The following is a 135335-nucleotide window of genomic DNA, read 5'->3' as shown; positions in this document are numbered from 1 at the left end:
ATGGCATGTGGAATCGTGGGCTCTATAATCAGCACTGAGAGCAATTAGTTTGAACGACAGTAGGGAGTGAGTCACAGTTGGAGCTAAATCACAATGCTGGATCATGACTGCTTATTCAAGCTGTTCACAGAGCTCACCCTTGAAGTCTTTACAATCTGGTTACTTATGGAGAGCGTTTTTCATGCTTAGTTATGCACAGTTAGACAATGAACGTTTCGTCACATTGTCTCAAGATCACGACTTAGCCTCTCTTTCAGATGGAGTTGAGATTGTAATAAATCTAAAAAAATTCATATGTATTCAGACGTACTTTCAAAGGTATCTCTCAAAGCATAATTTTGATCAATATGGGAACATCCTAGTCCCTCAGGTTGTGTGGTGTGGTGAATAACTTAATATTGCACTGAGTGGTTTATAGCACTTTCATTGGGAAAACTGCAAAGTTGAATACTGGTTAAATTGTTTAACTCTGAATAAAATAAAGGTTTATAGGATCATGTTGAAATCAAATAAACATGAAGGGGAAAATACAATTACACAGTATAAGGGACAGTTCAACTGTCTTCATTTACTCACCCTCGAGTTCAAAATCTATATCAATGTCTTTGTTCTGATGAACACAAAGTTATTTGGAAGAATGCTAGTAACCGAACAGTTCTTGGCCACCATTGACTACCAAATGTGAGCGTGGAACGTGTGTGGAGGAAGAACCCAAGTGCAGGCAGCGGGGATGAAGGGGTTAACACCAGGACTTTAATATATATATATAAACAGAAAACAAAAACCCACGAGGGGGTAACAAGACAACAAAGTAAACAATAACGAACACGATAAACTGATAACTAAACACACTCAACAAGAACTCAACTATAAAACACTAAGACTAAACGGCGCACTCACATAGACTCGAATATATTTACTCTACCAGCTTTCAGGACAAGGGCACGATGAACAAGGCATCTAGACAAACAAGTACAACGAACGAACACAAGACAATAGACAAGAGGGCATTAAATAGGGAGACTAGATGGGCAGGTGTGGGTAATGAGACACAGGAGTAAGCTATACTAGAAACGAGAGGGGCGGGGCCAAATGACGAGACTGGGGAGAATGCATATTAAATCCAGATTGACAACAACATGCTTCTCTCCACATAAAACATGTGGGTCTGTCATGATTCTGCCACTAGACTAGAAAATCAAAACAAGAGAAGGCAGAATCATGACATCAAAGTAGAAAAGATACTTTATAAATTGATAACGTTCTGTTTAACACAAAAAAAACTAAACAAGATATATACATACTGTGGTACAACTCAAGTTCAGAGTAATCTTAGAAGTCTTGCGAAACAAAGACAACACAATTGGTTAGGTCTGCAGAAATGCACTTATTGTCTTTAACTCCTGCCTCGTCACAATGGATATCACAGTACAGTGTATTGTTGTGGTACAAGAGTGAAAGTCCTTGGTAAATGCTTTTTCCTGTATGCAAATTGTCAAGTGTAGCGAAACGTTGCTGGTTGACTGAAGCTGAGGCTTTCTGCAGAATAGGATATGTGTTGCTTATTTTGGTTTCACTTCTAGTGCAAAAACTGACATGAAAAGAACACTGCTTAAAAAAATAAGTACATTAAAAATAACCAATCCTTGTTTTTTACACAAAACATCTCCCCAGGTAAGCTTTAATAATACTATGCACTGAAAAAAGGTTTTCATTCAACCAATTAAAACATTTAGGGTAAGGTTTCAAGTCTACAATTTATAACTTGAACCAATGATATTTATTTTCATTGGCTCAAGTTATATGTGAATCCTACCTAAAAATAGTTTTATTTGGCTGAATGAAAACCTTTTTTTCAGTGTTGTTGAAAAGGTCTCTTATGGTACTGAGAGAGAGAGAGAGAGAGAGAGAGAGAGAGAGAGTAAACAAGCTAACCAGTTTTTCTAAGCAACTCTTCTTGTCTCATTTTTAAACAATAGGTAAACCTCAAGAAAAACCAAATACCTGAACAAAAAAGATAAATGATAACCATTTGGTCTGAGTTCTAACACAACGATAAGCATAAGGAAAGAAAAGTAATATGCACCTGATGGAAAAACCCAGCTCTCTCAAGTAAGACAACATCCCAATGTGGGTGGATCTTAATGCCAAACTTCAGAAACAGGTTACTCAAATATCTGCGTCTGTGGAAGGCAAGAGGCAGAAAACTCTCACGAATGGCTAGTAGGACAGGATGTGCCAAATGGAGAACCTTACAATACTGCTTGCCCTGCTCCTGGCGGGCTTGCTCGCTGAGGAATATCCCACACCTATTTTCAGAGCGATTGGTGGGGAACTAGAGATGGGTTTGTGCTTTGGTGACTACATTGCAGTGTACAGAATAACTGCTGAAGGAAGGGAGCTATTGGGTAAGTCCTCAACGACATTATCGCCACCTGAAGCTTTTAAGGGGCGGATCAATATTACCGGCCAAGATGAGGGGCTGTTCGGTTTACAGATCATGAATCTTCAGTCCTCCGACTCTGGCACCTACATCAGAGAGTGCAAGACTAATGACATTTTAGAAAATCATCATACACACCTGTATGTGTGTGGGGAGGAGATCAGCCAGCAGAATATTTCATTGACGCCAGGCACAGGTGCAAACTTGCAATGTAAAGTTGGAGCAAGCAAAGCATCTCAAACCACAGTGAAATGGTATACAGAGGCACACAATACATCATTGTTTTTGGATACTAAGATTTCACTGGAGCCATTGCAAGAGGACTTCAAAGGACAAGTTAAGGTCAGTGATAAAGGTTCCCTGTTACATGTGCCAGATGATTTCATAAAGGACAGTCAACATTTCTTCTGTCTGGTCATGGAGGGAGATAAATGCAAGAGTTTCCAAACCATAGTGCTTCCAGAAAAACCGGATATGAAGTGTATTTATCGTTCTGTAGGAGAAAATGTGGCCCTAACATGCTCAGTAGACCACCTCAGACAAAGCTACTGGGAAACACCATTTGGACCAGTTAACTCATCCAAACCGGTCAGTTTCAAAGAGACAACGGGGAGTCAAATATTTGTGTCAAATGTGAAAATAGGACATTTTCCTCTGGTCATTCGTTCTCTTACTTCAAATCACTCCGGGAACTACAAGTGCTTCTCCACCTTCCTTATTGAAGACTATATACTGAACGTTTGTCCTGTACATGCATCATCTAATGTTTCATTTTCAACAGAGGATAAGAATGTATCCCTTGCGTGTAGCTTTATCTCAGAGCTGGAACTTGATAATAAAGCTGTCAGCATTCTGTGGTTGCGAAATGCCAATGGGGAGGACGTCCCAATACTGGACTCAGAAGATCCTTCTTTATCCATGCCAAAAGATCTCGAGGGCAGAGTTACCTACTCCAAGAAAGATTCATCTCTGGTCATTACTAATCCCAAGGAGGAGGACAGTGGGACATACTGGTGCGTGGTGCTGTTGGATAATACTGATTATGTTGCATCTGAAGATAATGATAATTTCAGCAATGAACATGATGAGGAACAAGAGTGGTTCACAGATGAAGAGTTCATGAACATTTGTCTCTACCGACATGTTACCAACTTAAGTTTTCAGATAACAAATATAGATAAGTCTTACCTGACAATATACGCTGTGTGTGGAGGGGTCGTGGCTTTATTGGCTTTAATTGGTATTATTGTGGTTATAAAAATTAGAAATCAAAACAGCGTCATCTAATCAAAGAGAAGGTTTAATAGTCCATCTGAATAGGAGGGATGGGCGTTTGCACCTAACTCAGTGACCTTTTTTATCATAGGGTCACTGCTTTGAGTTGACGCTTTCAATAATTTGAACATGTTGTACACCAAAAGGTCTTAATTTGAGAATTAAGAAGTAACTTTAGGACACAATGTATAATTTTATCTTCGTGTTCACTGTCCACTAACGTGAAAAGCACATAAATTGAAAATTGCTGTACATGGGTTAAATTTGAACATTATAAAATTGTTCAAATAAACTGGAAGATGCTTGCATAATGCTATTGGGTGTTAAATAACATAGCCAAACATGTGGTATGTGTTGCTTGTTGAAGATGTGAAAGGAGATTAAAAGAGTGACTTCTGGGTGTGATTAAAGCAAGACTCAGACACGACGGTCATGTAAATTAGCTTCAGGCACAAGTGACATTTCCTTATAAAATGAAGACAAGACCAGTTTGATTGCTTTTTTGTCAAACCTTAAGAACAAACTAAGGAAATGTGACTTTAAAAATAATTGAAAGGAATAGTTCACTCAAAAATGAAAGTTCCATCATTATTTCCTTGCCTACTTATCATTTCAAACCTGTATGGCTTTGGGTTTTTTTCGCAGAACACATAAGAAGATATTTTGAAGAAGGTTGGTAACTGAACAGCAGTGGCACCCTTTCACTTCTATTGTATGGACACAAAACCGAAGTCAATAGGTGCCGCTTAACATTCTTCAGAATATCTTTTATGTTCTGCAGAAGAGGGAAAGTCATACATGCTTGAAATAACAAGAGGGTGAGTAAATGATGACAGAATTGTCATTTTTGGGGGAACTATCACTTTAAAGGAGTCTATCAAAGTATCCAGCCTAAAGAAAAAAAAATGTGTCCACATTTTGCATGCTCTTTTTGAGAAAAGTAGATATTCATGCATATTTTTGCTCATTTGCAATGGGAATTTACTGTTCACAATTGTACAATGTCTTCAAAAATATACAGCCCATACTTGCGTGCAAGCGCCATCTGAACTGCTGCCATTGGTACATCTCCCGTGACAGTGATCTTGCTAATGATAAACAACAGATGTGCAAACATACCCACATCTCGTGGCTGGGGACGTGTATTTTACTCCGTTCTAATTTCTGTTTCTTCTCAATGGATGTGTCAATAGCAGAGTTTGAGTCTATAGCTGATTCTAATGACCTAGTCTATCACCAGGAGTTACTCACAGAGGGGAGAAGAAATACAGTGTAATAAATACAGAGTAAAATACACTGCACTGCTGGTCTTGAGTGGGAGATGTATGGTAAATTCCTATTAAGGGATCAGTAGCTACTGCTAATGTGCGTACCTGATATGGTTAATGCATTTTTCTTCGCCTGGGTGGACAGCCAAGACATGTGCTCTTTATAGGAATTTAAGCTTCTGGGTTACAATGGGATCGCTTGTTTGAACTCTTTAATCCACATTTCAGTGTTTCATTACAACAAGTGTTCTTCAAGCTCTACCTGGATTAAAAATGATTAAGTCCTTTGTTACTGTATTATGATGGTAAAATAGCACCTCGATTTGATTAAATATGTAAACAAAGGCATAAAGAAAAAAGTGAATCTCCGGAACATATAATGATCTTTATAATTACCCAAACAAGTCCTAGCAGTAGTACCATCATAACATGACATGCTCAATAATACACAGAAAAAAAGATTCAAGAGGTGTTGACAGCAACACTGTTTATTTTTCGAGAATGACACAATTATAAACATTTACAGGCAGACTCCTTTGCGTGCTAGAAGCTATTGTGACACCCCAATCTCGATTTTACCCAGCCACGAACTGTTTTCTTTTCTTTTGATATATGTCAATGATTCACAAACAAGTCCTTCATCACGTGTCACCTAGCAGTGAAGACCAGTTAGACTGGCAGGTTTTCAGAAGGGCTACCGTCAGCGTACACTTGTCAAAATAAGCTGTCAACCTCCCTAACTGTCATCATGCATTTTGCCATAAGGCAATAGTCATATTTCATGGGTAACATCCCAAATGTGGCCCTGGAACACCCATTAATTAAATGTGCACAGTACAGTGTATAAAACTTCATGACACTTTGCGTGACACTTCCATTTCTAGGCGTTCCAGAACTTGTAAACCTCTTTATCATTCATACTTCAGTTTAATAGCCTTAGATTTACATGCACTGTATAGGGCTTGTACATTAATGTTACCCCAGTTCTACTGTTACGGGTTAACTGGACGTGTATTAAAACAATATTGATTTTACCCAAAAACATAAAATTAACTGAAACAATTAGAAAAATGTGTGACACATTTTACACAAATGTAAGTTGTATTGCACGTTCAGTGAATTTGAAAAGGAATATTCAACATTGGTGGTATATTAAACTCTGACCTGGTGATGGTAAACCTTTATAGGCCACTTGTTCAGGGTGTTGCCTGTCTTCAGCTCGGGCTCCATCCATCCTACAACCCTAAAAGCAAAAAATGCAAACTAATCTTTTTAATTGAAAATATGCCACATAAAATGTGTCATGCATAGTATTTGTGATGTCTTTCTTCTCGGAAAAGGCTACAAACCCCCCCCCCAATAAATTATTCTGCCATCTTTGAAAGCTTAGCATCTTAAGTAAACTACATGTTAAACATGACACATATTCTGCCCGTTTCTAAAAATATCAGTTCCTACTAAGGAGTCACATTTATAACTCAGATAGCCTATGTGTCATGAGGCAATGTGACTTTGCCGTACAGCAACAGTAAATCAAAAGAATTACATTAATAAACTCAACCAACCAAGAGTGTCTGTGCAGACAGGCCCCTGACATAGCCCTGGAAGAGCTTTACCATAAGCACACACACATGAACACTATGAAGTCCCTTCTAGGACAAAAAAGCCATAAGCAGCATATGTCCTCTGTTGGGACTAAATAAAACAAGAATGTGTTGACTGGTGAGCTTCTTATCAAGGTGAAGGCTGTTGTGACAATTCAAATGATGATTGACATTTAATGAAGGCTGACAACACTGGAAAGCTATTTTATTGAGAGGTAAATTGTTATGGTTTGTTATTTGATTTAGGGCCACTGCCACTGGCACCTATTTAATTATTTTTTATCTTATTGATTTTAGTGTTTACTGTTCTTGTATGTGTATGTTGTTAAGTTTTATTTATTCATTACCTCCTTCGCTGTATTCTCTTGTGTACTTCTTTTGGGTGTTAGTGCACCTGCAAGTTCAGGTCCCTTTTGCCTGGGCTGTATTTCTTTTATCTTGCATGCTGTGTGGTCATATTTATTGTACCTTGCTTGTTGTGAGTTTCTTTTTGTTTGTGTGATTTCCTTTTCAAATTTATTATAGATATATCACCGTGTTTCTCTTTTTTTATTATTTACAGCTTTTCATATTTCCACATCCCTGTGTTTCTTTACACAAGATATGCAACTTGCTAGAGCACCGGGTATGTTAAAAATGTGCATTTATTGCATATGTAGCCATTCAAATTTCTAAAATCTGTAAACTGTGTATTTTATAACATTGGAGCAACTTTACAACTTTGGCTTTTCATATTGACTTGTTATATATCTATAAACACAACACAAATCATAATGTTTTCAATCACAAATACCATTTAAACCATTACACCATTAGTTACGCACTGGCCTTCTTACAGTAGCATTCAATGTGGTTCTATTGGTTTCCACCAGCAAGAAAACATGTCATTAATAGTGATAGTTCGCCCCAAAATAGAAAATCTGTCATCATTTGCTCACCCTCTTTTCATTCATACCTGTATAAATTACTTTGTTTTGATGAACACAGAGTAAGATATTTGAAATAATGTTCGCAATTTTCAATTCTGCGACATCATTGACTGCTAAAGAGCTTGTCATTCAACGTCACGCCGTGTTGAACACTGGGTGTCGCGGCCATATTTGTAGGTGGTAGCGCTTTTTTTTCAGTTCAGTTCAATGTTGTTCTGTTTGACTTGATTTATTCATATTTTCCACCGCTCTAATTCGCTTCACACCTGTCATGAACTGCTCTGAGACTTGAGGGTGAGATCCAGATGCAGCTTTATTAGAAGGGTAATCCAAAGGCGTAATCCAGATAACGGGCAAGGGTCATACACAAGCAGGCAGTCCAAACAAAGGAACAAAGAAAACAACAAACAAACAAAACAGGCAGGGACCAGAGGCAAAAGCGTAAACGGGAAGCAAGGCAAGAAATCCAAAAACCAAAAACCATAAAGCAGGGAAACGCTCAGAAATGCAGTATAAAACAAAACAAGACTTCGCAGTGAGTGAATAAGTGCACATGGTATATATAGAGTGAATGTGAATGATATGCAGGTGTGTGTGAAATCAGTGCTGATGAGTCCGGGTAGTGAGTTATGGGAAATGTAGTCTGTGAGTGAATGATAAGTTTGATGTGGAGTGCCCTCTGGTGGTTTTCAAGGGCACTCCAGCTGGTGACCGTTACATAGCCCCCCCTTTAAGGAGCGGATTCCAGACGCTCCTAACACTGTCCAGGAGGGAGGAGGAGCGGAGGCGGACCCGGGGGCGGGATGGAGCGGATTCCAGACGCTCCTAACACTGTCCAGGAGGGTGGAGGAGCGGAGGCGGACCCGGGGGCGGGATGGAGGGCCAGGACCGTGGAGTGGAAGAGAACCCGGAGACTGAGGCTGAGCAGGCGGCCGGGGCGGAGCAGGCTGTACAGGCGACCAGGCCGGAGCAGGCTGTGCAGGAGGCCGGGGCTGAGACGTCCCTTCAAGGAGACCAGGCCGACTTGTCGGTTCAGGGGTATAACGCGGGTCCGACGGTTCAGGAACCGGCACAGGCGTGGATTCGGCCGTCTTGTCCCAAGACACAGGCGTGGATTCGGCCGTCTTGTCCCAAGACACAGGCGTGGATTCGGCCGTCTTGTCCCAAGACACAGGCGTGGATTCGGCCGTCTTGTCCCAAGACACAGGCGTGGATTCGGCCGTCTTGTCCCAAGACACAGGCGTGGATTCGGCCGTCTTGTCCCAAGACACAGGCGTGGAGAAGGCCATCTTGTCCCAAGACACAGGCGTGGAGAAGGCCATCTTGGGATGAGGCTCAGATATGGCAGACGGGATGAGGCTCAGATATGGCAGACGTGACGTGAACAGTCTCTGGCTCCGGCTTGACTTGACTCTGGCAGATCGACTCGGACTGGAGTTGACTCTGGCAGATCGACTCGGACTGGATTTGACTCTGGCAGATCGACTCGGACTGGAGTTGACTCTGGCCGATCGACTCGGACTGGAGTTGACTCTGGCAGATCGACTCGGACTGGAGTTGACTCTGGCAGATCGACTCGGACTGGAGTTGACTCTGGCAGATCGACTCGGACTGGAGTTGACTCTGGCAGATCGACTCGGACTGGAGTTGACTCTGGCAGATCGACTCGGACTGGAGTTGACTCTGGCAGATCGACTCGGACTGGAGTTGACTCTGGCAGATCGACTCGGACTGGAGTTGATTCTGGCAGATCGACTCTTGCTGCCCTTTAATGCAGGGGCTCTGGGTTGGCGACCATCTCGTGCAGTGTTTCTGGGCTGGTAGCCATCTCGTGCAGTGGCGCTGGGCTGGCGGCCATCTCCTGCAGTGGCTCTGGGCTGGCGGCCATCTCGTGCAGTGGCGCTGGGCTGGCGGCCATCTCGTGCAGTGGCGCTGGGCTGGCAGCCATCTCGTGCAGTGGTGCTGGGCTGGCGGCCATCTCGTGCAGTGGCGCTGGGCTGGCGGCCATCTCGTGCAGTGGATGTCAACTGTCAGATTGTGGAACCCCTCATCCACAAAGCCCACAGTAAAGGACGAGCCGCTTAGCCGAAGGGCGAGGTCAATATATTGACATAAAGACCATTGAGGAGTGTTATCAGGCATAAGGTACTCCAACATGTCCTCAAGCCCATAACGGAACATGTCCTTTAATACCGCCTCCTTCTCGTCCACCCTATGGCAGAGCTCACAAAACTCCATAACATAATCCTCTATCGGGCGGTTACCTTGGCTGAGGCGGAAGAGACGGATGACAGGGTCCATGGTGTGTGTTGCTGCTGGATCTTGGGTGGCGAAGTCTTCTGTCATGAACTGCTCTGAGACATGAACTGTCATGAACTGCTCTCAAGGGCACTCCAGCTGGTGACCGTTACAACACCACAGTATGCAAAAGCAAGGTGAGAGCTGTAGTAAAACAAAACAATCTTTAGTAAACAACCTCCGAAGATGGCGGTGTCGCTCCAACATGCAATGCTCCGTTGCGTCGATTGAAATGCTCTATAGTAGAAAAAATGTAATGGTAATCAAAGGTGCCCCAGAACTGTTTGTGTTCCTAAATTCTTCAAAATATCTCACTTCGTGTTCAACAGAACAAAAAGATATACAATATTTTTGTCTTACTATAGAAGTGGATTAGGTCACAGAACTGAAAATTGCTAAAATTCTTACAAATATCTTTCTGTGTGTTTAACAGAACAAAGAAAGGTATATAGGTTTGAAATAACCTGTGGGTGAGTAAATGATGACAGAATTTTCATTTTCGAGTGAACTATCCCTTTAATACAATATAACGAAACACATACCAGCAGAAACCCAGAATGTCTGTTGATGGTCTCTATTGTTTTTGTTTTCTCAGCAGGGTTTTGATCTCATATTATATTACAAATCAAATTTGCACAAATGGCAAAACAACCACTCGTGTGTCTCTGGTTTTAAGCAACTAGTACATTAGACAACACGAGCAGCAACAAAGGCAGAACTCATGGGCGACATGAGAACAGAATAAGCCACTGGTTATCCACGCGCGATGCCCACCCCCTGCTTTCACAGAAGCCAAACATTATTCATCTGTCACAGACTGCTCAGTACACGTTTCCTTTGGCTGGCTCGAGGACCGCATCACTATCCAAATAACAACTTTACTGAATGAATGCCATGTGTGTTTTATTGGGGGAATCTTTCATCACATCGTGAATGGTAAGGGATGCGCGTATCCTCCGTTCTCGTCTAACTGCTTTAATCGGGTGTAATTAATGTCTCTATCGTTTGATGTAGCCTAAGTGTATTTAAAGCGGGTAGGCTAAGTTAGAATCGCATAACAGATATAGGCTACTAACTTCTCGGCTGAAAATGCTTTGAGAGCAGCTACATTTGATGCACAGCCCCTCTTGAGGAGCTCGAGCGAAGTTGACAGAGGACGCGACTGACCGGCTGGATTTAGACTCGCAAACAAGCTGATAAAGAAACTATGATTAACTCCTGAACAATTATCAATTAAAATCTATATAAGCATGTAATATGACAAATATATATTTTTTGAGGAACCATTATTTAGCTTGAAAGAGGCAAGATTCATTTTGCCTTGGTGTTATAAAATGTATAAGCAACTTCATGACAGACTATACAAATTGGCATTTATTTATTTCTACAGTGCTTCAGCTGGTTATATTACTGCAGGACAAGAAATGAAGGTGGCACTGTTTTTTACGGTGTAACATCGAGCGTGTGTATTTATGTCTTTTTGGATCTTATGGATCGATCTCTCCTCACATCACGTGCCTTGCCCGCTAAGCTATATTGACAATACACACAATAGTTCTGCAGACACAAAATGACTAGACAACGTACCTTATAGCATCCTTCACATATGTCCGTGCATCTTAAAACAGAGTAGGCCTACACATAAAAATGTTTTGTGCATTTTAAAGGGGTGATGAATGAAGACCTCAACTTTAACCTGAGCTTTTGTTGTTGCAAAATACATGTCTTCTTGTATCTTCAATTGTTGCGTATACCGAGCCGCCGCCACATTTAAACAACTTTACTTGGACCCATTATGCGAACTGTCTCTTTAATACCGCGGGGTTTATATACATGTTGCTGCTGATTGGGCTGACATTCTTGACACAATTCAATTCAATTCAATTTTATTTATATAGCGCTTTTCACAATTTGCATTGTTCCAAAGCAGCTTTACAGGGGAAAAAAGAAAAACCCAAGAAAGGGTAAAACACACTACGTGGTGTTTTATATAATAAATCCAATTATTCTAGTAAATAATATAATGTCAGCATCTCCTGGTGGTTTATTTAGCATATTTTGCATTAAGTGAATGCTTGGCTGAAAAGATGCGTTTTTAATCTAGATTTAAATTGGGCGAGTGTGTCTGATCCTCGAATAATATCAGGAAGGCTATTCCAGAGTTTAGGTGCTACGTATGAGAAAGCTCGACCCCCTTTGGTGGATTTAGTTATTCTAGGTGTTATCAAAAGTCCAGAGTTTTGAGATCTTAGAGAGCGTGATGGGTTGTAGTGTGATAGAAGCTCTGTTAGGTAGGTAGGGGCTAAACCCTTTAAGGCTTTATAAGTGATTAAAAGAACTTTAAAGTCAATACGATACTTAATGGGTAGCCATTGAAGGGTTGATAAAATTGGGGTTATGTGATCGAATTTTCCGGACCTGGTTAGAACTCTGGCAGCTGCGTTCTGAACTAACTGTAGTTTGTTTATTGATGATGCAGGACAACCACTAAGGAGCGCATTACAGTAGTCAAGTCTTGAGGTCATAAATGCATGAATAAGCTTCTCCGCGTCAGCAACACACAGAATATTTCGTAACTTGGTAACATTTCTTAGGTGGAAAAAGGCTGTTTTTGTGACATTTGAGATGTGATTTCGAAATGACAGGTTGCTGTCTAATATAACGCCTAGATCTTTTACTGTAATTGTTGGGGTAGCTGTACATCCTTCAACTTGCAGTTTATAATCAGAAATATTTGGTTTGCGTGTCTTTGGTCCGATAAGTAATATTTCTGTTTTATTAGAATTTAAAAGAAGAAAATTACAGGTCATCCAATGTTGTATATCTTCAATGCACTCCCACCAAACAAGAGAAAACGTATCTCAAACCCTGTTGCACACCGTTTCCAGGAAACATGTCGTTCAATGTTGTGCACCGGTTAGAGCTTGAACATGCCCAGGCTCAGCGAACGCCAGGTCCGGGAATGCACCTATATGATAGGTTGAAAACCGCCTCCACAGAAAAAATAGCTATTCTCTAGCCCCTCCCACTGGTTCACAAATGACCACAGATAGTAGCCTACACACTCCCGCATTTGTGATGATTGCTTGTGATGAATCCTATGGATTCTGATATTAGGAATGTGTGGTTGAAGTTTATTTTCAATGCGTTACTGCTCATGTGGGGGAAACATTGAGCATTTGTTCGCTTAATTTCACTGTGGATTCCTTCGTGAACAATGTCTTCAATGCGGCACGCCCATAAACAGAGCGTTTGTCGAGTTGGCCTCAAAAATAGATAATAGCCTATTATTTATTGATTTTTATGTTTTCGAATGTAAAAACCACTTAAATGTCAAAAGTAGACCGCAGACAACAATATGATATAAAAACGGCCAGTTCAGGACACCTTTAATGCAGCTTACGTTGACATACAAAGAGATGCACAGTAAGATGATGATAGTAAAAGACAAAATAAATCCAACTTTTCCACAGTCTAAAGGTTTTCAGACATCTAAATGTTATTTGTTTCAGCAGCAAGGATTCGTGTTTGAGCCTTGTTCTTATTTTGCCATTTACCTGTTTCTTTAGTAACATTTTACACGCTTTCTTTAGAGATTTAATTATTTTCTATTCCAACATGTATTAGGTGATGTGAAAGAGAAACAATTTGAATTCATGCACTTTTCAGAGCTCTGGAGACCTTAACCTGGTCTATCTTAATAAGTTATGCAAATATTTACAAAACGATCAATAGATCCAAGCACATTTACAAGAGAAATTTTCTTCAACTAGCTGAAAGAACCAATGAGAAATTTAATCATTTCAGAATTAAGTTAGAGTTAATTATAAGATACACTCTAGTCTGTGTATTTAAATCTGTCGTCTAAGAAGAATGAGACAGCAACTGTCATACATATGATTTTAGGACATGTAGCTCCAAGATTTTTTCTGAAGTCCACTAAATGATTTCAAAATATTGATTGTCACAGCCATAAAACTATCGGATCAATCTCTCAATGGTGCTTGACTGTTTTAGCACAACACAGATCTCTGGTGCCATTAGTGCTTGTATATTACTGTTGTTATATGCAACCACAGTTGTGACTACACTGTGCTACACAATAAAAAACTGCAGCCGCCTCTTAGGTGTTAATAAATGACATAGGAATATCACTTCATTGAATACCAAATGACTAGGCCAGCGAGAGATTTTTCATGCCAAATTCAAGGAACCTGAGGCAAGTCTACATGGCTGTTCACTGATAAGAGGTTTGTCATGAGGTGTTAGATTGCCATATCAGTTAATTTTCTGCCCAAACAATGATTTGTGTTTGAAATTCATAGTGCGTACTGTAGACAATTGCCATGCTACATTTATCTAACATGGCTGTTCATTTCTGTAAGCTGAAGAGGAGAACATGATGTTATGCATTTTCTACAAAACAGCTGCACAATCACTGATACCCCGGACACCACACACGCTCTTATGTTCATCTATGAATTCAAAGAGGAAAATGTACATGGAGGCCATCACCGGCAGTTATGATTGATGAAATTATTTTAAGGGCAGGCTCAAGAGAAACGACATAGTTTTTTGCATGATTTAAACAGAAAACTTCAGATGCAGAAAGAAAATGTTGCAGATTCACACAAAAAAACATCACCTGACCTGAACTAAAAACGTTAATTGAGAAATAGCTAAAGAAATACTAACAACTTGCTTTGGGTTGGCTTGTTTATGCACTCAGGGGGTTGCTGGAGACCTCTGCTCACGGAAATTATCCACTTACTGTAAACAAGGACACTTAGCATGCAAACCCCTAAGATGCCACTCTTTTGAATTCATGTGAGGTGCTGGAAATCATCCACTCAAATATATGCAAGCAGATGTTTTCAAGGCTAAAACCTGCCCTGTGAGTGAAACAGATGTCTGTCTCCTCAGGATAGCGAGTAACTCATATCAACCTTAGCAGCTTATCCCATCCTGGTCTAAAAGACAGAAATGGAAAATGTGTAACCTATATGTGTAAAGGCTATACAATATCAAAATAGTATGGTAAAAAACCAATCAGCATATTGTGCAATTTTGAGAAAGGTAAATGAGCAAATGCTAAAATTAATGTAATTGATGGTCCCATTAAGGGAGTTTTTGTAAAACAATTCCCTGGTATGAAATTAGTGAGGCACAACCACCCCAATATACAGCCATCTCATCTCTTTCTACAATATTGCATCTCACCCCTGAGATGTCTGTTTGCATTTCTCATAAAAGCCCATAAGCACTTTGGTGAAATGATCTCCCAATTGCAGTCAAAGCAACAGTCATGCCTAGTTAGATGCCTAAGGAGGCAGCATTATGATCATAAGCATGCTCCTGTCCTGATGCAAGGGTTGTTCTACAATGTAGGCAACCTTGTTATGCAGCGTTCTACGATGCTATCTTTAAGCATAATTCTAAGGCACAATTGCATGTACATAACCCTTTGCTGAGAAACCAACCCTGTAATGCTTCCCATAATATGAATTCTGGAAAAACAACTCTATGACGGCAATGTCAGGGATTGGTATAAATTGCCGTATAGGTTTGTTGTACTAGAAAGTATGCAAAATATTGTATAGCAGTTCTCTGACAATTATTATTGTTTTTGGTTGTCTATATCCTTTCAGAGTGTCATTTGAGCTAGCCATATGTAAAACAGGAAAGAAATAGCAAACTGAGCACTATTTGTAGGGCTGACTATGTAGAATGGACCAAACTGATAAATTACAGTAGAAGACAGCTTCTTACATAGGCACTATATAAAACAAAGCTACAATATACAAATTTATGTAGAGCTTCTCAAACTGCACTAAACAGTTACAGTAAAAAACAGCAAGCAACCAAACCAAACTATTAAGACTTCCACAAAGAATGTATGATTCTTCTTTAATTCTACAAGTCATAGACACACATGATAAAAGTAAATGCAATGCATGCCTTCCTCAGAAGTATGTGACGGTGAAAGAGCAGTATGGAGTGCTCGTGGAAGACTCTGTTGCTGCTGGTCTGTACATCTTTGGGGGTGCAGTACACTGCCATCCGCTCCCTCCGTGACTCCGTCGGTGGTCCATGCCAAGACTTCACCCGCTGCCAGGAACGCCATAGTAAAGGTGAGCGACCTCCACACGAGACAAACATTAGATGTTTACAGTGACATCTAGCTTCCTGCAGAATAGCACAATATATTAAAGAAATTTTTAATGAATAGTATATGATGTAATATGATTTACATTTCATTAACAAATCAGCCATTTGCATTTGCATTACGGTTTGCATTTTGACTTGAATGCAATAAAAACGAGTTCTAACACACACATACACTATAAAGATAGAGGGGATCAAAGGATCCGTGTAATATTCGTATATATCTGTTTGAGTGTCGCTTCCATTTTTAAAGAAAGAAATTAGCTGCCATCATCTCCCAGAGTTGTTGCAATGTGGAAACTCCCTACTCATCCCGTTGTAAGACAGCGCAAGATGAAATATCAATAATTAATTCCACAATTATCTCATCATTAATCTGCAGTAATATCTCCTTGCGGAGCAGCTGTTTGCACTTTCAATAAGCGTCGACTCGCAATGTGCTACACGCAATCAGTCTCTCATCAGCCGTAATTACAAACGTTATCACTCTTCGTCTCCCGCTATATTGAGTAATTGTTCATCTTTAGCAAAATCACGAAATTTTCTATTTTCATGACTGGCGAAATGCAGTCTTCCTTCGCTATTTTTTCCGTCTTTTACATACTGCTCCGAATCCGTGAAATGATTACTGCCACAAAACAACATTATTATAGCTGAACATTACTATACCTCTCAGCGGGCAGAATAGATTTCTGAATTGCACTGGACTTTGTTTCTGTCTAAAATAAAGCTCCAGATTGAAAATCTTAAGCCAAATAACTGATTGATTAAAGACATGGATCTGGAACTAATTATGTCTTTTGTGGCAATGTAATGTCCTCTGAGGTTTACAGAGCAGAGAATTATCTCACTTTTCCTCTCTTCCCCAGAGCAGAGATGGAAATCTCTCTGCGATGACAGCCACGTACCTGTTGAGTCCAGCGCTGCAACTGCCCGGAAACACATCCTTCTATTTGCACAAACACGCAGCGGTTCCTCCTTTACCGGACAGCTTTTCAATCAGCATCCAGACATATTTTATGTCTTTGAGCCTCTCTATCACGTCCAGCAGGCCTTCACCAATTCTAGTAGTCGGCTGCAAAGGGCTTTGGATGGTAAAGCTCTTTTGGGAGCCTACAGAGATCTTCTACTTAATCTCTACAACTGTGACTTCAGCTTCCTAGAGAGTTACATTCGCCCCGAACCGCAGGATCACATGACAGGGGCATTTTTTCGCCGAAGCTCAAGCCACGCCTTGTGCACTCCGCCAGTCTGCCCTGGAGGTGGCGAGGGGATTCTGGAAGGCCAGCCGGATGAAGCCTGGTGTCCCAAAAAGTGCCAAGCCATGAATCTATCTTTGGCCTCTCAGGCTTGCCAAGCACGGAGCCACGTGGCCATAAAGACAGTTCGCATCCCGGAGGTGGGAGATCTGCGTACGCTGTCAGAGGACCCCCGTTTAGACTTAAGAATCATTCACTTGGTGAGAGACCCCCGAGCTATCCTTGCCTCACGCATGTCTGCCTTTGGAGGTAAATTTAGGGCTTGGAAAGTCTGGAACGCTACTGGTCGCCAACCACGATATGTGGATCTGACACAGATTACTAGAACGTGCAGAGATATCGAGTATTCGGTGGAGACCAGTTTGCAGAAACCGATGTGGCTGAGGGGACGATATCTATTGGTGCGCTATGAAGATTTAGCCCATAACCCTGAAGAAAAAGCCAAGGAGATATACAGGTTTCTAGGGGTGGATTTGCATCATCAAGTCCTCACATGGATTTCTCATAACACCAATGGTACTGCCCCATCCTCTTCTGAGTGGAACTACAAATACTCCACCACAAGAGACTCTAAAGCCACTGCTCAGAGCTGGAGAGTGCATTTAAACTTTGACATTGTTAAGACAGTGCAATCTTTATGTAACAGAACTCTTTCTCTGCTCGGCTATAAGCTTGTCCACTCTGTAGATGAACTGAAGGATATAACAAAGACTTTAACATAGTAAAGGAAGGAGTACATTGAAATTTACTCACATTTTATGACAACGTTTATTTTATTTAGTTGACATTCATGATAATTGACTGGCCCCTGTTTGGCGATCCACAGGCCCATGGGTATAACACCTGTCCCATTTTGTGGCATTACAGATCCTGCTATGGTTAAAGCTTTGCTAATAATTAGTGCTTTGGTACATTGCTGGGTAACCTTTTCTCAACACCTCTTCATGTGAAGTAATTTATATTCATGAGCCAATGCATCAGCACTGCAGGATTCTGAAATTTTCACCCAGAGCCCTATGCGCCAATTATTTTCAAACCAAACATGCATTGACGTGACCAAAGAATAAATATCAACAAAAGCACAGCATACCTGCCATAGAGAAAAAACTAAAGATTGCATAAAAAAAGCATGCACAATGAGTTATTGAATATCTTTAAAGAACCCACATTCCTGGCTACAGCAAGCCTATAAAAAATAGGAAGAGTGAGTTAGGCTAAATTTATAGAGCAATCACAATACTGCCACATAAACAAGCAAAGATCTAAAACAAATTATATCACTGCTATCAGTGGGCTCTACCTGATCTTCTTAAAACCGAGGTCCCCAAATAAATCTCTGAAATCAAGCCGATTCAGAAGGTCGGCTTTAGTTTAAATCAGTGTCAGATAGTTCAACTGGTTTTCATTAACTGTAGTCCTTATCCTGTTTTTACAGCCCTAACTTTGCAAATCTTTGCAAATCTCTGGTGGTATTTGGGAAAGTGATTATTGTATAGTGCAATGTCAACATTGGGGAAAGAAGTTAAGAAGGTATAGAGTCACTTTGCTTATTTGGCAAGTGGATATGCAAGTTGAACAAAATGCATAATTTGATATGCAAATCAAAATCCCTGTTTAATGAATATGCTATGCCCTGCTGTCCAGGCCCCCTTGAGGTCAGGCTTTTGGCTGAATACCATGTGGTCCATTGGGTTTACCAACGTTTTGGTTATGAGCACATGACATTTGTCAAGTGATGATATAAATATAAAAAATAATGCACTGTTTTGAAAATAGAAGTGATTGGGAATATGAAAGTTTAGCTAGTCTCGTTTAGCCTTAAAGGGAAAGTTCATCCAAAAGAATTTATTCTGTGATCATTTATTCACCCTCACCCGTATACATTTCTTTGTTCTGCTAAACACAAAGCAAGATATTTGGAAGAATATCATTAACTAAACAGATCTCACCCCCCATTTACTGCCGTAGTGGTGAAAGTAAATAGTATGGGAGTCAATGGGGGATTATATCTATTTGGTTTCTTGTCAGGGTTTGGGGTGAATCAGAAAGAGAATACGGATGCAGGCAGCGGTGGTACAGAAACAAGACTTTAATAGGGACAAAACAAAAACCCACGATGGGGGGATCAAGGACAGTACTAAATAACCAAACAGGAAAATAACACTTCCCACGAGGGGGACAAAATATGAAAACAAGAAAACTAGACTTACACAAAAATGACAGGAACAAGACTAACTAGTAACACAGCATGAAACACGACAAGATAATCCAAGTGACATGGCAGGGTGCTCAACGAGGCACGGTAACAAGACATGTAAGCAAAACGAACGAGCACAGGACATCAAACACAAGGGCATTAAATAGGGAGACTAACAAAGGGTAATTACAAGGGACCGGTGTCGGGAATGAAACACTGAAGGGAAGCTAAACGAGGTAAGGAGAGGGGCAGGGCCAAAGATGAGACCGGAGACAGCGCACATTATGTCAAGACAACAATAATATGTCTCTCCCCACACAAAACATGAGGCTCTGTCATGATTCTGCCACTAGGTCAAGATAAGCAAGACAAGGAGGGACAGAACCATGACAGTATTTGACATTCTTCCAAATATCCTTGTGTTTAGCAAAACAAAGACATTTATACAGCTTTGTACAATCTGAGAGTGAGTTAATATTCACAGAAATTTCATTTATGGGTGAACTATCACCTTAAAGGAAAAGCTTACCAAAAATAAAGGTTCTGTCCTCATTTACGATCTGCTCCTGTGAAACACACAAGGAGATTTAATTGAAGCCACTGCTTTTCATTTTATACAATTACTGAGGTTGCTATCTCCTTTTGCGTTGCGGGGAAAATTTACAAAGGTTTTAAGTGACAAAACTTAGATTTTCTGGAATGAGTACCCCTTAATAACGCAATTTATGCACATGCCTTCCTGTTTGTTCTATTATATTGGCGGACCATCTGCATCATTACCTTAAACTCTTACACTTTTACAAAAACACAGGACATATGCAATGTAAACAACTCAGGTATATGATGATTAAACGCATATCTTATGCTGCACTGCCAATTAATATATATGCATAGAAAAAAGACGAAGCTATGGAGAAATAAATTATTTCTCACAGATATTGTGTTTCAGTCCTTATGGAATTATTATTGGTTCACCATGATACATTATAGCATTTTTTTATTCAAATTATTTATGCATAAAAGCTACATAATTATGTGGGACATTGCATATATAATGTATTGTTGTGTTAATAACACTTTTATTTTATCAGTTTTATGCAATTATGCATCTTTTGGTAATATTTCTGTTTGTTCAGTGTAAACCGCCTTATCAATAATAAGCAGGAACAGTTAAAACTGAAAAATATTATTTCATCCTCCTAGTACGTATTTTGTTCTACAAAGACTTTTGATAAAGTTCTGATCATCATTAGAAGATAAGCATACAGAAAAAGTCTAGATTAATCCTTAAAAAATGGCCATGGCTCAAAACCCCTTTTTAGTAGATTCAAAAGTAGTAGCAGCAGCCTGCAGCCTGCCATTGTATTCAATGGATGATAAGTACTGAAGCCTACATTGAATGAATGAATACAGAATGCTTGTTATTTTCCCACTGGCATATTGTTATATACTGTTATATAGACACACAGTTTATTCACTAAAATAAAACTATGACAAAACTATAGATTTTCCTAAAGAACACAGTGTGAATGCAGATAATCATACACAATTGTCTCTATAGTATAATCTTTAAAGGTGCTGTGTGTAATTTTTTGAAGGCTCTGTTGACAGTAATGCAATTTAATATACAGTACATAACTATATCTTCAGAGGTGTATAAAGACCTTAAATGCCGAAGCCTTGTGTTTTTATTACCTTAGAATGAGCTTTTCCTGTCAACATACACCGCGGATCCCCTTGCATGTAATTCACCATGTTGTTTCTACAGGAGCCCTAAACAGACAAACTACATAACGTGTTTCGTAAATATGTTATCTCCTTCGGCAAAGAAGCGAAAACGTGAAGGCATCTTATCCCTGTGTCAGCTGCCGTAGTGCTTCAGGTTTGGAGTGAGGCGTTGATTGCAATTCACAACCTCTATGCTAGATGATGGACTGGACCTTTAAATCCAGAGTAAAACCAGCAAAGAGTGAAAGGTTTTTCTCAAGACAATATCATTTTTTACATTTTCTTGAACTGTATATTCAAAACATTTTAATATGATATATTCTACAGTACTTCAGTCTATAATTTAATACAGTTTGCATTACAAATATTTTTCTGAACAATTTAAGAACAATTTAAGTGATGTTGAGTATGGAAACTTAACAAATCCACTGGGTACGATGCCAGGACAAACCTCTTCCCAGAATCTAAATGGTTAAAACAGCCCCGTTATAGCAGTCTCTGGGCCTGTAGCTACTGACTTCAGAGGCCCTGAAAATATATCCATAGAAGAAACTCAAAAGAAACAGGATTTAAGATGGTGAGAGAAGAGAAGCTCTCTCTCTCTGAACTTAATCTGCAAAGGCAACACAAACCAGCAATAAAGAGTTTATGACACCCTCTGAGAACTGTGTCATTGGCTTTTCCATCGTGCCCTGACATACAAAGACACTGACCATCTGAGTCAGCCACACAGCTAATCGCCCATCTCTTCACAGCCAATATCCGACAGTCTGTCCGTCTAAAGCCTGCTGACAAGTTTAGACCTCCGAGGACGGCTATAACCGCCGCTCAGAGCAAAACTAGCACAATTTATAACATCGCGTGGGTGGCAGGGTTCTTTTGTTCTTGTGAGTAATGTTTCAGCATGAACAGGTCAAATGGTCACGAGTCAAAAATACACCATATGAAAAAATCTACTTGCTCTCTGCAACTGACCCCTTTTTTCTTCTAAAACATTGATCACATAAAGGTCAGGCACAGACATGAGGGAAAAGAAAGCCCAATGACATCCTTGCCAAAATCATGGCATGGCCATAGCAATGCAAGATTGTATATTTGGACAAGATAGCATAAAAAAGTACATAAGATAGGTTGATGGCCACTAGAAATGTAAGCGAATTTTATTTTTCTATTTGCAAAATTCTGCTTTTAGATAAATAACACTAGTGACACGTTATTACTTTTTTGACTCTTTCTTCTGTGCAACACAAAGAAAAATATTTTGAGAAGTGGTTTTGTGTCTACACAGTGGAAGTCAATGGTTCTCATTGTTGTTCGGTTACCAACATTAAAAAAATATGTGTTCTGCAGAAAAAGGGAAGCCATACAGGTTTTGAATGCCATGAGTATTTTGGTCGAACTATCCCCTGTAAGTGAAGGCAGACCAATTACACTTATTAAAACGAACAATGATGGGTAATCTGATTCTAAGTGTTGTGAAATACACAATCTACTGTGATTCTCTTACACAATATCCAGAGTAAGATTGTAATGTGACTAACAGAGCTAATTTGACAAGTCTTATGAGCAATGAGCTAGTTAAACAACCATTGCACAAAAATATGTGTTATTTTTGAACAGCCAAGACATAATGTCTGGACCATTCAACTAATCAAATTGGTCCCAGAAAAAAGAAAATTTGGAAAGTTGCACAAGATATATTCCCTGCCCATGAGGAATGAAATGCCTGACAGAGGACTTTCAAATTGTCTAGCTCTTTCCTCCTGTGAAGGTAAATCATAAGACCACATCATTAAAATAATGAAATGCCCAATTGACGCCCTTCAGGTGCCATTTGGTTGGATTTTTGTCTGATGGGGGCAGGAGACAATTGCTGAAACAATTCTACACATCCAGAAGTAATTAGCCATATTACAATTTGCTGTAATGGGCACTGTAAAATTGAATCCTGAACACTCTCTATATTTCATGAGCCTGTATCTTTTTATAGTCTCTAGTGGGCCCAGGGCCACAGGAGAAGAGCATGATGTTTCAGTGCTAAAAACGGAGAGAATACAGTAGGAGTGCAGGAAAGGAAAGAAGAAATGCAGCATGAGAACAGGACTAAGCGGTGTGTAGGTGTATGAGTGTGCGTGTGCAAGATTGCATGTAAATACACAGCGATGCAAACTTCTGTTCTGTAATGTTTTCGGCAACCTCAGTTTCACTACTCCTACACTATAGATTTTTTTCTCTAAAAACCGCAGACATTTCCATAAATGATTTCCTTCATGAAAAGAAGATTACCTACAAGTCAACTTTACAGTGTGCTAAATAGATCTGTGTATAGGTTTAAAAGCGGTAATGTACCGTTACATTTGTTAAATGGAAAGGTCAAGCACTCACTCATGCAAACATACCCCATTTTGACCATTATATCATGGATTTGGTAGGAAAGCTGCTGCAGCATCTTTTGGCGAGCAGCACACGAGACGCACTTCAACTGACCACAACCAGGGTTGCCATGCCCTTGTTCCAGCCCACAGAAAAACTGCCCAAAGCCCAGCAAATTTCAGGATCCAGTATCAGTATACAACTTCTCTTGAAAAACGTATATCACATATATTGTTAATTTCTTATTTGTGACCTGACCATAGACTGTCCCTGCGTTTCATTTCAAAGGGCTCATCCCTATGCCTTAAGCCCTTCAAAGGGATTTCCCTCCGGAGTGAGAGCTTCAAAGCGTTGAAGTGTGTAGGGGAACAAACAACTGTTTCATGAAGTGCCCTTCTGTGTCATCATTCCATGCCCATAGGGAGGTGCCTTTGCCACGCAAAGAATCTGCGCAAAGAATCATGGGGGCCCGAAGTGTCCATCAGTTGTGTCCTTCGAAATCCTTTATTCCAAAGGGCCCTTTGAAGTGGCCAGATCTCTTGGCAGTGCGCCACCACGCGCAACTCCAAGATAAAAAATAAAAAGGGCAAAAAGGCATGACGTGGGTGGAGCTGATGTGCATGGTTGATAAAACTATGCACTTAATTATGCAGAATTTTAAGACTTAATATAATTTAAATGGATGATTTATATAAACATTCACCCCCTCACAGTTGTTATGTAGGTCAAAATTATCTATATAGACCAAACATGGCCTCAGCCAGGGTTTGGAGTGTCCATGGTGGAGTGTCAATAATTATACCTTAAATTACAAAGAAATGCTATAAATCATTAAACTTTAATAAATATAATGAATAGTAAAGTTAACAAATGATAAAGAGAGTTTGATACCGTGGTTTTCCAAAATAACTCACTCGTCCCCTTCGACCCAAGCGGGTCTCGAACAGCTCTCTCTCTCAATGGCCTCAGTTACACAAGCCACCCAGCATTTTTACTGTCAACCATTTTGTTTTTGGGAAATTATTTTACATGACTAAAGTTGACAACGGCATGCTGTGAGATCATGCGTTGAAAAACAAACCCAAAATAAAATATTCCAATATGCAACTCCCCACTATATTAATTTCCTAAAATGTGTCCTTTTGTTAAAACAAGTATGCAAGTGTGTCATTACGGGTCTGCAGAGCATAGATTACATATCAAATCACCACAGTTATTTCAACCGGATGACGCCGCCATCCTGTATCAAGTGAAATGAATCCATCTTTTACACCACGGACAATAAACAACTTTGTAAAAAGTATAGACTGAAAATACTGTACGTGTAACACATACACATTAAAGAGTTTTAAACTGCTGAATACTCATTCAGAGCTTCACATTTTATTTCTAACTATGAAAAATTACAAAGATCTGGACCTCATAGCTCACAGCACTGGCTATGGCCATGAGACTAAAATATATTTTTTTACCAGGCTTGTTTTTCTCTGCTATAAAGTTGGGCATTTTAAACGGGGCTCAATTCGATTCTGCTCTGTTTTGGAGCAAGTCTCTAGTGGCCAGTCAATGAATTTCAGTTTAAGTCACTTCCTTGTTGGTTTTACTAGAGAGGCCAAAAGGTTGTGAGTGAGTGAATTTTTGTAAGGATTTGCCGGTTGTGGGGAAACAGGAGTTTGCACCTAAAACGGCAATACACTTCCATTGTACAAAATGTTATGCCAAACTGTATTTTCTTGACACTCTGACTTTTTGCAGGTGTGTAAAAATATTATGTATAAAAATATTCAGAAGTCTAAATCGCGCATGTGTTGAAGGAGATCACACATTGCATGTGTTTTTATTGCACTATGATCAACTAAACAACGTATGCACCACAGGGTAAGAAATGATTGCGTCTATAGTGGTAATGATGAATGAAAAAGGATTTCCAGTATACTTTCCCCCCTCTCTCTTTCTCTCTTTTCCTCTCTGCGTTTGAATCAAGTTGCACCAGAACTGTCAGCAATTCCAAAATGAATTCCGCACTCGTCTTCTGAGTGAAGTCATCCATAATTCAACCTTAACGTCAGCACAGAACATCACTCACAGAAGTTGTTCGACCACACTTATCTTGTGTTTGTAACCCCTGAGAATACACACATGTCTCAGGGATGTGATTGGTGATTCTTTCAAATGGTTGATTGATTAGGTAGACAGGTACATCGGAAATGCTTTGCGGTTAAAGACAAAAAATAAAATGAAAGGTCCAGTCAATAAAATTTTGTGGCATCTTGAGCTGAGTTTCTGAATTGCAAGAAGCACTACAGACCCCCCCCCCCCTTTGAAGCACTACAGAGGCTGACACAACATGGCGAATTACATACAAGGAACCCTCAGTGCATGTTGATAGAAATAGCTCATTCCAATCTAAGGTAATAAAAACATAAGGTCTTTATACACCTCTGAACGCATAGTTATGTCATATTGCATTTCTGTCAATAGACCCTCAAAATGAGATTAACTTTTAGAAGATAAATGTTTACACAAGACCATTTTCAACTAAAAACGGAAAATTTGTTTTGTTTGGTGTCCTCAAGCACCTGCTAGCAGCTGCGTCTCTTAAACCATGTGACCTTCATTGAGACGCCAGCCAGTAAAGTGAATTGGCATCCATGTTGACAAATTTAACAGTGAGAAAATTGAAAAAAATGTCTATATGTTTGACTTTAATATGATAGAAGAACTTATAATCAACATTTCAATTTATAACGCTTTCTGAAACAGTGAATCTCAACTTGTTTTTCTATAAGATGATGTCAAGCAACCTGCCCATGTCATTTTCTCGACGGCTTTGCACTGTTTGGACCTTGTGGACCATTAAAGTTTAACCAAAAAGTTGTCTTTCTTTCTCTCATGTTTTGTAGGTTGTTGATCTGAGTTCTGCAAAACTGGGTTTTATTTGCTTATTAACAAGAGGGGAACCTTTTCTGATATTGTTTTACATTATGAACGGTTAAGCTTCACACGGTGTTGAAGATTTATTCCTTTGAATATGAGCAAATGTAAGTGACACAGTGCATCAGTTAGTAAATTGATTATTTTTCTTCCTTTTCTAGCCTTTCATCCTGACAACGGTTAACGCTAACAATGATGAGCTTTTTTTGGAATAATTTAATTTAGTAAATGTCACAGTTCTGTGCAATGATTCTTATCATTGTGGTCTGTTTTATGGAGCGTATGACATATTATGCAGACAGATATATAAATCTTGAGCTTTGTATTCTAAATATGTTGCAATGACATTCAATTTATAAATATCTTTTTCTTGTGTTGATCATTCCTATTAAGTCGAAATAAGCCAATCACACGTTGATTTCCCCATAACTCAAAACATTCCTCTGTTTTTTGCACATACGGTATATTGAACTTACTCAATTTTAATATGTCAAGTTTAAGTCAGTAACAGAGGGTTTGAAAAAAATATGTTTTTTGTTTTGATCTGCAGTTAATTAGATCATTTGAATATCTGTCCATTTTCACATAGGTTATGAATATTTATACTTCCTCTGTTTGATACTTTTTTCATAAATCATAGCTTCCAGCAACCCAGCATTTCTCTGATCCGTTTCGTGATCAACTTTATTGCTCGTACACATAACCTGTAATTATGTTCACAGCTTAATCAAATACCCTTTTAACTGTGATTGAGGCTCAATAGCCTTGACCTCTTAAAATATCTTAAAATGAGTTAATTTCACTGTGCCGCTGCTATAATGCCCTTTGTAGCTGATCATCCTTCAAAGCCACTTTGTTTAAAAACTTTACTTTGGGTTGGCAATCGCTGAAGCATCTGCGCTATCTAACACATTGATTGAAAAGCCCAGCTTTTGTACATGGGAACGTGGGAATCGACCCAACTACCGCAGCTTCAGTGAACCACATTCGGATTGTGAGCACAGATCACAACAAAGACACAACTGATGTTCTGTGGTGCTTCTGAGACACTGTGTTGAAAATTAGCTTCCAATGAAAGATAAGTCAGAATATCCCTTACTTAGAGGGATATGTCCACAAAGCTCTCAAATGATCTAGTTCTCTTTTCATGCGGCTCATCACAGTAGCTTTTAATGTATGATGCATCAAAATGAATCTGAACTGGGATTTATATTCAGTTGTTATTTGCAGTGTGAGATGAGTATTGTCTAACACAGACTTCATATCTAACTGTATTGCAAACCTTATTGGTAAATCACATACAGCCTTAGCAACGAATCCGTGCAAATCCACATCACGTATACTACATTTCCCAGTACGTCAGTGGTGTGGTGTCATGCAGTAAAGCGCAAGTATTTCCCAGAGCATTTGAGGTTTTAGGAGCATGACGGCATCTGGTGCATGCTCATGCACCTTTCTCGTAGTCCCTATAACTGAGGGCTTCAGTGGGGTTTCCAGACTAGTGAACTTGTTTTATCAATGCCGTGTTGCATTTATGGGAGCTTTTGAGCCACCGGAGCTAGTCTCGGGTGGATATCTCTAGAAACAGCAGCTGTCATTTCTTATATGAATTGGAGAATTCAATATCTGTGGTCTTATTCAGATCTTGGGAAATGAGTCAAATGTTGCTTAATATGGGTGTGCATGGAATGATAATTATTTTAATCACTCACCTTCCAACATTCATTGCTCTTTATAGCAAAGAACTTCATGATGTACTATGGAATCTTAAAAACTTTATAAAAATATTTACGTATTTGACTTAGCATTCGTACTTTAATGCATGCATCTGTTATCCCTCCACATTACTTAATAGTATCCCCCTAGATGAGCATTCTGTCTGCTTTCTTTATAGGTCACCTTTTCCTTGAGAGCTAATGGATTTGAGGGCTAAATAAATCAAAGGAGGTTTATTGGCTTATCTGAGCTTATACAAGGCTAAATGCATGTGTATATGAAAGCGCTCTTAAAAACAGAGCTAGATATCTGTAATGGGATAGATTAAATGCCCCTACTCCATTCTGACAATGTGATTTAAGCTAAATCAATGGATAAAGTATGTTACAAAAAGCAAGACACAAACTTCCATCCAAAGCTTTTATGTAATCAATTTGTGCATGATTCAGTTTTGTCACTGTTGAAAGCCTTTTGAACCCATTTGATCTCTTCCAGGACATGTGTTATGGTCTTTTGTTGTTGCTCATCTTCACTGTGCGTAATATATTTTCTAATTTGTTGTGGGCTTTAAGTGTATGTATACACATAAAAAACAGATGCAGTCCTGATTTCTCAATTCCTTTTTCATCTGTCAGACCTTGGGCATGGCTTTTTTTCCACAAATAATTCTTTGTGAAACAGAAAGGTTCTTAGCATGAGTGCATTTTTAATTTAGTTTTTCTTTGACTCGATGGTTGAAGTGTGAGAAAACAAGATTCATGTTTTCTCTAGCATACTATGGTTTGTAAAAGTAGAAACTTCTGAATCTGAATCGGCAGCTCAAGTTAACATAAAATCCAGACTTTCCATACCAGAGAAAATCTGTATGGATGGGTGTGAAATCCTGTGCTCTAAGGTTTTTGAAAAGGTCCAAGTATGATGTGATTGTAAATGTGAAATCTCATTCCTGCTTAGAAAAGAATCAATGATGACGTGGTGATGGGAGGCTATAAATATCACATTGTTTTGTCAATACACAGATTATTAAAACAAAGTGACAGAATAATCTAAAGTCAACAGTGAATAAAAGATCGAGGATTGTCCTTCATTGCTTCAAATATCTTTTGATTCTGCAGGGAATTGTTGTGTTCCGTGACACGTAATCCTGTCAAACTAGCTTTCTAGCCCCATTTGATTCTCCACATCTAAAGCAACATGACAAGAATATGGGTCAGACCAGTGAACCAGAGATCCAAGCCTCTATTCTGCAAGCCAGAGTTTATTTGATTCTCAGGAGACTCCTTCTGTTATGGGTTATCTCTATTTTTATCATCCTCTGGCTAAAGGTACAGAAATAACTTGTTTGTCATTTTAATGATTAGTGATTTTGGCCTGCCAGATGCATACAGTAAATGTAACGTTAATGTAATGTAAACGTGATGAATATATATTGGAAAACAACACATCTGCTGAGCCTTGGGTAGGTTTAATAAACAGATCTCTGAACTCAAAAGTGTCATTCATGTGTCTGTCAGTCACTCTCTCTCTCTCTCTCTCTCTCTCTTATCCTCTCTCACTGTAGATCCTGCAGCTTTAAGAGCCTTGCTGTTTTTCCCAATTAAAGGAGTGCCTACATGCCCACCCAACACTCTCTGGCTTATCCTGGTTTTCCACTCGATGGATGGCAAAATGGAATAACAGAATTGACATCGGAATTTATTTAAAGCAAATCACCAGTGTCTATTTCCTCCATAAGCCAGTGTAACAAATAGAAAAAAGATCTCTTGAAATTCTGGCCGTGAGTAAACATGAACTGTCAGATACAAAGCCTCACAGCAGACAGCAGAAATGAACCAGAATCCTATAAACCAGTGTCATTCATTTTTTATCACTTTAAGCAAGTATACTGTATTCTTCTAAAAGTACAATACTAATGTATATAACTTTACAATAAATACCTTTCTAGTGATCTTACATATATAAACAAAGAAAAAAGAAAGAAAGAGTTATGTTAATTTGTGTGAATGGCACAGAACATACTTCTCCCACGGTATTGATGATGTTCTGTTTAGTGATGTAAATAAAATCCATAAAATATGCAACACATTTCTTGTATGTACTCAATAAAGAAAGATTTTGGCCTACCTGTAACTTACATTACAAAACAAAAACACTAGGTGTGTACAGTTTTTATGCAGTGTCAATTTTTCATTGTAACAGATTTGAATTTAAGAAGATTACTTTACATTCCCTTGGATCTTATATTACCGTTAGTCTTCGATGTCCGTTTTTATGTTTTGTGGCTTTCTGTTTTGAGTAGAAAAGCTACACACTGCTCTTAAAAAACCCTTCACATTGCCTACCTACATAGATTTGTGGATATTTTTATAAACTCGTCCAAAGCTATCAGCTAGTAAAGCACCAGTGTACATGATGTTTGCAAAAGATCTGGGAGCACTTTTCTTTTTGTCATAGTGATGACCCCAACAGAATCATATTATGCTTTAGACTTTGGTCTGCTACATAAGTAAATCCATTAGAGCTAAGAGAGTTTTCTTTGGAGCGCCACAAATATAAATATGGGTTCATGAGCAGGCCTAGCAATTCTCAAGGATGAGATGCATTTCAAAGCACCTTTCATCTCTTATGAGTTAATGTAAAATGACAAAAACATGCAAGACCGCTAAAAGCCACATGGGAACGGACGGATGCTCTCAAGTGCATTTAGATGAAATGAGTTTAAATGCAGCATACACTGGAAATGATGTATGTGTGGTTTTCACGGCGTGGCTAAACCACAATTTAACGAACAAGCGTCAGTGAAGTTTTTGTGTGACCAGGTTAACCCTCTTCTTCAGATAACTAACACATGACTCTATGAAGCCTTAAGCAGAGTTTGAACTCAAAGGCTTTCGGAATCATAGATGACTGATCAGATGAACAAACCTCATGATATCCAGCCTGATCTTGCGTCCATCCCTTAACATACATATAAAATATATTTAAAGAGGGAACAAGGTGACCACTCGACAGGATCTATGGTGAAAGGGACATGAAAGAGTTAAATGTCACGTGATCATGGTGGAGGGTCACGGGATCACCTGGGAATAGTAATATTAGTCACCTGTTCACCTAGTTTGGTAGCGAGAGGGGGTGAGTCAGGACGATGTATTCTTTGTTGACCATATTCACCTATTTACAACTGTCAAACTCGAAGAAATATCTGTCTGTGCAATAAATGGGACTATTAACAGCTGTTTGCCTCACGGATACTTTATTATATGCGTCGCAAATGCATGGAGTTCCTGCTTCAGCCTCTCAGCGGCCTTTTAACAACGTAGGATAGCCGCTACATTTTGTCAACAAAGAACTTCACTTCTTGGCGGACACATCGCAAAGATTGAACATCGCGTCACGGATGACAGGATTCTGCTCAATCGAGATGAAAGCGAAGCTAAAACGCCAAAGAGAAACGTCCAACAAAGCTCCGAAGAGAAGAACGCAAACAATTACCGCATAGGTAAGCCTGTTGGGCTTTTACTAATGTATTAACGGGCTGTGCTGTATTGGAGAGCGAGCTGTTAGTGTTCGGTACGTTGGTTATCCATTGGGGATGATTGCGCGGTTGTTTTGTTTGTTGTTTGGCTTTAGTTGGTTATGTCCAGAGCTCTGGTGTTTGAAATAGGTTGTTTTCAATGCGTTTGTTGTGGAAAATAACGTCGCGATGTTTTTTGGAAGTTGGTGTATGTCTACGTTTCGTTGTGATGCTTTGAGAAGTTTGAAGTAAATTGTGATTGTTGTTGATGCGTTGGAAAGCACACAAACATGAGTGAAGCGAGTGCTGATGACGTCATGGAGGGTGAAAAAAGAGTACCCAAACCCACTGTAAAAGTCTTGGCAAACCATATTGAAAGTTTGCAAAAGCAACGAAAAACAAAGGTGAACAAAATTAAAGGGTTGATTCCAAAGATAAAGAATTTGATGACCAGAAAGGAAAATGCCTCTCAGGTGCAAATGCTGTTTGAAACTCTTGTTGAATTGTGTGAAAATGTCAATAAGCTGCATGATATGGTGATGCCCTTACTTCCTGAAGATGAGCAGGAAAAGCAAAATGAATGGTTTTTGAGCATTATGAAATATACTGATACATTTAAAGATGCAGTTCAAAAGTGGTTGAAGATGCCAGAGGAGAATGTTATTCCTGTTCAGTCTGAAACTGGTGCAACACAGGAAGAGTTTACTATTCCTCAAGCTACAGTCCAAGCTTCATCTATTGTTACATCAGATAAATTACAAGATGACATTAAACCTAACGACAGTGTCTCGAATGTGGGGAGCAGATCATCTAAAAATCAGAGCTCAATTAGTGGAAGAAGAACTGGTGTATCATCTACTTCTTCTGTACGTCTCAAAGCAGAAGCGGAGTTGGCTGCATTAAAGGCACGACAAAAATTGTTGAAGGATAAACATGAACTGGAGGATCAAGAGGACCAGCTAAGAAAAAGAAAGGAACAACTTAATCTGCAAGAAGAAATTGAAGTTCAAATGGCCAAACTGAATGTTTTAAAATCTCAGAGTGTGTCAAGCGATAAATCTGGACATTCGGGAGGAAAACGTTCCAATTTGGAGTCAGATCGAAGGAAAACACAGAGTCTTAATGCCAGTGCTAAATCATTTGTTCCTCCAATGTCAGTAAATGTGAATGGATTAGTGCATGACCAAGTAGGATCCGGAGTAAGGTCTAATGGAGGAGTTGTACAACCCAGAGTACCCTTACAGCCTCCAATAGGGATGCATCATCCTTCTGGACACCAAACAGTGGGGCCAGGGACACAAGGAAATGCATTGCGTCCGCATGTTGAAGTCGAAGTGCAGAGCAACATTTGTGGTGTAATGAGAAAGCAAAACGAAATAACAACGCTTTTGTTAAAACAGCAATGTTTGTCATCCTTGCCCAAAAGAGATCTGAAAGTGTTTGATGGTGACCCTTTTCAGTATCATGCATTCATGAGAGCTTTCGTGAACAGTGTTGAGAGTAAGACTGATAATTACAGTGATCGCATGTATTACCTTGAACAATATACTGTTGGTCCACCAAGGGATTTAGTACAAAGTTGTCAGCATATTGACCCACAAAGGGGATATATAAGAGCCAAAGATCTGTTGCATGAACATTTTGGAAATGAACAGAAAATTGCATCTGCTTATATGAATAAAGCTCTGTCATGGCCTCAGATTAAAGCTGAAGATGTTAATGCTTTACAGGAATACAGTCTTTTCCTTAGAGGCTGTGGTAATGTCATGGAGGAGGTACAATATATGCGTGAGTTGGATATGCCAGCCAATATGATGAGTATTATAAAGAAACTCCCTTACAGACTTCGGGATAAATGGAGAACAATGGCTTGTGAAATACAAGAAAGACGCAACCGACGAGTTTCCTTCATTGATATTGTTAACTTTATAGAGCATCAAGTCAAAGTGGTAATGGACCCAGTGTTTGGAAATATACAGGATGATCCTGTAGGGGTGAATAAAGATGTGAAGAGAAGTAAATTTCTTTCTCGTCCTGGAATAAAACGAACCAGCTTTGCTACCACTGTGATTACTGCAAGCAAAGGAAATGAATCTGAAAAGACGGGAAAGGTAGAGGTTGGTCCTGATAAGAAAGAATGTCTCTTCTGTGAAGGTGCACACACATTGGGTATGTGTCCTCAGTTGAAAAAAAGATCCCACAATGAGAAGTTTAGCTTCTTAAAGTCAAATAGAGTTTGTTTTGGCTGTTTGAGCATTGGGCACATAAGCAAAGAATGCAGAAAACGTTTTTGTTGTGATGTTTGTGGTCTTAAACATCCCACTTTGCTACATATCTTTCCAAAGGAAAAGACTCTTGATACAACTGAGAAGAAACCGAAGATGGCAGTGAATGATGTTTTGATTTCCAGTGGTCTTACTGGGGCTGGTGACTATGATTGTAAACTCCCAATTGTGCCTGTACAGATCAAAGCCAAGAAAGGCAGTACAATTGTTACTACTTACGCCTTCTTAGATCAAGGGAGCACAGCTGTGTTTTGTACTGAGAGTTTAATGAGAAAACTTAACCTCACAGGAACCAAAGTGCGGATACTTTTAAGAACTATGGGACAAGAAAAAGTGACTAGTAGCTATGCTCTGTCTGAAATGGAGGTAGCAGGATTGGAGGAGAATGACTTTTGTGAATTGCCTCGAGTTTTCACCCAAGAAAGTATGCCTGTTCACAAGAGGAATATACCTAAAAAAAGTGACCTGCAAAGATGGCCCCATTTAAACCGTGTTCATTTACCTGAGATTGAGGCAGGGATTGAGCTGCTGATTGGAACCAATGTTCCTAAAGCTTTGGAACCATTGGAAGTCATCCGCAGTGTGAATGATGGACCCTATGCAATCAAAACAATGTTAGGATGGACTGTTAATGGACCACTATCTGGATATACTAATAATGTAAAGGATTGTGCTGAAACAGAGGTCATGGTCAATAGAATTTCAGTTCTGAATCTAGAAGACATGTGGCAACAGCAGTTTAAAATGGACTTCCCTGAATGTAGCCAAGATGAACAAACTAGCTATTCAAGAGAAGATCAGAAATTTATGGAAATGGTGACAAACTCTGCTAAGCTGGTTGATGGGCATTATGAGATCGGCTTACCTTTGAGGAAGAGAATTCATATGCCAAATAATCGGAGAATTGTGGAACAACGTGCTTTACATCTAAAGAAGAGACTTCAAAAGGATTCAGTCTTTCTAACTGACTATAAAGATTTTTTGAAGGATATGGTTTCCAAAGGTTATGCAGAGCAAGTACCTGCAAAGGATTTGATGCGTAGTGATGAACAAATTTGGTATATCCCGCATCATGGTGTCTACCATCCCACAAAGAAGAAAATCCGTGTGGTGTTTGATTGTGGAGCGAGTTTTCAGGGAACATCACTTAATGCTCAACTCTTGCAAGGACCAGATCTCACCAGCTCACTCATTGGAGTGGTGACGAGATTTAGAAAAGAACCTGTGGTGATTATGGCAGATATCGAGTCAATGTTCCATCAAGTAAGGATACCACCTGAGGATGCTGACTTATTAAGGTTTCTTTGGTGGCCTGATGGGGATTTAAGTCAAGACCCTACTGATTTTAGGATGTTAGTGCATCTATTTGGAGCAACATCATCTCCTAGCTGTGCTAATTTCGCTCTAAGGAAATGTGCAGAAGATCATAAGGAAGAGTTTAACAAGGAAACAGTGGATACAATTCTACATTCTTTTTATGTTGATGATTGCCTTGTTTCAGTTGCTACTGTTGAACAAGCAAAGACATTGTGCCAGGAACTTGTATCCATATGTGCCAAAGGTGGATTCAGGCTAACAAAATGGATGAGCAACAGATGTGAAGTCATGGCAGTAATACCTGAGGATCAAAGAGCAAAGACAGCAAAAGACTGGAATATTGATCGGGAATCTCCATTAGTCGAGAGAGTGTTGGGGATGCAGTGGTGCGTTCAGTCTGACACATTTAAGTTCAAGATTGTAATCAAAGACAGACCTATGACTCGAAGAGGAATACTGTCCATGATTAGCTCTGTGTATGATCCTTTGGGAATTGTGAGCCCTGTACTATTGTCTGCTAAGAAAATATTGCAAGACCTCTGCAAAGGAAACTTAGGATGGGATGATGTTTTGCCAGAAATAGTTGTTCAAAAATGGAAAGACTGGCTTCAAGAACTTCATCTTCTGGAAAGCTTTGAGCTTATAAGAGGTTTAAAACCTCCAAATTTTGGTGACATCACCTCTGCACAGTTGCATCATTTTTCAGATGCGAGTAAGGATGGCTATGGAACTGTGACATACTTGCTAACACGCAATATGCATTCTCTAGTACATTGTGCTTTTATCAGGGGAAAGTCAAGAGTAGCCCCAATGAAGTGTGTTACCATCCCACGTATGGAGCTCATTGCTGCTACAATGGCAAGTCGTATGGATGTTATATGGAAGAAGGAATTACATCTGCAGCTTCAGGATTCTGTTTTTTGGACAGACAGTGCTTCTGTCCTCAAATACATCAAAAACGAGACTTCACGATTCAAAATCTTTGTAGCCAATCGGGTGACAGAAATTCTCAAGGCTTCACAAGTTTCACAGTGGAGATACGTAGATACAGCAAGCAATCCAGCTGATGTTGCTTCTAGAGGATCGACTGCCAAAGTCTTTCTCAAAAACAGGACATGGACATCAGGTCCTGCCTTTCTTCTTCATCCTGAAAGTGAATGGCCTGCCAACCTGAAGGACCTTGAAAACCTTGAAGTGGATGACCTTAAGGTCAAGAAAAGTATTGAGATTAACTCTGTGCAGCTTCATGAAGAGGATGATAAGCTTGCACGTTTCTTTAATCACTTCTCTTCTTGGTTTCGTTTGAAAAGGGCAATGGCTTGGATTTTGAGATTTAAGAAACTGCTCTTATCTCTTAGTCAGAAGAGGAAACAATTGAGACTTGCTTCAGTTCATTCTGCTGGACAACAGGGAAATTTGGAAAAGGAAATGGAGATTTTCAAAGGTCAACTCGAAAAATTTCATCTCTTACCAGAAGAACTGGAGACGGCTGAGTTGGAAATTATTAGACTTTCACAAGAAAAGATGTTTCCTGATGAACTTGCTTGTCTAAAAAGAGGGGAAAGTGTCAAGAAGGGTAGTCACATTTATGGACTTTGTCCTACGTTTAATGATGTTTTGAGGGTTGGTGGCAGATTAAGTAGGGCATCAATGCCTGAAGAATCCAAGCATCCAGTCATTCTAGCAAAGAATTCTCACATCTCTGATATTCTCCTGAGACACATACATGAAGAAGTAGGACATTGTGGTCGTAATCATATGTTGTCTAAATTACGACAAAAATATTGGATTACAGGTGCAAGTACAGCAATAAGAAGTGTACTATCCAAATGTGTTATATGTCGAAGACTGAATTCACTTCCAGGATGCCAACAGATGGCTGATTTACCATCCGACAGAGTCACTCCGAATGAGCCACCATTTACCCGTGTTGGGGTGGATTATTTTGGACCTTTCGAGGTAAGAAGCAGAAGAACTTTGGTGAAAAGATATGGAGTAATTTTTACCTGTTTAGCCATAAGGGCAATACATATTGAAGTGGCACCATCCTTGGACACAGATTCATTCATAAACGCACTTCGACGTTTCATTGCAAGACGTGGTCAAGTCAAAGAACTCAGATCGGATAATGGAAGGAACTTTGTTGGAGCAGAGCGGGAACTAAGAGTTGCTATACAGGAATGGAATCAGGGTCAAATTAATGATGTCCTCCTTCAGAAAGGTATTAAATGGTCATTTAATCCCCCGACTGCATCACATTATGGAGGGACCTGGGAAAGGTTAATTCGATCTGTACGGAAAGTTTTGAATTCCATTTTAAAGGTGCAAAATTTGGACGAAGAGAGTTTGCAAACGGTTTTTTGCGAAGTTGAATCTATTATCAATGGTCGTCCAATCACCAAAGCATCCACTGATCCAAATGATCTGGAAGCATTAACACCAAATCACCTGTTGATTTTGAGAACATTACCATCGTTACCACCGGGCGAATTCAAAAAGGAAGATGTTTATGCTCGTAAACGTTGGAGACAGGTCCAGTACATGTCAGACTTGTTCTGGAAGAGATGGGTTCTGGAGTACTTACCACAACTTCAAGAACGTCAGAAATGGTCAAGAGTCAAACGCAACTTTAAACCAGGAGACATAGTGCTTATAGTGGACAATACAGCACCTCGAAACTCATGGCTTATTGGACGCATAATGCAAACATTTCCAGATAGAAGAGGATTTGTACGTCATGTGCAAGTTAAAACTAAAACCAGCTGTCTGGAAAGGCCAATTACTAAAGTCTGTCTTTTACAAGAAGCAGAAGATGGATAATTTTGTTGCTTGAAATTTTTTGGACTTTTGACGACACTTCAAAACATGAACAATTTTTCTGCCTGACTTTTTGCAGGATTTTTTCTCTTTTGAAAAAGAAATGGACATTATAAGATGTAAATGCATTATTGATTGTTTTCATGTCTAAATTATGGAGTTGTAATTATTACTTGATAATAATTAGGGGCTGGAATGAAAGGGACATGAAAGAGTTAAATGTCACGTGATCATGGTGGAGGGTCACGGGATCACCTGGGAATAGTAATATTAGTCACCTGTTCACCTAGTTTGGTAGCGAGAGGGGGTGAGTCAGGACGATGTATTCTTTGTTGACCATATTCACCTATTTACAACTGTCAAACTCGAAGAAATATCTGTCTGTGCAATAAATGGGACTATTAACAGCTGTTTGCCTCACGGATACTTTATTATATGCGTCGCAAATGCATGGAGTTCCTGCTTCAGCCTCTCAGCGGCCTTTTAACAACGTAGGATAGCCGCTACATATGGCAAGACTGCTTCCCATGTGTTATGACTTTGGTTTGCATTTCACGGGTTGGTGCAGAAACAGATTAAACTATGCGAACTGAACCACAGGTGTCATGCCAAATTAAATTACATCAAATTACTCACAACAAAAACGAAAATAAGAGGGAGGCACCTTGCAATACAGAACATTGGCCACTGCATACCAGTAATGCAGTTACTATGCAGATGCTAAAAATCTCATATGCATAAATAAAATTAGGCAAATCAGTTTGCACAGGTTATAACTACAGATTTTAGTTTTGTACTTGAGTTTTGCTTATATATTATCGCTAGTGGCAGGAGATGACTTATTTAGCAAACTGACAGTGAAATGTTTTAAAGAGAATTCAAAGAAGCTCATGCAGTATTTCCTTGGAAATGATGTCTGTGCACAAACTAAATACAAAAAGAGGAATAATAGATAGTTATCTGTTTTAAGATTAACTTTTGAGATCATATTAATACAGTAAACAACAAACTTCATAGATGGACCAAAAGACCTCGCTGTTAAATCATAGTCCATTTTTCTTTCTATTACATTCATTGATATATACAATGATGTGATATATACACACATGTCTGTGACCTCATCAACGGATCTATGATTATGTTATGTTAATAGGCTTTATTACTGTTCCCTGAATTGTTTTCCATGCTTTCTAAATTTAGGCTCAAAGCCCAAAGCATGCATTGCATTAAAGCACAGCTCTATGTGTTAAACAAATTCCCATCTTTGCTTACATTATACCGTTTGAAACTGTCAATCATCTTAGGTTTTTTCTTCATTTGTTTTGATATAATCTATTAAAACAAATATGCAGTGTTAATGATCTTATCAATCAAAGCAATCTATTTAAAGAATAAGTTGCAAATCAACACATCATGTATTTCAGTCGTCTATTTACACAAAATATAAAGTATCTGGATCCTTTGGAAATAAAGAATTACAAGAACAAAATATATTTTGACATGATCTCCTCAGTATCTATTGCATTATGACTGTTAAGGACACAAAGTCACTCGGGCAGAATATGCTTATTGGACAGACGATTCCCTTTTGCTGTAATGTGGGAAATGACTGACTGGATGAGAAAAAATATTTTCTGCTTCCATTTTCACATGAATATTGTAATTTGTTTATTTGCATAAAGCCATATACATTAAGGATATCATCTCATTAAATATGATTCTAAATTATGAGAAGTCGAGAATAAACAACGCACCAATTTATAATCTGCTGTCTTTGGGGCAATTATACTGATCACAAACAGGCATTCTCTGATAAGAACATGATATGAATCTTTTTTAGATCAAAGTCAAACAAACACTTTGATTGTTTCTTGTACTGTGGGTCGGAAAGAACTATGATTAGAAAAAACAAAAATCAATTCCCGGCTGCCTGTTGTTTAAGGCTACTTTAATCAAAGAGCAGGCATGTAAATAAATGATGTTTTCCTCAATTTCCTGTGTAGTGTTTCACTCTCTGACTTGGAATCTATTTTTCACAAGTCCTTGTGCTGAACGTATTATAATGAATGCCTGTTGAATTATAGACGACTGTCATGCGTATTTCATTCTAAACATGACAGGCAGCTGATCAACAATATGTTATAGATTTTTTGCAGCCCTTTCTGCAGTAGCTCTAAATAAATCATTAAATGGATACTTCACCCAAAAATGAACATTCTGTCATCATTTACTCACCTTCGGGTTGTTCCAAATCTGTATACATTTCGAATCATTTTTCCTACTATGGGAGTCAATGGGGGGCAAGATCTGTTTGGTTATAAGCATTTTTCCAAATATCTTTCTCTGTGTTCATCGGAATAAAGAAATAGATTTGGAACAACATGAATGTGAGTAAATGATAACAGTATTTTCAATTTAGGGTGTATCCCAAGTATCCCTTTAATATATTTCAATAATTATGTGTATGTGTATCTACTGTGGATATTAAAAGCATATAACTTCTAATCTGTTCATCCGATGTACCTGAATATTTCTTGTATGCTGTTTTAAAGTATAGTGAGGGTTACATATTTATCCCTTTAACAGGAACTATTGCCAGTGTTCGGATCTGCTAAACCATAAATGTTGTTTTTACTGTATATTTATTAATGTTTATGACATACAAATTAAAATCCCTTTATGAGACTGTAGCTCATTGTTTGTATGTTTCTTGCTTTTGAAACATTTCTTTGTTTTGGATATCTGTTTTGACGTATCAAAGTTTTATTTAAAATATCTGATTGAATAGCTTGACAAATTGTTTCTAAAGTTACAATTTATCTGCCAACGTTTGACAAAGCCATGAAAGAAAAGGCTATTATTCATAAAGAGATGAATTTTACAACTAAAAGAACAAAGTAAGAAAGCAAGGATGAACAGTTTCAAAGCATTAATAAGCAACATGACATGTTTCTCTGAAATATTTTGTTTAAAGTTTTGCCTTCGCATTGTCCTTTACCTAATAAGAAAACAAATGTTCCTATTCGGGAATATCTTCAATATTTTTGTACTTCAAGCCTTAACAAAGCATCTCAACCTGTCTTCAGGTTAGTTATGCTTGCATTCTCATTTAGTTTTTCCTCCTGGTCTGACACAACATTGTAGTCCCGACCTTTAAATTTAAAGTCCGTTCTGGTTTCCTTGGGTGTTAAAATGCGAAATATGTTCCGTTCGCATTTTTATTTTAATTCAAAACATAACCCTTCAGTATGAGTCAAGCTGGAGTTACAATTGAAAGAAACTAAAAGGAGCACTGTTTCCCCCTGTGCTAATTTATTTTTCACAACATCTCACCTACACAGTAGTGTCACCAATTTACAGGCAAGAAACAACTGTCACTCACGCACAGAAGGATTACAGTGCGCTTTTGTCTAATAAGAACGGTACAAGCACATACAGACTTCATGTAAGGGATAATGTACAGGCAGCCGTATGTTATCGCAGAAATACACCCCGACAGTGTTATCATCTTGTATCACACTGAAGGGGCTTATTTTGCAATAACAGCCAGCTGCTTGTACATTATCCTGCCTAATACACGGCTACTTGCCACATGAGAAACTGGACATAAAATGTGAATTTGAAATATTTTAGCTCATTTTTACGGAATGCAGACCTTCCGTGATGAAAAGCTGTTTACTTTGGGTTTAAGGTAAAAAAACAACGTTCAGATGTAATGAACAGGCAATTTGGTTTAATAATTCGTAAGTTAAATGTCATATATGTTATTAAAAGATTAATTTACAATTCATTTGTCAAAAAAACTGTCAAATGATTTGCTGCATGAAGTGATTTGGTGTTATCTTGGAATAAGTAACCTGCAAATGTCGCGGTTGGCCAATCAGAATCAAGCATTCCGACAAGCCTTATAATAAGCTCATCTAACATCAGCTCCATATACACAGTAAAGGTTTTAAATGTGAAAAAACAAATAAAAACCTACATGTCTTAATTGTGCATTTTTGTTTTAGCCAGGGTAGCCATTTTATTTATTTATTTACAGTCCAGGAAAGTGCTCACACCATCTCCCTTTTAAAAATTTAGCCACTTATATTTGGTCTTTGATGTAAAAAGCCCCCTGAAGCACACAGTGAGCTGTGTAAAGCCCTCATTATTGATTCGCTGAAAGGCTGCTTGAATCGCAGAGGTTGTAAGTAGACATGCTGAAAGAGAAAAGAAAAATAGGATTGTGAATGTTTAATTCCCTCCCTTCGCACTGTCACCGTTGATTCACGCTCGGAGGCTTGAGCTCACAGCCAATGTGGTTTGGACGCGGACCATCATTTTTGTAAGAGCGTGGCAACAAATAGCCGCAAGGTCTGTGCAAATCGAAGGGCTGCACATTAGATTTTCTATAAACAGATATCAATACTGGACTTCCTTTTAACCTTCACTCTCCCAGTTAGATAAACACTGAAGTATTTCATCGATACTCATGAGGCACAAGGCATATCTGTGCAGACAAGATCATCGACTTTACAACCCTGCTCTGTGTATTCATAACTCAATTGTGCACCCTCTACCTTCCCAATATAGATGGGCAGGAGTCGATGATTGTGGCCCCTGCAGTGCAAGTCTCACAGCCTACTTTTGATTTAAAGCGTTTACTGAAAGACAGGCTGCAGGAATGTGAGGAATGAATTTGTTCCAGGGGGTAACAGAGTGGGGAAGACCCCTGTCGCCTCATTCCCTAAGCATTAAACAGTGACATCTGGCATGACCTTGTGACTGGAACTTGATTGCAAGTGTTTGTTCACTGTTGACAGGCTTTAGCGTTGCCTCTCTCTGTAAGACCTCTTTATGAGGACGAAAACACTTTTCCTTTTGTGCTCTTGACCAGTATTCCTTAATTGTTTTTCTTTTAATACATTGGTGAAGTGTTCATCTATAACCACGGACAACATTTTTTAAGAAAGACCCAGGAGAAAGGATTTGTGCATTTCCCATCAATTTCAATCAAACCCTGCCGACATCATGAGCCAATGTGATATTACTTTATTTAAATCCTTTAAATTCACATTCTACAATGAAATATGGATCGCTTCATATCAATCAGGAAACAAACAACAACTCGTACATCTAAAAAGAGAGAGTACATCGAATACCATACTAAATACCATAAAGCATATTAACGTTAACAAAAAACAAATTCTCAGATACACATTTTTTCCATCCTATTTTTTGGTAAGGAAAAGACAACACTTAATAGATGAAAATACTGTTTAGTATTTTTTCACCTTATGTGGTTCTTTGTTGGTCCAATAAAACAAAAAGATTCACAATAAAGAGATAAAGCAAAACAAAACAAAGAAGAGTGAACAAACATGACAGAAAAGCAAACAAGAACAGCACAAACAAAAGAATCTCAAGGGGCAATGGAAAACAGATGTAGCTGATGTACTTCTGTTTTGATGCCGATTGTCAGTTGCGCGCGCACACACACACACACACACACACACACATTTCCCTAAAACCCTCAAGACTATCAGCATTCAGATTTGTGGACCTCAATTTGTGGTTCTTTTTCTATGGCACATAAAACACAGAGTGAGTATATGCTTGTGTTTTCCGTTTTGCAATGGACATTGGGGTTTGAGAGGCCAGCATGGATCAGCGTAGACCCCAGAGGCACAAAGTAAGTAATCTCACAAACAATCAATGAGATAGATGAAGCCTCAATATCAGCACCCCACAGCGATGATTTTCTCCCACAGAACCTTGAGGGACACTTGACTGATCTTCATCTTAATCCAACAACTGGCTCGCAGCAGTTCGATCATAAGGTGGGTTTATGAAACATATACGAATTCTGTGTCTCAACGATCACAGCCACGAGGCCAGGTGCGCCTTTGTAAAACGTAATGAAATATTTGGAAGTCCACACGTACATTTCAATATAGAAATCTAATACTTTAGACATTAACAATTTATCTGAATAAAACAGACACTTCATGTCCTATTATAGCACAAAAACAGAGGCTCTTGTGTTGAGCAGATGAAGGCTCCCAGTTTGCGAATGTCATTTTGATGGTCCGGTCGACGAAGTATTGTCAAATGCGATCGCAATACAGAGCATGAACTCCGCTACGAACTCACGCAGGAGTCAAACGAGAAGACACAATGCAGAAGCCTCTGCTGAAAGTACCTTCGAGCCTAGTCAGACTTGTCCTTCTTCTTTCCACCACCAAAGGGGACTTTGCTGACAACGGCAGAGCCAACGGCAGTCACGCCACCGGCCACAGCAGACACGCCTCCCTTCACGAGTCCTACCCCCATCGCTGGTACGGATGCAACGGAGGTAACGGCGGTTTTCGTGAGATCATAGCTCTTCCCTCCGACCCAGGCAACTCCCCCCACTGTGGCCCCGACAGCCCCTTTTGTGACACTGAACAGACCACCAGCCACCCTGGAGAACATGCCAGGCTGCGGCTGGGGATGGCCTTTATTGGTATCTACAGAAACAGAATGAGCTATATTAGCATCAGATAAGCGAGAAAGACTCTCCAGAAACATTAGAGTGGCTTATGCCCTCTTTAAAATTTTGAAATTAGCACAACTTTGCCCTCGGAGACCCGAGTTAAGAGTCCCGGCTCAGCGTCCTTTTCTCTCTCCTCACAATCACTTCTTGTGTCCCTCCACTATCCTCTAAATGCAAAAAGCCTCAAAAATATAACAAAAAATTTAAATCTTGCTATTAAAAATACTCTCCACATTATAATTTAAAATAATGAGTGTACTTAATTAACTGACTGAAGTAGTGCATCATGCATAATCGATATTTAAGATATACATACTGTGCTAGGCTTTAATGGACTAGTTTTGATGCACTTATGTATTTTGTTGCCTACGTTGTTATAATTGCTTCCAATGTTTCCTCATCTGTAAGTCGCTTTGGATAGAAGCGTCTGCTACATGACTAAATGTAAATGTAGATATACATTATACATGTTGGACATTTATTTGCATGCCATGAAAAAAAATTACGTTTGTTTAGACATTTTTGCAGTTCATTTTATTTACTTTACATATATTTTCTTTAAATCATGCAGTCTCAGAGCCACTCTTCATTAATAACAAAACACAATTATTTTAAACTCAAAATTTGTATTGTTAGAATTGAGAATGACATAACTGTCTTACGCTGTGCAATGGCACCACTGTGTGGTACAGAACGTACCATAAAGGACAACTGTATAAAAAGATGTTTGCATAACTGAGCTCTTGAGATATGATTGTTTTTATCTCGCAATACAATATAAAAATAGCTTGTCATACCTGATGGGGGCTCATCTTTTAAGTATGCAGGGAGCTCATTCTGTTGCTGGTCTGTTTCGCTCATTTTCACTCTAAATTACAGAAAAAACAAGAAGCATTTTAACTTGTCTCTCACGAATAAAGACATTGTGTGGTACCAGTTGGTACACAAGGTAAATTTGGGCTTTTAGCAGCTACAAAATCTACACAGAACAAGGCAGACCAGTTTATTCTATAAACAAGTAACTTGCAACACCCTGTCACAGCAAACACTGTAAACATGTACGCTGAACCTTGTGTGTTTTGGGGCTTGTTGGTTCCCATCCACCAGATAACATCCCACCGACATGACCCACCACATTACCTCTAGAGACCCACAATAGACCATTACAGTTTACATTGAAATCAATACAATTCCCATTATAACCAATAAACCCATTTGAATACGTGGCTTTTATTGTTTTTTATCTATTGTTCAGCAGGGAAGGGACAGTATAGATAAAATAAAGCAGCATATTAATACGTGTACACGTAATAAGTTACACGTAAGCACCGCACGATAGCTACAACATTCGTGCATATAGTGTTAATACTGTATCATTATTTTAAGTTTGGCCTAAACAGAATCTTCAGCCTTGGCTGTTTCTGACGTGGCGCTCGAACCAGAGTAAATAATAACGTACAAAAAAATGTACAAAAACGAACTTCAGTTCTTTCACTCACTTTATATTTAGATTTAATGAAAAACAAAGCAAAAATAACAGATGCATTGCAAGAACAATAAAGAAAACACATTCAGCAGGCGTAGCAACATTTGGAAACTAAAAAAGAGCCAAAGACACATCCGACATCCTTAAAAACGAAATTAAGCGACGATAAAAGGTTGGTAGCGCACTTCCAACGACTACACGACGTTAGGTAAGACGCATTATAGACAATGCAACCATTATGGCGACAAAGCTCTAATGTAATGACTAGTCTTCTTACAATAAAATATAATTAATCCATATGGACTATGTATTTATATAAATATATATATATATAAAACGCGAAAACCGTGCAAATAGAATTATTCGCCAGGTCTTTGCATTACACATACTTACTGTAAGTAGTTTACTCTCTGCTCTCAGCTTCTGACCAAGTTGGAAACTTCTGTCTCCACCCCTTGTTTGCTTCAATGCAAAAAGTATGCCGTTCCCTCACGAGTTTATTTAAAAATACACTGTTAAAAGACAAGGAATTTGTGACCCAGGAATACTTTTTGACTTTTTAAAGACCCATTCTTTGCATAATGTGTACGTGGCGTTCCAGCTCTTTTTAACCACGTCCCATGTGTAGACACATTGAAGAGAGGAAGTGACGTTTGCGAGTCTTACCCCTTTAAAGGGTGAAATACACATGACTTGTCTTGCACATATGTGACCCTGGATCACAAAACCAGTCTTAAGTAATGCGGGGACATTTTTCGTAAAAACCAAAAATACATTGGATGGGTCAAAATGATCGATTCTTTTATGGAAAATATCATTAGGATATAAAGTAAAGATCATGTTCCATGAAGATCCCTAAATACATAAAGACATTATTTTTGTGAGTGGTTGGCCTGCTACAGTGCCTCTTATTAACAATTTCAAAGGCAATAATTTTCTCAATATTTACCCTCAGATTCCACAGACTTGAATGGCCGTATCTGCGCCAGACCTTGGCCTATCCTAACAACCCACACATCAGTAAAAAGCGTAATAATTCAGCTTTCCGGTGATGCAAAAAACTCAATTTCGAAATATGTACCCATAAGACTGGTTTTGTTGTCCAGGGTCACATTTATAAGGGTTAATCATAAAAACTGGTTGGTGTATCTGCGCTGTCCACCTGCTTATATTGACGGATTCAAGAACTGATAATAGTGTACATGGGTCAATACCATTATAAAATAAACATATTTTGTTGGTGGAAAGCAAAACTTCCAGTTAAAGTTAAATCCATTCGACTTTTATATTCATGCAAGGATGTTTTGTACAAATTAGATCAAGCCCCCTTACTTTTTTGTAGTGTTCCTGCCCATACTATTTTATATAAACATGAATAATGCTCTTTTTTATCAATATTATTTTAAGCACAGTAACTCCAGTAGGACAGAAAACACTTAACTGTATGCTATCGAGCAAGTGTGTTTGACGTCACACTGTGCTGCCCAGATCTGTTGCCACGGCATCCTCTCGCGGTAAGTGGATGTCATTCATCGTTCGTCTGCGCAGCACTGCGTGAAGTCGAACACCCTTATGGCTCCACGGTTTTCAGCGGCCGCGCGAAGAACGTTTCCCGCACTTATTTAGAAAATGACGTATTTCCTTCGTTGTCACGCCGCTTGTGTTTTGCGGGAACAGTGACATTTTAAACGCGAAATCAGAGATCAGCTTGATGCGTAACAGGTGTTAATTCGCGGTGTCATTTATTCTCGAGGAACATTCTCGTTGTTTTTTGTATTTTTCATACAGCAGTTTGTTCAAGCGGGTAAGCAATTTGTTATCTGACTGTTCCTACGCGTTATATTAGATTATGATTTTGTAGATATGTTAGATTATTGTCAACTCTGATGTCAGGCCAATATATCTGAAGTGGTTCTTCCTCTTTGGGACTCTTGTTTGAGAGCTGCTTTATCAAACGAAATATACGTTATTTGTTTCATAATGTAATAATTGTGCAGACTCTTGCGTAATAAAGTAACTGGTGCTCGTTTACGGCGTAAAGAATGCGCTGTAGGGTGACGTGTGTTCTTCGCTTAGTAACGTTAATGACCTAAATTATTGTTTATTTTCTATTTGAAGCTCTTTTAAGCGGTTTGGATTAAATAACTCAATCTAACACATATTTACTTCTCAAAATAAATCATTTTTATTTATTGTTTATATTGTTTTATATTTAAGTATTTTCTATTCATTTATAATCTGCTTAAAAATAAAATAAACACTCGTTTTGTTGCTGCGCTGCTCTACGTTGGCCACTGAGTGGCAGCATTCAATAATGTTAGTTACGTTGTTTGAGATTTTACCTGTTTATTGTAAAAAGACAAGAGACACTTGCAGCTTTCACATACCGTTTATGTTTTTGTAAGTTCAACGAACTTCACTTTAATCATTTTAGTTAATTTTGGAAACCAAAAACTCTTGTTGAGCTCTTGTCATCACACACACCTGCTCTCTGTCACGTAGAAATCAAAAGAGGGCATTGAATGACATGTTATTATCTTTAGGAGCAAGAGATGTAACTTTTAACTTCCTCTGATGGGTAGTATGGTTCGCATGAAGACTCCGGAATTCGCATAGGGGGCAGCAGACATCCAAAACATGGAAGATCATGGCGCATGCGACATGAGGTCATGGATTCAATCTTGCTGAACACCTAATGTACACTGTTGCTTTGGATAAAAGCGCTTACCAAATGCATGTATTGTATGCATGCTAGTGAGAAATCTGGCTGTACTAGTCTAAGACATCCAGAACGTATCTTCTAGAAGCATATCTATTTCCTATTTTAGATAGAAGTGCCATAACATTTTCACATTTCATCCTTTATAGCTCAACAAACTACGCTCGATTTGCCAGCAGCGAGAGCCAGAGATGTGTACTAATAACATCACATTGACTCTGAAATCTCATTTCTGCCCGACTGCCTGTTGCTAGCTGCTTCTCCATGGTTTCAGTCACACTACTGGCCGTGTTGGTGTTTGCCTTTTCTTTGGAGAGAAGCCCCTGTGCCTGTGCTTGGTGAAGTCTCTGTTTGGCTTTGGCTGTCTGTCCCTGCACACGATCACTTACATTTATGTGGTTTCATATATTATTGTCACAAAAAAACACAAACCATCCGAAGAACTGTTGGTTTCTTTATTTGATATTCATTTAGTCACCTTTATCGTCACTTATTGTATGTATGTCAAACTATAAAACAGAATGTTTAAGTATAACCCAATGCAGTGAGTCCACTGTTCATTTGTGCCATTTGAAATGTACCTTCAACTCGGCGTAGTTGACTATTAGTTTGTTTCACTGAAAATTGTTTAACTGTGTTACACTTCAGGCATCCCAAGTTGTAGTAATTTGACTGCAAGAATACAGAGAACGTTTTGTCAATTTCTCTGTGGAGTCGTCTTAAGCTCATCTGTGAAATATTGGACCTATACGCGCGCAGCAGTGTCTCTGCGGTAAGAAGGGAGACAAAGGCCGCGACCTCCCACCATCTGTAGTTTTGAATAGTTTCAAATGGCAATTAAACATTTTAAGAGGTGAGAAAAGAAGAACGTTGTAAACTGCAGCCTTGATGTTCTTAAAGAGATTCATTTGAGATGAGTTAATTTTGTCTTTTCGATGCTTATGAGTTGCGTCATGGCCAAGCTAGTTATGCAAACGTCTTACTTTGTCCTGAGCATAAAGGATGCTATCTCTTTGCACGTTGCCTGAATGTGTCTACGTTCAGCTGCGTCTCACAGCCCCCGGTAGATGTGTTTATCACTCTCGTGAACCCAGACCCATTGTTATTGTGAATAAGATAATGGTGCCCCTTTTTGCCAGTGATAAGGTGCATCGCCTGAAAAGCAGTCTTATCGCGTTTGTATGCTGTGACGCAGGCCTTGTTTTATTGGACGTATCTCTTTGTATCCACTCCTTTCCCGCTATTCTCTCCCTTCCTTCGTCTTTTTCTCTTTCTCTCCCAGCCACTGTCCGTCATTCATCCTGAGATGTCAGAGGCGCAAGAAATACCGCTTTACTGCTTCAGGCATGTCCCTTCTCCCATCTTGCTTCTCCCCAACTCTCTTTATTGGATTCTACCTCTGGATCATCCGTCTCTGTTCACGCTCCATTTTTTTAAGTCTAGATGGCCTCCTCCTTTCTCTTCCAGCTGGGTTTGTTGACACACAGTCAATCCTGGACACTTTCACCCCCTTTAACTGCCCCTCTTGTACCCGTTCCCCTTCCCTGGGCCGTAAAGCTGCCACAGCTGTGGGCTGTTGAACCAAAGTGGAGGGGGGGGACATTAAATATATTACAACCATTAGCTTTGTTGGGGCTTGACGGTTTTAATACATTGAAGCTTTTTACGTCAACCAAAGGGAGGACACAAAAGAGCTCTGCTGTGATTTTAATTACATTTTAAATATAGCAATGAAAGCTGCGACTGGACATTTTAATGTAGCATTTCGAAGATGTTAAAAGGTCGAGCAAATCAGAAAATTGTTCATCTATGAAAACGTGTCATAATATTTCACTGGCATATTTAAACCTGCGTGATTAAAATGACTGCCAGAATGGTAGCTGCTGCTGTTTTTGGTATAAGTGAATGGTGACCAGGGGCTCTCAAGCTCCCAATACTACACTTTAAGGGTTAAAAATAAATGTTCTTTTTCAGGTGTCAGCATGAGCAAAGCGAAGTCGAGCAGGGAGCGAAGAGTTGTTCAGGCCAGAGTAACTCGCAGTTCTGTCAACCTTCAGGACTCTCAACGCATTAAACCTTCTGCCTCAGGCCTGGTCAATGATCTGAGCCTCATGAGAGTGAGTGAACAGCAGGCCTCCTCAACACGGTGAGATAACGCATGTTAAGACGCCTTCGATTATACTATAAAGTCATTTTATTTAGACACATGTTGTCATAATGCTGTGGTTTCCAACTTGCTAGTCTGTGAACTCTGTCAACCTTATTCTGTAAATGTCCTGGATTTAATTTTGTAAAATGTAAACATTTAATGTAACTTTAAAACATTACATGATCAATTGTTTATTTATTTAAAATATGGAAAGTGATTTAAAGAGTAAAATTAGAAATGGAAAATATAAATGTACTTATTTCAGTATATTTTCATGATTTTTCAGAATTGGTTGTTGAATAAACTAATTTAAAATGCTTGAAATAAATATGTATTTAGCCAGGATATCAAAATGTTTCAATATTCCTTTGACTCTTGATGTTGATTAAAAGTAAAGTAAAAAAATGAAGCTTGACATTTTTATGTTTTAACAGAGTATTAAATGAATAAAGTTTTGTATATCCAAAAAGGTAACCCTCTAGGTGATTTTATTCTTTCTGGTCATCCTAATTTATTAAACAATTGGAGACCCGTGGCATAAAGTTCACCCAAAAAAAAAAATTTTTTTATTTCTCTCTTCAGAAAAGGAAAGTCCCAGAAAGACTGTAATACACCCAGTACAAAGTTGGCTCTCTCCTCACCCTCTGGTAGCTCTGCCCCACACGGAGCTCTGGCAACAATAAGCCGGTTGATAAAACTTGGCCGGGTGCGAAACATTGTGGTAGTTGCCGGGGCAGGTATCAGCACAGCCAGTGGTATACCAGACTTCAGGTAGATTATCACTTTAGTGTTTTACTACAATCTGCTTTTGAATCTTTGCTTAGACAATTCTCTTTCTGTCAGGACACCAGGAACGGGTCTTTACGCAAACCTTGTGAAGTATGACATCCCCTACCCAGAGGCGATCTTCAACATTGACTACTTCTCCGACAACCCTCATCCTTTTTTCTCAATGGCCAAGGAGCTTTATCCCGGATTCCACCGCCCCAACTACGTGCACTATTTTATTCGCATGTTGCATAAAAAGGGCCTGCTGCTCCGCATGTACACTCAAAACATCGATGGACTTGAAAAGTGTGAGATAAGCAGCTTTTTAAATAAGTTGATGCTTAAATCAACTACCTCAATTAAATGTGATCTTTTTCTGAAGATGGAATTTACCATGTGTGATTTTTAAAGTGCTGCATTACTGTGTTCCCTTCAGTGTGCGGTATACCAGATGACAAGCTCGTGGAGGCTCATGGGAGTTTTGCAACTGCAGCCTGCCACCTTTGCTATACACCATATCCTGCTGAGGAGGCCAAGGTAATATACAACATAACATCTAAAGTAAAAAAAGGTTTGGTGCTCTATTTCGATTGAATACATGGCACTCCAAGAATGCTGATATTTTTTATTCATTGCCCAAGCAAAATTGTAAGTTACTTACTTGCATATCTTCCCTTTCTCTTCCCATCAGCAAGCTATAATGAATGACAAAATTCCCATCTGTACATTTTGTGCGGGAGCTGTAAAACCTAATGTTGTCTTCTTTGGAGAAGATCTGCCAGAGAAGTACTTTCAGCATGCTGAAGATTTCCCAAAAGCAGACCTTCTCATGATCATGGGCACATCTTTAAAGGTGGGTTATTCATGTTAAAAATTACATGATATCAGCACTAGGAAACTGTATACATGTTGTTTTTGTAACAAGCATTGCAAACAGTACATCTTGTATCAAAATCTAGTTTGTGTACAATTGACTATATAAAGATTAATTTTGAAGTTAAAGTGATAGTACACCCAATAAATATTCTGTCATGATTTACTCACCCTCTTGTCATTTCAAATGACTTTCTTCCTTCCGAATGTTGATAACTGGCCCCCAGTCACTTTACTTGCATTGATTTTCTGTCCATAAAATAGAAGTGAATGGGGGCCAGTGCTGTTCGGTTACAAACTTTCTTCAAAATATCTTTTGTGTTCTGCGGAAGTAAGTCATAAAGGTTTGAAATGACAAGAGGATGAGTATATGATGACAGATCTGTCATTTTTGTGTGAACCATCACTTCAATATAGCAGTGAAACACTGTAATGTAATGTAAAATTACAGATTGAGCCGTTTGCCAGCCTGGTAAACACTGTAAAGTCCACGGTCCCTCGTCTGCTGCTGAACCGTGATCCAGTCGGGCCCTTTGAACGGCGCCCCCTGAAGAGGGGGGACTATATGGAACTGGGAGATCTTGTAGATTCTGTCCAAAAATTTGCAGACATCCTGGGATGGCATTCTGAGATCCAGCACCTGATGAACTGTCATGAAAACGCACTGTTTTATAATACTGACCCCAACAGCAGTGAAAACAGTGACTCATCAGAGACAGACAGTAGGATCTCTGATTCTTCTGGACCAAGTAACTAATATCCACCATTCTAACTCGGACCTTCTGTTTAAAATATACACATGACACTGTGATTGTTAAAATGTTACCCGGGAAAGGTTCAAAACCCACCCACGCAATATTTGTGTTACTTATTACATGTAAATGTTTTGTAGTCGTATTCTATTGGGCATGTTTATTCACATTATTTGTCTGTTTTTATTTAAACGTGGTCATTTTGGTTCTAGCTGGGTCTAAACTCTTTTAGTGGATGAATTGTAGCTGCTGCTGATTTTGATGTAAAACCCAAAATCTAAACATCTTCAAAGATTTAAAGAAAAGTCCTGGCATCTTATACGCATGGTCTTCAGAATAACAATTATGTGTCTTCTGCACATCCCAACATTAACTTTTAATTATTTTGCCACTTTAATGGAGGAATTAATTTTTACTGTTGATGTTCATAGTTTACCAGGCCCTGTGAGGGAGAATTACGAACTATAGATACAACACTTAATAAAGCATTATTAAACACGTTACCTTTAAGGGCTCATTTAACGTTCTATAAACTACTAGATTATTTTGTTTGTTTAAAAAAGTGTTATCAATGCAAAGGGAGGCAAATGTGAGTGATATGGTTTGGAGATAATGAATGTAGTGTGAATATGTGTTTGTTCAGTAGTTGTGGCTCATTTGGAAGCTGGCGAGTCTTGGCTCGGCCCCATTGGAAAGACAGTTGTAAATTAGCATGGGAGGCGTGACCTCCCAAGTGTGCAGTGCCCCCACTGTGTGTTTTCACAGGCACTGCAGCCTCCAAGCGGGAGGCTCCCACCCCCAAAACTCTAATAAATATCTTTGCTCAGCAACAAAGAACCCCAATATCCTGCTGCTGTGTTTGGAAAAGTGTGTGAGGCTCTGCGTATGAGAACGGTTGTGAATGCAATTTCATTTTGTACAGGATCTGTGAAGTACATTGCAATCATCAAACTGTAATTTAATCTGTATGTATGCTTAAACACTTCAGCTCATGTGTTTATTCCATGTGTCTTATACAGTTTGCCATGTTTGCATTGGTTCAAAAGATAAATGTGTAAAAAGTGTTTACCTGCTTTTTTTGAAACATTGAACTATTATATTTAGCTTTAAGGGGGATCATAGAGCATACTGTATAAATAGACCATAACCCTATAATGTCAAGATTAAGCACGAGTTTGTAAAATTGTTTTGTCATTTGTATGTGGTTTTATTAAAATGCTGCTTTTAATGTTCGTTCGTATTTAATAAAGACTATTCAAAGCACATTTTGGGTTTGTCTTTTATATGTAGGACTTTTTGTTGAATAAATGACTCGGCTCCAATGTTCATATCCATTACACAAAATTTTTACGTAGTATAGATTTTATTGAAAATGCATTTAACACAAGACCCACAATTAAGCTACTGAAGTGATTTAATATTTAAGATCTGTATAGTCAATAATATATACTAATCTCTCACACACAGGTATTTTCAAACTAAGGATAATACACAGTTTTTATTGCAAATGATTGTCAAAATAAATCAAGAGAAAAACATTAAGTTTTACAAAGTTCTGTTATTCCGATTCTGTTTAATTTACAATAGTGGTAATAGAAGAATTCAGCTCTTGAAGGTATTCACAACCTTTGGTCGCGGTCTTTAAATCATTAAATATTTTGAAGTTTATTATAACATGCTTTATCTTGGGTAGAAAACGGAACTTCCTTTATTAGAAAAAGGGCAAACAATCTACATTCTGTAGTGCAGTGACAAAAAGTGAAAAGTTACAAGATGAGTATACATAAAAATAGGCTAAAAATAATATAAAACAGGCCAGATATGAGTGTAAAACCTGATGCATACAGTATAACTGGTTACAAATGAAAAACCTGAAAAGTAAAAAATCTGAGTGTAAAAGTAACCATGTCTCAATGGCTTGTCTTGGCATGTAACATTTCATAACGCATGTACAACAGATTTTTAAGGAAGACCTGTAAGGCAGCAAGTTACAGTTCTCATGTGTCATCTGAGCCATGGCACGTATTGTAATAACAAAAAAAAACTAAGCAAACAGCTTTGGACATTGAGTCTTTAGGACAATAGATTCCTTAGAACATTAACCTATTTGAGAGAAAAAGTGTATAACTTACGACCTAACTGTAATTTATTTTGTGATCTCAAAATCGTATGACATCAAAATCTCAAGCTTTCTTCAATAATGAATAAGATACCTATTAAACCAAATTTCTCTTTCTTCACTCAGTTAATTATGTACTGTTTATTACACAAGCTTTCATTAGAGAGGCATGTAGCCTACTTCTGCAGCAAAATAATCATCTTGGTCATAAATAACTGTGCACAGGACAGTTTGTGAGTAAGGCGGCGGCTCGCACTGGTCTGCAGGCTTTGCCTTGGATACTTTCTGTGAGTAGAGCTTCTGCTAGTCGGAGTCCGAGTCGCTGGGTGGTGGGCAGCATCCATGGATGGTCTCCCCTAGGGGCGCTAGAGTGCCATCCTTCCTCACTCCCATTGGCCTGATTAGTTCTTTCCTGTAGAGAAAGTACAGTGCTCAGACATTAGTTACTAATCCAAACTAGTTTCATTGCAGTTCATCTTCTTAGTTTCTTTGGCTGTATCATAAACATCTGTGCATGCAGTGCTTTGCATGTTGTGTACTATGAGTACTTTGCATGTCCATGTGACATGCAAAGAATCAGGAAGGTGCAAAAACCATGGCTAACACTTCTAGAGTCTTCCATTTTGTGCTGGGTTTAGAATGTCTATTAATGAATTTCCAACTAAATTCCAAAATTTGATTTGAATTGATGTCACAAACAGAATTGCATATGAAATTTAAAAGTAAAAAAGTTTTACTTGCTAGAAAGTTTATAAGTAAATTTAAAGTTTGAAGGATTCAGAATAGTTGAGTAGGAAAAAAACAACAGAATATTGTTGCGGTATTCCGTATGTCCAAAACAAATCACACCAAAACAGAGGATCGATACAAAACTCTATTTACCCTACAGGTTCATTGTGCTCACGTCTTGTCAACTTTTTCAGACGGCTAATTTGTCACCACAATCCACCTGCTCTTTGAAAGAAACCCTTTGTACTGACCATTGTAGCTGGCCTCTAAAGAGGCCTGTTGATGTGCAGAACATCTTTCTTTGCCTTTACATCTGGCCGCATAAGAGCTCTTGGAATCACAACCCTAAAGACACCCCTCCAAACATGCTCCCCAATCCCAAAGCGGGATCCAATCCCCCCGGCCCTGCAGTTTAATTACGGGATCAGTACTCATTCTAATCTCTTCAAAGCCTCGGCAGCTTCTCCACGCTAATCCAATTATATCTGCACTGTGTGTCACCAGCGCACCCGACATGATTCATCAGAGTATTATCCAATCAAAGCACAGCCAAAGATGATTCATAAGAGCATTATCCAATCGAAGCTGGTGGAATTGCTCTTTTGCATTCATTTATGGAATTCAAACACAGATAAACTTGTAATTCAAAGCTATTAAAAAAAGTTAGTTAACAGTATAAGGAAAAACTAAATAAGTAAAAAGACAAAGTCTTCAGAATAGAACAACTTTTGGTTGTGTGTTCAACTTTCTTGACCTAGATTTCCAGGGATGTACTGCAATTCTGGCCAAAAATAACTTGTTGATGTCGAGCGCACGTCAAGATGAATAATCACAGACTAAACTAATATAATTTCCATGACTAGAGGACACTCTAGTCCTTCAAGTCCCTCATCAAAACAATAACATTAAACGTATTTTATCTAGTTGCTACAGCACCTGATATGATAAACATCATGAACACAGTTTGCTGTATTTGTGTGTTTGAAGTGATATTTTAATTTTGGGTGAACTGTCATCATTTACTTCTTGTCATTTCAAACCTGTATGAATTTCTTTCTTCCACGGAACACAAAAGAAGATATTTTTAAGAATGTTGTCAACTGGCCCTCATTCACTGGCATTGGCTTTGTGTCCATACAATTGAAGCGAATGGGGGGCTAGTGCTGTTTCTTCAAAATACCTTCTTTTGTGTTCTGTGAAAAAGTCATAAAGGTTTAAAATGACAAGAAGGTGAGTAAATTATGACAGAATTTTCATTTTTGGGTGAATTATCACTTTAAACAAATCCCTGCATTTATGTTTGACCAAGATTTGAAAAAAACAATCATTTTTACAAGTTTGTAAGGCTAAGAGACAGGAAATCAGCCTGGTATGAAAACAAATGGAAGTGTATGGGATGTTCTCTCTAATGTAGAAAAACAAACCTGTGTGTGTTTGTGTATAATGGGGGTGGAGAGTCAGTGCTAATTGGACAGCAAGTCAAGCAGCAGACATGGGGTGGGACATTCCTGCATGGACATGTTGCGTCTCCACAGCAGCCATAGTGGGGAGCACCAGTGACTGGTGTCCCTCTGCCCTCCCTCTCTTCCTTCTTCTTGATAAAGCGAAAGGAAACGAGGATCCATTCTTAAAACAGGAATCTCTCTTGGGCACACGCTGCTCATTATGGTTCAAACAACCTATGGATGGACAATGGCAAGTCCTCTTGTGTTTGGAAACGTATTTAACATCACCCGTCGTAAAGACACACACAACACCTAATTGAGCCTGTGTCTCAAACCTCTTCATGCCCAAGGACAATGCCTGGCACCTAAGCTGAATACAGCGAGCGGCATTTGAAAGATAGACACGTATATGTATTACAAAACCAGCATACAAAGAGTCAGAGCCCACGATCCCACTGTGTGCACCAATTAGCTGGTAATTAATGCAGTGGCCAGTCGGTGCACATTGACTCCTGTTGAATGCGGAAGCATGGAAGAAGGCCGGCTGTAAATGAGGTAGAGGACGGTGGTGGAGATTCTTGCCTTAATGAAGCTGTTGGTAAGGAGCGTCAGGAGAGCAACGCAACGGTACCTCTCGCCGGTGAAACACTAGCGGTTGTTTAGGAAAAGGTCAATGCCAATGTGGCCCGGCACATCCTGAACCTCTGACAAAGGCAACGGGCAAATTAACAGAATGCTTTTACCTTTATCTAGCGAAGGACGGCATTGCAAGCCGATGAGAAAATAGAAAACGCAATTAACTGTGATTTTAATGAGAAATGCAATGAGGAAACTATATATTCAATCGAGACATGCAATCTTAAGTAGGCAAAGAAAAAACCTGGCAAAATGATTGTGATACAGACAAGGTTGTCAAAGCTCCTCATATGATTTCCTAATATTTATTCATTTCTATTATACAGCTTAATTTAATATACAGCAAAATACCATTTTCAGTTTTTATGGATTTACTATTTATGTGTTTAGAAAAAAATGTTTCGGATGATTTTGTTGAAATTTTACAGACACTGAACTGGAATGGCAACAATACATCTAGAAATTACTGATTAAATAGAAATTTGAGATAGTGTCTTATTTTTTTCCGTGGCTGTATATACTATTCACATATTCATTGAGATTAAACTCTATTAGCCCCAAATCCTGCCTTGCAACAGGGTTTCTTAACCTGCCATTACAACAAAAAATGTGTGGATAGTTTTTGGGTACCACAAATAATAAAATGAAGTTGTGGAACATCAGTACAGTTGTGGATATCAGGACACAGAGTCTCACCTTGATAATTCATCAATCATATGTACAAGCTTCTGAGCTTCATATTCCTTCTGTTCCTCTGTCATCTCATCCATGGGGTTAGGCATTGGAAGCTCTATGTGACCCGTGATGGGATTAATGCTGAAAACACAAGCACAAAATATTAAAAATCCTTTTACATTTTTTTAAGGAGAAAATTATATAAGCATCTATTGAATGCCCTTACAATGGTTTGGCTGACTTGTATTCATCAGTGTCGGAGTCTTCATCAGATGAGTACTCCGTCTCACCTCTGCCACCAGCCAGCAACCCTCGCGCCATCAGCAGGCCAGCAGCGTTACCATAACCAGTGTACTTCAATAGATTATCCACTGCACCAGACGAAACACAAGACAAGATAAAGTGTAACCAACTACACATCAAATAATTCCTTCAATTTACATCATTCAATTGGACTTTGACTCACCGCTCTCTTTGCACAGCACAAACAGAAATTCAGCAGCCCCCTGTTTAACAGACATGTCTATATGCGTCATGAGACGCACCAGTTTGTTCCGAACGGTGCAGCCAATTTCTGGTCTTTCATTAACATCCTTCAGAGGTGGTAACACCTGCGTATTAGCAAAGCAAGACGTCACAATTAATCAGCAATTGAAGACTAGCTAAAGCACTTGCAAAAAAGCTGAATCTCATGAGAAGAGTTAAGGTTTGAGAGCAGTGAGTTACACCAATCAGGGACTCAACACTGCACCTGTGCCTTGAGGCATCTGCGGATTTCCCTGTGGTATCTGGAGCTCTCTGTCATCAGGCTCAGCACAGGTGTCAGGCCTTCTTTGTAGTTGGACCCCTGCGTGAATAAACGCACACTTATACACCGATATGAATAAACGCACACTTATACACAGATTTTATACACAACAAAGAAGCGGTTTAGGAAGGTTGAAATTGTTTATGGTACCCTACCTTGTCTATCCTCTTCTCCAGGAAATCTAACAGCACCTGCACCACGTCCAAGTTTTTCCCACCGTACTTTTCCAGTCCGCCTTGGACGGGGACGTCTATCAGTACATCCAGACACTGTACTGGAAGGTTACTCAGGAGATTTATAGCATGACTAAAATAGAGAACAAATAAAAAATCTAAATACATGTTGAGTTTTTCAATGTCCGGCTGCATCACAAAAAACAAACAGGCTATCATGTGGAGGCACCACATGTAAATAGTTAGTAAATCTTTTATTTATACATTTTATGACCTTCTCTGACTCAAAACAGAATTAAACTCATGTCACATTCTAGGAATTTGATGTCGACAGACGTGAGCGGGCATTCTGAAACATAGAGAGAGAAGGGAAAGCTTCATTTGAATAACAATGGCACATCTACTGACCGAGACAGCACATTCAGTGCACTTTGTTAATGGGGGAGCGTAGAGTTAGTCATTTTTGAGTGCTGTAGAATGCATTGAGAGAAGCTAGCATTCCACAAGTGTGAAAGGACTGATGACTTCGCCACCACGAACACAATGACTCAAACCCAAATAAACGGAGGGGAGTTCCAGAATGACTTGAGCTGTCTCGACAGGGCAAAGGGGTGTGTCATTAATCACTCAGACATCTCCCCATTTGCATACACCTCACTTGCATTTATTTTCCTTTCTGGAACCTTTCACTTTAAAAAGTACTCTTTCTGGGTTGAGCCAGTTTAAAGGTCCAGCGTACAAAATCTAGCAGCATCTAGTGGTGAGGTTGCGAACAGAAACCAACGGCTCACTCCACCCCTTCCCTTTCGAAGCACTACGGTGGCTGACAAATGACAAAGATGTCATTATGTTTTTTCTTCTTTACAGAAGGAGATCTGTTTGGGGCTACTTTAGAAACAACATTGCGAATTCCATGTAAGAGGTGGTGTATGTAGATAGAAATAGCTCATTCTACGGTAATAAAAACATAACGTTTCATTATGTAAGCTCTTTATACACCTCTGAAGATATAGTTATGTTTATTCTTTTCCATTTCTGTCATTAGATCCTCTATAAAATAACACATCGGCCCATTGCACCAGCCTACCAAGGTAACGTCCTCATACATGTGAATGATTCTGATTCAGATTAAACAGACACAAAGTAAACAACAGCCTTCTCTTAGATTGTCTTAAAGATATAAAAGAGTAGATGGCCTTCAACTTGTTACATTTTAATGAGAATAAGACAGAAATTATGATATTTGGCCCGAATTTAACTAACAAGTCCTTAAACACTGATCTGGGACCTTTGTGACGGGAACATATTTCCCCCATATAGGCTTCTCTTCACTGGCTTCCGGTCCGTTTTAGAATAGATTTCAAGATTATAGTAATTGCTTGTAAATCCTTAAATGGCTTAGCCCCATCATATCTATCGGATTTAATTAAACCCCATGTTCCATCGAGGTCACTGAGGTCTGCTGACCTTATGTTGTTGGCAGCCCCTAGAGTAAGACTGAAGCAAAGGCGAGAGTGTGCCTTTGCTGTAGCTGCCCCTAAACTGGAAAGCATTACCAGTATCAGTGCGGATGTCCCCTTCATTGTCCGTGCTTAAAACACTTTTATTCGTTAGCCTTTAACTCAGTCTGAGAGATGTGGTTGTTCTTGTTGTCCGTTTTGATGTTCTTTGCTATCTGTGATCTGATATTAATAAACCTTTATGATTGTTTGTACAGCACTTTGGTCAACTGCGGATGTTTTAAATGTGATTTAGAAATATATTAAACTTGAAACTAGCTGGATTTAACCGCACCTGTGAACCTCCTCGGTTTTATCTTCTGTATGTGTCTTCAGCATCAGGAGGTGACGCATGATGCCTACCACAAGGCGAAGTTGATGCTCATTATCCTATCAAAACAAAAGAATTTGAGGTATTAAAGCATTCGGAAATGTTCTTGAAGTACACGGAATCAGTGTAAAGGGATAAATATGCCATTTATCTATACTTCTTGTGGCAGGAGTCCTTGTCTCCTCATTATTGCAGTAGTAGTATTTGTACGTCACATTTTTATATAGCTCGATAGTTTGATAAAACTAAAAACAGCACTACGACCTGATTAAAGATAAACCAGCTTTGTCCTTTCAGCACAACCCTTAAAGGGGTCATATGGCACGAATACGTGTTTTTCTGTGTCTTTGGTGTGTTATAAGTTTGCCCGTGAATGTATTATACACATAAAATTGCAAAAATTTAAGTATCGGAACAAAAAATGCATTCTATCTAAAAGCGAATGCACCCAGACCTGCCTGAAATGCCTCGTGTAACCACACCCCACAAATCTATGTCAGTTCGTGGAATGACTTGATTAAGATCGCCCCAAATGTAAACGCAAGTAAGGTGGGCAAGCCTGTCAGTACAATTGCTTTGGAACATGATATTCTGGTTAACTGGCCAATCAAAGCACACCTCACTGCGATGAGCTTTGTAAAAATAATCCACGTGTTTCAGAGAGGCGGGGCAGAGAATAGATAAAAACATGAACAGAATGTGGAAAATACAGCGTTCCTGAACCTTAAATTGTGTATACACATTGCATTACATCTAAAACAAACGATAATATACGTTTTAGCCCTATCATATGAGTCCTTTAAACTCCTTTTATTGGAGGCAAGAGCACTGGCTCCTTTCAACATCAATAATTCAACAGCACTATAACAGGCAACTGAAGACCTGCAATATCTTTCCTCCTTTCTTTTTTGTGCTATACACAGCAGAATAAATACCTGAACATGAAATTATATAATAAGAATGCTTTTTTGTAATATAAACTGTTGCTCACCTCATCATTGGAGTCAGACATAGTGATGTTAAACAGCGCTTTAAGGGCTTCCATGGAACGCTCATTGTTCTCTAGCGAAATGGGCGGGGCATCTGGGTCAGGGGCCGCAACCTCATACGGACCCACCCAGCGCACATCAAGGGTGCGTTCCAGCACATTAGTAAGCAACCTCAATGCATCAGACTCCTTCCTCAGTGTAGAACGTACATCCATCCGTAGGGCGGAGAGCAAAAACAGCAGGCGTAAAGAGAACAGGCCCACCTCATGATGGGCAGAGCTAAGCGAATGCAAGCGGGCGCAAAGGCCCTCTGCCAGCTGAACGTCAGCTCCTACTTCCTGTGCCGCTATGCTGTTGAACACCACGTTACACAGGCACTTAAGAGCCTCCACCACAACCCTCTCCTCCTCTCCTGACTGAGCATCCTCAAATGGTTCTCCACCATCGCCCAACGCACAGAGCCGGGCCAGAGCAACTAGGGTGAGGATGCCTTCCCGTGTGGCAACAGGTCCCAGAACACTCTTGTCTCTGGAAAGGATGCGCATGGTCTCCAAGCAGGTGCTTTGGCAGAGTGGTCGAGCTGACCGACGGAGCACTGTGAGCAGACCCTGACACAACTTCTGCAAAGGAAAAAGCACATCATTTAGCAATTATTAAAACACAAAGTGACAAAGAACACGCATTGGCCATAAGATAACTTACTTCTTAAACCACCTTAAACAAAAAACATTACCGATATGGTAGATAGAAATAATAAATGTGTGACTCACAATTCGGACATCCTTCTCTTTGTGGTCAAAGGAAAATGTGTGGCTGTTCTGAAATGAAAAGCAAGCATGACAGCAATATCAATATGGGATGAATGGACCTTTCTTATATCACGTAGATGTTACATTTATTTAGAAAACAGATCATCAAAAATTTAAGAAAAGTGCTGAATTGCAAACCTAGATTAATTTATACGGGCATTTAAAGCAATTGAAAAATGTTTTACCCCTAAAAGTGATTTTACCATTTAATCATCCTACTGTCATAACCTGTTTAAAAAGATAACCAAACAACACTGGCTTCCATTGACTTCCATTGTATGGACAAAACCACCGAGACATTTCTCAAAATATCTTTGTGTTCACAGAAGGAAGTCATACAGGTTTCTTTTGAAACAACACGAGTTTTGGGTGAACTATCTCTTTAATAAACAAACCAGTACCACAAAATAACATTAAAATATTTCGTATACGAAAGGTGTGACAGCTCTTCTGGCACCTTCCAAAAGCATTGCTACTTCAACTTCCTACAGCTTTTGTAAATGAAAACATGCGAATCAACTGCTCATTTCCAATGAATAGCCGGGTTTCTCCTAACTGTAACATAGCAATATCGCAAATGTAGTTTAAAACTGTAAAGTTCCGAGTTAACCGGTTGTTTGTAATATGGCTAACAGCTGAAGGATGCTAATTCACTGTCCCGGATTAACTTATATTGACGAATGACTTGTCCCACTGTCTACCAAATATATGCGAAATACATGTTTACATAGCTCACAAACAAATACATTTACTTCAGAAATAAACATTATTTTGCTGAGTTCACACAGCGGCTAAAACGCCCGGCTAACACGCTAACATCGACACTGCTAGCGCGCATAACTTACACCATCAAAACATCCTTTAGCAAGTGAGCTAACAGCAGGAACTCCTTTTTACCTGTGTGTTATACTTCTGCAAAAGCTTTTCAACACTTTCATCATCTCCACCGTCGATCTCCGACAGAATACCGCTTATATTCATTTCGGAATGTTGCCTGTTCGACTAGTTAAACTGACAGTACAACAACAACAGTCAGAATGGGAATTACACACATTCTCTCTCTCTCTCTCTCTCTCTCTCTCTCTCTCTCTCTCTCTCTCTCTCTCTCTCTCTCTCTCTCTCTCTCTCTCTCTCTCTCTCTCTCTCTCTCTCTCTCTCTCTCTCTCTCTCTCTCTCTCTCTCTCTCTCTCTCTCTCTCTCTCTCTCTCTCCCCCCGACCGAGTCACCAGTCAAACATCTTATTGACTCGTACGCTGTTTACAACCTTCAAACTAACTAAAATACTGAAAACTACAAATTATGGATAGGCTAATGCTTAATGCTTGGGGTAAATTGTCTGAAATTGCCATTAAATTTTCTGAGGAACCTAACCAGCATTTACAATAACTTAAAATTACTTAATATTATGGGTTACATGGTTATTAATAATGCATAATATAGTGCTCATTTCCGAAAAACTTAGACAGGTTTGGCTTCACCCTATCTTGCTAAATGAATTGCACAGACAAAGCTAGCACACGTATATGTTAGACGTCTGCTAAACATCTTAGAAAGAGCAGTTTTACATCCATTGTAAATCATAGGCATCTTACAGATGTCTATATGACATCAAACAGCAGACATCTTCACGACGTAGTGCATACAAGCAAACTATGTATTGCAGATGTGAATGCAGACAGATGTAGTGTGCTATCAGAGTATGCATGGCCACATGATCTCACAGTCATTTGTTAATTTAAGTACTTTGAAAAAGTACACTTTAAATACTAAATTTTTGCTAAGGATTTAAATGCTTTTAAAAACATCTTATTGGTGCCTTTTTAAGTTTTGAGAAGTTAAAGAGTCACTAAACAAAATACATAGATGTATTCAAGGAGAAGCATGTGCAAGTATCAAAGTGTGACGACGTATATGAATCTAATCGCTTAGGCCTATACCAACGATTTCTGAGGTGATGAGACGTGTCCATGCTGCTCCTGTTAGAAAAGTTTTTATTGGCATGTACAATCAAATTATGTTTTGAAAATATATTGCAAACACATAAGTTAACAATCCTCGAGTATCATAAAGCACATAGGCTAATAAAGAAATATTTTATTTAACACACTGGAAATCGGATTTAAACAAATCTTTGTGGCAACAAATAATTCCACATTATATCATTTACATGGTAACAGCTGTCACCACAGAAGTTACTGAGTGCTTTTATTTACAAGAGAAAGTGACTAAAGACAATAATAAATGTTACATTTTCATATTCTTTCCTTTTTATTCCTACCCATAGGGTAATAGGTCCACAGTACCTTTGAGTGCATTGAGAAACACACAAACCTAGGTTAAAATTTGTCGGTTTCTAAGTTATACAAAACAGGATATACAGTTCAACCACAAAATACACATTGCAGAGGGACACCATGTTACAAAGCTACAGAAAAGATCTCTAACGTTCTCCCACAGTGAATTAAGTGTGTAACAAAGACCACAAGCCGAAGTTGCGGAGTTGTACAGAGATGATGTAATTATGACAAATCATATCTTCATATACGCATGCAACACATTATTGGCCATTTGCTCGATCTCCTGACGTCTACGTTCTGTTTTCTGGCCAAAGGGTGTTCTGGGATCAAACATTAAGACATTCCTTCCTGGTTGCTGCTGAGAAATGATTGTTTGCCCTAGAGAAACAGCACACTTTGAATTGACGTTAACAAGGGCTCAAAAGGGGAACGCCATCTGACGTCATACACCCTATCTGCCTGAGATGCGTATGTTTGTCTCACTCTGAAACAAAGTCGGTGATCAAAGTGTCTGCGCAGTGTCTAAGAGAGAGGTTTAATGTGCTCTTTAGGGAGATATATGAGAAATAAAAAGGGGGTGAAGGCACAATTGGGATACTGCCGTTTTGCACTCTCACAATGATTGTGCTTTAAAGAGTTTCGTTGGCAGCTTTGACTGTAAACACTGATCACATCAATAAACAAACCTCGGGAGACACAATCTCATTCCAACACAGATACATTCTCTGTAATCATGTTAAATACGAGTCGCCATTGGTTTGTCCATCCAGCTTTCTACATGCACACGTCTGTGGATGCACTTGTGGACGCAGTCCTGGACGAAACTCAGGGATGGCAGAAATCATTTTGCCCACCCTGTCGTGGCCTCCCCATTTATATAGGCAAATCCTGGAAAATGTTGTGCATGTTCATATTCAGAGTTCCTACGTGGGGCAAGAGGCGAGTATATGTCTCCGGTGGAGCCGTAACGGGACGTGTGGACAGCAGGGCTGGAGTAACAGCTGTTGGCTGAGGGCACATCTGGCCAGCGTGGGGTCACGGGGGATGAGTGTAAGAGTGGAGAGCCGCTCATCAAACAAGACTCCATTCGTGACATCTGACTGTTGAGTGGGTACTGCAAAACAAACAAGGAAACCAACATTTAACAAATGATGCACATAATGAGTCACATTTTTAAGTAAGAACAATAGTATGTGTTTCTTAGCATCACTAACTATAGATGACACAATTCAGAATCAATCATTAACCTTTAAGTAAAAGATAACTTTCAAGTTAACATTGTAATGTAAACTAAATATATTTGTTGCTCAGGGTTACGGACCAAAAACAAAACAGATCATGTCAGCTCAAGAAACTCATCTACATAAAACGTTCTGTTCTTTCTCGGAAGTCGACATAATCTTCATTTGTCTCCTCTGCGTTGGCTTCTTCAGAGTTGAACAAAGCGCAGACATTGTATCCAGTTTAAGTTGACGGAAAATAAGTGGAAGTTAAAATCTAGAACCGCTCTACAAATAGAAACCATCCACAGTCAGGGCCTTTATGAAGGGTTGTGGCACGGAAAGGAAAGTCAGGCGGGGTCAGAGACCCAGATGTGTCGTTTGGTGACCTCTTGATCGCGTAGAGAAAAGAGACCATTGAATAACAATATTTTAATACACGCTTTCCGTCTTCGGTTACTGGTTGAGCGGTTGGTGAAGAGAGGAGAGAAAGCTGGTGGGGGAAGGAGGAGGTCTGGGTTCTAGCCAGCCCACCTTTCAGTGTTTGCATCCGCTGCAGTGTGAAGGGGAATTCAGCAACACTGCTTCAGAACCTCTGAGGTCCAGCTGATCTCCCATTACAAAGGCAGGCTGGGCCGGAGAGCTCTTGACAGGAAATTACCATCACACCCACTTTGACTTTCAATACGAGTGACACCGGCCCCCACCTCTCCATCCACAGCCACAGTCAAACAGTTTTATTTGACTATTCACCCGGTTTCCGTCACCACCACGATATAGACTATTCAACATTCAACCCCTCTCTTTCCAAAGTAGAAACTGCATATAAAACTTAAATCCTATAGTCGAATATATTGACAACTCACAATCTGATAAAAAAATCTAAATTACACCGATTAAGATTTACAGACCAAGCCAAAATTGAACTTTTTTGCAAACTTTCATTTCCTACTTAATTCTTATTAATTCTACAACACCTGCATGGACAATTTAGTTCATTCTTGCAAAGTTGGTAATGACAACATTTTAATATAAAGATATCTACAAGATATCCGAGGTTTATCAAAGACACTTAACTAAGCTGTCCCTTTTTTTATTTAGAAGTGAATACACTTTAAATACATATGCTAAATGACCAGTATTTCTGAGCCTATTATCCCTTTGTGTTCAAAGTTAAGAACACATTATCCATCCATAGACATCTGTGGATAACAGTTACCAACACATTTCACATGCTAATGACTGTAATGCATTAACCACCATTCGCATTCATACACTCAGTTACCCTAAGCATTCTTCCCTCAGTTACAAACCTTGTACATGACACAAGGACAGAATACACTTCCACTATAAATACTGCAGAATACACACGTATAAACTTCAGCAGGTGTATTTGATGACAAACTGTATTGTGACATTTGAGGTATAAAAAAAGGATGATGGATTTTAATTTGAAATCCACTTGCAACAGGTCATGGGTTCAATTCTGACGGATGGATGCACTGACAAAAACATGCTGTGTAGGTTGAATTCAATATAAGTCACTTTGGACAAAAGCAAATGTAATGTGTCGAGTAAGAGGTGCCTGACCTGAGCAGAGGTACGATATGAAGAATAGTGCAGAGGGGTGGGCAGCCCTGGCTCGTGGCTCAGACTTGAATATTGACTCTGGAGGGCGTGATGTTGGTTTGCGTAGCTGCTGTAATTATAGCTGCCAGTATACCTGAAGACGAGAGTAGGTTGAATCTTTCCAAACATTTGAAAACTTAACGACTAGACTACACACAAACAGATGAATAAATGAAATTCATGATTTGTTTGCTCACCCGTGCTCATCTCTATGTGGGTAAACCGGCATCCGGTGGGCAGGGGAGGGGGTGTGTACAGGGGGTCCGCTTCGCATACAGGCAAGCTGGGATCCGGTCTCAGTTGGGCTGCCACCTGAAGTTGTCACTGTGTATGTAAGGGACCAGGTATATGACTGAACAGCTCCTGGCACATACACAGACATAAATATACAGAAAAACGTGTATGGCCTGTTAGTTTTTTGCCCTTTCTGTGACATACAGGTTAAATGAACCATGGGAACAGTGCAGATAGAATGTAAATGATAGAAGTGTGGACCGTAAGCTCAATGGTGGCAATCAGTAATCACTTTGGGGTCAGTTGTACATAATTTACCTGCTGTAGCAGGCACGCCTGGATACTCCGGAGATTGGGCTGAATTGGGGGAAATCGCTGCAGGTACTCCCGCAGAATGAACGGATTTGGCGGGAGAGCAGGGTTCAGGTGATGTGGATGTGGGAGTGGGAGTGGAGCCCATCAGCATCAGCTCCTCCCCGGTATCTGCTGTAGTAGTCCAAAACAAAAAGCAAAACGTTCACAAATCTGTCTGATGTTATGATATTATTTCAGCTCGCCTTAGCGGTATTGTGAGTGCAAGCAAGTCAAATACAAAATTGATCTTACCTGGTGCACCCTCCCCTTTCATAGCTCTCATAAGCTCATTGGCCCTTTCTTGACAGTGCAGAGACTCAAGCAGGTACAGCACGTAGTCATCAAACATGAGATGAATCAAATGAAATGAGCCTGTAAATACAAAGAACCCCATGTACTATAAAGCGTAATTTATAAATAAATCCTGCAGAATTAAAATTCCCACTGTCAAATTAAAAGTCCCACTTGCAATTTTAAATCCCAAGACAAGCCCAACATTGAATGCAATTTAAATTAGAACCTTTTCCAGCTTCAGGTGTACAAATATGACTTCATACCGTTATTGGCATAATATTGACCTGTTTCATATACTCAACGTAGGCGTGTTTAGTCATTAAATAGAGGTAAAAAACATTTTAAACGTTATTCACAATAGTAAGAACTCACTAGAAGCATCAGCAAACAAGCAGTCTAAAACTCTAGAGAGTCACTGAAGCATATGATGCTTTGAGCACATGCCCTGAATGAGAGCAGGGAGGAAGAATTCATAAGGAACATGGCACAATCCTCGCATTGTGTTAGCAACTCCAGCCGCTATGTGCATAATAAACATTACGGCTATTCAGCGGACTGGCCGCAATACTGCCTGGTCATAAAATGGGAAAAAGGGGGAAAGACTTTGTGGGGGTTACCCTTTGTTAATTAGCTGTTTTGTACAGAGCGTTGCATTATCAAAACATTGCGACCAGCTGTGCCTTTGATATTCACAGACAGAGCTGATAGGGAGGGGGCCTTTACCTCTTTTATCGCCTGTTTTTTCTGTTTCTTTGCCATAGATGGCTAGGTGGTGTGCACCAAGAGTAAGCAAGGCTGAAATCTTAGATAAAGGTTAACAAATATGTTGTGGACGGGCAAACTTTTACTCCAGCTTTGAAACAAGTAAAATAAAAGTAGTTCACTTCTTGTCTTACATGCAATACCACATTCAACATCATGGACAGGATGATCACAAGACTTACCAAAGCTAGGTGCGCTATGCAATGTCATGTCTCGGATAACCCTGGTCCCGAAACACGACCACATGAGCAGGAACTGCTGTGCTAACCTCTTCAGACATCCGGGTCTCTTCCCCGCCACCTAAAGGGAACATTACCATGAGAAAAGCCCGTGGGAAGGCACAGGGGCCTTAACCTTTGGGTTCATAGTGGGGCCTAGCCCCCAAGAACGAAAAACATGTCAACAAGTCAACTATTTGATTTGCCCCTAGGGAAACACCCTCCCATTGAACTATTGTCTGGTAGGTAGTGAAAGTTTCTATGGCAACCAGATTTACAAGCCTATATCTGGACGATAATGGGCGCAAGAGAGGCCATGAAGACATCATTAAGTTGGGGAATTGCATAACGAATGGTCTTAAGTACATTGTGACGACATTTACAGTCGCAGGGCTGGACACCTGCAGACTTAGTTTGGTTTGGAAGGACTCACAAATAATGCTTGACAAGGCTGGATTTGATAACAAACTATGTGAAGGTCAAGACAGAGAATATTTTCATGTCAAAATTACACTTAAAGCTTGTCTACATCTTGAAACGAGATATCTAATATATTTAATTTAACATTACATCAGCGTGTATAAGCAACTGTGTATGTTTGTGTTTAACTAACCCTCACGACGCATCTCTCCACCATAGAGTCCAACCATTCAATGTAGGCCTCAATAGGAGACTGATCTTCCAGGAGCCGGTCAAATTCTTGATACACTTTGATAGAAGAGGAAGAAACCGAAAACAGACAGACAGAGAGATTAACTAAATGTTTTCTGACTGATTTAGGGGGATGGAATCAAAAGCAGAGTTAGACTAAAAGCCTAGTTACTTTAATTTTAGCATTACTTTTGCTAATTACTTTAGCCTTAATTTTAGCATTACAAGTTTCAAGTTCATAGTTTCAAGTTTCAAGTAAAAAAGTATATTTGAGGTTCATCTAATAATGTAGAGAAAGTCAGAATCCTCTTTTGAGGATGACATGACAGAATCTATGAACTTTGACCTGATCAGTCATGTGAGGGGTTGATGCTGAAATGAATTTGAAATGCTCCTCAGGGTGTCAGACTGTGAGGGTTAAACTCTCAGTGTCTGTGGTTAAAGCTTGACTCTCATGGTCGTGGGAATGATTCAGCGCCGGCTGACAGCTACTGTGTGAGATCTGATTGGTGCAAAACACCAACCAGCGGGTCTTTCACCACAACACCGCATGACAGATCGCAGCAATAAAAAACACGAGTACACTAAACTGATTCTGAAACAAGAGAAATAATTCTCGAAAAGTCTACGAAACTGATCAGAGGAAGAAAGAACTTTGCCTACTGTAGAAAGATGAAAGTACTGTAGATAAGACGGATCCTTACATTGGATGATAAGTCTTCTCTGGTCTTCTCTGGAGTCTTCCATTGTATAAAGTGTCTGTTTAGTGATGCTATTTAGATCTACATTTCTCCAATCTTCCAGCATTTGAAAGGTGATGTCTGCACTGTGGATCACCGTTCGAGAGGCCTGCAAGAGCAAACAAGTCTAGTTATAGATTACCGTACCATATGACCAGTTTTGTAAATCGTGAAATCTTAAAACATGTCATACCTGACAGAGATGGTTTAATGATGTTTGTCGCTTAAGTATTTGTGAAAATCGTCTTGACACTGAGGACAGAAATAAAATGTGTGTTTGAAAACAGTCCCCAATGTTTGCAAAAGTATTTTTTCTACCGGCACCTACATTCAAACTTTATGTTGCGCAAGTTCTCTGGCAGATCGTGTAGTGCCACCTTCAGCCATTCGTCCAGCTGTTTGGCAAACTTCCTGATCACCTGAGTGAGGCTTTATGGTCAAAATACACAAACAAGAATATACTATAAAACATTACATAGATAAACACAGCCTTGTAAGTTTCAATTTACACTGTAAAGACAGTTTTTGTCTGGGGCAAATAAGATCTGAATGATGCATTGTTGACAGAAAGGCTATTTACTCTGACGCAAAAGTTAAATATCTCAGAAATGTGTGGCATCATTGTTACATTGTTTACATTCACATTGTTAAGTAACGTTCATTTAGTAGCTGGTCAAAAGCAAAGATTAATTAATTTAATAGACAGAATGTGTTTTTGACTAAAGAGACAATAACTCCCCTGAGACTTATGTTGTTGGATGTGAAACACAGAAAATAAATAAATAACCAACACAAATAAAATATGTGAATTATGACGTGTTTGACACACCTTTCGGTTTACACAAACAAAAGTTGAAAGAAGCTGACATCTGAAATCACCCTAAATTTGAGTGTTCATTAAGTATACTATTTCTTTCAGATATACGGTATTGTAAAATGTATTGAATGGGTTCTGAACATATAAAGGCCAATGTTGACATATTGTGTGCTCCTGTAGCTTAACTGAACATAAAGTTAGCAGTTAGCAGGTTCAGTTCCCAAGGAAAATACAAACTGTTAATATGTAAACTCAAATATAATGTCAGATATAAGTCACTGGTCATAAAAGCGTCCTGACTTTAACAAGTTCTAGAGACATAGGCCTACTTAAAAACAATCGTCGCTTTGATAAAAAATATAATTCAACATTGAAAATTCACAACATTTGTATATATACTTCTCAACATCAAGTAAGCAAGTTATAAATTTGTCAAGACTAATATGTGGAAATGGTCTCACCTGTCAGGCAGAGCCTGTAGGACCGTGGGCATGAGAACCCCTGAGATGGCCTTGTACAATATGGAGTCACATACACCCACTATGTTCACCACAACGGAAGAGCCCAAGACGGGCAACATGTGAGGTGGCATGCCCTGCCAAAAGTGAAGCAGGAAGCTCTGGACCTGTGCAGGTACACAGACAAGCACAAAAAAATGTTTTGGTAACAAAATAATTTCTTTCTTAAAGGTACAGTTAAATGGACAGTCAACCCAAAAATTACTCTCAAGTTGTTCCAAACCGGTATACATTTCTTTGTATAGTTGAACAACAGAGAAAGATATTTGGAAGAATGCTTGTAAACAAACAGTTCTGTGTTCATCAGAACAAATAAATGTATTTAGATTTGCAACAACTTTAAGGTGAGTAAATGACGACAGAATTGTTATTTTTGGGTGAACTATCCCTTTACTGCCATCAGCAAAAGATGAAGACTCATAATGCAGCCCTTCTGAAAAAAGTGTTGGACAAAAATCGCCTTACCTCGTCAAAGTTAGCACGGATGACTGTATCTAATATCCTCTGGCAGTGAGTTCTGTACATCATTATGAATGTTGAGACCTTGTAGAGAAAAAAGACCAGATTTATATGGCTTTTATAACACTTCCCCACCGAGAAACATTTACAAAACCTCCCAGCTTTAACTGATGTCATATCAAGTTAATTCCTGACTCACGGTTAAGCATTGAAATAAAGCTAGAAGATTACGAAAGAAGATAAAAATACCAAACAACAAAAAAAGCCTTAACAAACAATGCCCATTGCAAGTCCCGGCCAAACCAGTGTATAAAAAGAGGCTTTAAAGATCAGAACTCGCAAACCATTTACAATTTCAGGCGCCTTTTTAAAAGCGAGACAGCAAGTGCCCATCCTTTGTCCGACGCGAGGTCTTATTATCTACTCGAAAGATTAAGAGTTCGCTAGGAACCAACACATAAATCCTCCAGGTCCTCATCTAAATCCAGACCCAGGGAAGGTCCGCCAGACACATGAAAGCAGGATCCAGAGGGGAGGGGTGGTTGGAGTCGGATGAAGTAGAGGTTAGTGGTTAGAGGTTTTAGTGATCTGTTTACCTTCTCTTCTGGCAGACTGGCGGGCAGATTTAGGTCTTTGACATTTGGAAAGTCTGGCAGAAGAGTGCCCAGTTTGGAGCGTGGTGAATACGCCACTGTCTGCTTGGTGACCTCTTTCTTGCCCGTCTCGTTCACCCATGCAGCGCCCTTTTTGGAGTACATCACATCGTAGTACTGAGAGCTCTCTTTCACAGCGATGCCATAATAGTGATACCTAATAGGGAAGAATGAGTGTCAGGATTGGCTGAGTTTATGTTTTGTATAAATTGCATATTATCACTTTCCTTCTGAAACCCTGTTCAAATTTGATGGTTTTCAGGAAATGGAAAAGAAAACAACCTTTTCAATGATTGCATATTGTGGTGTCAAAGTTGACTTTTTAATACTTTTTATGTGCAAAACCTAGTGACAAACATTAAGGGTAGGCTAACTAAAAACAATGATTTATGGCAAATAAAATCATGAAATATGGAGATACAAGGTTTCAGAAGGACAGCAGCGATATGCAACAGTAAAGTTTAAAACTCCCAGGTAGATAAAATTTGCACATGATATTACTTTTTATGCTTTTTAAATATCCTTAATTATCCCACATTTTTCATTAACATTTTTATTTAATTTTATTTAATTTTAAAGATTGACACTAGAGTAAAAGTAAAAAAAAATGTGACTACACATTACTTTCTTAACAATCCTAAAATCGTTATTTCTTCGATAAAATGGTATACGTTTTGCCGGATATGTATCCAATGTATCCAACTAAGTAAGAACTCCTAGAAACAGCTGGAAAAGCATTTCAGGTGGAAGCTTTAAACTGCAAAGCACATCTACAGTGAAAATGAAAATATTTTGTATATTTGAAATATTTACTTTAATTCCAAAATATGGACGATAAAGAATAACGGATTAGTGTGTTCAAAATGGTTGTTTGACTTATAAGTGTAGACCAACAGCATTCAAGTAATAAAATAACTTACTTTGACTGGCCTCTGGTTCCTAGTCTTCGTGTGGTTAACTGAGGGAACTGTTGTCTTATTATCTGTTTGGATCAGAAAAACGTCAGAATTTGGGTCAGAACTCTTTGACCACATCTTTCATCACCTAATCACATCACCAGTGTGCTGTTATCTGCTCTAACTGTGACAAAACTATCTTCTCAATCATCTTGTCAGATTCATAACCTGTCTGACGACATTTCTTTTCCCCAATCTTTTTTCCGCTCTCTCTCTCTTTCTCTCTGCTTTTTGTCCACAAGCTCCTTGGTCCGGCTCCCGGTACAGAAAACTTTGCAAACAGTGAAGCTCTCTATTGTGTAGGATGAAAAAAGAGGCCAAGCTGTGAAGTTTCTGTCAGGCTTGGCTTGATAAATGAGCAGACAGGGAGGCAGGTCCAGCTCTCTCTCTTTTTTTGTCCTGAATCAATGAAGCCTTCCTAAAGGACACCCCACACTGCTCCTGCCACTGATCTTACATTCCGCAACATCTCACCCTTCCAAATTTCCTTTAATTACACATTAATCCAGGCCCCCTCTCTTTTTCAATATCCTCCGACAGGACCTGGGGGAGAAGGATAAGGGTGTCGGGGGGTGGCCAAATGAGTAGATGGGTTGAGGGGTTGTGGGAACAAGGGTGAACATGTTCATTGTTTTTACTGTCCAGCTATGAGTTTGCAGAAGAGGTGTAAGTAAAGACAACTGACTGTGGCTCTTCGTAATACACTGAATTATGTCATACTTTTTTTCAACAGATGATTGAAGATTTTCTCAAAATATTCTTTACAATGTGATTCAGGTATAAAGGGTGTAATATCGAATACCTTTCCGAAGCTAGCGGCATTGACGGGCTGGGAATCATGCTTTTCACAAAAATCCAAATAGTGCATGTACAGTGCACTGCGAGGAATACAGACACCCTCTGCAATCTCATAATTCTCCTCCAACCTGTTGGAAAACACAGTTAGATTACTGAAAATATGGTATGTTATATTAGACACTCTTCAACGGATTAAGACAGTTGCCCTGGAATGACTTCCAGCAGTTGATGGATTCATTTCCAAAAAGTGCTTTCAGAAATGTTCTTCTACTTATTAGTTTGTGCACGTGAAGAATGTGTTTTTCAATTTACCGAAATTATCACTTAATTTATTTATTTAAAAATAAATTAATAAAGTATGCTGGATTGTGGATAGCTCCCAGGACCGATAAAATATAAATATTTACAAAGAAAAAACATTTCATGACAGTTGTCTCTGTTATCTCGAGCTAAATATGGTGTATGGACTAATTAATATAGTTCAGATTTATTTGCTAATATTTAACAACATTTTAAAATAATGAGTAATTCTGTCCAGCAATGTAAACAGATTTCCTATCATTGAGGTACTACTGATATTTCAGCAAAGGCATCGTAAGTCTATTGATTACTTTCCACATTTGTTTTCAAGATGCACCGATCACTGAAACTACAGACAAGATCTGTAAATGTTTTTTCCACAGACTGAAGAAGCCTTTTACTCTTTTATTGGATGTCAAACTGTCACTTAAATATCTACCGTCCGCAGTACAAAAAGCTTACTATATATTTAATATGATTATCATAAAATCAGCAGGAGTAACCTCACTCCTTCATGACTCGAATATTAGAGACAAACACGTGTGAAATTGATTTAGATTTGGACTTACCATTGCAGCGTGGCAGGCGTAGAATGTGGTTTAGATGCTCGATTATTTTCCTTCTCCTCATCTTTTGTAGAAAGAACAAACAACAATAAGGAACAGGTGGCCTACGTCCCACACAAATGAATGTAAGGCTATAAAATAAATTAATCCGAACTTTTATTTGTAAGTAGTTACTGAGAAATTATATGGCTGATGACATCTTTCCCTTTCCCGAAAATGTATTTATTTCTCGATTTAACACATTAATGAAAACACGTAAGACTTACTTTCGTCGTTGGACATATTTTCAATAGACGCGTGGCTGGAAAAGCGCTTGCTCTCGCTTTCGTTCAGGCATCTTTCAATCCAGCTCTCTGTAAAAAGGCAAAGTTTCTATGTAATATTTCTGTTTTCTTTAGCTATCGGCACGTTTAGTGTTTTGAATCAAGCAAAAGGCAGGCAACAGGTGCATGCGTGCGTTGTGCTTTAACTAGCCTAGCCTGTATTTATTTATTCATTCATTTTACATTTTCGTGTTTGACATTAAGCCAATGCTGAGAACAATTTTCACGTTTACAAAAAAAATCTCGTCCGTAATAGGCTATATCTCAAAAATCACTTCTGCGTCTGTGTGCAAAAAATGTAAATGGCCGTAGCCTACGTCATTAACCTGCATGCCTATAGAGTTGAGGGACATAATAATGACAGGCCAATTCAATTACAATCGATTGTAAGGATCTTAGGGCAGCTGGGAATCTATTTGAAATGTTTTCAGCAGAACTGCAGGAATCCCGCATTGTTCCCGAAACGAATTACAGGCGCGCGCACGCTCATTCGATTCAGCGCGCTCCTCCGTCATAATAGAGCCTTTTGAGCGCCATTCTTATTTCTGCTGTGTAAGTAAAGACGACTGATGTCCTAACATCACAAGACAGAAACACTTATAATATGATTTCATTCGAAGTCATGTCAATCCTGTTTTACCACACGGGCCATGACAACGATCACGATAGGACCGGTTGCCAGGGCTGTGAGTGGCAGGATAGGCTAATGCATCAGCTAACGGTTATGGTAAAAGTTGTGGGAAGTTTAACGAAAATTATTTTAACGTTTTCAGATTGAAGTTATTTTTTAAACAGTGGATTAGAAATAGGGATGCAACATCGCGGTTGCTAAATGAGCTCATATCTACATAATTTCATTCATTCGTTTCAATTTTGGACCAATAGGCTTTAAATAAATGTCAAAATAAGCGGTCGAAATAAATGTGTCATAGAGTTCAGGAAAGTGAAATAGTAGAGGTAGTTTCGATCCTGGTAAAAGAAAATGTCTATAACAGCAATAAATGTATATCACTGTCTAAACTATTTCTTTTTTCTGAGAGTAGCCTATATTGTAGTTAGCAGAGAGTAACTAGGCAATATTGTTGCGATTTATAATTTTTAATAATTATATGTTTTATTATAACCTTACAGCTTTTGTTACTTATTAATATAATGATAAAATATATTTCAGAAATAATACAATGATGATGCTGCTGCTGTTTACGGTGATCGAAGTTTTTTCATGTTCAGTTCACTTCAGATTTTCAGTCTGTAATTGAATCATTTGCTCCATGAACAGTTTAAGTAGTTCTCCAAATAATTGGATTAGATCCCATCTAATGGCGAGACGGATCTGAGATCATTTATCGTCAAGAATGAAAAACCAGCGTCTCGAAAAATACTATCCAAAAAGTAGGCTATTAAAAGGTGCCATTTTAAGGTTATGCGGGACGTTTTAGCAAAGAGACAAACTGTAAAATATATAACAGCCTACTGAGATAAAGTTTTCAACAATCGAAATATTCTAAACGAACAAAAATAACTAAATACGGTTTCATTCGGTTACATTGAGCAGGTGCACGTATGCACGCGCGAAACGGCCTAAACGACGCAACTTTTTTTGTTAAAAAGAATCAGCTCTTAAACGGGATGACAAACTTATGAAGTAAACTTAGCTCAGCCTAACTTTGAGGCCGGGGTGCCAATCCATAAAAACAGAGTCCACTTTACATAGTTCCAAAATAGTGTAAAATTGAACAGCAGCCTATGCTCTGCAGAACATCCTGAGCAATAGAAAAAAGCCCCAGCAGCATGCCAACTTATCTGGTGGTGCATTAGATTCAAGGCAGAGTTTTCCTAACTGAAGAAAAATACTCTACAGGTTAAATAACTTTTTCGGATGTCAATCTCAGGTCATAGAATCCCAAGGCCCCGTTTTGCGTTCCAAAAGAGCCCAGCTCCCAAGCATCCCAATGTCACGGTGGTGGAGCAGAAACCAACCTGTGGAATCCATGTCAGGTTCTTCCAGCAGCCCACAATGCATCCTCTTCCCATGCACGTTCCAGGGGCTCCTCTGAGAAAATGGCTCCGTACTTGACTCCCCCTCCTCAGCTCCCTCCGTCTCTCCGAGAGAACTGCCAGTCGCAGAAATGCATAAGATGTGAGGTCCGTGGAGAGGGTGGCGGCGGTGGAGGTGGGGGCTCTACGAGTGGGTGGGTGGATGGGGTGGGGGGTCAGAGACTCCAGCGATCCAGCGGGGGAAAAGCCAGAGCCGTCAAAATGTTTGCTGATGTTTCATGGGAAAGGGGCTGATTTTATAGGAGCCCTGATGGGGGATATGTCATTGATAGGCTCGGCAGCCTGATGAATGGCTTCGAGTCAGATGGGGATGTGGCAAGGCTCACTGGAAGTCTTTTGTGGTGCTGTTTTGAATAAGAAAAGCTCCCTTCCCAGAAAAAAAGAGGCTTAGATCTACGCAATCCCAGCACTGTGGCCTCCCCGTCTCCCATTATAGCATTTAATACGTTTTCATACCCCCCTCCTCACATACGCACTCGGCCCCCACCGCCTAAGTTCTCCATCCAAGGGCCACTTTTGGGCCCATTGCGGAACTTTATTTGATGTCTGTGTCGTCCCTAATAAGTCTGGAAATGAGAGTGTGAACGTTTCCTTAATTAACATCTGAGTAACTGACAAAAAAGTCTTGCATGCACAAATTCAGCATCATATCCAGCACAATCTGACCTCATCTTACTTTTCAGTCACCAAATGTCAAAAAACTTGATAGGTCATCGGCAGTGCTGCAGTGAAAAGAAAGTTTAGCCGAAGAGTCAAAGAGGACCGCGGTGAACCCACCCTCACTTCTCTCTAGCCCTCTCTCTTCTTGAGGCAACCTTATTTTAGTGTGCTGGGAGGAGAGCGCAGCCACAAAAGGGGGAAGTAAAAGTGTAGAGCCTGAGGCAGGGAGGGCTCTGATGGAGTGCCTACAAACTGCAGAAGGGAAAGCTGTGATTAGAATATGAATGGAACCACGGGGGAAAGAGGGAGAGATGGAGCAGGAGAAAGGCGGATTATGGTGGAACTGCTCCCCACTTGTTGGATGGCAGAGGAAGACTCTCTTCTCCACGTATAGACTGCGCAGGCGTAAGGATGCGCTGGGTGCCATCCGGGCAATATTTACGACCTTATTTAAGTTTAGAGTTCGACTTTCCACAGTGGCCCCAAGAGTATTTAGAAACTTAAGGGAAACTGAAAAAAGCAATTTGTTGTTAAAGTAACTACATATTAAATACAAACAGCATTTATTTTAAAAAGCACTTTTGACAAAAAGTTTAAAAGTTAGTTTTAAATTATGAATTTTTTCAAAAAATTGAATATAATAACTACTTGGACACAATAAGGTTACTTAACTTTATAAACTTTTGTAGTGGGAAAGCCAAAAACACGTTACAATAAGTTTGTTACAAGTTACTGCAAAAAGACTGGAAGACTAGAATTTATTCTAAAATCACATCTATGCTCGGTTTCACAAACAAGGCTTAAGACTAGTCCCAGGCTAAAATGAAAATTTGAGCTGTCTTAACTGAAAATAAATTGCCCTGACATCGTAAAACATGTCATTGCCATTGTTTTGTCTCAAGATGCACACCAGTTATGTTTTTAACTTAGGCATTTTATTAAAAGCAACTTATCCTAAGGCATAGTCCTGGGCCAGTTACATAAACTGCTTAGACTAGTCTTACAAGGTAGTCATACATTTTTTTTCTTTAAGACTGGTCATAACTTCTTTAAGTCAGTTCCATAAAAAGGTAGATTGGTCTAATTAAAATCTAAAAATGAACTAATGGCTAGACACTAGTTTCTAGTTGTTAAGACACAGTCTTAATTTAGTGGTTATGTTTATGCAACTGCCCAATGCCTTAGGCTAAGCCTCGTCTGTGAAACTATGTTAACACTTGATATATTGTAATATCAAGACGGTGCATAAGTACTTAATATATATTCTGGCACTGTGCAAGTTCTAAAGGGAAAGATCGTATGATTTATTCATGTCAATCAAAACCTGTGCATGACTCTTTCTACTGTGGAACACAAATGAAGAGATTTAGCTAAATGTCTCTGTGGTTTTGTGTCTATAAGTCAAGTGTTTGGTCACCAATGTTCTTCAAAATATCAGCTTTCGTGTTCTGCAGAACCTTATAATGGTTTGGATTGACATGACAGAGTAAATGATGAAATACTTTTGCATAAAATATTTCCTTATGAAAACAATTAGATCATGAGCAGGTCATATTGGTGTATTCTGTTCGTCCTTAAGTGTTAATTGTAAATAATTTCATAGCTGACAAATAAGCCTAAACTCATTTATGTCGGTTACAGCTATTTTATAGTCCTGAGCAGCTTCAATGAATGCAGTCTAAACTTAAAAATACATGCACAAACCAAAAAACTTAACTAATACTAGAATTCTTCAAATTAGCAGATGAAGAACGGAAGAACCTAAAAGCTTCGACAAAAGCAAATAGTCATCTGTAATTTCATGAATCAGCAAAATCCTCAAACAAAATAGTAAGTGATGAGAAATAGCAAAACATGGATATGTCCTAATTACAGTCAGAAAAATAGAGGTTGTGGGGGGGGGGTGAGGAGGGGAATCTTTGCATCGTCTCTTCAGAAGACTTCCTTTTTCTGTTCGACTACTCTCTGTCTCATTAGCCCCTCATTAGCTAGGACAGGTGCAGCCGGCCAAAAGAGACACCCTCAGACCCTTATACCCCCCCAACTCAGCAAGTGAGTCGTGCTGTCAGCGCCCATTCTACCAATGTGAGATGTTTTCTTCCAATCAAAGGCTTCCACGGCTGCTTAGTGGGTGGGAACAATCTGTGAATAGTGGATGTTTTATAAGTGTAAAAAGAGAGTGGGAAGGTGGTCAATGTAACGACAAGCTCCTTTCTGCCCTCACTGTTGTCACATTAACACTTAATTATGATTGCTCAATACATTGACCCCCTCATGGTTGGACTGAGACAGCTCACCTAAAAATAAAAATGATGTCATGATTAATTCCTTCTTATATAATTCCAAAGGACTTTCTTCAGCGGAACACAAAAGAAGATATTTTGATAAATGTTTCAGTGGTTTCATGACCATGCAACGGAAGTCAATGTGAGCCAATGTTGTTTGGTTACCAAAGTTCTTCTTTTGTGTTCTGCAGAAGAAAGAAAGTCCTACAGGTTTGGAATGACACGAGGGTCATTGAATGATCTTGAAAGTGTAATCTTAAAGTGAACTACTTTAACTTCAAACATTTACAATTTATTACGTTTATGTAAAGAAAACTTTATTATTTTCATGGAAAACCAAATCTCATTTTCAAAGTAAACATGTACACTAAATGAAATGCCAAGTTTCCATTCATTCCCAAATCAAAAAGGAAAAAGTAGGCACATTTTGTCAAGATATTTAAACAAGCAGAACCACACAGACGTGGTTACACAATCAAAATCTTTAAACTGAGGTTCAAACAACATCAGGTTAATGTAGTCCTTTAGGAAATAATACTTTATCTCTCCTTCCTTTATCAAGTTTTGGTGAGTTTGCTACAATCACTCATTGTAAGGAGCCAGTTTGAGGCGAGGGATGATATTCATGGACTGCAGCTCCTGAAAGAGCAGTTTGCAGGCATATGGAATTCGTAGAGATGACACGTGACATGAAGACTTGCAGTAATGGCACCTGTGACACACAGATAAAGAATGTTACCTCTGACATTATTCACTATAGTGATAGACTATTACGGTGTATTTTACTGACCAGCCTGAATAACCCAGCAAGCCACACTGTCCACACACATCCACCTCGAAAGCATCACTGGAGATCATCAGTCGCTCAATGAGAAGCATGCTGGCGCCATAGCCAATCAGACAGTCTCTCTCCATCTCCCCCAATCGCAGACCACCATCTCTAGAACGCCCCTCAGTAGGCTGCCTATGATATTTATGCAACATTTTTAGCTTTTATCTGGTTTAATTCAGCAAAAAAGAGATCTGATTATTCCATGGTAAATTATTGCAGCATCAAAATGTAAATTGCCTACAGACAACACAGTTTGTCTTCACTCTAGATATGCAGGAACAAAATGAAGGCTGATTTATAGTAAACAAGTTAAGAAGTAAACAAATACTCCTTACCTAGTAAGCACTGCTCTTGGACCGCGCGCCCTAGCATGCATTTTATCTAGCACCATGTGCTTCAGTTTCTGATAATAAACTGGACCGAAGTAGATGTAGGCTTCTAGAGGCTCTCTGAAACAAAACCACAAATATAACTATGAATTTATTATATTAATATAAAACATTAATGAATGTATGATGATTTCATTTGTTTACCTTCATGTCATTACAAACCTGTATGAATATCTTTATGCAGAACAAAATATATTTTGAAGAACGTCGGTAACCAAACTACCTTATTTACTCGTATAAACTAAACCACAAAGTTTCTTAAAATATCTTTTTTTATGTTCCAAAGGTAAAAGAGTCATATAAAGATTTTAAATGGGTGAACGATGACAGAATATTTTGGTGAACAATCCCTTTAAAAATCGGACCGCTCTGAAAGTGTCAGAAGTGTCCACAGGTTGTGTATTCATGCAAAAAGAACAGCTTTTTACCCTGTGATGCCAGAGGTGACGTAATCCTTGCCCTGATAATTGTATCCATAGCGGATAAGATCCTCACACACGTCCTTCACTTTACTGCCCCCGAAAGCAGTGCCATAGTGAAACCTGCCATCCAGCACCCCTGCTTTACCAGCCAACAGCTCAATCAGCTTTCCAACCTGATACACAAATACAAGCTATATTTTAAACTTCTTTACCACATTTGACTTTTTCTAAAAAAAGCATAACGTTAAGAGTAATTTTTTGTGATAAACTTGTTTGCTTCCCGTTAGATGCCACATCGGGCAAATGGACAAGTTAAAAAGTCAGTATAGATTTTCTGAGGGACAGTGAAGTTGTCCCCGTTCTCCTTTCCTGACACTGCAGCTGGTGAATCCGAGTGTGACATCATGTCGAGGTCACGCACCACTGCACGACAGTGGCCTTTACAGAGGTCAGTCACAGAAAGGGCCGGAAGATCTTTGACCCCAGTCTGTCATTGAGAGGAATCTTTCTCGGCTCAAACTATTTCCTATATAATATCCTGCTGTGTGCACCCAAACACAGTTCAAATTTAGCAACAGCGAGGGAATGAGAGATTTTCTGAGGTGCTTATTCTGGATTTCTGCAGTCCTGATGCAAGAAGTGAGGTAGTTTATTTCGTACTTTGCAAAAATAGATTTAAATGGGGATGCAATCTTTGCTCTTTTAAACTATAATCCATGTAAAGATAAGAATGTACAGTAAACAGAGACAGCAATAAAAAGGCATACGTTGGGACTGAAGTAAAGATATAAGGAATATTAGGATTATAAGGAAAAATATTAGGGTCAAAAAGTAAGAGGAAAAAAAGATCTTAATGCATGGACCTTTTTACGCTGTGCTATATCAAATATACTCAAGGAACTCCAGAGTGCCATTATGCAATTCCCTATCTCGCAACATTTAAAAATGTGAATAAACAAAATCATTATAAGATAAGATAAATGTAATTATCTGATAAGGGGAGGGGCTTACAGTCATTCTGGAGGGATAACCGTGAGGATTCATGATGATATCAGGACAGATGCCCGAGTCACAGAACGGCATGTCCTCTTGTGGAACGATCAGACCACACACACCTGTCACACAGAAAACATCCCATATGCAACACTTTTTTCACAGATCAAACATTACAACAACAGCAAGATTCTCAATCTTTCACCCAAAAAATATTCACGTTTTATTGACATTCCTAAATTGATAAATACTACACAAAATGCTAATATCGTAGATTGGATGAGAAAGTGTGAGGTCTATGTAACTTTCATCCAGTCCAAAAGCCTTCAAAGCAGTATTCAGGTCTGGTAGAGTGAAACCATTGGAAATTCAGACTGAAAGAAGTGGTCCAATGCAGTGAGTGAGAGTGTCAATGTTTGTCCAGGAGCTTCTCACTCTTCTCGCAGCCAGAGCAAACACATTATTTGACCATTTGCAAGTGATAAAAAGTGAGAAGAACAGGGGCAGGAAGTGAGGAAAGGTGCTTAGTTGGACAGTGAATGGGAGATTATATACCAATGGTTTCCCCTTTAGCATAGAGAGCTCACAGAAAGCTTAAGCTGAGGAGAGGAACATAGTATACCCATACTGTATTCAAAAGAACAAAATACCTTGACAGTCATATTTATTCATTACATATTATTGATTCTCTCTAACGGATCAAAGAATGATTATGAATAATCATTTTAAGACTACACATTGTTTGTTGTGCTCATGTAAACTGTTTGGCCAGTAGCATTATAAAAAGATAAATCTTTTTGGTCATTTTCAAAAAAAATGTAAACACAATTGTACAGGTAATTAAAAAATATCTGATCATGTACACTACAAAAATGTAATAGACATATTTGATATATATCTGCTAAGAGGTGTGGCAACAGTTTTTCATGAATTACATTTTTTGGAATAGGAGACTTTTTACCCCGTGTGTTTTATTTCAGGTCAATGAGTATCCTATATGTAAAGCACCAAAATAAACTTTAATCAAAATAATTATAATAAACTATGCAAAAAAACATCTCCCTTGTCTCCAGCGTGTTTTATAATCACCAAACATAACACACATGCATTATGCTCTAATATATATATATATAATTCTTCTATACTATGCTATAGAACATTTCAGACAGGAAAAGTATTACTTAAAGCTAAATCGTAAATTAAAATGAACCTCGTCAACTTTATAACTCGAACATGGGTTGAATCATCTAATCAAACCTTGACAAGTTGAACTTCTGCAAACTACAGTTAAAAAATGAAATAATTTTATTTAAATTAAACATTTAAAGACTAACCCATCAAAACGACACAAAATAAGTGTCTAAAACATTTGGATTTTACAAGGAAAAGGGAGCAAGAGTAGTAGTTGAGAGAGAGTGGAGTTCCCATAGCACACATCCTCTGTGTTGTTTGTTTTGTGTGAGAGTGGATGATAAAAGAGGCATGAAATCAGTAAAGAAAAGCAGGACAGCAGTAAGAGTCCATGGCCCTCCATCACCGGCTGTACAGCCCCAGTGTGGCGGCTTGCACAATAGACCCTGCCAAGACAGCTGTGTGCGTATCAGAGTGTGTGTCTGTTTGTGCGCTTCGGTGTGTGTTTGGGTCACCGGTAAATAATTAACCTATCGTTCTCTGCTGACCAGATCTTATGAGGGTAGGAGAGCAGGACGGGGGGCTTAAAATGATTAAGACAAAACTCCTGTGAAACTTGCTGAACGCCACTGGCTCTAAACCACAATGGGATGTCTTTAACAGACCATTGTTTCACAAAGAAGAAGTCCATGCAAGAACAATGTACTATGTTTGTAAAGAATCGTCTTATTTTTCGGCATTTTAAAATGCCACAAACACGATAAAGGACATTCAAAACAGACCACTGCGAAACGTCGAGAAAGTCACACACCTCTCAACTTCTCCAAACGGGAACCTTTGGAAAAAAGCCTGCCTCTAAACGCAGAAAAGACATTCAAGGCAATGGCACTATCCTTCACAACAACAATTAGCTTCCTTGTGTTATCCTGGTCCACCGACACTTGCCTGCTCCTTTAAATACCCAAAGCAGCTTTAAAAAGAGCAGTAAATAGCATCTCTGGTGGTTTGCGGCTAACCCCTCCCTGACCTCTCTTCACTGTCCGTTCCGTGATGAGCGCCAGTGGACCACCTCCACTAATGAAATGAGTGAATTATGCATGGCGCCAGTTAACGCTCTGATTAAAACATCATACTGACCAGCTCACTCAGCGGAGGTGCTCAGAAACAATGGGGGCTGTAAACACTTTTTCCCAGGACCGCACTGCTGTAATAAATTTGCATAGTCTGGCATGGGACAAAAAGCTAATTAATTGAAAAACAGCCTGTTGAAGGGGGTAGGCGGGCCAACCGAGATGGCACAGCATGGGCGAGCCAACCGAGATGGCACAGCATGAGCGACATGCATGTGCTAGTGAAAACACCCAAACGTGTTCGCACACTTCAACAACAAGTGTCTTCCACTTGTATTACAATTGTCAAGAGTTCCATAGTCTAAATTTTGAAACATTGTGTTTATTTTTTTTCTACAAGGCAAAGAAAGGATGAAACAAGAAGGGCACTGCCGTACCTTTCTGCCCGTGCCGACTGCTGAACTTGTCTCCTATCTCTGGTCTGCGAGTCTGCCTAAGCAAGATCTTGATCAGAAAAGCATCCTCGGCATTGGAGGAGATCATCACTTTCTCAATATAAGAGTCTGTCACTCCTTTGTACCTATGGAAGCAAGAGCAATTTGGGTTTCTATTAAACAAACAAAAAACAAACTAGACTTAGTGGGATCCTAAATGAATACAAGCAGTTTATTAGTAAACAAACGGTTCCTTACGAGACTGGCACGTCTCTGTACTGGGGTTGGCCTGGCTGGGCACTGCCCTCCAGTGGTGTTTGAGTGACGGTGGGCATAGACTTATTCACCAGCACCTGCTTGCTCTCGACCCGTTCACCTGCACAATACAGAATGTTTTACCTACAGATTGATATACTTTGACACCAATCATGTATTCAAGATTCAGCTAAAACCGAGTTGCCAGCTTTACCAGGACAGCAGATGCCATCGGCGTCCAGGATGGTGTGTCTCCAGATGGGCTTGCGTGTTTCTGCATCTAGCATGGGACCCATCACCTTGTCAAATGTTTGGTTAGTGTACCGCCTCAAAGTGCACTTAGCATTTCTGTACACCAGACATCTACCAAAGCCTAAAAGAGAGTAAGAACAGAAGGTAATACCACTAAAGGTAATCAAATAAACCTGTAATTATTCAAACTGAGGCATGTCGCAAAGAATTCCTTTCTCTTTTTAATGTGTCACACAAGAAAGCTCTCCTACCTCTATCGAGAGAAGCCTTATTGAGCACCAGAGCATCTTCTATATCATACCCGCTGTAGCTCATAACTGCCACTGTGGCGTTCTGACCCGCGGGCAGCTTTTCAAAGTCGATCAGCTCGATGGTCTTTGTCTTCACCATGGGCCTCTGTGGATACGCCAGCAGGTACATCAGGGTGTCTATACGGTTCCTCTGATTATAGCCAATAGTACCTGTTTAGAACATCATTTGTCACACTGAAGTAGATAGCAAATTGTTTAAATGCACAAAAACAAGGTTTTTTAAATTAACTACATGTTACCCTTTCTATGGAATCGAGGTTCAAGTCTAAAAATGACAAAAATAGGTAGTGTGTGTTTGATGTTATACAGATGACAGATTATACAATGTTCAGATACATGACCAAATTCTAATATTTTATAACATGAAAAATATTAAAATTAATGATTTTACAATGTTGTTTTATTTTGCATAAATAATTTACAGCAGCTAGCTTCTGAAAACATTGTTTTAGATATTTAACAAGTCCTTAGTAAATGTTAAATAAATCAAGGTTATATTTTTTCAAGGGTGTCTAATCAATTAATAAATTCCTAAATATATATTTAATATTATATATATATATATATATATATATATAAATATATAAATATTTGTGTTTACATAATATATGTGTGAGGGTGAGTGAGTGTGTGTTTATATGCATATGTAAATACGCAACATACTGTACATGTTTATATTTAAGTGTAATATATATACATTTTTATACATAATATACTTTAAACTGACATATTATATAAAGATTTATATATGTGTCCTATATAGACACGCACGCACATGCACAAACAAACGCATATAATGAGGTACAAGGGTTTTCAAAATGTCAATTTTAAAATACAAATCAATAATATGCATCACAGTTATTTAAACATAAATGCTGATTAAATTTTTTAATGAAGAAGTGTTTTCATCTATGAATTGGCCACAGCTTTAAAAATGTCAAGTGGTGTGACCACAATTGATCTTTAAATTAATGAATTTCATTGACATGCTTTTTTGTACACAAATGTTTAGTATTTAAAGTGTTTAGGAACAAAGTGTTTTCATTTCCTTGTTGTTTTGGTAAGTTATTTTTCCTCATTATTGCATACAACTGACATAAGTGAATGGTATTCCTTAAAACATTTAAGTATTCTGTATCAGATATTCATATTTCAGCCACAAAATTACCTATATTTTATTTATAATTTTAATAAAAAAATGTATGTTGTTGGTCGCAATACATGATGTGACCTCCACACATGACATGAACTTTAGATGGGATTTCACAGACTCTCTCACTAATCAACAACTATGGTTAGGCTTTTTGACACATTGCTCTGTTTGTTTGGGCTGGTGTCGGCAGTGTCAGAATATTTTTGAGATGGATGTTCAGCATGACGGGGATGGGGGAGTAGGTTATAGCATAAAAGCCGCCGTCCCTCGGGACCTTGACATTTGTCAAATGCTATTACTCCACAATCAGGGTACAAGCACACAGAGTGTTAAAATAGGTCTGGGGCCACACAACCAGATTTGCACATGTATGGGGCTGTCCGTCCAGAAAAAAGACGACAAGGCAGAGGATATTGGGCCAAATATAGTTGCAGTCTCAGTGGTTTTGTAATGGGGGTGGTGGTGAGGAGCGGTTTAAGTAGTTTTGGTAACCAGGGCAGCAGAGTGTGCTCTCTCTCTCTCTCTCTCTCTCTCTCGCGCAGCTGAGCACACTAACCCTGCTACACACACTGAGTTCAGGACACAATGAATGTCTAATGACACTCAGAGACAGTGGCAGGGAAAGGCCTCCACACACATACACAAAAGGACGTCCACGCAAGCAGGCCATGTTTGATGTCCACATCAGTACAAAATGTGGTGTGTGTTAAAGGTTTTGAATGCCAGTAAGAATAAATGAAAGCGTGAATGGGAGTGTGTGTGCATTTGTAAACGCAAATGGCCTCCAGGATGTTTGGAGATGAAGCTTTTGCTTTTGGAGATGAGGGGTCTTACCCATAGCCTGCTTGCCCATAGCACACTGGTAGGTGTTTCTGGGGGACTGGTTGTGATGGGGGTAAGGAATCAAACCAGCACAGACCCCCAGCAGCGTGAAGGGTTCAATCTCCAAATGGGTTGTGTCCCTGTAAAAACACACACACGTGTACAGCACTGCTAATAGATTCTGTACAACAGTGGCCACAAAAAGAATTGGTCACACTTATGTATTAATGCCACTCTATTAGATAGATAGACAGACAGACAAAATAAACGTGACTTTTTTTTTTAAGTTTCATATACATTCAGATGCTTTTATCCAAAGCGACTTACAAATGAGAGTGCATTTATCATTTTGTTACCCCGACAAATAATTTAACCAACCAAAATAAAACAAAAGTCCTTGTTTTTTATTTAATATGTCCATAGGTAAAAAAACGTCTTTACACATCATGCATCCACCAAAATACCCCAAAAGTTGAGAAGTACTTACTTTTCAATCATATGCTCATAAAGAGCAATATTACAGTCATTTTCCTCATTCACATCCAGATACTCCACCAGACTTTCGTGAAGGAAGTCCTCAAAACTTCTACAGGCACAGGAGAATTCCAGAATAAAAAATAGTTTACACCACTAAATCACAAAGAAACGCAATGCAATGAAAAGATGTTTGTAACACAGACCACTTCACATTTGAATACTGGACTCTCCATTCAAATGCATGAAACTATCAAATATTGATCTGCTTCAAACGCACCTGTAGCCCTGAGACAACTCCTCAATGTGTTTGTTCTTCACAGCCGGCTGTCCTTTCTTTACAATGATGTAGGGTCTGTGAGGAGTGCACAGAAGGTAATGCAAATGGCACTGTGTTTACTACTGAACAGGGAACGTTTGCTTGTTACAAAATTCTTTATTTATCAAAACCAAAAAGTTCAGTTCCTTCATCTCAGTCTGCCAAATCTTAATGTAAAATGAACCTTAATGCATTTGATCTGATTATTTTTGATACCTGCACAATCGCCCCCCATCAGATGAGACGTAGACACAGCGGTCGGTCAGATTGGTTGAGATGGACACAAACTCGTTAATAAAACCGGCCCGTCTCATCAGTCTGAAGGTGTAGACCAGCTTTTGATGGTCTCTGATGACGCCAAGTATGCTACCTGAAAGGGCATATTGATTTTGGGATGAATTTTCCCTTTAAGTAGACACAACAAAATAACGTAACATTGCACATTTTAAAATGTTTTCATATTATTTTAAAAGGTAAACACGTGAGACAAAATAAAGCCTATTCATTTTGTAACTATGTGACAGCAGTATAATACAAGAAAAGGCCCCGGCTTGTTTGAGCAATATGAGAGACCCACCATGGTGCACAAACAGGCATGAAGGTTTATGACTATTATGGGATGTATGTGTTTGTGGATTAATTTAGGAGGGATTGAATTTATTTATGCATTGACACCTGCTGTGTTTGTTAATTAATAAGCCGCAGTGGCAGCCTGTGTTATTAGTAACTTATCTGCGCTCTGAAAAATAAATATACATGAATAAATTAGCGGGGCGAGTTGACATGAAATTAAAAGGTAATCAAATGGCACACCCTTTGGTAGTTCCTTTTTTTAAAGTTAAAGAACAGCATGTGGCAATAGCAGCGTGTCTGTGTGTACAGATACCGTTGAGGAAGACGAGGAAGACGCTGGGGTAGGACAGCTCCTCTCCACACAGAAGGTTGATGTCCTCCACTCCCAGGTTGAAGGCCAGTTTGATGATGGGACCGTCCTCCATGTCAGTGGTGATGTGGGTCATCAGAGCCAGATTTTTTACCAGACCACAAGCCTAGACAACCATCATACATCAAGATGACTAATGGTTGTCTATCTTAAATACAGGGTGGCCCATTGCCGATATGGCTGTAGTATTGTATAATTACAATAACAATAATATATTTTTACATTTATTTATTTGGCAGACATGCACGCAAAGCAACTTACAAAGTAGGGGGCATTAATTTAAAAACAAATAATATTTTACAAAGGCATATTATAATTCTAACTTTTAGTTATGAAATCAAAAAATATATTTGATTATTTATATTTTTATATTGATATGTTGATTTAAGGTCCGGTGTAAATTTTTCTGAAGGGTCTATTGACAGAAATGCAATATAATATGCATAACTTTGTCTTCAGAGCAGGGCTGAACATTTTTAGAAAAATAAACTAATTGACTAAACTAACTCTGCAGCATCGCGTGGCGGTCGGGGACAGTGCCTCTGGGATGGCAGACCGGGGTGGTGGTCCCTCTTTTTAAGATGGGGGACCAGAGGGTGTGTTCCAACTACAGGGGGATCACACTTCTCAGCCTTCCCGGGAAAGTCTATGCCAGGGTACTGGAGAGGAGAATACGGCCGATAGTAGAACCTCGGATTCAGGAGGAACAGTGTGGTTTTCGTCTGGGCCGTGGAACGCTGGACCAGCTCTACACCCTCTACAGGGTGCTGGAGGGTTCATGGGAGTTTGCTCAACCAATCCACATGTGTTTTGTGGATTTGGAGAAGGCATTCGACTGTGTCCCTCGTGGCATCCTGTGGAGGGTGCTTCGGGAGTATGGGTCCTTTACTAAGGGCTGTCAGGTCCCTGTACGGCCGAAGCAGGAGCTTGGTTCGCATTGCCGGCAGTAAGTCGGACTTGTTCCCAGTGCATGTCGGACTCCGGCAGGGCTGCCCTTTGTCGCCGGTTCTGTTCGTAATTTTTATGGACAGAATTTCTAGGCGCAGCCAGTGTCAGGTTTGAGGGTGTCAGGTTTGGGGACCACACGATCTCGTCTCTGCTATTTGCGGATAATGTTGTCGTGTTGGCCCCTTCAAACCAGGACCTTCAGCATGCACTGGGACAGCTTACAGCCGAGTGTGAAGCGGCTGGAATGAAAATCAGTACCTCCAAATCCGAGGCCATGGTCCTCAGTCGGAAAAGAGTGGCTTGCCCACTTCAGGTTGGTGGAGAGTTCCTTCCTCAAGTGGAGGAGTTTAAGTATCTCGGGGTCTTGTTCACGAGTGAGGGAAGGATGGAACGGGAGATTGACAGACGGATCGGTGCAGCTTCTGCAGTAATGCGGTCGATGTACCGGTCCGTCGTGGTGAAGAAAGAGCTGAGCTGCAAGGCGAAGCTCTCAATTTACCGGTCAATCTATGTTCCTACTCTCACCTATGGTCATGAGCTTTGGGTCATGACCGAAAGGACAAGATCCCGGATACAGGCGGCTGAAATGAGCTTCCTCCGCAGGGTGGCTGGGCGATCCCTTAGAGATCGGGTGAGAAGCTCGGTCACCCGGGAGGAGCTCGGAGTAGAGCCGCTGCTCCTCCACATCGAGAGGGGTCAGCTGAGGTGGCTTGAGCATCCTACTGGATGCCTTCCCCGGAAGACCTAGGACACGCTGGTGGGACTATGTCTCCCGGCTGGCCTGGGAACGCCTCGGTGTCCCCCTGGAAGAGCTGGAGGAAGTGTCTACGGTGAGGGATGTCTGGGCATCTCTGCTTAGACTGCTGCCCCCGCGACCCGGCCCCGGATAAGCGGTAGAAAATGGATGGATGGATAAACTAATTGAGATTTTTTTTCTCAATATTGCGATTTAATATGAGATTCTTTTTTTTAAGCACCTTATCTTCTGTATTATTCAATAAATCATGGTAACCAACGCAATATTAGACATTGCACTAGATTTCATACACTGGACCTTTAAGAAAATGTCAATTGAACTAGAAACATCAATCCAATATCCACTCAAAAATCTTTATAAACACTGACCTCTCCTTCAGGTGTGTCTGAAGGGCACAGCATGCCCCACTGGGAGGGCTGGAGAGAACGGGGACCGCTGACTTTTCTGGTTTTCTCAAACTGAGACGAGATCCTGGTCATCATGCCCAGGGCTGAGATGAAGGACAGACGAGAGAGAACCTGAGTCACGCCCTGTCTGTCCATCTTAAATCTCTTCAGAGACCAGTTCCCCTGTTCGGAAAGATACATGAAATCAGCAAAGAATTGTATTTTATTTATCATGGTTCACTTTTATTTGATTTTTGTGTAAATATTTTACGTAAGATTTTAAATAATAAAAAATGCATCATTATGATCTATATTTTTAGCCAGTAGTGTATAAGGTATATTTTTTGCATTCATTTTATTTGCAACGCGTGTTCTCAGGTCTGAAATGCCAATTGGGCTTCAAGCTACATGTGCTGATGTGACTCTGGTTGTTCTCACAGTTGAGATGGCGTTGACCATGCCGTTGGTGATCTGGTCCTGTCTCATGTGTTTGACCACATCAAACTGTGCTGCTCTCTGCTTGGGGATGACCTGGTCTGCGATCTTCTTCAGCTCGGAGTTAAATTTCTTGAACAGATCTTCAAACAGCAGGGACAGGAGCTTAACAGACACAAACATCAGAAAGGTGAGTCATTGCAACTCGATTCTGTGAAACGGTTCATAAGAGCAAACAAGCCCCGGCAACAAAAACAAATCGAAACACATGAACAATATTATCTTGGCAGCACAACACGACATCACAGATTTGTATTCCCTTAATTAGCACATCAACAGAAATAGGAACAAAAACATAACAGCCAATGGATAACTTCATCTCCAGCTGAATCCAAGTGCCCCATGTTTCCAGATAACTTGTTTTATTAACTTCATCTGGCTCAAAAACTCCCTTTCTTGGTCTTATCCCAGATTTAATAAACAGGTGTTTCCAGGCTTTGATAAATTTGACCCGGCCTCTTATTCACAGAGTTCCCTCAATAGAAGCCCCTCCCCTTCTGCACACACAAAAAAACATCCTTACTAAAATTAATAAAGAAATTAAGCTTCCACATCCCAGCTAGTCAATTAGCTGAATGTCAGAACCGTAATTGAGGAGAAAAAAAGATCGGAGGGCTTGCATGTGAATGTAAAGCCGCGCTGAAAGGGTTCCCGTCACTCACACGTACACACACAAACACAGCCCGCATCAGTATTGGTAGGGGGAAATTAAAGGACTTAAGACAGCAGTAATTACATTATCACAGTCGGGCCGCTGGATTAACTCAATCGCTCCAGTCAAGGCGGCTATTCTTTTGTCATAGCCGGGCTAAATTATAATAAAGAGGAGAAATCCCAGAGTTTGGCTGGGCTGCATTTGGGAACCGCAACAAAAGCTGGTCGATTGGGAAAGCAGAAGCATGGGGGCACGGACGAAACAAAGCGTCGAGAAAATAATAAAGGTATTATAATGACAAGCGGGGTAGAAACAGAGGGTAGGTGAGGGATTGGGTGCCAGCCAGGCCTGTATCTGCTGGTGTTGGCACATGATCAGTTTCATAAGAGACCAAAGAGAAGCGTTGAAATAGTTTACGCTAGACATGAAGCCTTAAAAATCATATACACAATATGAAATCGGCTGTAAAGTACGGACAATCTCAAGAGATACTGAACACGTACAATGCGATCTAATCTTTATTTCAGAATCGTGCTTGTTGCACAAAGGATAATAACAGATAAACAAACACGCGAATTATCATAATTAACGCCCTGAGCTTCACGGGCCTGTCAATCATTCTTAATAGAATTAGAGGGTGTGTGAATGGAAAAAAGGCAGACAGAGATGGATGGAGGAGGCTGATGGATGTATTGGAAGACAAAAGTTTCTCTGAAATTAATATTTTATGATCCGCATGTTCATCTATGCTAGAAGCAAGTAAAGGCTTGACGGCAACGATATCAGTCAGTGGGACAGCTAGACAGGGTTCAAGAAGTGCTGCCTTAGCGATATATAGGTAACAGAAATTTTCAGATAGATAAAATATCAGATCTAGCAACAAATATAAGCATCCAAATGTTGCTGAGCGTTTATTTGTAAATTCTAGACATTTATGGCCACTCAACATTATTTTGAAGAATCATACAGAGGTTGTGAAACCGGTCACAAAGTTTACTTAAAAGTCAGAGAGACCCAAATACCTGGCCGGCCAACTCCAGACGCTTGTTTCCATAGTAGTCGCGATCATCCACTTTGTTGTCTCCTTGTGCAAGAATCACTCTGCGTACCATCACAGCAAGGTAAATACACTTAGCTCGAAAGTTAAACTCCTTCACCTGGGAGACGTTAAAGCATGAAACATCACTCCAACAGATCCAACAAACTCATTCTCAGGCTTATAAGAGCATGAAGAAAATAATTCACGAAAAGTGCTATCTAGGGTGGGAGTAGACCAGGCAGCTCCTTTTGATTGACATACAGGTACGTGGGTGAGGATAGTAGAGGCGAGAAGCTCTCGGGCTTCCTCCATCTTGGTTTTCTTAGGGCCGCCCCACATGCGCTGACGCCTTACTTTATTTCCAATGTACTTCAGAGCCTGAAAGGACGAAATAAAACATACATATTTAGACCAATACAATGCAGCCAGTGCTTGAATTTGTGTGTATTTATTTAGACTTAAAGTCCCAGTGAAATAAACATTACAATGCCTATTTTTTATGAAATATTTCAACATTTATGGTAAATAGTTTATCAATGCAACTTGATTAAACAATTGCAACTTCGGATTCACAGGGACTTTAAAGAAGTAAAGGTTTTTAACCAGGCATTTATTATAAAGATAAAACATATCAAATCGAAACATTTAATCTGGAGTGACTGAGCTCAAGCAGGGTTCACTGACTCTCTAAAGGGGTATCATTGAACAGGACCCCTCATTCTCCTCGGATACATTGCAAACACACACACACACACACCTGAGTCAGCTACTTGTTCTGCTAAAGCGGTCAAAGGTCACAGTGAGTAGGACCTTTCCTTTAGACCACCCACTTGGAGACACAAGATGATGTGCAATTGACAACTACTGTCTGAAAGGTTATGCTACAACTACTAATGTTTTCAACTTATTTTATAGTCAATACATTTATGTTGATGCACTTCCTTGATAAATCAAAACATCTGGATTCTCCTTTATACAGTATGAGATATGTAAATAACGTTGTAAGAATAGTTTAAATAGATTAAAACCCCATCTATTGTCAGATGTTCTCTAGGGAACAATAACATTCAGCATATCATTTATCTCATATAATTATTATGCTTATAGTTTACTAGGTAGTTTAAAGGGCATTATGTTACAGTAACTTGGAATATAAAATGTGAAATATTAAATAAATTTTATATCCCACTTTATTTTTACAAAACGAAAGATTTATGTTGAACTTTTCAGATACCTTTTATTTATAAAATGTAATGTTAAAATGTTCATTAACATATAAGGGAAAGTGTAACCAGCCAGCAAGCTTTCGAAATTTGTAATTGTTCGATTTCCGAATTACGCTTGTTTAGACAAAGTCGGGCCGAGTAACAAAACAACCTTGGAGCCAATAAGCAGTAAGGTGCAAAGGACGGACATTAGTCAAGCCGAGCGCTGACAAAAGCAAAAGATGGGGTAGGGGTGTGTCGGCTAAGCGAAATCGGACAACCTGCCTTTAACTTGTTTAAGGACAGTAGTTCAAAGACAAATTAATATGTAAAGGTAACATTTCTTTATTGCTTATCAATGAAAATAAAGTCACAAAATGCTGTTTATAGGGTACTATGTCAATAATTTATGCATACCTAAGTCACTTGCACTATTTTAGTCTAAATTATTATCTGTTCATAGCCACCTGTACATTAATGTTCATAGTATATAGCCATCTGTATATATTGTTCATAGTATATACACCTACTGTCATATTTTCATAGAACATTCCTACTGCAAAATATTTTTATAGTCCATGCCCACTGTATTATATTCTCCCATATTGTATTCTGTATTTATTCTAACTGTATATCCTGCACTTGCTAACTGCACTTCTGGTTAGACCTAAACTACATTTCGTTACACTGTACTTGTATATGTATAATGACAATAAAGTTGAATCTAATCTAATCTAATCTAACTTGTCAAAACTCACAAGACCAAACGGGAAAACAGATTGAGATGGCATATATAATGTAATTAAATAAAGAACACCTACTTTACCAAAAATATTCAGAAGAACTCAACCATGAATTTCCTTTATACCAGGCGCTCAATTAAGCTTTTAGTCTAAAAAACATCTGGTCCACAGTTTTATGCAATGCAATTAGCTTCACTGCCCCTAGTGGTCATAGCAAGTGATATTGCTGACAATTCTTCATCACAAATAACACACCTTTTCTAATTGAGATCTGCTCTGGTCAAATGGTGTACACATGGAGGCTCATTAGCAGATCTTTGATGAGGCTCACATAATGTCACAACCACGTAAACAGGCATTCAAGTCAGCTCAGACCAGTTGCTAGGATGCAGCTATGGTCTCTGCTTGACCCATTGGCTATTACCATGAATACATCTCAGATTTAGCACACTGGACCTCAATAAAGTAAAAAAGTACTCAATCAAGTGCTAAATATAGATTAACTTGATATTACTTATGGGTTAACAATGTTTTAGGCATTTGTGGAAATGCCTCAAATATACATAATAAAAAACAGAGGGTTTTTGGGGTACCTGAGTTTGACTGAATATTTGGGCCTTCTGACACTCCTCCAAACTGGGGGCAAAAGCAGCCATGACGTGTTCTTCAGTGCCAATCATCTGAACTATCTCCTGATCGCTCTCAACTCCCATTGCCTGATGCAAGACAAAGAGTTCAGTACTGAAAAAAGTACTTAGTGAAGCAAGCAATATAGGAAATACTATAAAGTGACAGTTTATGCATTATGGAAACAGTATTAAAAACATCATAGCTCGTCCACAGTCACCCTCTTTTTTAAGCTGCTTTGGATAAATGTATCTACGTAAAAGTATACCCAATTTCGTATTGCACTCTTTCCTGTGGCTCAGTGGTTAGAGCATGGCGCTAGCAATGCCAAGGTCATGGGTGCAATGCCAAGGTCATGGATTTGATCCCAGGGGATTGCACAGTCAGAAACAAATGTATAGTACAATGCAATGCAAGTCACTTTGGATAAAAGCGTATGCCAAATGCATAAATGTAAATGTAATGTAATCTATTGCTGAGGTGAGTGTGGTGCCACAGGCCTCTGTGACATTTATTTATGCTAATAGGGTTCTGTGGGAAAAGGACTGGGTGGATCATGATGCTTAAAGGTCTCCGACATTTGGCACGGCTGCCGTGTTGCAATAAAATCCTGGAGGAATGTTCTTTGGAAGCACAAGTGCAAAGCAAACAACCTCAACAGTCAATTTACTCTGTCTTGTCCCTAACCAACCACAGCCATATGTTTAGAGAGGGTCTGGGTTAAGAGAATCAGGGTAAAATCCGCCACAAGAGCATTCATTAAACATCTGTTTAATCTAATACTTCAGACTGTGAAAAGAGGAAATCTCAACTTGAAACATTTGAAGTAAATACAAGGCTTAAGCTAACACATTTCAAATATGGACAGATTGAAAATGTCTATCAGAAACCTATTATAAAAAGTAATTTTGATTTAAACACTTTTTACACCTGATTTTTATTCATTTGCATGTTGTTGGTATAAGCTAAAGGGCCACTGAATTTTTCTTTGGTCATTGTCTGCCATCTGCAGGTTGAACAGAAACCTGCCACTAGTTACTGCATGCTGTAAGTCAACAGGGTTTTCTAAATTCTCACCTTAAAGATTATGCCAATCGGTGCATCTTCAGAAAGAGTGTTGTGTTTTAAGTAAAAACGGCCCTGTTTTACAATCATGTTTGTTCTGCTCTTCTTCTCATGAGTAGAGCTGTAAAAAAATATATACGAGGACTTTAAGGACCTTTACATTCAAGTATACATCATTTATACGTTATTGGGCTGTAGAGCTCATTTCTCAATAAAAGATGCTTTAAGAATATAAGAGCAAAGTCCTGCACCTGGTGACTGATGCTCCCACAGTACCCTTACGATCTTGTTCCACGATGATGCGATTCTTGGACAACTGTTCTTGGATGAGGATTACCTTTTCTTGACCTTTCACAATAAAATAACCACCTGCACAGAGAAACCCCGGAGCATGTGAGAAAAACATTTATATGCTGTGACCTGTTCCCGCTCACATGAACTTTGAATGGGATTACCTGCTTGGAAACTATGACAGATAAACAGTCAAATGTCGATGAGATGGTTGTCTAAGCATCACGTACCTGGATCCAGGGGGCATTCGTTGAGTTTAGAGTACTCCATCGGGGTCTTTCCTGTCAAGACGCAGTTGGAGCTTCGCAGCATAATTGGCATCCTAAAAGAATAGGTTAGGTGTGTTTAGTATTTCGAGCAGAAGTAATGAGGTTTGGTAAAGCTTTAAGCTAAGGTGTAGTTACCTTCCGATGGGAAGAGCATTGCGAATGATTCTCTGACTGCCTCTGGTGTATTCTATGTCCACAGTAATGGGAGCTGAATATGTCATGTCTCTCAGACGGCACTAGTGATCCAAATAAGACAATAAAAACAAACAATACCATACAGACACTCTCATTCAATTAGTAAAATAAGAAGTTGCTTTTAAATAAATAAAGGTAACCTCATGTGGAGACACTGGACGAGTTACATTAAAACTTTCTTCAACATCAGGCATCCCAACATAGATATTGAGGTATCTAGAGAAGAATGATGGACAACAGGTTACTGTGTGTTATAAAACGCATAGATATTGAGTGTATTTACAAAGTGTCCTTACTTCAGGTACCACATCGGGTCAGCGTCGCTTGTAATCTTCTCATTCGCCTTCATGATCTTTTTAATCTGGTAAAATTTGCAGACTTTTAAAATAACAAATCTTGCTATTTATATTACACAAAGCAAAACACAAATAAACAAAACGATGCTCCCATAGCACACTAGAAGCATAACCACCAAAACATTAAATTTACTGCATTTACTGTAGATGCATGAAAGGCTGTTCACTAAAATGTTCTACAAACCTCCACATTGATGAAGTAATTGAATGAATCAATGTGCTGCTTCACTAAGCCTTTAACCTATCAAAGAAAATAACATTACAAAATGAATGACACTGAAGTCTGTAAATATACTAAGAACAAACATGATGTATTAATAATATGCACAAGAAAAACAGAGCAAAAGGCATGCACTGGGTACTTGACATTACAAGGGCATATATTCAAATATTTTAGGTTAGCTACCCATGTGGACATAAGAGTATGTTGTTTTATTGTTTGGTAAGAATGTCGTATTTAGGTTAAATTATGACGCTGTTTATTTGCTTTTACCTTCAAAAAAGCTGGAAGCAGCTTCCACTTCTCCTGCAATACAAAACGAGACAGAAGAATTGCATTTTAGGTTGTAACGCCTCTGATTTATATACAAATAATGTTAAGCTAACAATTACAAATGCAATTTATTTTAACTGTGATGGAAGACTGGCAGATGATGCTGGTGACAGTGGCATGCTCGCTACAGTCTCACCTCAACAGTGTCGACGGGCTCGGCGAGCTCCTGGGGAGTCATCTCTCCAAACTCCTCTTGCAACATTATGATGCTCTGTTCAGACACCCACTAACCGAGAAGGTGAATAATGTTATACAGGTTAAGACACCATCATGCACACCACAAGCCAGTGGAAAACAGTCGGAACGGAAGTTTGTACTACACACGTGAAACGTGAGGTGCAACATCAATTGCGGACCCCGGGAAATATCGCGTTCTCTATATGGTTCCTACTAACGTTACCTGCCACAACGCTTGCCTGAAATGTTTCTGAATGTTTAATTCAGAACTGTTTGTCCTTAAATGTGTGAAATAACTTTATTTCATATTAATTTAATTTCTAACTAACATTTTCTTAAAAAAAAAAGATATATATATATATATATATATATATATATATGTATATAGGATTACTTAGAAACCAAATAATAATATGAACAGTAAACATGTTTATATAAATATAGTGGTATAATTTCCACAGTTACAATTGTGCTATTCAATGGTTTTGATGAGTTCACTATTAAAATAAGTGTTTTCAAACTTTTGACTGGTACTGTATTTATAAACACGCTCCAAATGCAAACACAAAGGTCTGCTCTGTAAATGAATAATTACGCGACTCTTGATACAAAAATCTGGTTAAACCAACATTTAAAATGTTTTTATTAACTCTCATGGCACAATATAAGTTCTTGTTTCATTTGAACAGAATGTGTGTAGTTATATGTTAAACATAGATATTAATAATCAATATAATAGTAGTTTTCCAATTACTCCCTTCAACCCCAACATGAATAAGTAATATAGATGAAGAAATAAAAATGAATAGTATTTATTTTAAATGTTAAATTATGATGGTACGGCATTGTTAATGTCAGTTTTATTTATCGCCCAAGCAAATAATGAATCACACCAGTGGATTACAAAATCCCTTTAATGCAAAAGTTTTATTTTTGTAGCCAACTAGATACATACCTTCCCCAAAATATGAAGACATTAAAAACGGTAAAAAATACATGAAAAGCAATTCTTCTTAAAAAATTCAGATTTGCCATGATTTTGTAAATATTACGTGTAAACTTAATGTTAAAATATTCGCAAGTTGGCATAAAGCCTAAACTTTGTCTCAATTTGTCTGAAGACTAAAATACACCTATAAAAACTACTAAAAAACAATTGATGTCAGAAAAAAACCTCAGTACAGCTTGTGTAATGTAGTCGTACAGTATCTACATGTGTCTATTGTTGCTGCTTAGCAGTTTTGGATAGGCGGTGCCAATAGAGCGACCGTGTCTATGCACCACCATCTCCAGCTGATACTCATCCAGATTAACCACAGCTGTGGTGGTCTTCTCAGTGGATGAGAGGAACAGGATGGAAAAGATGGCCATCTCAAACTCAGGGCTCACGCCAACAAAAGCACTGGCCACTGGCTTGATCAAACCATGCCAGCTGAACTGCACATTCAAGACATGATCATCCTCATCAGGCTGCATGAAACAAAAACAACAACAGATATTCAGCAAAGCCTGCACGTGTAAGAGCCAAATTCGAAAACGTAATACGTTGTTTGGGTAATATTATACCAGGTGGGTGGATTTGTAACCCTTGTAATCAAGATGATGTTGCTTCTCCTGCATGTAAAACTGGACCCAGTTGTGGAGACCAATGATTTCTCGGCCGAACTTGGTTTCTCCAACAAACACATGCTCAAATCCACTGGAGTCCTCCCTTAGGAGTGCATTTTATTATTAGAGTAGATAACACTAATTCACAATTTATGACAGTTTCTGGGGTGTGCAGAATGTGTGTATATTGCTTACCCTCCACTCCTGTCTCTGTGGTAGAGACGGAACCACATGTAGTACAACTGAGTCTTAAACTTCCTCAGATCTGAGTGGGATTTCCCCTTATTAATTAGGTACCGGTGTGCACGCTGAATAAAACATTATAACACAGACTTTAAGGATTTAACTAGTCAACCCAGAATGATCATAAGCCAGAGATCATTTATCCATTTTATTTTCCTTGACACGATATAAAGCTTTCAGGAACCGGGTGTGTCAAGAAAAAATACACAACATTGTGCAAGCTACACAAATAAATGATTGACATCTTGTCTTTCAAGGCTTCTTTTTAATAAATCCTCCAACACAAAGGAGAATGTTGCGTAATACTCAATTTTGATTTTACTTTCAATTGTTAATGAACTTCTTCAACTTGTTGTACTCTTCTAGGGTAAAATACTGTATATAATTTATGTTATTTAGAGTGTCCAGATAATGATGAATTCCTACCTTCATAACTGCGGTCTCTAAGATAGCATCCAGAAAATTATTATTTTCTATCACTTCATCAGCGGTCTCCTTCTCAGCCACACCGGTGGACCTCTCATAGTTATCCAGGAGCTTCATGAAACCTTTTGACAAACAAGAATTTTTTTGTCAAAACATCATTTAAAAACATAAGAGGATAGACCTTTATAAAACCATTTTACCTTTCCGTTAAAGTACTTTATTTAAACACATCCATATACTGTATCTAAGTTATGTGATTAAAGGGACAGTTCACCCAAAAAATTATTTTTTGGTCATCTTTTAATCACCCTCTTGAGTAGAATTGTCATTCTTGGGTGAACTTTAAAGTTTATATTGTAAAAACATGTTTTTGATGTTTAATCAAGTAAACTCACTACAGGCGGTTTCCCTTCCTAAATAAAAAGGTTGGGCTGAAATGAATTTAGCACTGAATGCAAGAAGACAGCACTTGGAAATCCACCAGTTACTTACTGCCTTTCTTTTTTCCAAAACACAATTACATAAAAGATCTTGGCATGTCTCTGACAAAGGCATGTTTCAGCACGACACCCCGAATAAATACGCTTTTGTACAAACTGTGCAGAATGTGATCAGAAGGGGTTACAACATGTTTTTCTATTGGTTCTGGATTCATGAATTTTCCACACACACAAGAAAAACACATACGTGCATAAGTTGTGATGGAGCTTAGTTTAGTCTCATCAACAAGAGAAAACAGCGGGGATGAAGCACGATCTACTGCACTTTTACTCCCCTGGGGTATATAACCGGCTTTGCCCTGAAAAATAATTTAAAGAAGATTTGAGGTCACGTGTTAAAATCAAGGGTGTGTCCGAGCTTAATATTGAGGTGAGAAAATACCTGCAGTGAGATGTTGTATTCAGTCCCTGCTTTCATTCGATTCACATCCAGTTTCCAAAGCTCATTGAAAATATCGGAAAGTTCCTGGTTGACAGTTTGACTGAAAATGGACAAAGTTTTACAAATAACTTTTTTACGGTGAAAAATTAATGTATATGATACTTTGAAATAGAATTTACCTTGCTGCATCACTAAGAGTTAACAGTGCCAGTAACGCAATGACGCATCTAAAATAAAAATATAAAAAAAATGTATTATAAATTGAAACCTGAATGCAAATTAAACAAAAACTAACCTGAATTTAAAAAACACCAATATGGTACAATGTTAAACAGTTAATACAGTAGCCTTTGGCACAACATCATTCCTAACATCGTTTTAAGTATACAGTAACATCTAACTGCAAACTCAGCTGGTGACACTAAAAGAAAGATGCAACATAATACAATTAAATGCATGCATTTCTGCAGCAAATATTTACAGTAAAGTACTTCTGTGTCTTTCAGATCAACAAGAAAAAGTTTAAAACATGAAACCTACAACATTTAAGCGTACTTGTCTTAATTAGCAATAGGCCAAATGCTCTCTAAACAAGCAAAAGTGTCCAAGCAAAACATGTTTCACATACCCCCTGTCCATGGTGTCTCGATGCAAAGAGCAACTCGAGTTATTTGTGCACTTTCTCCTCTGTTGCTGGAGTTTTTTCACTTGAACACACCCAGTGAAGCAGCCCCTGGCGATGCTATTATGTTTCAATACTCCCAAATACTTTCCCCCTTACGCATTATAGAATACGCATTATACGCATACACATGCGTCATGCGACGTCCTAAAGTAGGCGGGGATTGTGGCCCGGAAGTAGACTTAGTTTACAAAACTAAACAAATCAGCTGTTATCATTTTTACAGTATATTTTTTAATTAAAGAAGCATTCTGGATGTCAGCATAGATGTGTAAAAAACAGCCGAGACCGCTTCTGAATCGACACACAACAACTATACAGAGCTATACATAATTTGATATAATTACTTCTAATTTAAGCTCATGAAACAATCATTTAAATAAAGCTGTCCTTATGATTGTACCTTTGTGCGCAAAGTCTTCATAAAAGACATAACTTTTAAAGAAAGACTACATTAAAGCGCCTTGCCGGGCCCTCAGGCGCCCCCTGGAGGAGAAAAAGAAATAGACGGCACGGGAACTGAATCTTTTCGCCTGTTTATATTTTTGATATAATGATAAGGCTTAAAAGGCTGCCTAATAGAGTTAACACTAACCGTAACTAATTTTATTGTGGCCGAATAATTTATAAACAGTTTAAAAGAAAACAATATAGACTTCCAAATATTCCAAACATCTGAAGACGGACTGCTCGGCAGATGGCGCTATTTACTATCATGAGCTTTCGGCCTGAACAGATTCCTGTCATTCAACACAGGTGGTATTATTTGCGTAGCAATCTGACACGAAGCATATCAACACAAAGACAGCCTGTTTGTTTTTCAGTATTTTATTCTCTTAAAAATAAGTAAAAGTCAATGAAGTAGAAACATGTAACTCTGAAATGGTTATGAGTGGCACCTTTAAAAATGTTTTTCTCGATGCATACTAATTCTGTGCGCATAATATTGCATAGAGATCCATGCTACATAATAGCATTTCAATAAAGAATATTATTGCCATCTTTTATGTAATGTCACAATTAACCTTTATTAAAATAACGCACCATATGTTGCTTATATTTTTTCTATTTGATATAAATAACATGCAAATGCGAACCTTTACAAGTTGGATTTAAAATACTTTGTACAGAGTTTTCAAATGCATGAAGCATATGCATTATCAAGGAGGGCACTGGCTTGATCAACCAAAAAAAGAACGCTGCCATTATACATTTGGACCTGCACATAGAACATTAAATTGTACGTTTTAAAATATTTTACCACTAGCTTCATTATGCATGTGTACAAAGTGTCATTGTGCTGTTGCCATTACAAATACTGGGAGTCTGGGACAAACAACCTTTAGATTTAGGCTAACTGATGATAAAGAATGCACATCTCCAATGACCGGCAAATACAGTAGGACCGCTATTCATTTTCATTAGTAATCATATCACATGTCTTCAAAACAAAACTGGGGCACATATATTCAGACGCATCAATTATAAATGTTCATATTCAACATTGTTTAAAAATGTCAGAAATGCACTGCAAGGGCATACAAATGTAACACGTAAGTGGTTCTGATTAATGTATTTGGCATTCTCAGAGAGAGGTGTTGGCAATGGAGAAGTCCCTTCCGATAAAGCAGTAGCACTGATAGTGAGGAGGGGTTGTGGTCACCCCCCAGTTTCCTCACACATTGGAGTCATCATCATTCAAACTGGCATTGGGAAAAGCTGTGGATATCTCCTTAAAGAACTCATCCTCCTTCAGCATGCTCTGAGCACAAGACACAAGACGCATATTTAAATATCATGAAATCTATACTGTACATACAACAACCAAGTCAGATGAGTCGTTCATCTGCACATTACCGTTAAATTATTGATGCCCTCAGAGAAAGCGCCAATCTGCCTCACTGTTCCTTCTGAATCCTCCATCTGTCCAAAGCGAACCAAAAAAGACACATTACCAAAATATATATAACATCCTTGCATATTCACGACATGCATCAGAAATCTTCAAAGCTCCACCTGGTCAAATCGATCCAGATCGTCGTCGTAAATCTGGAGCTCCATGCTTCTGTAGCCCTTCTGAAAGCTGCGTCCTTTGGGCATCTCCACATCCATGGGACAGACGTACTCCTCGTTGTCCTCTTGCTTCTTCTTTCTCCCAAATCCCCCAAATCCCCCAAATACAAGCTTATGTGGCTAAATAAAAAACGATACCAAATTAAGCAATTTAATAATACATTTCAATCGAAACTAGATGTTTTAAGACTGGAGATGTTTTTTATGATACCTTCACTTTAGCTGTGGCAGTAAGTATGGTGTAGTCTGGGTTCTCTAGACACTCTTGTTTGAGATGGTGGGCCTCTGAACCCACAAGCAGGTTAAAGTGAGTGGCCAGATGTCTCCGCAACAGAGTTTTATTGGGGGGAATATTAAGCAGCAGAGCCATTGTCTCCACGTTGAAACGAGGTTCCAGCACCTGAATTGAAGAACAAAATATTCTCCTCTTGATATCATTTTATTTTGTACTCAAACCGAGAACCTTCCAATAAAGTAAAACTTGGGTTTTAAAACAACAACCCTTATGTAAATGAATCCCGGTTTTATTCTCGTAAAAGTGGTAGTAACGATGTTTTTTGGCCATTTGTAATACCATTCATTTACTATAATGATGTAGTTACACTGTGAGGGTTGTGGTAAGATTAAAATGAATTAGTTGTTACTGTAGTTTAACAATGGTTATTTTCATGTAACTATTTAGCTACATCACCAACGGACCAAATCAATACAAATCTGTTTTACCATCAGACCACCGTGAACTCCACTTCCCCTCAGGTTGGGTGCATACTCGGCCAGATCTACAGAGCGCAACCACTCCATCACACGGTGGTTGGTCCATTGAGAGATCTCAGCAGGACTGATGTTGTTCTGAAACCACAGCGAGCGTAAGGATTAGAGCTGGATATATCAATTAAACAGTTCAACAGCACAGATTACCAGTTTATTTTCCTGTATCCTCTTACCTCATCCGAAGGTCTTCGACGCAGACAGTTAGGGTCGTAGTTATTAAGACGTAGCACTTGGATGGCACGCTTAATACTGAGATGATGTAAAACACTGCCAACTTTCAAAGATAACAGGTCATCCTATTTAGTATGGGCAACAGAAAGAAAAGATGATTAAAATATGAACGGCAAACAAGCACGGCGAAAACAACAACATAAAAGTTACTCTAGCAGAAAATATTTTTCTTTTGGGATAAAGCAATTCTTATTTCAGTGATTAATAGAATTTTATGGATTAAGATTGGATTTATAACTCAAGACCACCTACGGCATAAACAATGAAATTGTTATGCATTGCAATGGTAATTTGTTGTCCACTTCCCCATTAGACTTCACATGTTAAAAGATTTCTGTACACACATTTTATCTGTGTTTTTCTGTAAAAATATGTGTAAATACAGCCGAATATGTTAAGAGACTGTTCCAAATTTTCATTCAATCAGCATTTCTAGATGTATTGAGGCCCTTCCAGTCTAGTGGCCGTTGAATTTCAACAAAATCAAACCTCAGGAGAGACAAAATCATCCAACAGCATTGGAAAGACTGACAGCACCACAAGACACATGAATACTGGTTATCGAGGTTATCACAAATAATAATAAAACATTGTATTGCCTAAATGTGAACATGAACTTGTTTTCCAGAATTTGAGGTCTGATTTTTTTTCATCTTTTCTGTTATTTTGACCAGTTTCTCCAGTTTTAATTTTCTGCAAATAAATGCAAATAGAAACAATATTTTTATATGAAATTAGGAAGAAATACTATTGTACTACTGTAGTTCACAGAATACATATAAACCTATAAAGGGTACATTCTGAAAAACTGAAAATAAATTTGAAATGGTCTCATACTTTTCTCTGCATCTATATATGCAACGACAGAAAAAACTCACCACTGTCATATAATGAAGCATTCGTCCATCCACACGACCCTCATCGAACTGAGTCTTGTACTGCGGAAGCCCGATATCATCAAGCCACCCTAGAACACAGAAAAAAGGTAATGACCTGGTCAGTCACCAAGTATAGATCAATCCTTAAGAAATGATTCAATCCGATGCGTTTAGCCTGGACACTATTAAACCACGATCGACATCCAAGTCTAATACTCCTTCATGACACTGCATTCAAATAAACACCCATTGCTCACTTGTCACCCAGTGGTAGTCGAGTTTGCCTTTGTTGTCATCCTCCTCGGAGCCCAGAGCCTGTAATGCCAGCTGGAGTTTCTTCCTGTGAAGAGGGTGTTTGATCCCCAGCTCCTGCAAATCGAAGGCAGATCACAGTCAGCGTGCATTTACTAACAGACCACTAGAAAAGGATTCAGCATTTGAATCCCCATCAAGTATGAGAGCTAATTTAGTAAGCCAAATGTGTGCACTGGTTCTATGCACACTCATCATGAGACGATTCCACCTACAAAGAACTCACTTTTTCCAGATCCTGTTGAGAGGCCTGTAGGAGCGTCTGGCCGGAGGAGATCCACTGCCTGGACAAACCTACGTACAACCCCAAGCCCTGTTCTTGCATCCACTCACACACCTGCTCTCGAGACCAGCGTGCAAACGGGGCATCCAGCTCACTGGAAAACATGAACCTATCTCTAGAATCATTCCTTACCCCAGAGGAAAAACTGAAGTTTTATAAGTATTTATTACACAGCATTTTGGTGTGTAAGACTTGATTTTAAAATCACAAAACGGGCACACGTGGGTCTTCCCACATCAAGAAGAGCCTATGGCAGGAGTACATCTTGTGTCTCTGTGAATACTGACCTGTTGGTGTTCTGCAGGTCACGTGACCAGCCAAGCCTGGGCCCAGCTGTGGCTCTGACTCCTCCCCGTTTAAACTCGCTTTCTGATAGGTTATCATCCAGGTTAAATGTGGTTGATTGACTTCTTTTGAGCCTATAAAAGGAAAATAATCAAATAGGAAACTTAACTGCATAGTATGTTTCAAACAAAGTTATGGATTGCTGCTTTAATAAAAAAAGAAAATCACACTTGGGTGTGAAGTTTAAATCAGTAGCATATGAAACATGCAAGAACGAAAACATGTTCTAAAAGGCATAACAGCGCAGGTTTTTCCCTTCATACTCACTTTCCAAAGAGAGCTTTGATTCCTTTCGACTTTTTCTTTCCCTCAGGGGAAATGGGGAGTGTGCGCGTGCTGTCGCTGTCAGCTGACCTCTGCGGCATGCCTGCCAGATCCAGATGTTCTGTGCCGCCCCGCTCCGTCTCGGCTGCGCAACCAAACACATGAAACACAAGAAAAGAAAGTCACCTCAGCAAACTAATTACCCACAATACCATGCAGTACCAGGGCAGCCCGCAGGGTTAACCGAGCATTAACTAAACTGAGGATTATGGGAAAGAAGAAAAAACATGGCAGGGATTCAGCTGGAGTGCAGAGCGGTAAAACAACAAGAACAGGAAGTTCAGAACAAATACAACCCTAAAAATGACAGCGTCTTCCCAGAAGAATTTGCATCACGGATCAAAATTGCAGATGACTTCTCGTCTGGACTAAAGAACAACTGGATAGAGTTTATTTTCAGGGTGGAATTGTGTCACACGCAGACATGCAAGTACAGAACTTGAGGAATAGTTGACCTTCAAAAGACCTTTCTTCTGCAAACCTTTCTTCTGCAAAACTCAAAAGAAGATTTTAAAAATTGTTGGTTATCAGAAACCGTTGGTCCGTTGTATGGAAACCAAACTAAAGGAAGTCAACCAACATTTTTCTAAATATATTTTGTGTTCCGCTGAAGAAAGAAAGTCGTACAGGTTTGAAATGAGGAGTGTAAATAATGACAGAATTTTTACTATTCCTTTACAACATCTCAGTGTTTGAACAGCACAATGTGGGTCATATATAAAGACGAATATGGGCAGAACATTTGAGTGTTGGGAGAATATGGTCACCACATCTTATAGTTCTTCTCAATAGTAGAATGTAGTTTAAAAAGTATTATTTATAGAAGAAGCCAAACAACAACAGCCATTACTGCATTTTTGTCTTGTGTTTGATTGCCTATTATTGTTTATAGCTCACTGACAAAATGTTAATTTGGATAAAACAGCCTGCTAAATGAATACATGTAATGTAAATGCTCGCTGTGCGGTAGAGAAATGACAACAAACCCGACTATGATTTAATTCCTTCATGCTGGGACCAAGATGCTTGCTTTCAGGCAAAACAAGACAATCACAAAGGATAAAAGAAGGATTTATATCAAGGTTTGAAGCAAAAAATAAACAGTGAGGAGTCCTTTCATCTTTAACAGAGAAAGAGATAGAGAAACACACAAACAGACAAGAGAGGTTTTAGGACACATCCAGTTGTTCCTTTGTCTTTCTTCCAGAGAGGCCATACAGCAGGTCTAGCCTATAAATGGATGTCTGTACTGTACCTAGCATTGGAGCGCTTGCACTCCGGCCTCGATCTTCACAGAAAACAATGTACATGTGCCATCACCAGAGCACGGAAAGGAAACAAAGTGCAAAGGTTAACGTCACATACAGTAAAGAAACCAGTCAAAAGTTAGACAAACCAGCCTCGAGTGGCTACAAGCTGTTATTATTATTTGTTTGTTATCTCTTAGTCACTGAATACGTTCCACCCATTTGTTACTTCATAGTTTTAATGTCAAATTGTAATTTACTTTTCTTATTATGCTATTGTAAAAGAGCAACAACAAATAACCAACAATGAGTCTGTGTCCTAACTTTTGTCTGGTACTGTAAACACAAACATGGCAGACAGGAGCTGTTTTTTTGTAACAGTCAGACTTCAACCGCTGAGCAAGAGCTTGAAGATCCAAATAAGAAAGTCTCACCCAAATTAGGGGCACTTGCTGTCCTCTTTCCTCCTTTGATCTTGAAGAATCCCCGTCCAAAGGACGATCTGGCCTTCCTGGTACCAAAGCTGTCATCCTCTGGAGTGCGAGTGGTAGATGGGGATGTGGGTGGTAGAGTTGTGATCTTGCTGAACTCATGGAATGCTTTGCTCTGATACAGAAAACATTGCATAATCTGAGTTTCACCTAATATAATTTCAGGCGTGTATGTAAAAAAAGTAGTATTCTGTTAACCTGTTTTTGAGAGAAATAAAAAGGATTAGAATTACCTCTGCTGGTCTCTGATCCACTGCCAATGGTCTCTGCAACATCATTTCTGTTTTATACTTTATTGTATAGTCACTTTACCTCACACAACATTACCGAATTTTCATATAATAGTAAAATGATTGATCATTTTATGTCTTGGAAATCACAACTATCATGATATCAATAATTAAAATGATAAAAATCGGTGAAAAATATGGCATCATTTCCTTCACCCCTTCATCATTTCAAACCCATACGACTTACTTTCTGTCGCAGAACACAAAAGAAGATTTTTTTTGAATGTTGTTAATCGGCACCAATTCACCTGCATTGGTTTTATGTCCATAGAAGTGAATGGGTGCCAGTGCTGTTCGGTTACCAACTTTGTTCAAAATATTTTCTTTTGTGTTCTGCGGAAGAAAGAAAGTCATACAGGTTAGGGGGTGAGTAAACGATGCCAGAATTTTTGGGTGCACTATCCCTTCAACAAGAAAACAAAAGTTCACCTTTTCACTGGCTCTTTCATCCAGATTGTTCAGACTCCCAGACTTTGTGACCTCTGAAGTTCTAAAACATAAGACGACAAGTTACGATAACAGCATCTAAATATCCATATACAGTATACGACTTCTAGATATCACAGCACTATGTTCACACAGTCAGACACACACCATGACCTATTGCTAACCCCAAAAATGGTGATTTAAAGGGATACTTCACCCAAAAATGTCACAATTTACTCACCTTCGAGTTGTTGATATTTGTTAGAATTCTTATAACAAGATTCTTATACATAGTAGGAAAAATACAGTGGTTGTCAAAAGTGCTGTTTGCTGTCCTACATTCTTGAAAATATCTTATTTTGTGATCAGCAGAACAAAAGAAAAGATAGTATTTTTTCGTCTATGGGAGTCAATGGGGGGCAAAATCGGTCTTGTTATAAGAATTCTAACAAATATCTTAACCTGTGTTAATCAGAACAAAGAAATTTAAACCGATTTGGAACAGCTGGAAGGTGGCTAAATGATGATAAAATTGTCATTTTTTGGTGAAGTATCCCTTTAATGCGTTCCATTTTTGTAACCGTGTGCCATCAGAGACACATACTCACTCGGGGCTCTCATGTAACAGGGTCTCCTGTGATTGATTTGGCTCCTCACACCCCTTATCACTAAAAAAGGACAAACACACAATTGGGATGCAGAGGTGGTGGCAAAGCATGATGGGTAGGCAGTGGGGTACACACATGGCTAATGCAGACTGACATGCAGTTTCAAACATTATACACAGTAGAATAAGAAAGGAAACAGACACATAAATTAAGGAAAATAAATGGATGCATTACTGATAATAGATCATATAAAAGCTAAGGCAGAAACATTTTGTAAAATTGTGATGTCACTGGGAAAGCACATACATCAGGCGCTTGAAAAACTAACAATGGAAGGACTTAGGATGCATAAAACAAGAAAGGGGGAGGTGGTTTTGGAGATGCTAACATAGATAGCTGTGAATATCTCTGCGTGTCAGGTTTTGGTGGATCAGTGTGTGAACCATGTTTTGAATGTGATTTCATGTGTGAAATATTGGGATTTGTTGAATGTCAGACTGTCCCAAGTTTAAACAAATTCTACTTCTGTACAGCCCCTTTGAGTCTCGCAATACTGTACCTTGATGACTGTATTTGTTCCAGGACTGGACCGCTGTCTGAGGATGATACACTGAAAGATGGCACTTGAAGTGTACTGACAAATGTGGACATCTATGTAGAAAAAATAAGGCAGTAAACCCACAGCAGTGTTAAAATGTGATGTTTTTCTTCAATTCTTTAAAACAGCGTTTTTTGATGCAATATGTGACCCTGGACCACAAAACCAGTCACAAGGGTCAAACTTTCAATTGATGTACGGTCTGTTAGGATATAGGACAATATTTGGCTGAGATACAACTAAATCTGAATTTGAGGGTGCAAAAAAATCTAAATATTGAGGAAACCGCCTTTGAAGTTGTCCATCAGGGGCGCTGAAGCAGGCCGTTGCTAAGAAGAATCAGGTTGGTTTTAAAGCTCTCTTTTAGCTTACCACTGTAATGACGTTGTGGAGAGAAGATGAACCTGAAAGCGGAAATTCTAAGCTTTGCATAGATACCAAACTTGCGTGGGTAATTCCCAAAGAGCAGGCAACAGCGAGCAACGTTTGTAGGTTTGTTTCCGACCATTTTTGTTCTCGATTTTGCTGCATCCACTCACAAAAATAAAGTTTTGATAATTTTACAGTAGGAAATTTACAAAATATCTTGGAAAAAAAATCTATCATATCAAAATTATAGATTTTTTCCAAAAATTGTAGTTGGTTATTGCTACAAATATACCCTTGATACTTATGACTGTTTTTTAGTCCAGGGTCTCCTATGAAACTATGCCTAGGAGCTTGGTTAAACCTGCTATACTGTATACAACATATCTGAACAGTGATGCCAGAAGACATTCTGTCACTTCATGACAAGTAATGCACTAGTCTTGGAGCATCAGAGCACAAGTCGAAGGTTGACATTCTATCTGTACTGCAACTGTTTCTTTATACTCTTCTACTGGGCTGAAGCGTCAAGGAAAGGTTCAATGAACGTTTCTGGTCTGAAAAGAGCCACACCTCGTCCTGTCCCCTCCCGATGACTTCTTCTGTGCAAGCGAGCACAGACTTCTCAGTGTCCATGGAAACGGAGAGGGCGTTGGACATGGACAGGGAGCTGTCGCTATTGCTTTCATCACTGTCTCCTTCTCTGAACTTATCTGATGAGAAAGACGGGAGATTTGATCATTAGCACAGTCAAATGTCGCATGAACAAATACAGCCTGTCGCTGGTTTTTTAATAACTTTGAGCCTCTTATCAACGGCACATTGTGTGATTTAACTAATTGGGTGTTTAGCTTACATTTCATCCTAAATTAAATCAATTAAAGCAACATGCGGAGTGAGGGGTGGATGCATAAAACAGATTTATTTTTGTAACTAATATATAAACAAAGACATTTATTTATTTATTTTATTTAATAAATAAATAGAAAAATGCATTATACATCACCTTTCCGTCCCTGTGCAGACATCACCATCTCCTGCACTTTCTTGTACCTCATAAGTGACTGTCGTAGTTCTTCAATCTTGAGATCCTAGACAAAGTACCAAAAGCTGCCATGTCGGGTTCTTTTACAAATGTCAAAAGCAACCGGAATAGAAACTCATGACCTAAAACTACCTTCTCCTCATTTGCCGCCATCAACGACTCCATCGCTCTCTTCATCTTCTGTACCTCCATATCTGCAAGGCACAGGCTCAGTGAACTAAAGACCATTTCATAAACCCTAAAGGGCAAACTCCTGACATTTAGCATTACATAAACCGTAGATGCGGTCGAGTGAAATGTAACAGCGACCTTTTGTAAAAAACGAGAGAAATGTACACAATGGCAGTGAGGAAGAGCTTGTTGGGTTTCAAACATGAGTGTATGCAGCCACAAATAAGAGTGGGTGTCCAGTCTGTGAGGGAATATGGGTATAACAGTTACGGGGCAATGCATTGTTGCTAATAATGGAGGAAGGGAAGGAGGAGGTGAAAGAACTAGCTTGGGGGGAATAGGAGGTGTTACAGTACGAGGGGACAGGCAAAGAACACACAGTCAACAGTGTGAATGTGACATGCCAGTCGGCTACCACGATCTGACACTTATCATGATTAACATGTATTAGCACTCAGTACGTGTATTTCCTTCTTTCACTGTTCCAGACTTCATTTCGGTTTGAAATCTATTAATACTAGGAGGTATTCTGTATTTTGTGTCGTAGATAAGCAAGCTTGATGAAAAGCATGCCCAAGCATGCAGGCAAAGGAAGCAGGACTAAGAGGACAAAAACAGTATAAAGGATGTAAGGGTAGAAGGTAGACGTGAGGTCCCCTTACGTTTCTCTTTGAGCCTCTTTTTAAACGTTTCTTCAGAATGGAAAACTGTTTAAGACAGAGCAATGATATTGAACGTCTCGTGTTACTGAATGGGTTGAACAAGTAAATCAGCATACATAAATCGTTGCATAGCAAAAGATTTGCAAAACAAAGACCCAAACCAAACAACCAAAAGGGGGAATCCAAAAACAGAAAACAAAAAAATGATTAAGCTTTATATATCCCAGCTAAGTTATTACAGCATCACAAGGTCCAACACAATGACAAGACTAAACTAAGTCTGTAAAGGGCATGCTGGGACAGGCAATACTGTAAATAAGTATGAATAACAGTGACGACATAACCCACCTCTCTCTGTGTTGTCTAGCCCCGCAGGCGTTGGGGATCTGGACCCCGTCTCATCCAGCTGCCTTCTCAACGTGACCAGTTCCTCCTTAACATACATCAAAATCTGTTGTTAGATCTGTGTTTTAGGACCCCATATAGTCCATAACCACAATGAACAAGGCAAATTCCTTATATATCATCATGCCATGCAACCACTATCATTGGCAGATGAAAAATAAATAAGAGATATTTTTAGACAATGGTCACTTTCAACAAAACATCACTGAGGAGTGGGAAAGAAGTGTTTCACAAAGAAAAAGGGAAAAACGCAGTCGTGCCAACCTCACACTAAGTTTTTTGATGTGTGTGGTCCAACACTATACTACAGTAGGAAGTAGCAACAGAAATAGCATATTTTGCATTAAATAGCAGTGTGAAATGTAGCCCTTACAGCTTAAAGACAAGGTACAGGCTGACCCTAAAGCATAGCTGTGGTTAATTAAACATGAAGAGATCTTTCACTGGTACTAACAACTTACTGCTGACAGAGAAGTGGTGTATGTAATGAGCAGCTTTTAAATCATGATGAGAACTCTGTCTGCCTATAAATGGTGAGAATGGGGCCTGTAATATTGTGTGCTCTGAGTCAAAGTGTAATGGAGAGTTGTGTGCAAAACTAGAACCATGGTATAATGTATGAATTTCATTGCATAGTTCACAAAATATTTCTTTGTTTCGTCGTAACCATCACCAAACATGATTTTTTGCCATTATGCCAAAAAAGTTACCCAATTTTATAAACGTTACTGCGCGTGCTTGCTTCTGTGGCCCAAAACTAACTTGTAGTAACCTACATGTCCCTATAGATCATTTCTGATATAAAGCAAAATAAATTATTAAATTACATCAGCTAGTAAGTTAATATCAATTAATTTAAAAAGTTAAATTATTAGGGACTAGCTATAACGATAATCAAACAGGCCGAACTTCAGGCCAGACGTGTGCAAGATTTTCAAAATAAAGTACATACTGTAGGGATTCTTTTAAAATGCTCTAAAAACAGAAAGGGTAGTATCTGACTCAAACGGATGTATACACACATACAGTACTCTGTGTCTGTTGGTGTGTTTTGATCAGTAAAATTGTTTCATACATTTTATTAAAATTCTTTAAGGCTACTGTACTGTATTTTTTTATGCCCAAAAAAATCCGAAGAGATTATTATTGATTTTCATAAATAGTCCTCTGGACCTGCTTTCCCAACTGTAATAACAAACAGATTCCATTTATTCCATCCCTTATCAGGTTTTTAAATTCTTTGTCATAAATTATGTAATGTTGTTGTGATGTAATGTACATGAACTGTTGTCTTGATGTGTAAAAATACCTACAAAACAAATTGCCTTTCGAGCACAAATGAAGTAAAGTATAGTATATAGGTGATCTTGAACCAACCTAAATTTAAAATGTGCCAAAAACCAATACGAAAAAATATATATTGGGTTTAGGATCACAGCCATAAGCAGGTACCCTGCAGTATGCCGACCTTGAGTGCCTGGATTTTGTGTTCCTTCCTCTGTTTTTCATACTGCATCTGGCCCATTTTGAGTTTCAGGCTGGAGAGTTTAGCCATTAGCGACTAGCGGAAGAGAGGTTAGCCAAGGAGGAAATGGAAAATAGAAGAAACTTAAAAGATATCAGCTGACAGAGAAATGCAAGAGTTTAGCATTGGTAAAGAGAAACAAGAACAAACGAGAAAACTAATTATTCACAAAACAAGTGACTTACCTTAGTGGATTTAAGTTTCTTTTCATACTGTAACCGTTCGTTCTCCATCTCAGACAGGCGGTATCTCAGGTCATTAATCTCTAAGATTAAACCCTACACAAAATAAGAAAAATACTTGAATTGCCAACATTCTCACAATTTAGCAACAATGACTTGTAAATGATGTATTATGAACCACATTCATTTATCTTTGTCAAACTAAATCCTGTTTTTACAGAACGTAACATTTAAGGTCAATTGATTTACTTTTCAAAATATGTATTTAATTCTATATGTATTTATTTCAACTGAATTGCTTGTCGGAATTGATTTTCGGTTCACACAAATCACTTTGAACTTGCTCAGGTTCTGAGATGTTGAGATCCATCTCAACCTCCAATGAAGCCAGAAAATAGATTTACAGTGACTTATAAATTCCTACAAATTATATTTAGCCTCATTATAAAACTATAAAATACATATTTTCCCATGTGTTATGTGCAAGAATGATCAAACAGGTGAAGATATTTTAAGGAACAAAAAGCTTCTATTCTAGTGCAGTTTCATTCAGCAGGCAAAACTCTCAGAGCTTGCGGGATTCAGATGTAGATTTATGATTCAATAAACAGCAGAACAGCCTCCAGTTGTAAACACTCGTTGAATGCTTAAAAAGAGGCAGTGGGAAAGTTTAGAACAACCTGCCATTTACATTCAGTATTTACATTCAGAATACAGCAGTATTGATAACTGTACAATTACATATCACAATCCCACGTCTTAACCCGCTTAAAACAGGACATTGTGGGAAGTCTTGCTGACCCAGTAAATTATGTGGCAGCAAAATAACACAGGAAACAGCCCAAACCATTTTTATCTTGGAAAAGTGTGTTGGCCATTCTAGACCAAACACACATTCAAACAATAAACAAATGTTATCTCTACTCAGAATAGATTCTTAGAAAGAATGGGAAATAGAATTTCAAGGGCATGTGAGAGAAACATACACTGGCGTGAGAGGAATAAAATACAAATCTTCTTTCCTACGGTGACATGCACACAGGTGCAGAACAGAGAAAGACCACAGCAGGTTTTCACACAATGCACTACTCTCCATAAATGCCAGAAGTGTGTTTCACATGAACACGAAACCACTGGAATCCCAACTAAGACAATTTAAGGTTTGCTTCTTCCCTACGCCTGCATATCCATCGTGGGATCCAGTACTCCGTGGTCATGACCACTCTCACAGAGAAGAGAGGCCACTCTACCATTTCAGGAGAGGAAACACAGAGGTTTCTGGAAAAGGCTGGTTTTGTGTTTGCATTCTGCCTAAACAGCAGAGAACAGAAGCCCAGCATTCCAATGCACTATAACAAACATCTGTACCACAACATGACGTATTTGGTGGATCAGCAAGAGCACATTGTTCGGCACAAATCTTTAGGCTTTCACTGAAACAATAGGTTGACTATGTTCCCAAATCACAATTCAAAACATTCATCATTCCATCAAACTGCATTATGTCAAACCAGGGACAACAGAAGCGCTCTGTGCACCAATGGTGGAATCACAAATCAACCAATGACTGCTCTTGCAATACAAGGGGAAGCACAAATTATCTCTCTCTTTTGACTCAGAATTGTACGTTGGACTTGTTCCTTACCTCACTATCCCCGAACCTTTCGTCAAACTCAAGTCTCTCCTTCTCCAAAGCAGCAAGCTTGAGTTTCATGCTGGAAACCTCTGCCATAAGCTCCAGCTTTTGCGTCTCCAAAGATGACCTGCACAAGAGCTCCTGAGGAACAAGAATTACCATGCATGTCAAGTTTGCACATATGGTTAAAGGGTAGCATTTTATTGGACAATAGAGTGGAGGCACAATAGAAAAAATGGACTACTGTGACAGAAGTATTTTAAAACCCACCTCTTGTAACATTTCCTCTGTGGCGTTTAGTTTTTCTCGGTGTTCTTCAAGGCACACATCTAGATCTCTTATCTTTTCCCCCTGTGCATCCACTTGATCCGTCAAAACACTCACCTGAAAACAATTATTACATTAAAGCATTTGGTAGAAAATGTTCTCTTATGAATACATTCAAGGCAGACATTATATACTTTCTAGAAATCAAATCCATGAGAGTGGTATTTATAGTACTATCATTTGCCATCAGTGCTACAGGAAAGCTTTCTAAAATGTGAACTAATATTATACAATATTAACATATTTACTAATCCGTCAATTATATGCATGTATGTATTTAGAAAAAAAGTTACCTGAAGCACAAGGGATTCTTTGTCACTTTCAAAACGATTAAGTCTGTCCTGGTAAACATCTCCAGTAATTGAAATGTGTCCATTTGACTGCCGGAAAAAACACATATAATTAAGTAATTTATCATTAAATTAATCATCAATGTACATTTTAAAGGGCCGGCGTCATTCAAATTAACACATACTATTTATTGTACAAAAAACTTTAGCTGTGAGTGAACAAAAACAATACTCTGCGTAAACAGACTAAATATGGTATAATGTGTAGACATTCCCTTGGTAGCCATCCAATGAGTCTCAAGACACACAGCGACAACAACTTTTTTAGTTGTTTTCTAAAAACAACTTTTTTAGTCCGTTTACTCGGACGTCAGAAAATTATATCCAAGACTCTTCAGCTTAGAGTATAACATGAATGGCAAACAGGCATGAAGCCGCAATTTACACAAAGGTTAGACTCTCCTTAAAGGGATTGTACACCCATAAATTAAAGTTCTGTTATCATTTATTCTCCATCATGTCCTTTCAAATCTGACTCTTTATTCAGTGGAACACAAAAGACGCAAAAGTGTTTTTGGCCATACAATGGAAATCAAGAGGGCAATGTTGTTTACAATACGTTCTGCAAAAGAAAGTCATACAGTTTTTAAATGTATTTTCATTTTTAGGTGAACTATAACACTTGCTTTTAAGCATAATACTTGTCCTTAGCACAAACAGGAGGTTTAATACTAAGGTTTAGGTGTTCAAAAACAATTATATATAAGCAAAAATATTTTGCCCATAAAGTGTCTGCACATAAGAATTTTGATTTATTTTCAACTCATGTTGAAATACTTCTGACACAACGAGAATAGTCTACAGCCTATTTTTTACTTCCATAAATATAGGAAGTATAAATACCCAAGTACCCATGAACAACATGGCAACACGTAAAACATTAGCTCATAGGTTCATATCTACATATTGTAAATTCCAGAGTTAGAATATCGGGTACATACCAGGTGACCCTGCAGCCACTCCACCAGACTGTCTGCGGTAGAGTCGGGGATCTGGCAACGCAGGCTCTCTCTCTCCTCAGTGTCCATGAGCTCCAGGACGCCCCTCAGGTCCTCTAGTAAATTGAGTGCTCGCAAGCTGCCCATGAAGGGCGATGTCGGGGACTGACAATCAAAGATGCCATTGGAGTAATCCAGAGCCTTGGAGCCTGAAGACCAAAAATAAATAAAGGCAGTTCATTGGGATTTGTGGTATGTTGGTATAAACTAGTTGGATGATTAAAGAACTGTCTGCCTTTTTAACACTCAATATGCACAACTTAAAACTAAAATAAATCTATACATCCCTGCAAGTATAAATTATGGAAATTAGTAATGCATAAGCAAGGATCCAAGCCTTGTAATAGGGTTCTCTGCAGAAAACCGTAAAAGTGTAAAGTGAATAAAACATGGGATGGAAAGCTGACATGAACAGGACAGAACGTTAAATAAAAAGCTAAATAAGAGAAAATCCTGCATTATTCATATAAACACATTTGTACCTGCTATGATGCCGTCCATTTGCTCCAAGGCAGCTGCCAGCATGTCGCTCGCATCAGACATCATCTTGTTCGGATCTGTTCTGTTAATCCTGTAAAACAAATAGACACATGAGGCAAAAGCATAAATGAACTAAATTACATTAAAAAAAAACATACAGTAACTATAAAACCTTGTTGCCGACTTGGACACCAAATATAACAATAACCAGATCTTATTAATGCTACATACAGTGGGGGAAATAATTATTTAATCCCCTGCTGATTTTGTAAGTTTGACTACTTACAAAGAAATCAAGGGTCTATAATTCTCATAGTAGGTTTATTTTAACTGATAGAGACAGAATATAAAACAAACCAGGGGGAAATTCTTTATAAAGGTTATAATTGGATTTGCATTTCAGTCAGTAAAATTTGTATTTATACCACTACCAACCAGCAAGAATTCTGGCTCCACAAATTGGTTATGTGCCTACTGTGTATGGACCACAGATTAGTCCTGTCACTTTAAGAAAGTACTGCGGGCGTACACGGTGCGATTTTTGCTGTCGTACGAGTTCGCATGCGATTTTTTTCAATCGTGTGGAAATCGTGTATGCTCGTATGGTCACGGCTCGTATCAGGTGCGAGTAATTACGAGCACTTCCCAACCTCCCGAACATTTTTAAACATGTCTAAAAAGTTCGTGAGCAATCGGGTTTGAATTCGTGACATGTGTGCGGTTGAACGAGCCGATTTGTTGATCTATCTGAAGTTGACCAATCACGAACTAGGACCACATCAAAGCATGCGCACACAGATACACGGCTTTTTTTGAAGAACTGGAAGTCCATGCTTTTCTCTGCTCTTCAGCCAAACTCTTTGCCATGCCCTTCTCTTCTTTTTTATTCTTTCGCAAGCCATTGCTGCCACAAAAAAAGCAAATCTTCCTTTGAGTCCATGTTTTTGGCGCGGAACTTTGTGCGATTGCTTCGGAAATCGGCAGGTCGTAAAATCGTGTCGTATATCACCTCGTCCGTATGATTTTCAGATAAACTCACTCGTGACGTGTGCGTGGACATACGATCTTCCGACCATCAGAATTCGCACCGTGTACGCCCGCCTTAAGTCCGCTTGTTATGTTTATTAAATATGTTTGCCAACAGAATCTGTATCTTCTATTTCAACCTCTCCACCATCATGGTCAAGACCAAATAGGTTTCAAAGGATGTCAGGGACAAGATTGTAGACCTGCACAAACCTTCAATAGGCTACAGACAGAAGCTTGGTGAGAAGGAGACAACTGTTGGCGCGATTATTTGCAAATAGAAGAATTACAAAATACTATCAATTTCCCTTGGACTCTGGAGCTCCCTGCAAGATTTCCCCAATGGGCTAAATATGCTCATGAGGAAGGTTAAAGATCAGCCCAGAACTACACAGAAGAAGCTTGTTAATTATTTTAAGACAGATGGGACCACAGTTGGCAAACAAACCATTGGTAAAAACGCAATGCCACAATAAATCTTTAAGCAACCGCAAGGTCCTCCTGCCCAAGAAGGCCCGCCTGGCTCTTCTGAAGTTTGACAATGAACATCAAAAACGATTCAGAAAAGACTTTGGAAAATGTGCTGTTGGACCTTAATGTATTCCTGTTTTTGGAGCGACAGAGAATCATTATGCTTTAGGGTTTTTCTCTGCTACAAGTAAAGGATAACTCATTGAGGGGCTGAGGGACGGGCCCATGTACCCCAAAATCTTGAACGAGAACCTCCTCCCCTGAACAAGATCACTGAAGATGTGTCATGGATGTGCCTTTAACATATTGCCAAGACAACCAAAGAGTGGCATAAGGAGAAGCAACCTTAAAGATTTACAGAGGAGTGGACTAAAATGTATTCTTCTGACACGTGTGAAAACCTGGTGAACAACTATCAGAATGGCTTACCTCTGTGCTCGCCAACAAGGGTTCTCCACCAAGAACAAAGCAATGTTTTGCTCTGGGATCAAATACTTATTTCACCGACTGAAATGCAAATCAATTTATATCCTTTAGTTTATATAACATTTCCCCAGTCTCTATCAGTTAAAATAAACCTACCATAATAATTTTAGACCCTTCATTTCTTTGCAAGCAAATTTACACGATGAGCATGGGATTAAATAATTATTTCCCTCACAGTATATTCAGTTGTAGTGCAAAGTAGTACTGTAACTTGGTAGACAATGTGCTCATGCACTTCTAATGTAAAGTTTTTGTCTGGTAGTCTCCAGCAAGACTGGCACATAGTTGAACTATCGCACAGAGACTCTATTGTGCAGCTTGTTTGATATACCCGTAATACTACATCACATGGATACACGAGCAGTTTCAGAAGGAACTGGAGCTAGAAACTTCCGCCTGATCTTCACATCTACCCACTTACAACAGGACATCCCTGCTTTCTGAATTACAGCAGTGGTTCCAGAAAACAGAGAACATCCTTTGGGTGAAAGGTTGGTCTTTTCTCGGCTGTCTGCAGTTTCCTGGGTTACGCAGTCAAGAGCCAACCCATCAGCCCCTGATTTAAAAGAATAACTGAGGCATTTATTTCAATTATTGGCACGGGGTTTGTGCTGTTGCTGGGGACACTGGGCACTTTGTGTAGGGAACTAGCGGGGACACATTGTTAGACCCTTTTGGCTCCGTGCCCGAGAACACAACGGCGGCAGCATTTCTCAGTTTACTGCTCAAAAGAAGAAGGTGAAGACATACCGTCATGTTAGGATATAGATAATGTTCTGTGCTGTAATGCACTAAAAATAACATACCAGGAGAAAGGCTAAACACAGATCCAAAAAAGAGGGGTTAGGCTATAGTGTACAGAAATGAGTGGATAGTATATTTGGGAACAAATGTCAGAAATAATGTCTGCATATTGCTATAAATAATAATATGGCTTCAACAATAACATGCAGCGTCCAGTGAACTGGTTAGGAAATAATTTCAATGGTTTTAAAAATAGAAAAACGCTCTTTAATCTATGTAACTGTACACAAATAACCAACTACGGCATTGAATAGACACTGTTAAGTCCAGTTGTGTTTTCCAAACAGGACATCTGTTGCATGTTTACACTGCTTAACACCAACCCACAGATTTGTTGTATGTTGTCCTGCAGTCATTTCTAAACAGTTATTTTAATCCATAATAATCAAATGGATTAGGTTTCACAACAACGCAACCCAGAATTTAATGTAATACTTGTTCCTCTCCCTCTGTGCCATACCTTTGTTATGAGTTAACCACACACATAAAACTCAAGCTAAGTGCAGGTTGCTTTGCATTGCAGATTTTTGCATGGCTGGAATTTCCTCTCATGGCTGGAACAATGTGGCTTCCAGCCTGCGAGAAGGGATAACACATGCTTTTTGAAACCTCATGCTACATCTACGAATTGGGGTGGGCGTAATGACCAAAAAAATCTTATTTTATTTCACGGTAACAATATATTTCCGGGTAACAATCTCCCACTATAATTCTATATATTATACAACATTTTTCATAGATTGATTTAATTTATATAATACAGCTAATTTGAATGCTCACATGGCTATAATGTAGGCAAGTCATGAAAATGTACTAAAGATATCAAGTTATTTTCTGATAAGATTTATTATTCATTCATCTTCTGGCTATATCATATGAATACAGTAGGAAGATAGACAACATGTACGTATAACAATGACGTATGAATTAGGGTTGGGCCGATAGAAGAATGACATCGTCAATAGCCGATGGCTGACACCAATCACGATGTTGGCCGGCATTGTGATTGCCCTGCATGACAGCATTACACTGCTGGGCTCTAGATCTCCTCTTCTTTCCTCTTCAAATAACAACAGGAAGAAATTCCAAATGTGCAGGTTATGAATGTGTAAGTTCATATTAAAATGCTCATGCTTTCTTGAAAACTGATCGCCAAATGCAATTTGGTCTGGAATCCTGATATAATTGTTTTTAACGTTTTGGCAGATGGCCATCCAACAGATACACCCATACCTCACCTCGCCCCCCGATGTCATCGTCCATCGGGATGTTTTACTATAGGTATCATCTGATGCCAATTTGGTAGACAACGCCCCATCCTAGTATGAATATATGCACAAACCGTTGACCACATTTTAACCATTAACCACAGTTTAGCCGTTAACCACGGCAAATTAACCATGCCTACATACTTACATTCCACGGAATAGAAAAATATTTGATGGTTGAATATTTTATTCCGCAGTAAAGGCATATTTCGTCATTCGGCCTAGTCCTACTTTATGCACGTGTGCAAACAGCATGCTGTCAACCATAAAAACGTTTGAACATAACAATAAACCACAGACAAAGGTAACTCTTTACAGAGAAGTCTCTCCTTTTTTAGGAGAGTTTGATTTTAGTTTCAACAATAATTCAAACAAATAGAAGTAGAAATCATGCCAACAATTGGATTAAGAGGAAACGAAAATCACACATTTTCCTAAAATTCAATATAAAATAAACGAACAACAAAACAAAAGTGCCGCTCTCACGCTCGACTGCGAGCCACACAAACACAATAAACTAGAACGTAAAGTCCAGGCCTGGTCCTCTCTCTCCCTTCCCTATTGTTGCTCCTCTCTGCCTCCGGAGCTCCTCCGTGAGTGATGTGAGACCCGTGCACTCGCATCACGGCCTGGCGCCGCTCCTTCATGGCTCTCGTCCCACCCCGCTGGCCACAATTAGTCTGCGTTTTTCTGGCCTTAATACTACTATCACAACATGAAAGCATCCCAACACAAAAAACGTCCTAATGGCCCTTATATCCATCAGTGCAGGCACCTGAGGGCAAAATGTGTGTGAACTTCATCCACTCCGCACGGTCTGAGCTGTAGTAGCTACTGAGCCTTTCTGAAGCACTCTGACTGACTGGCAGAAAAACCTCTGCTGGCACATACTGGGGAAAAATAGCAGCCTTCGGGTCATTCTTATCAACAGAAATAAAAGCATTTATGGCAGGCCCGTGTAGCCCAGCAAACTTGCCTCAAGTTAATTCACATTGTAGTTGAAGTATGCAAGAGATTTAGAAGAAAACTGTGCTTGGAAAGACATTTTAAATGGATTCTTCAGCACGTGTTCATCTTATAGATAAATACATATCAATAATATAAAAAAACATTAGCTCTAATTATTTACCAAAACAAATCTAAATTAGTAACACGTTAAGTTTCTAGTCTTTTTAACTTTCAGCTCTGGATAAAAGGCCACAGAAAGGATTTACACATTAGATCCAAAATATGAAAGATAAGCGGCACTAACACAGGTACTGTTAGAGTTGTGAAGGTATACTGATGGTATCGGCCCATATTTACATACCAAGGAATTAAGAAGGAGTTAAAGAAAATACAGCCAAAAACCATTGTACATGCCCAAATCACCATGATTTTTTAATCATACTTTATTTTTACTGTATGTGCTTTATCCATAATAACAGATTGTTTTAGTTTCTTTTTAACGATAACACACATTGTTTACCAATGTAATAGTGTGGGTGAATTATTTTATACAATGTCTGTAGATACTAAAAAGGGTTTTGTGCTTGACATCACGCGGAGGAAAAAATATCTCAGTTTAAGCCAAAAGGAGAGTTACAAGAGATGTTTATTTGATCCACAAAGCACTAGACCACAGATGTGCACAAGCCTCAGTTCTGTCTTTGTACGTGGGAGGAGAGACAGCCGTGGTTCCAACAGCCTCCTTCTCTTAGACACATCAGAAATAGAAAACGGATGGAATAGTTTTTATACACTGGAATAGTGTCAATAATTCCAGTCACTCAGACATATTTGTAGCTACATTAGGCATCACAAAGCAATGTTTTATACTCATACATCAGCAACAACCAACAAATATTAATTTTCAGATTCAAAACATTAAAACAGGCTTTCCACATGGCAGTGATCTGAAGCCAGGGCTGTACGTTAACTTTTTTGCACAGAGATTTTGTAGCACAGGACAAATAGTTACAGCACAAGTATTAAAAGTCCATTTCATCACATAAATAGCAGGTAAATGACAAAGGACATTCATGTTACATACAGATGGATAAATTAGGGGCATATATATTTTTTTCCCCAAAATCATTTTTTCCTTTTCATTGTTCAGAGTTCTGTATTTTCAATGTTTTGCTATACACTAGTAAATACATCTGTCTGTCGTATTCTAGTAATTATAATATAATAATAATTTCACTATAGTGAAATTCTTGAGTACTCTAGTATTTTTTAACCTTACTATAGTAAATGTACTATAGTGTTCATTGCAGTTTATACATTTACAACGTATTTACAAGTATATTATTTTGTTCATCTGGTTCAAATTAAACGAACTTTGATTTTGGTGGGTCGTCGCCAACTTCAGGAACCACACAAAACATCGCTACAAATAAAGAGAACATTTTTATTCCTCCTTTTTCAAAGTGAAATTTAAACGAACAAATGAAGAGATAAATTTCTTTTTCACTTTAGATATTACACACTAAGAGCTCCACTCTTCGAAAGCAGTCAGGCATAGGGAGTAAAACGTTCGTAAAATAAACTTCAGCCATAACTCTGTGAAGTTTGTGTGTTTATGTCCTCATACATTGCGATAAAGACAAATCCACGACTGTCACGCTTGTTACCTGTTAAACTGTGCTACTCATTCACTCAAAGAAACGCAGAACAAGCAAAGGACATATTTAAAAAGTAGAATTACGCTTATGTGATTCCTTCCATGTTTTTCCACATCGTGCAGATCATAGTGCTCTTGATAAATTAGCATAATGCAGACAGGAAAACAAGTTTTAATCGCAAAAACTTAGTATAAACGAAGATAAACAGTGGTGCGCCTATAGTTAACCTAACACACGTACAGGCACGACAGCAAACGCACTTCACACAAACAGGCGGCTCTGTCTAATGTTCTAATGCTCGTTCAAATCTTTATCGCACGCATGCTACACTATTAAATGTCGTCTTAGCACGGACCGATTTTTTCGTACAGATGTCACACTGTACAGCCCTGCGAAACATCCCGTCAATATTCAAAGCCAAGGCGTCAATGAAACTAGTAATCTATAACGTAACCGCATGGAAGAGAGAAGGGCAGCTTGTGTTAAGGGGTGTTTCATACTCGATCTATAGCTGACGGCAAAAATAAAGCAATTCCACACTGCTTAGGTACAAGTACAGAAACAGCTCAACGTGCACTTTTATTGCTTTATTTAAGGATGAATCAACAATCCCTAGCAAAGTATGTTTTAGACATCTTTCAACAGAGGCTTTAACTGGAAGAACATTGCAATTTGCAAACTCATGGATGCGTGACTATCGTGGATTCAGATGCTGCAAATGATCAAAGGAGTTACAATGACAACCCTGCTGGAACACTATAGAAAGGATTTCATTACGAATACTATTGTGAACCACCAGTGGTTTACCTTTAAAACCATTACTAAATTCCTTTATGCAGTGTGTTTTGGTTCATATTCCAGTAGGGTGTAATGGTGTTTTATTGGTTCCTATTAATCAGATAACATCCCACCAATAGAACGCAGCAGAGACCACAGTTAAAATCAATTTGAATCATTCATATAATAACAATTTAATCCATTAGAATTCCTGTAATAGTTGTGATGGTAAATAAGCGTATACTTGGAAGTTATACATCTATAACATTTTGCAAATCACAGGTAAAGCGCAAAATAAAGTCACACTCATGTAACAGAGAGCAGCTCTTGTTCTTGCGTGGCTACGTGGAATGTGTGAATCACTACACCACAAACACAGCTGTGCTTCAACGGTCTCAAAAGCACACCTTAAAACCCTAAAACACACCTTGTTTTCTTACTTTAATTCAAATTCTAAATATTACACGGGTGATCAAGATTTTAAGGTATCACGACATATACTTTGTGTACAAATGCTGTTGTAATGTATCCCATCCCTTAGGCTATGTAAATGTGACTGGATTAGTACTTGTTATATCACAACCTCAACAGTTCACAACTCCGCGCGCAACTCACTTTTCCTACACTCTTGCGACTTTGTATCTTGTAACAAAAACGACCCTGCAGAAATAAAGTAACACGCGAGTTGCTTCCCACTCAAACAAGTTTAGGAAGCCACGTTAATCCAACTGGAAAAGTATATTAATCGACATTTCTGCCCGCGTGTCGGTCGCAGTTTCTTACCAAATATGGATGGCGTCTGAAGTATAAAAGATAAAGTACGTGGGCTGCTCTTTTCCTTGTCTTTACGAGGTTTGCTCTTTCCGTAGTTTGTGCTCCCACCTCGCCTGCGCCATGTCGACAATGAAAGTGGGAACGTGAGACGTCACCGGCAAGGAATATTACTATGGCTTAGGCTCGCTGCTTAATATTCATGAGATGGTGTTCGCGATTGGAAAGTTACAGGGATCCCTAATTAATATTTAAACTGAAGTCAAAGAAACGTCACTGAAATGTCATAAATATTCATAAAAGGAACCTCGGCCATAGTAGTTTTGCAACTACTCGAATTTGTCGGGTTTGTGTGTGTGGTGTCAAATATAGAATAACAAGTTTCTGCACTGAGTTTTTTATTCAAATCTGATACTCCACTATGAAAACTCAATAGAAACCATTACATGAATTAGAATGGATTTATGGTAATAAAGGGAATTTGAGAATTGCATTGGTTTTCATGGAAGGTATGCTGTGTGTTGTGTATTGATGTGACGTCATCAGTGTGGGAACACACGGGAGAGGAGAATAAAAGATGGATGACAGGTTAAACTTGGGATCTGTGTGGTTCGATCCGAAATAACCAGAAAGGTTATAACATTGGCGACGGGGATGTTACAACAAGGACTCACTCGGTAGTTAAATCTGAAAGTGAGTTAGATGTGCGTCACGCAAAGTATAGTTTATCTCAGTTAACTCAAAAGTTTCAAGGATTAGCGGCGAACGTTAAAGATGGACAGTAGCGTTGCCAAGTTCGACTGCTACAGCGATCCAGCCACGTTGGGTCCGCGGTGGACAAGATGGCTAAATGCATTTGAACTTTTTGCCGATGGAAAGGGATTGATCCTGACTGACGATGCAGCCGACGCTACAAAGCAAAGACGGAGAGCCTTACTATTACATCATGCCGGGACAGATGTGCAGGATATTTTCTCCACACTCACTGACACGGGTGGGCCAACAGACTACGCGCAGGCAGTAACAGCTCTGAACACATACTTTGTGCCTCAGGTAAACACGGCGTTTGCGAGACAGACGTTTTATCAGCTAAAGCAGAAAACGGGACAGACCGTGCAACAGTTTACCACGTGTTTAAGGCAAGCAGCAAAAGATTGCGATTTTGGTGCTGATAAAGACAATCAAATAAGGGATGCTGTTTTGAGTCGGTGCAGCTCCGAATATGTGCGTAGAAAATTGCTGGAGGAAGGAACGGTTTTGACACTTGCTCGCACGCTAGAAATTGCAGCGCAGTGCGAACGTGTTGAACTGCAGATGGCGTCGTTGCACATTTCTCCAGAGACTGAAGTGAAAGAGACGGTGAGTCTTGTGTCCAGAAAAGGAGTGAGAGATCAGAAAAAACGAATGCAAGGTAGTAAAGTTACTGCTGATTTAAATAAAACCTGCTACAGATGTGGACAGACAGGCCATTTCGCAAAAGATTATAAATGTCCCGCACGTGGAAAATTATGCAGAAAGTGCAATGGAAGAGACCATTTTGCAAAAATGTGTAAAACAAAGGAAAGCGTAAGACAGACAGTGAAAAGAGTTGAATCAGATGTGAAAAACCAAGAGTTTGCATTTGTTGTAAGAGAAGAGAGCAACATGGACAGAATAACATTCTCAGTTGGAGGTGTAAGACTACCCATGTTAGTTGACTCAGGAGCAACAAGCAACATAGTGGATGAAGGAACGTGGGAAATGCTGAAAGAAAAAAAGATCAAGTGCAGCTCTGCCAAATCAGACAAAAAACTGTATGCATACTCATCCATTGATCCCCTACCAGTGAAAGGAATTTTCTGGTGTGAGGTCGGAATCGGAAAGCGCAGCACATCAGCTGAGTTCACAGTTATTTGTGGAAGAGGGGAGCCACTGCTCGGAAAAGACACAGCAGTTAAATTAGGAGTGCTGAAGATTGGAGCGAATGTTGCAATGGTGAGTGATGTGAAGTCCATGATACAACAGAAATACCCAAAATTGTTCTGTGGAGTGGGCAAACTAAACACAAAACAAATCAGCCTGCACATAGACAACACAGTGACGCCAGTTGCACAGCCCCTTAGGCGCGTTCCGTTCCACCTCAGAGAGTCTGTTGAGGAAAAAATAAATGAGCTGCTCCACATGGACATTATCGAGAAAGTCAATGGAGCAACCCCGTGGGTAAACCCAGTTGTCATTGTACCCAAAGCGAATGGGGAAATAAGGATGTGTTTGGACATGAGACAAGCAAACACAGCAATCTTTCGTGGGCGGTTCCCGATTCCCACAGTGGATGAACTGCTGCAAGGAATGAACGGGTCAGTCATTTTCAGCAAATTAGACCTGAAGTGGGGGTACCATCAGCTGGAATTGACCCCAAAATCAAGAGATATCACCACTTTCGCCGTTCATAATGGCATATATAGGTTCAAAAGACTGGTGTTTGGAGTTTCGTCAGCAAGTGAGCAGTACCAGCACGAAATAGCAAATGTTTTAGCTGGCATCGAAGGAGTAGAGAACATATCAGATGACATCATCATCCACGCAGCAGACAAAGAGACACATGAGAAAAGAATGCATGCAGTATTAAAGAGACTGGAAAGCTGCGGTTTGACGCTGAATGCAGAGAAGTGCCAGTTTAACATGGACAAACTGGTGTTTATGGGCATGTTGCTGTCAGTGAAAGGCATAGGCCCGACGGCAGAGAGGGTGAGAGCGGTTGTGGAGGCAAGAGAGCCTGAAAATGTTTCAGAAGTGAGAAGTTTCCTCGGTTTAGCTGGCTATAGTAGCCGTTTCATACCTCAGTTTGCAAGCATCTCAGAACCTCTGCGCCGACTGACAAAAAAAGACACCAAATTTCATTTCGGAACTGATCAAAAGAAAGCTTTCAAAACGCTCAAAGATAAGTTGGCCGAGGCTACAACACTCGCTTACTTTGACAAGGACGCACCAACAAAAGTCATTGCCGATGCTGGACCAAAAGGCATTGGAGCAGTACTAGTTCAGGACCAAGGTGAAGGAATGGTTCCAGTCTGCTATGTGAGCAGGAGCTTGACAGAGTGTGAACAAAGGTATTCGCAAACAGAGCGTGAAGCACTTGCTCTGGTGTGGGCATGTGAACGACTGCACCCTTATGTTTATGGTCGGAAGTTTGATCTTGTCACAGACCACAAAGCATTGGAGGCAATCTATAGCCCTCGCTCAAAACCATGCGCACGAATCGAAAGGTGGGTTTTGAGATTACAGCCCTATGACTTCCGGGTAATTCATATACCTGGAACACACAACATTGCAGATCCTCTGTCACGTCTGCTGGGCCCATCAGCTAAAGGTGAGATACACACACATAAAGCAGAGGAATATGTGCGGTTTATAGCAGTTTGTGCGACACCCAGCGCCCTGACCACCAAGGAAGTTGAACAGATCTCAGCAAATGATGTGGAATTACAGAGACTGAGAACTGCTATTCAAACAGGTTGTTATAATGACTGTCCCGCATACAGACATATTGCAGGTGAACTATGTGTCATCGGCCAAATAATACTCAGAGGAACAAGAATTGTCTTGCCACAGTCACTGCGAGGAAGAGCATTACAGTTGGCACATGAGGGTCATCTTGGTGTGGTAGGAACAAAACAACACCTGAGAACAAAGGTTTGGTGGCCCGGAATGGACAGGGCTGCAGAAAGACTTGTGAGGACGTGTCATGGTTGTCAGCTGGTAGCGAAACCAGATGTTCCTGAACCACTGTCGCCCACAGTGATGCCTGAAGGACCATGGCAAAATTTAGCCACAGACTTACTTGGTCCTTTACCAGATGGACATTCGATTCTGGTTGTTGTCGACTATTACAGCAGGTACTACGAATATGCAATCATCAAGTCCACAACGGCAGAAAAGGTGATTGACAGTTTGGAAGACATTTTCAGTCGGCACGGACTTCCCTTAACAATCAGGTCAGATTGTGGCCCACAATTCAAGTCCAGTCAGTTTCAGGTTTTTTGTCAGGAGAATGGAGTTCAACATATCAAAACGACTCCAAAGTGGGCGCAAGCAAATGGAGAAGTGGAAAGACAAAACGCATCACTGATGAAACGAGTACGGATTGCCCAAGCTGAAGGCCAGGATTGGAAAAGAGAGCTACGCAAATATGTGACTGTCTACAGGTCCATACAACATACCACAACAGGCAAAAGCCCAGCAGAACTTCTTTTTCAGAGGAAGATCAGAGGAAAGTTACCTGACATCACAGTTCCACACAGTGACCTTGAAGCTCGAGACAAAGATGCAG

The 135335-nt window shown here is 39.1% G+C and overlaps 9 protein-coding genes across 14 annotated transcripts; 3 read left to right on the top strand and 6 right to left on the bottom strand.

Moving 5' to 3' along the window:
* The first annotated feature begins 2185 nt into the window (after positions 1 to 2185).
* LOC306899498 (uncharacterized protein) lies at positions 2186 to 4025 on the top strand. Its single transcript, XM_079465794.1, has 2 exons — positions 2186 to 3849; positions 3948 to 4025. The coding sequence occupies exon 1, from the start codon at positions 2234 to 2236 to the stop codon at positions 3728 to 3730; it is 1497 nt and encodes a 498-aa protein (XP_079321920.1). The 5' UTR covers positions 2186 to 2233; the 3' UTR covers positions 3731 to 3849; positions 3948 to 4025.
* An 11784-nt stretch (positions 4026 to 15809) lies between these two features.
* LOC306899636 (carbohydrate sulfotransferase 1) lies at positions 15810 to 17963 on the top strand (the record flags this gene model as incomplete). Its single annotated transcript, XM_079466001.1, has 2 exons — positions 15810 to 15948; positions 16852 to 17963. 2 exons carry the CDS (start codon positions 15810 to 15812, stop codon positions 17961 to 17963), a joined length of 1251 nt encoding a protein of 416 aa, XP_079322127.1.
* Positions 17964 to 43134: 25171 nt separating this feature from the next.
* tmem263 (transmembrane protein 263) lies at positions 43135 to 46770 on the bottom strand. The gene is made up of 3 exons (XM_079465804.1): positions 46519 to 46770; positions 45437 to 45507; positions 43135 to 44613 (listed from the first exon to the last, which is right to left on the bottom strand). Exons 2-3 carry the CDS (start codon positions 45498 to 45500, stop codon positions 44315 to 44317), a joined length of 363 nt encoding a protein of 120 aa, XP_079321930.1. The 5' UTR covers positions 45501 to 45507; positions 46519 to 46770; the 3' UTR covers positions 43135 to 44314.
* Positions 46771 to 47669: 899 nt separating this feature from the next.
* On the top strand, positions 47670 to 54660 carry LOC306899501 (NAD-dependent protein deacetylase sirtuin-3). The gene is made up of 7 exons (XM_079465797.1): positions 47670 to 47929; positions 50819 to 50990; positions 51576 to 51764; positions 51837 to 52069; positions 52198 to 52298; positions 52453 to 52614; positions 53086 to 54660. Exons 2-7 carry the CDS (start codon positions 50827 to 50829, stop codon positions 53389 to 53391), a joined length of 1155 nt encoding a protein of 384 aa, XP_079321923.1. The 5' UTR covers positions 47670 to 47929; positions 50819 to 50826; the 3' UTR covers positions 53392 to 54660.
* A 52-nt stretch (positions 54661 to 54712) lies between these two features.
* On the bottom strand, positions 54713 to 64823 carry ric8b (RIC8 guanine nucleotide exchange factor B). Its single transcript, XM_079465793.1, has 10 exons — positions 64497 to 64823; positions 63561 to 63608; positions 62793 to 63410; positions 61766 to 61860; positions 59954 to 60104; positions 59742 to 59837; positions 59457 to 59601; positions 59217 to 59361; positions 59012 to 59131; positions 54713 to 55917 (listed from the first exon to the last, which is right to left on the bottom strand). The coding sequence occupies exons 1-10, from the start codon at positions 64578 to 64580 to the stop codon at positions 55809 to 55811; spliced, it is 1611 nt and encodes a 536-aa protein (XP_079321919.1). The 5' UTR covers positions 64581 to 64823; the 3' UTR covers positions 54713 to 55808.
* A 1914-nt stretch (positions 64824 to 66737) lies between these two features.
* On the bottom strand, positions 66738 to 79411 carry rfx4 (regulatory factor X, 4; the record flags this gene model as incomplete). Of its 2 annotated transcripts, none has more annotated exons than XM_079466619.1 (18): positions 66738 to 67010; positions 68707 to 68839; positions 68943 to 69108; positions 69298 to 69465; positions 69586 to 69705; positions 70572 to 70689; positions 71221 to 71315; positions 71963 to 72107; positions 72192 to 72250; positions 72327 to 72427; positions 73277 to 73440; positions 73799 to 73876; positions 74389 to 74602; positions 75366 to 75427; positions 76204 to 76327; positions 77069 to 77129; positions 77332 to 77418; positions 79369 to 79411. In XM_079466619.1, 18 exons carry the CDS (start codon positions 79409 to 79411, stop codon positions 66738 to 66740), a joined length of 2211 nt encoding a protein of 736 aa, XP_079322745.1. The 2 variants fall into 2 exon arrangements, with proteins under 2 accessions (XP_079322745.1, XP_079322746.1); XM_079466620.1 differs by having other exon boundaries at positions 69595 to 69705.
* Positions 79412 to 82679: 3268 nt separating this feature from the next.
* On the bottom strand, positions 82680 to 102127 carry polr3b (polymerase (RNA) III (DNA directed) polypeptide B). 2 transcript variants are annotated; one of them, XM_079465431.1, is made up of 28 exons: positions 101912 to 102127; positions 101716 to 101748; positions 101407 to 101463; positions 101163 to 101227; positions 101007 to 101082; positions 100807 to 100907; positions 100633 to 100724; positions 100363 to 100480; positions 100124 to 100232; positions 99013 to 99135; positions 96733 to 96849; positions 96455 to 96589; positions 94721 to 94882; positions 94265 to 94465; positions 92135 to 92297; positions 91465 to 91618; positions 91210 to 91284; positions 90943 to 91041; positions 90468 to 90595; positions 88421 to 88630; positions 88132 to 88290; positions 87921 to 88038; positions 87666 to 87808; positions 85046 to 85149; positions 84041 to 84207; positions 83559 to 83672; positions 83182 to 83355; positions 82680 to 83103 (listed from the first exon to the last, which is right to left on the bottom strand). In XM_079465431.1, the coding sequence occupies exons 1-28, from the start codon at positions 101975 to 101977 to the stop codon at positions 82974 to 82976; spliced, it is 3393 nt and encodes a 1130-aa protein (XP_079321557.1). In that variant the 5' UTR covers positions 101978 to 102127; the 3' UTR covers positions 82680 to 82973. The 2 variants fall into 2 exon arrangements, 1 of the variants encoding a protein (XP_079321557.1); XR_013787180.1 differs by lacking the exon at positions 85046 to 85149 and having other exon boundaries at positions 82690 to 83103; positions 101912 to 102070.
* Positions 102128 to 102848: 721 nt separating this feature from the next.
* endouc (endonuclease, polyU-specific C) lies at positions 102849 to 106094 on the bottom strand. Its single transcript, XM_079465446.1, has 8 exons — positions 105740 to 106094; positions 105291 to 105338; positions 105112 to 105211; positions 104917 to 105028; positions 104230 to 104351; positions 103756 to 103868; positions 103519 to 103663; positions 102849 to 103422 (listed from the first exon to the last, which is right to left on the bottom strand). The coding sequence occupies exons 1-8, from the start codon at positions 105748 to 105750 to the stop codon at positions 103162 to 103164; spliced, it is 912 nt and encodes a 303-aa protein (XP_079321572.1). The 5' UTR covers positions 105751 to 106094; the 3' UTR covers positions 102849 to 103161.
* A 520-nt stretch (positions 106095 to 106614) lies between these two features.
* On the bottom strand, positions 106615 to 131195 carry ppfibp1b (PPFIA binding protein 1b). Of its 4 annotated transcripts, XM_079465387.1 has the most exons (28): positions 131039 to 131176; positions 122820 to 122908; positions 122281 to 122486; positions 121283 to 121369; positions 120933 to 121046; positions 120672 to 120803; positions 119030 to 119122; positions 117263 to 117347; positions 116915 to 116959; positions 116214 to 116275; positions 116043 to 116127; positions 115610 to 115749; positions 114632 to 114723; positions 114073 to 114132; positions 113468 to 113528; positions 112982 to 113014; positions 112692 to 112863; positions 110954 to 111095; positions 110629 to 110760; positions 110285 to 110435; positions 110004 to 110115; positions 109747 to 109835; positions 108811 to 108933; positions 108590 to 108715; positions 108078 to 108266; positions 107810 to 107986; positions 107651 to 107716; positions 106615 to 107555 (listed from the first exon to the last, which is right to left on the bottom strand). In XM_079465387.1, the coding sequence occupies exons 2-28, from the start codon at positions 122881 to 122883 to the stop codon at positions 107469 to 107471; spliced, it is 2925 nt and encodes a 974-aa protein (XP_079321513.1). In that variant the 5' UTR covers positions 122884 to 122908; positions 131039 to 131176; the 3' UTR covers positions 106615 to 107468. The 4 variants fall into 4 exon arrangements, with proteins under 4 accessions (XP_079321513.1, XP_079321514.1, XP_079321515.1 ...); XM_079465388.1 differs by lacking the exon at positions 116915 to 116959 and having other exon boundaries at positions 131039 to 131195; XM_079465389.1 differs by lacking the exon at positions 114073 to 114132 and having other exon boundaries at positions 131039 to 131169.
* Between the last annotated feature and the right edge of the window lie 4140 nt (positions 131196 to 135335).

Source organism: Barbatula barbatula, assembly GCF_947034865.1.
Source record: "Barbatula barbatula genome assembly, chromosome: 10".
NCBI lineage: Eukaryota > Metazoa > Chordata > Actinopteri > Cypriniformes > Nemacheilidae > Barbatula > Barbatula barbatula.
This window is presented reverse-complemented; position numbering and strand designations above follow the sequence as displayed.

Excerpts from the sequence above, each read along its gene's own strand:
- LOC306899498 (XM_079465794.1), top strand. The coding sequence starts at position 2,234 with ATGTGCCAAATGGAGAACCTTACAATACTGCTTGCCCTGCTCCTGGCG.
- tmem263 (XM_079465804.1), bottom strand. The coding sequence starts at position 45,500 with ATGAGCGAAACAGACCAGCAACAGAATGAGCTCCCTGCATACTTAAAA. Across the intron at positions 44,614-45,436 it reads AAAAGATGAGCCCCCATCAG|ATACCAATAAAGGCCATCCC; the intron begins GTATGACAAGCT and ends CTGTTTCTGTAG.
- LOC306899501 (XM_079465797.1), top strand. The coding sequence starts at position 50,827 with ATGAGCAAAGCGAAGTCGAGCAGGGAGCGAAGAGTTGTTCAGGCCAGA. Across the intron at positions 52,070-52,197 it reads CATCGATGGACTTGAAAAGT|TGTGCGGTATACCAGATGAC; the intron begins GTGAGATAAGCA and ends TGTTCCCTTCAG. Across the intron at positions 52,615-53,085 it reads TCATGGGCACATCTTTAAAG|ATTGAGCCGTTTGCCAGCCT; the intron begins GTGGGTTATTCA and ends GTAAAATTACAG.
- ric8b (XM_079465793.1), bottom strand. The coding sequence starts at position 64,580 with ATGAATATAAGCGGTATTCTGTCGGAGATCGACGGTGGAGATGATGAA. Across the intron at positions 59,602-59,741 it reads GCAGATGCCTCAAGGCACAG|GTGTTACCACCTCTGAAGGA; the intron begins GTGCAGTGTTGA and ends GCTAATACGCAG. Across the intron at positions 59,132-59,216 it reads TACAAGTCAGCCAAACCATT|CATTAATCCCATCACGGGTC; the intron begins GTAAGGGCATTC and ends TTGTGTTTTCAG.
- polr3b (XM_079465431.1), bottom strand. The coding sequence starts at position 101,977 with ATGTTGCAAGAGGAGTTTGGAGAGATGACTCCCCAGGAGCTCGCCGAG. Across the intron at positions 101,749-101,911 it reads AGCCCGTCGACACTGTTGAG|GAGAAGTGGAAGCTGCTTCC; the intron begins GTGAGACTGTAG and ends TTTGTATTGCAG. Across the intron at positions 84,208-85,045 it reads GTTATCCCTCCAGAATGACT|GTTGGAAAGCTGATTGAGCT; the intron begins GTAAGCCCCTCC and ends TTTGTGTATCAG.
- endouc (XM_079465446.1), bottom strand. Across the intron at positions 105,212-105,290 it reads ACTCTTAGTGATGCAGCAAG|TCAAACTGTCAACCAGGAAC; the intron begins GTAAATTCTATT and ends GTCCATTTTCAG. Across the intron at positions 105,029-105,111 it reads AATACAACATCTCACTGCAG|GGCAAAGCCGGTTATATACC; the intron begins GTATTTTCTCAC and ends ATTATTTTTCAG.
- ppfibp1b (XM_079465387.1), bottom strand. The coding sequence starts at position 122,883 with ATGATGTCTGATGCGAGCGACATGCTGGCAGCTGCCTTGGAGCAAATG. Across the intron at positions 113,529-114,072 it reads CTGTTACATGAGAGCCCCGA|AACTTCAGAGGTCACAAAGT; the intron begins GTGAGTATGTGT and ends CTTATGTTTTAG. Across the intron at positions 108,267-108,589 it reads GAGTTCACGGTGGTCTGATG|GTGCTGGAACCTCGTTTCAA; the intron begins GTAAAACAGATT and ends TCTTCAATTCAG.